Here is a 143,209-nt window from a genome sequence, read left to right on the forward strand (position 1 = left end):
AGGTCTCCATTAAATATGGGCATTATTTGAATTCTGGCGCCTAAATTTTTATCCCCTAAACAATGGTGTTTCTCACTGAGTATGAATTAGAACCACCTGGAGATTTTTAAGAGGATATAGTATTTAGGTCATGCCTTGATCTGTGTTGTTCAATAGGGTAGGCACTGGTGGCCACTGAGCACTCAAAACAGGGGTAGTGCCATAGAGAAATGATAATATTTTGGATATATTGAGTTTAACACATATTTTATTGAAGTCGTTTTTGTATAAGTTTACAAGAATCTTTAAAATTACACATGTGACTCATGTTCTATTTCTATTGAGAAGCACTGCTTTAACTATGGCTTCTCAAACTTGAATGTGCATTTAATTACCTGGGGTCTTCTTAAAATGCAGATTCTGTTTCTATAGGGCTGGACTAGCCTGAGAATCTGCATTCTGACATGAGCCCAGCATGATACCTCTGGTTCCCGACCACACGTGAAGAGTAGCAAAACCACTACTGTCTGAATCTGCAATGTTTCTCAGCCCCCAGGTGATTCTAACCCACACTGGGTGTGGGCAACCACTGTGATGGATCAATGTATGTTTGGTAAATATCCCAGTCCACAATATCAGTTGTGAGAAAAATGAATTGTTGATTTTCTAAGTGAGTTTACTCTTTGCTCCATGCAAACTTGTATTGGGGATAGCAAAACCGGTCCCAGACATTTTGTCCTTGACAACCCACAGTCTGACTATCAGACATGTCCCAGCATCTTCCACTGAGCCAATCATCAGAGAGCCTAACAAAGTGAGTGGCACTGTTCCAGACAACAGGGGCACTTCTGAAGCTTCCTGTGCCTCCACCCACAGTCTTGTTAGAATAAGCAGTTCTGCTCCAGACTCTGATAATTAGGGCTAGCTGGAGATGCTGGCAGTCCAGAAAGCCATTCTTCTCCAGTTTCCCTTCTCCTCTGAGCAAGTTCTAGTTCTAATTTGCCATCGAGGTCCAAAGGCATCCCTACTCATGCCCAAGGAAATCTCTGACTGGCTGGGAAAGATGCCTCTTGCTCTGTCTTGACGTTGGCCAAGATAACCCACTGTCTCAGGACTCCTAACATTACCCATTCATTTGTTGTAACACTAGGAAAATGAAAACCCGGAATTCAGTCAGCAAGATGAAATGAGAAAGGGAATTGTAAAGAAAAAAAAGTTTATAATTTCAGTATTATTCTGCAATAAATAAAATTACTTTTCCTTGATTCAGAATAGATGCGATGTCTATCTTTTGTTATGATCTAGACTAACATATATTAAAGAGCAAACACAGCTATGGTGTCTGCTTTCATGAATCTAACACATTAAAGAGAGGACACATCTTTAATCAGTGGACCACAGAACAATATAAAAACTCCTACAATCAATATTAGGCCCATGTTTCTAGACACATAGGATAATTAGACCAATTCAGGTAAGCAAAGGAAATTCCCCCCAAGAAAAGTTCTGATTAGGGAATAAAAGCTGATTTTTTTTTTTTTTTTTTGCGGTACGCGGGCCTCTCACTGCTGTGGCCTCTCCCGTTGCGGAGCACAGGCTCCGGACACGCAGGCTCAGCGGCCATGGCTCACGGGCCCAGCCGCTCCGCGGCATGTGGGATCTTCCCGGACCGGGGCACGAACCCGTGTCCCCTGCATCAGCAGGCGGACTGTCAACCACTGCACCACCAGGGAAGCCCTCTATAGCTTTTTTCAAAAACGTTTTTTTAACTTTTTACTTTATAGTGGAGTATAGCCGATTAACAATGTGATAGTTTCAGGTGCACAGCAAAGTGACTCAACCATACATATACATGTATCCATTCTCCCCCAGACGCCCCTTCCATCCAGCCTGCCACGTAACATTGAGCAGATTTCCCCGTGCTATATGGTAGGTCCTTGCTGGTTATCCGTTTTAAATATAGCAGCGTGTGCATGTTGATCCCAAATTCCCTAACTATCCCTCCATCCCATCCTTCCCTCCATAACGGTAAGTTCATTCTCTAAGTCTTCGAGTCTGTTTCTGTTTTGTAAATAAGTTCATTTGTATGAACATAGGGCTCTTGGGCACTTGAAACGTGTCTAGTGTGATGAAGGAACAAATGCTTAATTTGATTTAATTTAACTAATTTAAATATGAACAGGTACATCTGGCTGGTGGCTACCAGACTGGGCAGTGCAGCTCTAGAATCCAAAGAGGGGGAAGATGTGACCACCTGTCCCCTGCTTGCTCCTTGCAGAGTAGTTTACTAGCCTTTCCACCGCTGATCTGACCAGTGACATCTTTCAGTCTAGCAGTTTCGTCTTTTTGTTTTGTAGGGAAAAATACTGATGCCTACAGGACTATCAAATTCTATTAAAATACAATCTATTCCACACAAGATTCATGATCCAAAAGGAAACCCAAACCCTACTTTGTCTCATTTTATATTGACTTGAAACAACTCCCTTGACTTGTTAAGGCTTCGCAAGAAACCCAGACGCTATTTCCTCTGGCAGGTTTGACAGGGACGTGAGTGGCGAAGTTCCTATCCCACTGCTGAGTTCCTCTTTCCCCACCTCGCAACGTATAACCTCCCCTTCATCCTCCCAGGAAGGGAGCTCCTGACGCTCGGTCCCTGAAGGAGATCTCTGTCCAGTGTTTCATGCCCAGAACACAGAAACTAGGCCTGGCATTAGCGACGGTTCTGACTTTCCACACGACAATGGCACTTGCTACTCTTGGCAACATTTTCTGAAGCAAAATATGAGATCTCAGTTGGTGAAAGTTGGGGTGAATCTCTTCCTGGAGGCTCCCTTCTCAGATTCCTTCAGAACCGGGAGTGACATGTGGGTTCCCCCCGGGGCTCCTGCAAAAAGAAGGAACCCTGCCCCAGCACCATAGCCGAGATGGGGGAGGTTTAATGCTGAGACCGCCTGTAATCTAAAGGTTTGGGGGAAGAAGGGAAGAAGCAGGAATGAAGCATCATTGGGGGAAATATCCATTTAATACTAAAGTATCTGAGGGATCAAGGGCTGGGGTTACTGCATCTCAGGTCCAGTGAGCATCCCACACAAAGAGGCTTAGGAACAAGGATTAAAATCATAATTGATGCCAAATCAAAGGAGAATTTCAGTCTCTCCCAGGCAGCAGACGTGTGGGAGAAAGTGCAGAGGCTCTGGATCAAAGGCTCCAGACTGCCTCACCCAGTTCCCCACCCATGGGCTGTGCGACCCCCCATAATTCACCCACCTTCTCCAGCCTCTGTTTTCTCTTATGTGAAATAAGGACAATGATGGCTGCTTTTCATTCACCACCAATCAAACTGCCTGAAGACACTATAAAGGGCTCAACGGAGGTGAGAATTATTAATAGAAGTTGTTATTGACTCAATCACAGTGATTCTGAAACACACTTTTGTCCACTTGGAACCCTATGAACATTTGCCTCGCTGGTGATGGGATTTTTCCCCTGAGCTTATTGAGGTATTCCTGCCATACAAGAACTGCACACATTTTAAGTGTACAATTTGATACATTTTGAAACAGATATAATCACATGAAACAGTAGCGATGGGATTTTTCATTTAGAAGCTGACACTGGCAGTTGCCTTGCTGGAGGCAATCTAGGGAAACACACACACAGACACACACATGTGCACATGCACACTCAGAATCACACCACCCAGATCACACAGACAACAGCCCACTGCTATGCACACAACCTGTCACCACTTAAAGGCAATGAAACTGCTTCTTGAAAAACGGCCATGGTTCTTTGCCTTGGAAATCAGCTTCTTTCATCACATCCTCAGCCCTTGTTCCCAGCAGGAATTCAGAATCAGGGTGGCTCTCCAGATGAAAGCCAGCAAACAAAGCCCACCTTCCTTATCATCAGCATTTTTTCCCCAAGCAAATGATTGATTCCAGAGTACGTACCATTTTCAGTTACCCTTGAGGCCACCTGCAATTACAGAAAAGAAAACACTATGAGTATCAGATCACGCTGTGTGTTGTTGACATGGATCTTTTATCCAATCGGTGACTTTAGAAAAACAGATGGGAAACTGTCCAGTCAAATGTCCCAAAAGATACTATAGGAGACACTGGTGAAAATGGCACAAGCTTTTCCTGCACCATGAATCTTTCAAGTGCATATTGGTTGCCCCTTGCAAAATTCTTAATCCACTGAGGAAACATCTTTTTTTTTCTTTTTTTTTGGCTGTGTCCGGTCTTTGTTGCTGCACCCTGTATCTTTGCTGAGGCATGAGGGATTTTCACTGTGGCACGCAGGCTCTTCTAGTTGAGGCGTGCAAGCTCAGTAGTTGTGGCACACAGGCTTAGTTGCCCCACGGCATGGGGGATCTTAGCTCCCTGACCAGGGGACCAGGGATCGAACCTGTGTCCCCTGCTTTGGAAGGCAGATTCTTTACCACTGGACCACCAGGGAAGTCCCCTGAGGAAACATTTCTGATGAAGAAAGGTCCCTGCGTGACCTATAAGCTGATGCGGCATTTCTGAATGGCTTCTTAAATCAGGGGTCACTGGGGAGAGACTCAATGCTCCCCGACAAGGCAACTATAAATCCCACCTTTAATGCACATGGTCAGATTTTCATATGTGAATTCAACCGAATTAAAAAAGAAAGAAAGAAACCAAGAAAGCAGCACTTCTATCTCAGACGAAGAAGGGTGAGCTTACCTTGGCATTAAATGGACTCTCTTCCTCTGCCCTGTCCCTGGGCAGCTCCTCCACCAGGCCCTCGGGGAGAGCTGGAAGGACGCAGAGTGACTGTCAGTCATTGGTGATGCTGTTCAGGAATCACTCAGGGAGGTTTGCTTGATGTGGACCCAGGGCCAGAGTGTACGGCAGCGACTGGTTAACAAGCAAGGACTGGGCATTAAGGGCCACCCTCCTTGGTGGATGAAGGAAGGCAAAGGAGAGGAGCAGGAAAGAAATGAGAAGCAGGGTCCAGGCTAATAACAAAGCCATATACTGAGTTCTTATTTGTCGCTGTTCCAGGGTATGAAGCTCACACCATCTGACACCTGCAGAACTTGCGGTGATAATATTATTGAATACACTAAAATACCCCTGATTCTTATATGCTTGGGGCCAGAGGCTGGGGAGTGACCCCAGCACTGACAGATGCCGACCTGCATCGTCTACATGGAGCCTCACACCTCTCAGAAGCTGTGGACTGACCAGGAGCGCCAGGCTCCTGATGTGCGTTCACACTCAGGACTCCGCCCAAGCCGGCTGTTAAATGCACCTAGAGTGCCCTGGGCTCCGTGCCCACTGAGAACACCTCCTGATGGTGGGCAGTGTCTGGGACCCCGTAGATGTACACGGATGCTGCGAAGCTCCTGCCCTGAGACGAACGACCCCGTGGCTGAGTGACAAGTGCAGGTCAGCGGTCTAGAGCACCAGCCACATGCCCGGGCTCCCACGTTGGCTCTTCCATGTAGGAGCTCCTGAGCTTGGGTCAATCGTCTCTGCACCTCAGTTTCTCTCCCAGGGGAGTGGAGATAGTAAACCAATGCCCAGGCACAGCTGTGGGGAGGGTTGAACAAGACAATGTACATAAAGTGCGCAGTGGTGTTAGGACTTTCTTTGAGAAAGGTGACGCTTGTGATTGTGATGTGTTAAGTGGGACATATCTACTGGGGAAACACGTATTTTTAACCGTACGTATTGCCTACACAATCACAATCACATCACACAGACCCACACACAGACAACCCTAAAGCCCCATGGGCACTGACCCACACCACCTCAAGGGAACACAGCTGCTCCCAGGGGCTGCAGACCATGGCCATAGTTCTCTACCTGGAAACTCGGTCCTTACCCCACACCCGTAATCCTCATCCCAGCAGGAAGCTGGAAATAGGGTGACTTTCTAGACTAAAACCAGCAAGAAAGCCCCACCTCCCTTTTCTTCTAGATTTTTCCTCAGCCAGTGAGTGATTCTAAAATATGTACCCTTGGGCTTCCCTGGTGGCGCAGTGATTAAGAATCCGCCTGCCAATGCAGGGGACACGGGTTCGAGCCCTGGTCCGGGAAGATCCCACATGCCGCAGAGCAACTAAACCCATGTGCCACAACTACTGAGCCTGCGCTCTAGAGCCTGTGAGCCACAATTACTGAGCCCACGTGCCACAACTACTGAAGCCCATTTGCCTAGAGCCTGTGCTCCGCAACAAGAGAAGCCACCGCAATGAGAAGCCCGCACACCGCAACAAAGAGTAGCCCCTGCTCGCTCCAACTAAAGAAAGCCCACGCGCAGCAACAAAGACCCAACACAGCCAAAAGTTAATTAATTAATTAATTAAAAAACAACAACAACAAAAAACATGTACCCTTTTCACTGGTTCTTGAGGCCAACTGCAAATACAGAAAAGACGACGCTATGAGGGTCAGATCATGCTGTATACTGCCTGCATAGTTCTTTTGTTCTCTTGGTGAGTCTAGAAAACCAAATGGGAAACAGCAGTTGACTCAAGGGAAACCAAAGCAAAACAGACCAAACCTCCTCACGCCAAAAGGCACCGGCTTTTCCTGGAGAACATGTCACTAAAGTCCATTTTAGTTGGCAATTACATAATTCTTGTCCAAGGGGGAGAAATTGCTGCTGGTGGAAATGCTTGCTACCACGGAGTTCTGTAATTGACGCTGCCATCTTTGAATGCCCTCCTGAATCACATGTCAGTTGGTAAAAGACTCCTAAGTGACACTCTCCCCAGCATGGAAACTGTATATACCATCTATAATCTTCATTGTCAGATTTGAATACATGAATTCAATTGAACGTGAAATAAATGAACAAAGCAACGTAATGATCTCAGACAAAATCAAGCAACCCTGCCTTGGTGTTAGATAGGGTTTCTTCCTCTGCTCTGTCATGAGGGAGCTCCTCCAATAGGCCCTCAGGGAGGTTTGGCTGACTTGGGCAAGGAGACAGGCTGCATGGATGTGGTTGGTAAACAAGCATGGACAGAGCTGCCGCAGGGCCACCTGCCTGGTGGACAAAGGAAAGCAAAGGAGAGGAGCAGAGAAGATGGGAAAGACACAGCCCTTGGCTTTTCAGCAGAAGGAAACCTGTATCACTGTGAAATATTCAATTTACAAAACTATATGCTATCATTCATGACAGAGTCCCATCACTCATCCTGCCCGTTTTGAAGTCCAGTTAAATTACTGCTACATTTTTAACATCTTCCAAAAACCATTTCAGTCTCCATGGATCACATATGCTATTACCACATTTATCATCTGTTGTATAGAATTTTGCAAGTGATGAAAAGCAAACATTTATTGGGGGACTGGATTTAATTCCAGACAAAATATTCTATTATATTCATTCACTAACATTTTGTCATAAATACAATCAGTTATAGAAGTTTTGAAAATACTGACATCCTACTATTTAAAAATGGCCACAAATAATAGATGATATTTTTGCTTCCAGTCTTCCTGTTCTGTACTATTTGTGTATTCATTGGTTAATGGCTGGGCATACTCATACTAGTCAGACAACTGTGAGAGAGTTTACTAATGAGTTCATCCTCCAACATGACCCCCACGGCAGGCAGCAATACCAGCATTCCTAGATCAGCTTGTGGGAGCTACAATGGGCAATAAGAACCTTGCGCTCTAAATGCTGAGGATCTGTGTTCTGATTGTGGATTACTGCTTTCTGTAATGGAGGTGCAGACATAAAGGCAGGCCACTATTGTTTCAAACCCCACCAGTTGAGTGGCTTCCAGGGTATTTAAGGGAAAGCATCTTTTTTTTTTCCTCTCTTTCATTTTTTCCTTTCCCTTTTTGTGGGAGCCAGATATTTAAAGATTAGGATATTCAAAAGTAATCGTATGTATGGGAGAATTTAGAAAGTGACTGCACATCCCCAGGGAAAGACACAGCCTCAGAAAAGACCTGAGAAAACCTTAAGCTTATACCACAGAGTGATTCCAGCACAGAAACACCCTATAACAATTAAAATACACACACACACACAAAACAGCCAACACTGCGGAAGAGAAAGAATCAGATTTCCATAGATACCACATTATAAGATTCAAATGTCCAGTATTCAACAAAGAAAGTACAAGGCATAAGAAGAAACAAGAAAGTTTTTTTTTTTGTTTTTGCGGTACGCGGGCCTCTCACTGTTGCGGCCTCTCCCGTTGCGGAGCACAGGCTCCGGACGCGCAGGCTCAGTGGCCATGGCTCACGGGCCTAGCCTCTCCGTGGCATGTGGGATCTTCCCGGACCGGGGCACGAACCTGTGTCCCCTGCATCGGCAGGCGGACTCTCAACCACTGCGCCACTAGGGAATCCCAACAAGAAAGTATTTGTCTAAAAAAAACCCGACAAAAACCATCCTCAAGGAATACAATATGGCAGATTTACTACAAACTATCTTGAGATATTAAAAAAGCTGAACGGAGACATGGGCAAAGTCAGGAAATTGATTATGCAATTAAACTAGATATCACAGCAAAAAATATAGTAGGAAAATCCCCAAATACTTGTAGATTGAACAATACACTTCTAAATAAAACATGGGTCATAAAAAGTCTCAAGGGGCTTCCCTGGTGGTGCGGTGGTTGAGAATCTGCCTGCCAATGCAAGGGACACGGGTTCGAGCCCTGGTCTGGGAGGATCCCACATGCCGCGGAGCAACTGGGCCCGTGAGCCACAAACTACTGAGCCTGCTTGTCTGGAGCCTGCGCTCCGCAACAGGAGAGGCCGCGACAGTGAGAGGCCCGCGCACCGCGATGAAGAGTGGCCCTTGCTCGCCGCAACTAGAGAAAGCCCTCGCACAGAAACGAAGACCTGACACACACCCCCCCCAAAAAAACAAAAAGTCTCAAGAGAAAATTGTAAAATATTTTGAACCAAATTAAACGCAAATACAGTTTGTCAAAATGTATGGAAACACTGCCCTAAGAGGGAAATTTATAGAATTAAATGCAACATAATGGAAAATAAGATATAAAATTAATCATTAAGCTTCCATCTTAGAAAGCTAAACAAAGACATATAAAGTGAGCAAAGAAATAATAAAAATTATTGCAAAAATCACTGAAATTGAAAACAAAAAATCAAAAGAGAATATCAATGAAACCAAAGCTGGCTCTTTGCAAAGAACAATAAAATTCATGAACCTCTAGCTGGGCTGTCCATAAAATTTTTAAAAAAAGAAAAAAGAAGACACAAATTACTAATATGAGAAATGAAAGAGGGAGTGATCATTACTGAGCCTACGGACATTTAAAGGTTAACAAAGGAATATTTTGAACAACTCTATGCCCACAAATTTGGCAGCTTAAATGAACTGAACTAATTCCTTGAAAGACATAAACTACCAAAACCCACACAAGGAGAAATAGATAATCTGAATAGACCTATTTCTACCAAAGAAATTAAATCAATAATGAGTTATCTCCCCAAAATAAGAAAACACCAGGCCCTGATGATTTCACTGGTGAATTCTACCAAATTCTTACAAAGCAAACCATGCTTTTACTATATATTCCAGAAATCACGCTCTTAGGTATTAATCCAGTTAAGCTGAAAAATTATGTGCACACAAAAACCTGCACGGGACATTTTATGGCAGCTTTATTCATGACTGCTAAATCAAGATACCTTCAATGGGCGGATAGGTTTTTTATTTTAAATAATTTTGATACAACCATGCAATGAGTTATTATCCAATAATTTTAAAGAGAGAAGAAGAGCTATCAAGCCGTGGAAAAACATGGAAGAAACTTAAATGTATATTACAAAGTGAAAGAAGTCAGTCTGAAAAATCTACGTGCTCTGTGATTCCGACTATTCTGGAAAAGGCAAAAATATAGAGACAGTATTGGAAAGGGAAGAGGGATTAATAGCTGAAACACAGGGGCAGTGAGACTATTCTGTATGACACTGTAGTGGTGAATAAAGACATTATGCATTTGTCAAAAACTATAGAAACATATAACACAAAGAGTAAACCTTAATGTAAACTATGGACTTTAGTTAATAATAATATATCAATACTGGTTCATTAATAGTAACAGATATACCACACTAATGTAAGATGTTGATAATAGGAGAAACTGGGGTGGGGGCTGGGAGTATATGAGAACTTTCTCTATTATCTGCTCATTTTCTATGTTAATCTAAAACTGTCCTAAATACTAAAATCTATTAATTAAAAAAATCTGAAAAAAAAATCTGGCTGCACTGTTCCTTGGAAAGACCTACTTCTGCTAATGTTCAGCAATCAGCTAATACCCAAACATTAGCTAAGACCTTGTTTACTATTAAATGTAAACCAAACCTGAGTTGTAAATGCATCTTTACTTCTCTGGTCATAGCACAAATTACTGACTTAGTATATCTAAATTTTCACACATGGGAAAAAAGAAAAGAATATGGCTTAGCATTTCTATACTTTTCTCTTACATATAGTACACTGAATGAACTTCAATCATTATTATTCAATCTATTTAATGACTTAATTTCCAAAGTACCTTCAATTGACTCATTTGTAGGGTGCACTTTGGGGTATGGGAGGATGCCCATTTTTCTGACCCACTTCTGGGGGTGAGGTGCATATCTTCTTGAATGAGGATCAAATTTTCTTTTTGTATCCATCAGGCCAGATTCTGGGAAATGCATTCACAACAAAGAGAGCAGCTGACACCTTGCTAGCAGAAGAGCACAGGAAAATTAGTGATAACTTATTCACAGTTCAAATTTTGATCCCATTATTCACCAGCTGCCTAGCAGAGCCTCCTGAATCAAAGTTGGGCTTTAGGAAGATCTTGCAGTTTGGCGTGCACTTAAAACACCCAAGAGACAGACTGCATGGGCAAATACCTTTATTTAGATGGGGCAATATAGGAAGGCAGCACAGTATAGACTGAGAGCATGGGTGCTGGTGCCTGATCATCTGGGTTCAAATCCCACTAGAAGCTGCATGAACCTAGGAAGATTATGTACCCTTCTGTGTCTGAGTTCTCTGCACTGTCCTTAAATAGAACCTATAGCATCATAGTATGAGGCGTGAAATGATTAAATACAAGGAAAGATTAAGAAAGAGTACTTCAGAAATCCTCTTTAAGTGTTTGATCATTAAATGTCTGGAAGAATAAGTTAGAATCTAGGTAGGGCTGCCTCCAGAGAGAGGACTTGGATGGCTATAGGACAGGGAAGGGTGGATGTTTACTTTTCATCCTTTACGTGGGAAGGGCACTTTACAGCTCATGGAGAATATCTGTTATCATCTCCTGTGATCCCCAGGTCAGCCCTGTGGAATGGGCAGTGCAGGAGCTGTAAAACCCACATTCTGTAGTTCACAGCACTGAAATTTAGAGATTTTAAGTGCCTCGTCCAGTCACATGATGTACAATGGAATTGGGACAGGAATGTAGTTGGTTCCTGGAGAACAGAGATCCCTGAACCCCTAAGACTTCTAGATTTCGCCCTATATACAAATCAAGGGCTCCTCTCCCTCTTTTTTTTTCAAAATACCCTGCTCCAGGGTTTCTGTGGGAGAGAGTTGATGCCCTGGAAGAGATCCTGAGCTACAAGAAGGGCTTAAACCCTGACCCAGCCTCCTGCCTCTAAGTTTCAACTCCTGACCCCAAACATGGCAGATTCCTCCAAACAGAGCCCCTCTGAAGGACAAGGGGAAGAATTACAACCATGTGTCCATCCTCCCCCAGCATCTTCCCACTGTCAGCTGTCTCACATTGAGCCTTCCTGATGACCAGTGTGGACTACCCTGAATGACCAGTGGTCTGTTTGGCCCCCAAGCTGGCTCGGAACTCAGGACATTCCAAACCAACTGTCACATGACAGCTCTGCCAAGAATTAACTTCCTTTCAACGGACCAATCCTGGATGAGCAGTTCATGTGACTTAACTGGGAAAGTGGGCATCTAGGCTGGTGCATTGTAATTTAATGAATTGAGTCTGTGACCCTCAGTGCTTCACTATTGATGTGAGCAACTCTCTGAGCGGCCTGGCTGGGGAGGGGCCCCGGCTGCACTGGCTCTGAGTGCACACCTTTTCTGCTCATCCTTCCTCACCAGAATCCAGGCCCTACAAGCTTCTCATCGTCCCTAGATCATGCAGTAGCAGAGGACAGGCTCCCATCTCCTCCTAAAGGGACCCCTCCATAGCCCCATCCTAGAGATCCTACCCCAGGACTTTCTCTGAGGATGACCCAGGCCCTCCTAACCTCGGTCACCAAATGTTCATTCCACTAACCTGATGGCGTGATTGTCTCTTCTCTCCACTCTCCCAGGAAGCATCCAAACACCCAGTGATCCTTATGGAAATCCTGCCATGAAATCCCAGTTTTCTTTCCTTTGTAAAAATCTCTGAATCTAGACTGCTAATAATTGGTATTGGATTTTGGCATCACCATTCAGAAGAGTTTGACCTGTAATTCCCCTTTCCTGCAATGTCTATTGCTAAGATGGTATCAAAATTCTCCTGATCTGATAAAAACAGTATGGGTGTGGTTCCTCTAAATCTCTTCTCTGGAAGATTGTGTTCAAGACTGGCATTATTCCTATCTTAAATATTCGGAAGAATTCAGAGGAAGACACCAGGGCCAGAAGTTTGCTTTGTGAGAAAAATATTCTCGGTATTTTTTTTTATTTGATGGCTACTTTACATATTATATGGTGCACAGATATTAAGTATACAACTTGATGACTTCTTAGAAACATAAATGTGTGTACTGCCAACATCCAAATCAATATAAAGAATTTCTGAAACACCTAGACAGCATTGTTTTTGCTATTTCCCAGTCAGCAACTCCCAAAAGGAACCCAATGTTCTGACTATGACCACTATACTTTATATTTCTCTGCTTTCAACATCAAATAAATGGAAACACAAGTATGAACACCTTTGTATCTGGCTGAATATTATGTCTGAATAGTACTGGAATTCATCGATGTTGTTATGAGAAGCAAGAATTTATTCTGAATTGCTGTCTCAGTATACAACATTGTATGTATAAGCACAATAAGTTTACTTCCTCTACGTCTTACATACCCTGTGTCGTTTCTCATGGTGGTTACTCAGAACGATGCAGGATGAATGATTCTGTACAGGCCTCCAGGTGGACATAAGCATGTCTCCTTCATGTGTCTGAGGGAGAGAAGCCAGTCAAAAAATATATATAACATATCGTATGATTCCATTTATATGAAATGTCCAGATTAGGCAAATCCATAGACACAGAACATAGATTAATGGTTGCCTGGAGCTAGGGGGAGAGGAGAATGTTTCCTGTTGATTGAAAGTGTTTAGTGACATGGGCTTCCCTGGTGGCACAGTGGTTAAGAATCCACCTGCCAATGCAGGGGACACGGGTTCAAGGCCTGGTCTGGGAAGATCCTACATGCCGCATAGCAACTAAGCCCGCGCCCCGCAACTACTGAAGCCCGCAACTCCTGAAGCCCTCAACTACTGAAGCCCGCGTGCCTAGAGCCCATGCTCTGCAACAAGAGAAGCCACCACAACGAGAAGCCCGGCAGCACAACAAAGAGCAGCCCCTGCTCTCTGCAACTAGAGAAAGCTCACGCACAGCAACGAAGACCCAACGCAGCCAAAAAAAAAAATTAAAATAAATTTATTTAAAAAAAAAGTGTTTAGTCCCAGATTCCAAATGGTTTACTAGTTTTAGGAGTTAGTTCCTGAGTCTTAACACTAACTTTGGAAGGTCATTTATGTTCCTTTACACAGAAATCCCCCTGGCCAGGGACATAGTTCTCTGGAATAGAATTGTGACTCAGTGTCATCAAACAAACAAAAATAGATGCAACTTTCAAAGTGCTTGAAGTAGATGTACTCAAAATGACGGAGGGCAAAAGTTGCCAAGTCGATGGCTTTAAAATTAGAATGTTGATGAAGCTAAATTTCACCTTGTCTCAGGACACAGGAGCATAAACATGATTCTGTTTGAGGAAAGTGAAAAAGGCAACCTTGATTAACAATAAAAAGGAAAAATGGTACAGGAGAGGACAGCTGCTTCCCTGCTCTAAATGTAGGTGAAAATATACATTTTGCAGCTGTATTTTAAATATATAAGTTTCTTGGAAGCCAGTCTCTTGTCCTTATTTGACACTGTACTTCTCCTGGGGTTTTAACATTTTGAAAATGCAATCTCAAGTGCCCAAGTAAGAAAAATGGTCTAAAAGGACATGAAGGTCATATGTGGAATTCCTGTTTCATGTCAACATGCACTGAAATGAATTAAGGATATGAGAGGGAGGAAGTGAGAGCAAAGATGGCTGGGTCCTACTTTAGCTGAAAGGACAGGTCAACAATTGAGACAGTCACTCTCTTTGCTAAAATAGTTGGGATACTTCTTGTTCAACTCAGGTTTCTGCAGGTCTACCAGGTCAGGATCCTTTGGGGTGAAAATCACAGCCACCTGACTCAACAAAGAAACTAAAGCAAAAAAGAAAGGAAGGAGGGAAGGAAGGAAGGAAGGGAAGAAGGAAGAAAGAAGAAAGAAACTTACTGGGTCAAGTGACTGCAAAGTCTAGCCCAGGTGTCTGGGACTAGATGCTCAATGTCATCAGGCTTCATTTCCATCTCTGCAATCATCTCAGAGCTCCTTTCTTCTGTGTTGGTTTCATCGTCTCAGCGAATGGTAAAATACGCAGAACAATACCTAGGTCAACAATACCTTGACCCAGGTATTATTCTGTGCAGCATTGGGCCAAACACTTAACTAAGCTGTTTCCTCATTTATTCAGCCAACATTCATGGAACATAATATGCTACTCTTCCAGGCTATGAAACAACAGTGCACAAGAACAAATCTCTGCCCTCATGGACCTTACATTCTAGGATGATAGCAGGTACCCAGTGCCAACTAAAAATTGTCTCTCGCCATCTGCCTCTACGAGGATGACGTCACTAGCCACTGCAGTCACTGACCTTCAACACACCCTGAAAGGAGTTCAGGGAAGAGATCAGGAATGTGGCACTCTGTGCTCTGGGAAAAACTGGCAGAGCAGGCCTTCAGGTAGTTAGATCTTTTTCAGGAGAAGACTTTATGAGCCCAATTTCTTGCATCTTCAATCTAGGAAAGCACTAAAATCATTGACAGAGACATCTGTTCCTCGTGACTGGCAGCAACCTTCTGCCAAAACGTGTGCTTGATTGCACCTATCCCCCTTCACTAAAATCATATATATAGCAACCTGCCCCCCTACCTCTTCAGAGCAGGTCCTCATTTTGCCACAAATAAAACTTAACTCACAACTCTCACCTTGTGATTTCTTTTTTCTCCAGTCAACATCACAAAATAACAAAATGTAGGTTAAATGTATAGGGTAAATGGGGAGAAGTTAAGAGGGGATGAAAGAGGCAAAAGAGTAGGGAGTGTATATATCGAGGGAGTGGAAGGGCTGCAATTTCAGCAAAAGATGTTCAGGTAAACACTCCCTGAGAAGGTGGCATTTGTAAGACAGGAATACAGTGTCTATTTCTCAGGCCTGTGGTGGAGATTTAGTAAGAAAATACACGGATTTGTAAAATACCTTCGATAGGTCCAAAACGGACCTAAGAAACCTCTCTGGAAAGAGGCCCGCCTAGAACTCTAAGAAAGAGGTAAATTTTGGTCGGGGCGGAACTGGGATCGAGGTGGACGTTGCCGCGACGGAACGGTGATCCCCCTGAAAATTGGCCCGGGCGGAAACGTTGGTCCTGGAGGAACGTGGATCCGGGAGGAAGCTTGGTGAGGGCCGAACTCTGGCCGGGACGTACAGTTACCCTGGCAACGACGCGCGCCCGGTGCGACGGAAGGCGGTGCGCGAGAGGTAACCGGGGCGGGGGTTCCGGCGGAAGTGGGTAGCTCTCCACTGCTGGGTAGGGAAGATGTTGCATCCAGGTTGGCAGTGGCTTTGCCTCGGACTGTGCAGCCTCCTGCTGGGACAGGCGGAGGCCCCGAGCCCCGTGGAGCCGCCGGAGCGGAGCCGGCCGTATGCAGTGCTGCGTGGGCAGAACCTGGGTGAGCGGCCGTGGGCGGGCGGGCGGTGGGGTCGGGTCTGCGCTTTTGCAGTTCCAGGCAGCCGGAGCTTCGCATGCGCGGGTGGACGGCGGGGGCCGTGTGGGGGCAGGCGGTGCAGGTGCGACCCTCTCTCTCCGAAGGCCTGGGACAGAGGCCTGAGCTGCGGTTCAGCGGAAGGCCTGGTCCTCGGTGGGCTTGATACATGCTGGTTGCATGAATGACCCGGGTCACAATCTGGGTCCCCTCCTCTGTGGCTGTGTGGGCCCAAGCTAGGCAATACGGCGCATGATATGTACCCCATCCCTTCTTCTTTTCTAATGGAACTAATAGTCATAGTCATAATGATAACTGGCATTTGTTGAGCATTTCCTATATACCGTGTTGTACTAAGCACTTTGTGTACGTGAGTTTATTTCAGCCTCACAGTAAGTTAATCAGAAAGGTACGGTTTTGAGCCCTGTTTACAGATAAGGGAAGTGAAACTCAGAGAGGTGAAGTTCTTTGTCCACGGTTACACAGCTAGGAAGTGGTGGAGGCCAGTAGGAGAACCTAAGTTTTGTGGGGCTTGAAACATACCTTTTGGGAGGATGTCATCAGCATGTACATATATATACACACATACATACGTACATATGGGCGTACATGGCTTTGGAAGGGGCCCTGGAGCTTAAAGCTTGGCAAACTTCACAATAACTCTGAATCTTGTTCTGCCAAAGTCCTTTCTTTGCGCTGAACGTCATTGGTATGTCTGTATATCTGCAAAGCTGCTACATAGTATTGTTTCTGGATTACCTTGACTCTCCATGAACTCATTGTCTGTCATGTATTGACCACTTAACTGTGTCCGTAGCACTCTGCTAAGTGGTTTCCATACATTATCCTGCTTAATCCTTCAGAACAGGATTTCTCAACCTAGGTACTACTGACATATTGGACCAGATGATTCTTTGTTAGGGGGCGGGGAACATACTGTTGTGAGCACACACTGTTCTGAGCACTGTAAGATGTTTAGCAGCGTCCCCAGCCTTTACCCACTAGATGCCAGTAGCACACCCCACTCCCGGTTCAGATAATCAAAATGTCTCTCAACATTTGCCAAATGGATTTTGCCACTGGGGCAAAATCCCGCTGGTTGAGAACAGTACTATTAAAAGTGTGGTGGCAGAGCAGTGAAGTCTGCAAACTATTTGTTATCTGCAAAGAGATGTCTTACAGCATTTGAGATTGTTTAGAAATTTAACGGTTTGACATTGTTGCAACATCCAAGCAACTCGAAACCACTTCTAGGTCCCTAACCCGGAATGCTTTCTAGGTAGAGGGAGCTGCTAATTAGTCATACACAGTAGGGCTAGGTAGTGGCCTGGGACAGACTAAAAGTTACAAAAACTAGTCCTTTACCACAGCTTTGTTTGAGAAACACTGCCCTAGACCATTCTGTGCAGTGGGTATTTTTATCTCCATTTTTAAAGAAGAGGAAACAGACACAGAGAGACTGTAACTTCTGTAAGGTCACGTAGTCTATAAGTGTAGACAGGAACCCAGACAGTCTAACCCCAAACCCTGCGTTCTTGACCACTGTGCTGCACTGCCTGTCTTGGTGGTAATAATGGCTTTCATTTATCATGTGCTTATTATCTGTCCGGCACTGTGTTGAGCGCTTTTCATAAAAAATATGAAAAAATTTTTGAGCTCTAAAATGAGATTTATTTGAATAAGATACAGTTGACAGATAAAACAGTAATGATGTGGATATGCTTTTCTAATTTTCCAATATTTTGGTTGGTTGACAAACAAATGTCACAGAAGTATTCCAAATAAGAGTTGGAACTGCCAGGAATATTGTAGAAAAAATGTTCACATGCAGTGAAAAGCTGGATCAAATGTCTTTTGGGACCCTTCCAAGGCTAAGATTTTCGGATTCTTTTAGAATATGCTGGCCACTTTAATAATTATACTTAAAACAATAGATTCCATGTGACAGTGTTAACTCAATCTTTAAAAAAAATGCAGTATTAGAATAGTTCCAAAACACATTTCACTTGAAATTCATTATTTTAATGACATTGATATCTAGGCCTTGTGAGATGGGTTTCATTTGCCCCATGTTATAGGGTAGAGAATGAGGTTCGAAAAGGGGAAGTGACCATAAGGAAGGACCTAAGTAGTCTTAACGGTTCTGCCAGGGCCTGCCATTCAGGCAACTAAAGGGAGGGAGAAAAGATAATGATGAAGAGTGGGAGATCAAGGCCCAAAAGTATAGCTATTCCAGTGGATATCGTGTACCTAACAACTCTTGGTTTTAAGCTCATTTTTTGTATTTTTTAAGAAGACTTCCATTCTCCAATTCTAGTCCCCTGCATTCCTGCTTTGGAGGTTTTTGTTTTTGTTTTGTTTTTTTAGAGCCTTTCCAAAACGCAAAAAAATTGGTTTAAATGGAATAAGACAGCTTTAGGTCCAATTGTAGTCAGAGCCTTAGAAACTCATGGAATTCTGAACTTTAAAAATTAGGGCAGGGGCTTCCCTCGTGGCGCAGTGGTTGAGAGTCCGCCTGCCGATGCAGGGGACACGGGTTCGTGCCCTGGTCCGGGAAGATCCCACATGCCGCGGAGTGGTTGGGCCCATGGGCCATGGCCGCTGAGCCTGTGTGTCCGGGGCCTGTGCTCCGCAACACGAGAGGCCACAACAGTGAGAGGCCCTCGTACTGAAGAAAAAAAAAAAAAAAAAATTAGGGCAGGGACTTCCCTGGTTGCACAGCGGGTGAGAATCCACATGCCACTGCAGGGGACACGGGTTCGATCCCTGGTCTGGGAAGATCCCACATGCCGTGGAGCAACTAAGCAACTTATTAAAATAAATAAGTTTGTTTAAAAAAAAATTAGGGCAGGTATTTAGGTAACAAGGGCTATTTTGAGATATGACGTCTAACTCATGTAAGTCATAGATTTTGTTTAACAGAGACCTTTTTTTAAAATTTATTTTTTGCTCCATCGGGTCTTCGTTGCTGCGTGCAGGTTTTCTCTAGTTGTGGCGGGCAGGGGCTACTCTTCATTTCGGTGCGTGGGCTTCTCATCGTGGTGGCTTCTCTTGTTGAGGAGCACAGGCTCTAGGCACGTGGGCTTCAGTAGTTGCAGCACATAGGCTCAGTAGTTGTGGCATGCAGGCCCTAGAGTGCACTGGCTTAGTTGCCTTGCGGCACATGAGATCTTAGTTCCCTGACCGGGGATCGAACTCGCGTCCCCTGCATTGTAAGGCGGATTCTTAACCACTGGACCACCAGGGAAGTCCCAGAGGGATCTTATTTCCCGACTAAATCAGATCATGTCATTCTTTGCCTACAACCCTGTCTTTAAACTTAGAATAAAATCCATGTTTCCTTCATGGTCTACAAGGCTCTGCATGAACTGGCTCCAGCCTTCCTCTCTGGCTTCATTCCCTGCCTTTCTTCCTTCACTCCTTCCTCACAGCCACACTCGCCTCCTTCCTGTTCATTGACTTTCTGGCTTGTTCTGGCCTCAGGTGCTTTCATTAGCTGATCCTTGGGCATGCAGATCTCCACATGGCCGGCTCCTTCCTCCCATTAAGGCCCCAGTTTGTCTGTCCCCTCCTCACTTGCTTCCTCCATCACCACTCCCAGCACTCTCACATTACTGTCTTCCTCACGGCACTTAAAAGCTGTGTGAAATGCTGTCATTTACGTTCTCTCCTCACGTGCATGGCGACACCCCCAGAGAGGGTCTGTCATGGCTGCTTCCCCCACACCTGGCACAGTGCCTGGCACCAAGTGGCATTTGGCAAATCGTTGTAAGTGGACAACTTACAGAACCTGAAGCTGCCGTTAGGAGGTAACCTGTTTTCCTTTTGCAGTGTTGATGGGAACTATTTTCAGCATCCTGCTGGTGACCGTGATCCTTATGGCATTTTGCGTCTACAAGCCCATTCGGCGCCGGTGATGGCCAAGCCAGCCCTCCCACGAGCCTTTGGGAGCAGAATAAGTCGTGTTGCACATGGGTCAGTGGAGAAGGTGGAATCAGAACTTAACTGCTTGGAAACAATCATCGGTCTGGACAGTTGGTAAATGCTGAATGATTTAGAAAAAACATCTAGCCATTATCTTATCCTAACACTGTAATGCAAGTATTTGGCCACTTGAGCCTGCTTCTCAGTGTTTCTTTTTATATCTGGCTGTACCTGTTGAAAGTAAGACCTGAAGCTCCAAGGTTCAGTGTAAAGTTGGAGTGTTCACGAGAAAGAAAACATGACTTTGTGAGTGATGTAAAATCCACACTGGAAAGGAATAATCATTAATGCTTGAAAATATTAAGAAGAGTAAGACTTAACATGTAGACATTCCCTGCTTAAGAATCATTTGGTCACAATGGGTTAAGAATCCCAAATGTTTTTAATTATCCCGACTTGGCCTAGATGCCCCGTTTGCAAAGCAGTGTCAGCTGTGGGGAACACAGGCCGCCACTCCTCACTCTGCACGGAGCTCTGCACTCAGACGCCCCCACTGAAGTTGGGGTCACACCAGCTAGGCCTGTGACCACGGGCACCCTTGGGCTGGGAGGCACTGGGGGTGGCTGGAAGTGTTAGCACTTGGCCCATCTGAAAAAGAATTGGTCCCATTCAGACACGTTGATCTCCTTGTCCTGCACTTAAGTCTTCCCAGCCCTTGGCCTAGAAGTCAGGGCAGCTTTTCTGATTCGGAATCTAAAAGAGACTCAGCAGGACCTCTTTTCCGCCCTGGGTGGGGAGGGCCTACAGAAGTGCGTGTTCACTGTGGCGGGTGGGTGTGTGTTTACACAGTTTAAGTACAACTTTGAAAATGCTGCTATTCACTTGCACTGTTGGTGAACTGGAATTTTCCCCCATGGAAATACTTTCGTACATACAGTATTTATTTTATTTTAAGGGTGCTGGGTTTAACTTTGTTGTTAAATTAAAATGCTTATCTTGTTTGTGCTCCATTCAAGCACAGCACTGATTTTGTTTTTAACAACCGGCACTTAATGTGAAATAACTGATGTGGGGATACAGTAACTGACTTAAGGATTTTGTTTGTAACCCTAACACTGAGTCACTGAAACGTGCTTTTGAGCAAAATGTCCATTAAAACTAAAGTAAAATCTTATGTGCTGTTTTATTCCTAGTAATTATTTTCCAAGCATTTAAAATGCAGGTAGGGGTGTGTGTGTGCGTGTGCACACACTTGAATCTGATTTAATCTCTTGAGGCACTGTGAAGTGGAATTTTAAATTAATATGTGAAATAACACTACTGCCCCAAGGCAAGCTATTGATTATTTCAGAAAACTGACTGTAAGTAATCTCTCAGGCTGGGCCAGGGGCCAGAAGACCTGGATTCTTGTCCCAGCTCCAGTTATAAACAGGCTTGACTTCTCTAGAGCTTCAGTTTTCTCATCTGTGAAACAGTGATATACACACTTTATCTTTCTTTATTATAGTGAGGATCAAATGATGTAAAAAGTAACACAGATGGAGGTGGGGTCACCACAGTTGGCCTGTGCCTTGGAAGCCCGTGGTTATTGACTGGAGGGAGGAGTGACTGGGATTCTGAGACTTTGGCACGGACAGAGTTAAGTCCCAGGAGCCCACATCCCCGCCTCATCTGGGATGCCATGTTTTGATATCTGCCTAAAAACTTACTGCCATTTTTAGAATTTTAAAAGGAAACGGTAAAAACTTGTCAGGCCCATAAACCTTGTGACCTGCCGTTTGCCCAGTAATCACCAGCCAGGTAACTGGATCATGTTCAGTTTTCTGAAACAATAGTTATTCCCCATACAGATCCAAAACCCAGCCTGCATCATCATCCCAGTGTTACTGTCTGTTAAGTATGAGATTTCAGTCAAAAGTAGGACAAAGAATAACCTTTGTAGAAAAAAGCTTATTTCAGAGAAATGAGTAAAGATGACAACATCAATTCCAGGAGCGAGAGAGCAATAAACTGAAAACTTTTATGCACCAGAGGTTGACCAATTGCTATTTTCAAGTGGAATTATTCTCCTGATCTTCATCTTCAGGAGTGCAGAGGGGCAGTGGCTGAACCCTAGTTTTCCTAAACTGAACTGTAACAAGTCCCCTAACACATTCGACTAATTTACACCAATCATAAAAACAAGTTATTTTAGCAAACACTATCTTAACTTTCTTTAAAGTTGAGATTAAGAAGTCTGCAGGTGCTGCTTGAGAGTAGGGGCTTGGAGTCTTATTAGTGGATTACAGTTTTTCCCACAGGATCTCAATCTTATAGCCACACTCATTTCTAGACATGGGCCTAGCTTGGACTTTGAACTCCCATCATTCACGGCACTGCAGCCATTTGAAGTTGCTGTAGTCCAACTCATCATTTTTGATGTCATCTGCGTTCAGGAGGAAACTGGGACCAAGCTGGTGGTTATGGTCTCTTTCCTGTCATTATTTAGAGCAGACTTTGCCCTGACACCTCTCATCCAGCATGGTGTGATGAGCTTGTTTGTGTATCTTAGGAACTTTGTTACCCAGTCAGCCCACCACATCCGTGGATTCACCCAACCACAGATTAAAAATATTTGGGGAAAAAAACATTCCAGAAGGTTCTGAAAAGCAAAACTTGAATTTGCCTCACACCAGCAACTATTTACATTAGCATTTACATTGTATTTATATCTATTTATATAATTTACATTGTATCAGGTATGTGATCTAGAGATGATTTGAAATGTTCAGGAGGATACAGTAAGTTATATGCAAATACCATGCCACTTTATAAGGGACTTGAGCAACCACAGCGTTTTGGTATCCATGGGGCATCCCGGAAACACGCCCCTGCAGACAGTGAGGGAGGACTGTACTTAATTCCCAGCACTGTCTTATGTGTGGAAGTTGCTCCATGAAAGTTTACTGCTGGTAATGGTCCACCCAAGCTTTAATAAACCCTGAAGATAAAGTTAGAAACTATTAGTTTAATGAAATAAGCCATAGGTATGGCTTGTCACAATGCTCAAAATATTGCTTACTTCCCGCCCACCCCACCCCACCCCAAAAAGCAAAGCAGATCCTTCACAACTTCTGGAAATACCAAGGCCTCATTTCCGGAACCCAAACATTTTTTACTGGTCACTGCCTTTTTTGTTTTATTACCAACATATTCAGGTGTATGGCAAGTCCAGGAGGCTGAATCATCACCTGAACTTCCAAGAAAGGAGACAGCAGATTTACTGAGATTAGAGAGATCTAATGTTGGCTTGGCTTCCAGCACTCCACAAGAGACAGTCCCTCTCCAGGGCTGCAGAGGTACTCAGAGCGGCCCAATGCTGGCTTTGGAGTTTCCATTTGAAAGGACTAGCGTGCGGGCGTGTGGACCGTGTGACTTGGGCAGGACGCTGAGAGGACTGTGCCACCTTTGTCACGCACGAGCGAGGACTGGGAGGAATTCTAATGTTCCAGTAACATACATAACAGGAAGGGACTAGAAAAATGTGAAGAGAAAAAAAGACTCAAAGGCTGTCTAGAATATTGTACGAGCACCCTCTAAGGAAGCAGTCTTTATTTGTATTTTAAGAGTGAACACATATCGAAAACTGCTGTGACAGTGACACAAAGTTCAGTCCCTTGTTAACTGACCTCCTGGGGAGAAAGTCAAAGACATGGGGAAGCAGAACAATGGAATGCAAACAGTGATTACCTCTGTTCACCTTAGTGAGTAAACGATGGGGCCTAACTGCAGCCATTCCCAAGACGTATCTTGGCTCAAGGTAAACGCCAAGTAAACAAAATGCTAACTGTGTATCTGAAACAAACATGATGCTGCATATACTGGCCTCGTGTGCAGAGAAGGAATTTTGGTCAGACCATGAAAAGAAAGGCAGATGGTCATATGGAATCAAAAGCACAATTCTTTGGGAACGTTTCATTGGCAACGCTAACTGTATATACAGCCGTTAAATGGAACGGTAGTTCCTGTTTCCCTTCCCGTCCCCAAAGCAGCGCAACAGACAGGAAATGGACGCAAAACAGAGGAGGAGGATATTGTTACTAGGTGATTTCAGTGCAGCCTGTAGGAATGAATCCTTGGGCCGGGCTGGAGTGAGGGTGCCCTCGGCCGTACTCCCCAGGTTCTCTATGTTGTGCGGTGGTTATTTACAGAAGGGTTAGACAAAATAGTTAACTACTAAGGGTATCCAAAAAAGGCCTGAGAAAATCTGGTTAAAATGTATAACCTTGTATTGCTACTGATGGGAGTAGTCGTTTTTATATCTTTTAAAAATAATAAAAAGATTCTGTTAAAAAATATATTCATCCAGAAAGATGTTGATTTGAACTCTAAAAAGTAACGTAGAATCATCATTTTCCCTTTTGAATACAGAGCCACTGAGTTCCGTTTGTAGCTCCCTTTCTAGTTTCAAGCCCACCCCTTCCTCTCAGGTGCGCCCAGGGCACGTAGTGAGGTCTTCCTAGGCCTCTGCATGGAGACCCTTCACCAGAGGCGGCCTGGAACACACCCCTGGTTTGGTGATCCTTTGGTCAGCCTGCCCACTTCAGTAACAAGCCTCGGGCTCTACTAGCGGCTCCTCCAGCGCCAGGATTAGCTGCCTTGGATTTAGCCTGGAGGATCCTGCTCTCCAAGGAACTGCCTTTACAAATTCAAATCAGATCCCTCAAAGTGGAGTGAGGTGGTTTGAAACCACTAGTAATTTTTAAGGCTAAGGCAACATCTGTTGGCATCTGTATATCTTAATTTGATGCAAATAGTTAACCCTAAAGTAAAATAGATCCTGTACTTATCTCCTCTCTAGCTGGGTGTGGAAGGAGTGGAATAGGTGGGGACGGAGTAGAACAGTGACAGTGCCCTAGAAACCCTGTAGAAAGGTAAAAATAGAAAAGCAGAAGGGCACAAATGATCCATTTCTTTGGTGAACTGTACAGAAGTGTCTCCCAAGTTCTCATACACCACACTCTGCAAAGGCTGCTGCTCTCGTATATAAAAGCACCCTGACTCCGCAAGAACTTGTTTTGTTATCACTCCTTGATAAAAATTAATGTACAAACCTGCGGGGTGGGATTGGGGATTGGGTTTTTATCTAAAGCTGGTAGTAAAACCGTGACCTGCAAGCCAGTACAGCTATGGAAAGTGAGGACGCTCTCCTCCCCTCAAGCCTGGAGATGGGGCCGCTGGCCGCCAGCCCGTTCACCGGGGAGCGTCGCGGGTGGCCCCGGGGGGGCCCTGGCCCCGCACCTCTGTGGAAAGCAGGGTCCGATGCTGCATCGTGTGAGGCGCAGTCCCTGGGCCCGCATGCGGACAGAGCCTCTGGGTGGGAGGCAGGAAGGACTACTTCTCGGTGAGCGACAGCTGTAAGACCTGCTGCAGCTCCGCCTCCTCCTCCCGCAGCCGCAGCTCGTGCTCCTCCAGCTCTTTGGCGGAGAGCTCCATGGCCAGCTGCAGGTCGCTGTCAAAACGGCTGGTCTCACGGGAGGCGCCGGGGCACAGGCCTTCAGAGTCGGAGGGGAGGCTCTCCTGGACAGCCCTGCGTGAGAACGACATGGGGCAGAGAAACTGTTTTAACATCGTCATCGTGGCAGCAGCAGCAGCAGCCATATTTCTTAACTGCGGACCCAGTGTGCGCCGAGTCCGGCGCTTCCTGTCCCCTCTTGTACATGATGCCATCGATCCCACGTAACTCTGGGGGTGCAGGTGCTGGATGCAGGTACATGCCTGCCCGAGATCACCCAGCCACTAAGTGATGGGGCTAGGCATTGAACCTGGATCTATTTTAAAGCAAAACCCAACTTCAACACGTTTTCATATGTGCCCAGACTACAGGAAAATGCTTTGTAAAATGAATCTTTCCAGTTTAACCCCTTTTAAAACGGATAATCTGGGAATTCCCTGGCGGTCCAGTGGTTAGGACTCCAAGCTTTCATTGCTGAGGGCAGAGGTTCGATCCTTGGTCTGGGAAGTAAGATCCCACAAGCCACATGGTGCAGCCAAAATAATAATAATAATCATCTAATCATCTCTGTAGCCCTTCCCCAAAGTGGCACCATCCTTAACATTGTATAAACTCCCCACTGACGGCACCTAGACCCTCTGTGATCATACGTTCTTCGCAGAAGATCAGACCGATCAGAAAACATTTACTGGGTGCCTTTCTGCCCACGGCAATGGTTAGTGAACTGGTCAGCAATTCTATCACCAGTTCCTGGAAGCTCAGCCCCCGAGAGTTCAGAGCTCCTTTTATGAGGAATTGCCCCAAGAGGAAGCAAGAGAGCTGACATTGTATCAAGTCTCTCTTGCCAGGCCCACTGCCGAGTGTCCTAAGCGCCTGTGCCAACCTCGGGTCAATCATCAAGAGTCACTTCAGTCACCTCTCATCCTGGGCGTCACAGGTATGTGCCTGGCCAGTCCCTCCACTAGAAGCTGGTCCTGAAAGCTCCTAGGAAAGACATGTGACAGACACGAATACCCCTTAGAAGGAATAAACTGTTGTACTGATAACAAAAGGAAAGCAGCAAGAACAAGATTAAGAATATTTACAAGTCCATTATCCACAAAGCTGTGTGAAAAATTAATAGAGACTGGGGTCATCTCTAAAATGACACCCAAATGTCAGATAGTATATGGTCCACTACCTTGCTTGATTTGATATCAAGTATGAGAAGGTGGTAGCTGTCAATCTATTAAAAACAACTCAACCTCAGGCCAAGTTTCAATGAACAAAGCAGCTAATTCTTCTAGAGCAAGACTGGAATACATAACTCATTATTTGTCGTCTTTGGCTACTCCTCTTCTCAAAACTTATGGCCGACAAGGTTTAAGTAGCTATTGGGGGAAAAAATAAGCTCACTTAGAACAGGAAAAGGAAACGCATACTGGATTGACAGTGATGGCTAGGACAGGGAAGCCTCTCTCAAGGGGAACATGCCAGCCCTGGGGTCTGGCCCTTGGCCCAGCAGCCTCAGAAAACAGAACGGCTCTAAGAACGGGTCCATGGGAGGCGGGGCTCATGTTACCCAAGCTGAGACTTCAGAAAAAACCAGGATGCCAAAAACCGCAGCTGGGGGGACACTGGAGTGTGGGTACCATTCTCAAAGCTTAGCGGCCCCATGACGGCAGGCGCTGGGGCTGCTTCATCAAAGAACTCCCAGCACCTGGCACAGAGTCTGGCACAAAGCAGGCACTGTGCAAACATCTGCCGAATGAACGATGGAAGGACAGAAGAAACCAATGAACAAACAAATGGACAACAGGAGCCCAGGACCACACCAAAGGGCAGTGGAGGGAGAAGCAGATCCCACTCTAGTAGAGCAGGAAGCCACAGAGGGAGGGGACGGAGGAGTTACTATCCTCAAGCCCTGGACGGTCCCAGGAAGGTGAGGCCTTGAGGAAGAACCACATAGGAAGACAAGAGGCAACTGTTCTCAGGCTGGTCTGTTCTCTCCTTAGTGCTCAAGAGTCTGGGATTATGCCCCTTACCACAGAATGAAACATCTGAGTGAAAAACAATTTTAACAATGAATCAACCATCCTTTTCCTCACACTCTTATTGAGCAACCACAACGCAATGACTGGTCTTCACTGGGGAGGAAGTTGGGATTAAAATCCACATACCTTTGTATGAGACTACTGACACATAGATAACATTCTAGGGAAAATATGATGGCGTAAACTAGCAAGAATTTACTGTTTCACCACTGAGAAGTTATATAGCATGCTCCGAAAGATAGAAGATTATTAGCTACATCAGTGAGTATAAGGAAAAGACAAGTCTGTCAGGCTCTATCCTGTGAATGATGCTGACTGGGGCTATGCAGATGGTCTCATAAGCTTTTATAAAAGACCAGGTACATAAAATATAAAATAACCCATGTAGGGCTTCCCTGGTGGCGCAGTGGTTGAGAGTCCGCCTGCCGATGCAGGGGATGCGGGTTCATGCCCCAGTCCGGGTAGATCCCACATGCCGCGGAGTGGCTGGGCCCGTGAGCCATGGCCGCTGAGCCTGCGCGTCCGGAGCCTGTGCTCCGCAACAGGAGAGGCCACAACAGTGAGAGGCCCGCGTACCACAAAAAATCAAATAAATAAAAAAAAATAACCCATGTAAATACCATGAATATGCCAAACTTGTCATTTAGAGTAAGTCTGTCAGGTTAGCCAAAGACTGAGGCCAAACTGAGGCCAACCTTCCAAGCCCCACCATTTATTCTGATAAATGCACCTGGCTTCTTCTGGACTCCAGTAAGCTCTGCTGGATGGCAAACTGCATTATCTCGTAATCTTCATCCTGCAAATACACATTTCTGCCGTTGTCTTGAACGTGGTAAGATTCAGGAATTTCAAACACAGATTGATCAACCTCAAAGTTTGTGAGAGTGGAAGCTGAAACACAAAAGGTGACAGTACAGTGCCTGAGTTAGTAAAATAAATTTCCACTTCAACTTTTTATAAAACTTTTTTTTAATTAAAAAAATGAAAAAATTAAAATGATTAAAATCAAGGTTGGCTACTATGTAAGAGAGATTTCAAGGAAGAATAATCTTGACAGAGAAAAGTACTGGAATACTGTTTTTTTCTTTTTGCCTTCACTTTTTTTTAGTAATAAAATGCATAGTCACACAAAAAATATACAGAAGACTGTAAAATGAAAAGTGAAGATCTCTCTCCCTACACCCTGTCTCCTATTTCCAAATTCCAGAGGTAACCAGTGTTTACTTGTGGGTCCTTTGAGGAATGTGATGTGTATATATCACACAATCACACCAATGTGGTTTTTTTTCTTTTCATTATGAAATATAGTAAATATATGAAAGAAGATGTAAGATATCTGTAACTTAAAATAAAAATGATAATAATAAAACAAAGGCCTGTATATCCCTCAACTGGCCTAAGACACAGAATACTATTTTACCACAATAAAAATTAAAAAAAGAAATTCAATTACATTTCGATATACTAGCAATGAGTAACTGGAAAATAAAATTAAGAAATAAGTCCATTTACAATAGCATCCAAAATCTGAATTGGATTGATGGCAAAGGAGCCTGAGGAAATTTTGGGGGGTGATGGAAATGTTCTGTATCTTGCCTGTGGTAGGGGTTACGTGGGTGTATACATTTGCCAAAAGGCATTGAACCGTTACATTTAAAATGGGAGTATTTTATTACATACACGTTACACCTCAATAAAGTTGTTTTTTAAGAACAGGCTGTCTTTTTAATTCGAGTGGGGTCATACATATTCTGCAAACTTTTTTTCACTTAATTGAAACTAAATCTAAAATTTTCTTTCATTCAAGACAGAGATCTACTCATAAGATACTCTAATTTCAAACTGAATAATTACTATAATGACTAAATGTATGAGGTTTTTTTTAATCACATAATCCAACTTTTTTTTTTTACCTGAATCAGATGGGGTCCCTTCCACATTTTGAGATACAGTTTCTTCAGCAGTGCTACAGCCATTAACATTTCCAAATGTAATCCGTGCATTTAAGACATGAAACAAGGGAATTTCTAATAAAATAAAAGCTTTTATAAATAAACTTTACTGAGAAGAATAACAGCCAGCATTTACTGAGCGCTTACTATGCTGGTACCATGCCAAGTACTTTTTATAAGTATGATTTCATTTAATCATCATAACAACCCTTCCCAATACACAGATGGGAAAACTGAGATTCAGAGAGGTTAAGCGACTTCTTCTAGATCACAGTAAGTGATCGAGCCAGGATTCAAGTGGATACAGGATACAGGAGCCAGGATACAACTATCCAAAATGTAACTTCCTCACAAGTAATATGTATTATATGTGGTATCACGCAGACTAATTCAAGCCCAGAAACATATTAACGTATCAAAGGATCTTAGTGTCAATTGTCTTCCTCAAATAATAAGTTTAATTTGAAGTTTCACTTAAGTAAGGTTTCATATTAAAACAATGAATGTGTCACGTTTTTATGCCTTTTTCATGTCAGCACCATCTGTAAATAGAACTGATGGCTGGGGAGGGATCTCCTAATGTTAATATGCAAAATGAACTAAGAATCATGACACTTCTTTAAACCAAATTAAACTAGAGGATAACTCTGCCCTCCTCCGTTAAGTGTACTGTCTGCTTCTTTTGCCTCAGATGCTCCAATTCCCTGAAGCACACTCTGTCTCCCGCAAAAACGGGCAGAACCTATGGGCGCTCCTGTGGTTTATTGAACGGTACCTATTTTGACAGGAAATCCAGGTGGGAATTCCAGTTTGATGAAGTCTCTCAGTCGGGCAAAATGCGCGCTAGTTCGGGCCATCAGGTCAATGATGGGGATGACCTGCTCCACGAGAGACAGAGGAAACTCCTCACACATCCACAGCATTGCTTTAAACCTGCCGGATTGGATGAGAAAAGACTGAGGCCATCTCCCTCAGACAGGGAGACTGCGTTACTTCTACGCAGTGGGCTAGACAACGTCAGCTTCCTTATGTCCCACGCCCCAGCCTTCCCAGTCATCTTACCTCCCCTACGTCTGAGCTGGGAAGGGATTAGAGCCACAAAGGACTCGCATCACCCTGTCATCGGGCAAGCAGGGGAAATGACCTGCGCTACAGCCTTAATCGATAGCAAGCAGTAAGAATTGGTAGCTGGTGGAAACCATTTCATTTGATCAGCTGAAGCTTGTTGACAGTTAAAAAAAATAAATAAGGAATTCTTATATCCAATCTATATTCTATTTGGAGAAGGTCGAATAATAAGGTGGGCAATCTACTGTTACCTTTCATCAGATAAAGTAATTTTTGTTATTTTGGGTTTTTTTTTGTTTTTTTTTTGCAGGATGTAGGACCTTATTTCCCAGACCAGGGATCAAACCTGTGCCCCCTGCAGTGGAAGGGTCTTAACCACAGGACCGCCAGGGAAGTTCCAGTAATGTGAAATTATTTTTAAAGGAAGGGAACAGAGGAAGGACCGAACATGACACTAGAAAACAGCACGACTTCTGAAACAATCAAGAATCCGTTGACAACGGCTGCTGAGTCTCTCTTACTTTTGTGTTCTAATCGTCAGCTCTTTCGGCCTTCCGATGTCTCTGTCCTTCAGATCAAACTCTTCGTTGAAGTACTCATCAGGCGTGATGGCTGTGGGGTTGTTGGCGGTGGCACACTCTGTGGTGAGGTCCTGCCGAGCCAGAACTCAGGGGAGTCAGAAATGCCAAATGATGCTGACAAGTGGAGGCCTAGGGCACCTAGCCTTTGAGGTGGACATGTTAACCAGCTACAGAGCAGGAAGTTCTAGTCATTAACTTTTTTTTATTAAGTTAACTGCACAGAACAAGAAAATTGACAAACAGATTACCAAACTACATGACCAAGTCTAATGGATTTCTCCATTTCAAATCATTTCTCCACTCTCCTTTTATCTCCTGATTATAGAAAGGAAAAAGAGAGACAGACAGACATATCTGAAAGCACATGGGATCTGGAAGATTTGGAGTTCAGGTTCCAGCTCTGTCCTTCTTTAGCCTGGGACGCTGGAAAGGTAATTTCATTTTTCTGACCCGCAGTGACCTCCACGGCAGCAATTTCATATGGTTATTGTGAGGACTGAGAAAGGAAGTGTTCGTTCAGGTGCTCTATTAAAATATAAAGTCCTGAATCCTTTTTTCAGTTCCATTTTACAGAGAGGGCCTAGTTTAAAACAGGAGAGAAAGCACCTGATTTCTATAATCACTACCTGCCTCTAAAATCTTTATTTTCAAAGACTCACTCATCTTATTCTCTTCCAAAAGAATATCTCAGATTCCAGATGGGGAGTACTTTTTAGCCTGTTCAAATCAAGTGGTCTGCTCAGGATTCAGTAAATGCCACCACAAGCAGAGAAAAGTCATCTCCTGTTAAACCGTGCTGGAAGCTCACACTTCGACTTACCCTTTGAGCACCAAATTGGTGTTCCACAGTCCCCAGCAAAGACTCCAGTGGGTTCCTGTCCGCTACAGAGGAGGGAAAAGTTGAATGTCGAATATTATACCTTAATTATGATTATAGAAGAAGATTCTCATCCTACCTTCATGTTTCTCCATCATGCATTAGGAAATCCATCTATGGACAGGCCAATAAAATCATCCCCAATAGCTATCAGCTAATTTATCCTTTTTTGTTTTCGTTTTTTAAAAAAATACTTATTTATTTATTTATGGCTGCACTGAGTCTTTGTTGCTGCGTGCAGGCTTTCTCTAGTTGTGGTGAGCGGGGGCTCCTCTTCATTGCAGTGCACGGGCTTCTCATTGGGGTGGCTTCTCTTGTGGTGGAGCTCGGGCTCTAGGCACATAGGCTTCAGTAGTTGTGGCATCCTGGCTCAGTAGTTGTGGCTCGCAGGCTTTAGAGCACAGGCTCAGTAGTTGTAGCACACAGGCTTAGTTCCTCCGCGGCATGTGGGATCTTCCCAGACCAGGGATCAAACCCGTGTCCCCTGCATTGGCAGGCAGATTCTTAATCACTGCGCCACCAGGGAAGCCCCTAACTTACTTTTTCTAGGACACTTTTTATTAGGATCTCTAAGCTAGATGAACAATAGTTATAAGAATTCAATCAGAATAGTAGAGAAAGTTTGGATTTAGGAACGAGCCAGATCTGGATTCTACCTGCACCTTGGCTGGTCGGAGGCCTCAGCTTCCTTACCTGTCAAACTGGACTAATGGGAACGGTAGGGGAGGTGTGAGTTAACAATGGCCACACGCTCACCGCACGCTGCAAGCCCCAGTCTCAAGGTTTACGTGTAATAGCTCATCTGATCCTCCCGATGACTCTAAGGCAGGTCTGGTAGCACTCATTTCACTGCTGAGGAGACCAAGGCACAGCAGGTAGGTACTTCACACGGCCCTGAACCGGCCTCGCGCCAGCTGGGATATGGCAGCCATGTATTGGCTATGTTTTGGCTCAGAGCCCAAGTTCTGTCCAAATCTTTCATCGTGATAGTTTGGACTAAATCACTCATTCCAGTGATAAATATTCTCCAATATACTTATCTACTTTTTCAACCGAATCCAACAATTGTCCTGCATAACACATAAACAAGCCCTGTGAATGGCTTTAATTACAGCTGGAGCCAACCACAGGCGAGGACCTCCAAGAATGAGTCAGACTAAGGAAAATTTTATAAAAAGGAAATTTGGATTTGCATGACCTAATCACATTAACCCCCAAATTTAACAGAGGCAACAAAGACTTCCTCTAGGCTAAAAAAAAAAAAAAAGGGGGGGGAGAAGGGGGACTTCCTTGGTGGCGCAGTGGTTAAGAATCCACCTGCCAATGCAGGGGACACGGGTTTGAGCCCTGGTCCGGGATGATCCCACATGCTGCGGAGCAACTAAGCCCGTGCACCACAACTACTGAGCCTGCACTCTAGAGCCCGCGAGCCACAGCTACTGAGCCCATGTGCCACAACTACTGAAGCCCGTGCGCCTAGAGCCCGTGCTCTGCAACAAGAGAAGCCACCCCAATGAGAAGCCTGCGCGCAGCAATGAAGAGTAGCCCCTGCTCACTGCAACTAGAGAAAGCCCGCACACAGCGACAAAGACCCAACGCAGCCAAATAAATAAGTAAAATAAATAAATTTATTTTTAAAAGAAAGAGAGAAGGGAAGAGATTACCTTTATATCTCTTTTTTTCTTCCTCAGTCAGATGTTCTGTCCGTATTTTGGTTATCACACTCACATTGTTCACTGTATAGACCTTGAGAGATGTGTGTGAAAGGAAACAGTGACACGGGGAATCAAAACTCAACAAATAAGCATAGCAAGAGCAAGAATGCTGAAGCCAAAACAAAACAAAACCCAGCAAAATAAAAATGAGAAATGGTTAACATTCATCAGAACCCTTCAGAGAAAATACACAGCTACCAACTTAGAAATGCATCAGCAGTTACTTTGCATCTCTGACATTTTTAATTACCCCTGAGTAGTTAAGGGTGACAGGCTGCACTTTCCAACTTGCCCTTCTTGTTGCTAAACACTCTCAAAGAAGGTCCTGCAATTTAGGCCTCCCAGCTGGATTTCTACTAAGGGGCCCAAACCTGCATTGTGTACTTGGACTGATTTGTGGTAATCTTATACTCAGACCGACTTAGACAGCCATCAGACACAAGGAAAAAGGAAGGAACACAAGGTTCTCTACACTGGTAAGATTGAGAGAAAACCAGCAAGCCACTATTTAAAAGGTATCCCGTATATTGACCTCAAATTATTTTAACTGCCAGGGTCAATGCTCTGTTTTCAAGGTTGATTGAAGAATACTGGGGTCTGGAAAATCAAACATCACAGTTCACAAAGAATTAACTGTATGCCAAAACGTGGATTCCCAACGTCTAAAGATTCAGGAAACACACCCAGCACTGGAAGGACTATTTCTAAGTGCATCTCACTGAGCATGATGTAAGCTTTCTTTGCTCACTCAGAGGTCACCGGAGGACCCTGCAGCTGCTGGCAGCACCGTCGTGAGCCATCAATCCCCGCTGCACTGCAGGGCTAACGAGAGGCCAGGAAACAGCTTTCCAGCTGACACAGTGCCAGATGACTCGAGCAACTGTCGTCTCCACTATGACAACTATCTTCTAAATTCACTGACATCAGGTAAGTGGGCTGGAAGCCTACTGGTTACAATTAGGCTGACTAAAAATATTGGCAGAGTCATAAAAGCTACTTTACAATATATATTTTTTAAACCCACTCAGGCGATTAAAATAAGATGAACAAGCAGGTTAAATCTAGTCCTTTCTTTTTCTTTTCTTTTTTTTTTAAAGAATTAAAGGAATTGTCACTCCCACCAGGACAACTGGTACCTGGACTCATTTCTCTACAACATAGTTTCTCTTTGCCATAACTAGAGACCTCCTTGGGACATGCTATTCCATTTTCTGAAAGTCAAATAAGATAAATCCAAGGAAGAGACACATTAGACAGAACTTATTCCCCAGAGCACCTCCATGGCACAGATGCATGACAAAATCTGAACAGACTCCTCATTTGCATAGAAGCTAAATAGCTATGTTAAATCTTATTTTAAGAGTTTCCTTTTACCTTTGCTTCGTAACCATTAACAACTTCTGCTTTATCTGTCCTCCAGCCCCAGAATCCGGATTTAGTTCTGATAAAAAGTGAACACCACAAATTTCCACATGTACAATATGCCATTCAGATTTATCCCTGCAGCCTTTATAGGTTTCTTCCCCCAGCTTAAGTTAGTGAAGGACACTTGGAAATTAGGGTCCTACTGTCCACAGAAGGATGTTATTAACAACAGATGGCTCAAGCATCCCCCACCCCCTCCCACAGTTATTAATCAATTTGCCTCACCCCCGGCAAGAGAAAGCCTCCATTCTTGGCTTCTTTACGAAAGCTGCCAGCAGAGGCAACAAAGGTGGTGACATTTATTGGACAGCTGTCCCCAAGAAGTGAGTGCAGATGACCAGCGTCCAAGGGCTCGCCACTCTGGGCCAGAGCATTCATCTGAGTCATCCCAGCCGTGGGCACCGATAGAGTCAGTGGCTCTATCCCCATAAGCAGCAGTATCTCAATCCAGGAATTCTTAGAACAGTGAGGCACAGACCATCCTGCTCCTGGAGAACATGGGTGAGGCAGGAACTCATCACTGTGGAGAGCTGCTTGCAGAAGCCATTAGTGCCTGTGGAAAGGCTTGGGAGTTCGCGCGCGTTATCAGGTTTGGTGCAGCGGGGGAAAAGAATATCAAAAGCAGTTTTTCAGCCCAGCCGTTGAGTCCAGCTCTGTGGAACTGCTTTTAAAGCAGCCCAGCACTTCAGCAGCAGCTGTAGCATTGGTAAAGTGCCCAGACACCCAGTTACTCAACTCAATATACTCCTGGAAAAAAAATGCATTTAGGAGCCAAATGCGGCCAAGAGGCTCTGATTCTTTTTCAAAGCAGCTCACCCTGGGAAATGCTCCCACTCCCGGGGGAGCCCTGCCCAGACTGCCCCTTTGTCTAGGACGTCACATCCCAGCTCCGCTGTGACTGCTGCACTTGGGCCTGTGTCGGGCAACTGCCTGCCTCCTGCTCCGACCCCGGGGTGAAGCAGGACACTGCGCAGGAAGCTCCAGAACGGTGGCCGGGAGGCGGTTATCTAAATGTTGTGTTTCCAAACAGTTTGCTTTTCTTCTAATGAGATTTGGTAAATGCAATTAGTCCAGACAGGGTATGCGGAGTTTTATGTGTGCATTACAGTCCATCAGAGAAAGGAGGGGCCAGAGCTTACTTTACTATTCGTTACCCACAGTTAGCACAACGTGACCGATGGAGGGAAAGAGAGGATGCCTAAAAGGATGATACCACATGCTAGCTATCTCCAATTTACATTCCAGAAACAAATTTAGGGACCGCACCTGCCTCATTAATGAACCTTAGTCCCCTTTTAGTCGGCGATCAATGAAAATCAAGATATTCCTTTGGGTGAACAGTTCAATCCTCAGTTCCTGTCTTTCACTAAGCACTTGGTATCTTGGCACAGGAAATCATCGCTGTCTGGCACTCGGACTGAAGGATGACTAGGTCTGCTCCACTTCGTCCTTCGTGGATGCTGAGAAATCAGAGCCGCACTTTCTCCCTGGGAGCTGCCACACTCCTCACTCAGCCACACCTGCTCTACCTGCAATCCTGGCTGCTCCATTTCCTTCCCCACATCCACTCTCTGACAGCTTAGTTATTAAACTCAACATCTACATCCTATTTTAAAACCAAGATTCTAATAAATCCTTGGCTCCTTGATTAACTGTACATGCAGAGGCATCTGATAATGATAGGAGAAAACCCAGCTTCCTCTTTTGCCATTTTCACCTCTGCCCGTCTCCACTGAGACCACCATGCCAAAGGCCACTCAGCACATGCTGGGACTCGGAGGCTGCCACACAATGTGGCGAAAGGCTCTGAGGGTGGCAGGGAATGCTCTGTTTAAGGTGGGCAGAGCAGAACCTTTCAGAGGAGAGACAAATCCAAACTGCAACCAGAGGGTATATATCCGCAGGCCCAAAATTCACTCGGGCAAAAGTATTACTTTGCAAACATCAAGCTCAGAGTAAGATTAGGAGAAAGAAAGGGGTGAAGAAGACTGTCATAACAGGCCCACATCTTCCAAATTTAATCAGCTGAACACTAGCTCACACCTCGGGTAAGAACCAGGCAAGCACACTTTTTCTAGCAGCAAACCTCAGCCTCAGGAGGGGCCCAAGCCCTTGCTTGAACCACGAGAAGCTCACTAAGCACCTATTCCATTCCAAGCACCACCGAAACCAGCAGGTGCCTTCTAGAAATTCTCCCTCAGCAACTCTCTGATGCTTGCAAAATGAGGGTTAGCCGGAACCATCTGAAAACCCCGGGACCACAGGAATACAAAATGTAACTCAGTACAAATGGAAGGGGGGCTGTCTACCCTCCGCTGGGTAACAGCCAGTAACCATCACATTCTCTGTAAATTACACTTCAGAGCAAACAATGACGCTACAACTCTGCTGCTAAACTACGGGGAACAGTGGCTCCTCTCGTGACATCTGAGATTTCATCTCGAGATTCACTCCTTTTTTCTTTTCGGCTGAGGAAAACAGGAACCTGAAGATGAAGCCGCTTGCTCAGAGCTGCACAGTTAGCAGCCCTGCCGATGGTGCCAGGTTCCTCCAGCCCTCGGCTCCCCCGTCTTCCAGCTTTATGAGCAGAGCCCTAGGCTGGCGTGCCCTCCCGGCCTGCAGAGGCAAATGCTGAAGCCTGGAGATGTTTTCCCAAGACCCTTCCAGGTAAAGCCACGGTCAGTCCCTAAACCTTGCTGTCCCTGGAAGACAGCGGCTGTCACCTGGTGAGGCCGGTGCGAGGAGGCTGGCGACAGGGGACTGACCCTGCCTCAGGGGGTGTCACTCCCAAAGCAGCAGCATACCTGGCATTTTCTCTTCTGCTACCAACAAATACCCTAATTCCACAGCTTGATCTAAATTAGGGGAAAGGGGCACTTAAACCTTATGTTTGATTAAACCGAAGACTCTCAGTTTTATTAATAAATTTTATACTGGAAACAAAGAAGAAAAGGAAAAGAGAGAACGGTCAGTATATTCATTAAGAGAAAAGAAAGCCTAAATCCAGAAGAATAGTGTCCATGTCAGCTCAGGCTACGTCCGCTGCTTTGGTTTACAGAGAGCTGGATGTGACATCCTAGGCAAACACTCAGGGCTCTCACAGAATCCCTCAGTTCGGTGTGTTCTACGGTAGAAGCACTCAGGCCAACAGCTATGACAGCCTCCACCCCCTTACAAAGGCCCCCCCGCCTCGGCTCTGCCCACAGGCAGAGGCCCAGAAATGGTGTTCTCACCCGGGTTAACCGAGGCACAGACCTCCCCAGAGGTTTCTCCACATAAAGTCTGGAATAAAACTGAAACCCCTCCAGACTCTTGCTCTAAACTATTAGGCCTCATGGGGAAGCAGGAGGTTGATGAGGGGGAGAACCACATTGAATTGTATGATAAGTGTGTATTTGACTGACTAATATCAGTATAACCACACTCAGTACTGGACCCATTCTACCTCGGAAACTCAAAGCTCCATGATTTGGGACTAGGGAGTCTTGTGGATTGCCAAACACAGAAATAAAATTCAAGTAAAATCCATCAGAAAAAGGGCCCGTAAAAGAACATGAAGACATTTCTCCAAGACTTAACCAATGTGCCATAAAAATGATACATGGTGGAGGATGTCAGCTGTGGTTTGTTTGGTTAGAGCAGAGATCAACTTTAAAACCCACTAGTGTTTCTTACACCATATTAGAAAAATCCCAATCCACCCATACTTTCCAATTAATATATACGTGGCACTAAAGATAGCAGTAAAGGGATTAGATGTGAAAATGCAGAACCTAAATCCATACCTTTCAAAAGCAATGTTTTTAGTATCAAGGCTGGTGTTAATGACTGGGCTTGTGAGCCGCCTCTCAACCTCCCTGCCTTTTGGCTTCATCAAGTCCAGAGTGAGGCGCTCCATTTCCTGGGAAAGGTCAAAGTGTTCGGTGGTGACCACTTTGTCATCGTGGTTGACTTCCATTAACTCTGCCCAGTTGTCTGCTCATGGAAAGAAGGGCGTAACTAAGCACAGCGCAAGTAAGATGCAAAACCCAAGAAGCTTTGTATGTTAAACTGCATCATCTTTCACACACACCCCATCCCCCCCCACCCCCTGGTGCTATCTGATAAAACCTAAAGACTATTGATTATCGATTACCTACTTGCCCAGGAATGATCTGGCCAACTTTCCATAACTCAGAGGCGGCTCTGGGCCATCTTCCCCAAAGATGCAGACTTTTTAAATAACTTGTATTTTTTGTTAGCAACACATTTCATCTGTGTACTACTTCTTTAAGTATATGATTACCTAATTAATATAAATTATTTATGCACAACACTGGGTTAGCCACACCATTTCTCACCCTCATTAGGGGACCATGCCTGATTATGGAGGCAATATAAAGAGATACAAGACAGAGTCTTGCACTCAGAGGTTTAGGAACATCATATGTCAAGAGGGTAACAGTGTTGGGTGGTAAATGATATGTGCAAGAGAACTATCCAGATAAGAAATAAGATACAGGAACTGAGAGTTGAATAACTAATAAGAATAACGGCAACAACAACAAAACATGCCCCAGAGACAGGCACGGAAAAGGCACATAAATGTGAATACATTTTGATGGTTAAAAAATCACTCAGAACTTAGGAAGAGCAGTGATTACTAAAACAGAACCACTCACCTTCTCCCTTAAAGATAAAACTCCGCCTCCCTCTTATCCAGCTCATGTTCTCAAATCCCAGCAACGTGATATCCACACGCAGTTTGGCACCACTTTTCCAAATGCGACAGACATCATTCGGGCATATTCTGGAAACCAAGGGCACTGGAGAAGAGAAGTGTACTACTGAGAAAAGCCCGAGGGCCAAGCAGAACAGCCAGGCCCCAGAAATCAGGATTCTGACTTCAATGAAAGGACAGGAGTGGCAAGATGGCATCGGTCATACAGAACTGGGCTCGACTCCCACACTTACAATACAAGGAGTCATTCTTAAAAAATAAAAATGGACTTTCTGTTCTACAGCTGTTTATAAAACTGCAGATCTATGTCTTGTCCAGAGAAAATGCTAAATCAATTTCCCAAGAGTATTCTCAATCCCGAATGAACCCCTCTCACTGACTACCATCAGGGCTAGAGTGCATCCATCTGGCTGTCCTTATCCACATATGCTCCTCTCGCCATCTGGCTGAGGCCCCCCTATACTGTCAGGCCCACCATTCAAGATATCAAATGTCTAAAAGATGCTGCTTTTTTAACAAAAACTGAGATCAGAGTGGTTATTTGCATTAAAAAGAACTCAGTTTCATAGAAGAAGCTGAAGTTCTGTTCTTTCATATACTTTTTACTTCATTTAAATGTTTTATTACAAATATGACTTCTTGCCTGAAAGGGAAGTCTGGAAGTGAAAACAGCTGAAAATCTGGGAGTTAGAAACTGTCATTAACTGATCTACAAGAAACAGAAGTAGAACATCTAGGAAAATTACTGTCAGTCAATTTGCCTTACATAAGATTTTGGAGAAATACATCCATTTCGTTAAAAACAAGCTATTCCAATATTCATCTCATCTTCTTCCTTAGAAAAACAAGTTTAGGACTTCCCTGGTGGCGCATTGGTTAAGGATCCGCCTGCCAATGCAGGGGACACGGGTTCGAGCCCTGGTCCGGGAAGATCCCACATGCTGCAGAGCAACTAAGCCTGTGCACCACAACTACTGAGCCTGTGCTCTAGAGCCCACGAGCCACAACTACTGAAGCCCGCGTGCCTAGAGTCCATGCTCCACAACAAGAAAAGCCACCACAATGAGAAGCCCGCGCACCACAACGAAGAGTAGCCCCCGCTCGCCGCAACTAGAGAAAGCCCGCGCGCAGCAACGAAGACCCAACGCAGCCAAAAATAAATAAATAATTAATTTTTTAAAAAAAGAAAAGAGAAACAAGTTTAAAAGGATCGCGTTGAACTCCACAAGGAAATGAGTAACTGATTTATGATAAACCTTACTAAAATTTTAGCCATTTAAAGTGAGATATTAAAAAACGAATAATATAGATAAATGTCAGCGATAACTGATAAAAGGAAGAGACAAAATTGTCTATATATTGTACTGATGAATGCTTGGGAGAAAAAGTCTTATGCACGTGGTAAAAGTGTGGAAGGAACACACCTAAAGCATCAACAACAGTTGTGTTTATGTGGGACTGTGGGTGACTGTCTTCCCTCACTCTCATCTATTCATTTTCTAGATTAAAAAAAATACATGTAACTTTTATAAAAAGTTATATAAGCCTATATTCAAGCTAAATAAATTTCAAGCCCACAGCCACTCACCCCAGCTGGTGAATTCCCACTTCATCTGCACATAGAAATCCGGAGCCTGAAGGACAAAGGTTTAAAATAAATTACCCCTTACAGCGGAAACTAACACAACACTGTAAATCAACTATACTCCAATTAAAATTAATTTTTAAAAAATAAAATAAAAAATAAAATAAATTACCCTTGGTACCATTAACTAAACACAAACACAGTAAGGTTTACTAGGGGTGTTTAAAAGGGAGAGCGAGAAAGAACAGAGAAGAAGAAACATAAATCGCAAACCCATCACACTAAATCCTTATTTTATGTTCAGGCTGTTATTTTATCTCAATATAAAATATGTCTAGACAGTTAATAAAGTTAACTGCAAGTGACAAGGTTGGAGGGAGATAAAGTCAAAGTTGATTTAGGGGCTCAACCGTGTTCCTAACAGTAATGGCCCATGAGCCAGGAGGATGGGCTCAAGCACCACCACACGATATGGGTCACAGGCTGGTCTAAGCAAAGAAGAGGGAGCATGGACCGCATCTGTTCTACGGGGAACTTGACTGTGAAAGGCTTTGTGTGCTGGGAAGTGCTTGGTGTTTATCGGACCACTCTGAAACCAAGAGGCTGCAAGACATCACTGCCCCCAGAAAGTTGAGTTTTCCCTCCAGTTAACAGAAGAGTTTCGCCCCACTTTCCTCTTAAAGTTTTAGGATTTGGCTTTCTGAGGTTTCACACCACCACAGCAGGCCTGTTTAGGATGATTTTCTGACCTACCATGAATTCCTACAGAAGGTTCTTGGAGAGCTACTTAAGAAATCCAACAGTTAGCATGAAGGAAGAAAAATGCCAGAAATTCCAGGTGTTTTTCTGCTCAAGAAAAACCAGATTCCAATGATGGGTGAAGACACTCCGAGGGGCAATGGATAAGAAATGTGGACACGTAACAAGGAGACACTGTTGAAAGACAAGCCGTCATGCACGGCCTCTGGTGCCACCAAGCACCATGTTATTTGTGGGCTGTCGATAACCTCCAGCAGAGAATACCACTCAGTGCAGTTCACTGCTATGGATCAATATAGGTAAAAAACAGAAAGTCTTTTATACTGAATTTTTTAAGTGTGGGTGACTCCATGTTAAATAAGTCATTTTCTGCTTTGTCAAATGGACAAATGATGTTTTTAGTTCCTCCTACAGTGAGTTAGATAAGAAAACAAATCTATGTGATCTTTATGCACTCAAACACACATCTATTTTACAAACAATGGATACAACAATTTCATACTTCATGGACGGTTTTCTTGTAGTATGTGTAAAACGAATGTCTTAGGCAGGATTTAGCTTGTGTCACAGAAATTTTTTTTAAGAAGAGTGCTCAGATAACAAGCAGTGATTGTCTCACAGCAAAGTTATTCCTTTTCTCAACAGAATTGTTAATTTTTCTCAAGAAATGTGGAAAGTTGATTTATCTAGCAATATCTTTGGAAATACTTGGGGAGCTCACTTCTGTGTTTAAACTGAGAATAAACAACATGAAAATTGAACCGCTGGTACTTTCTCGTCTCCTGCTGCCTCGGGAATATTGCATATGGTTGACCAATAAGACAGTTATTGCAAGTGACAAAGGTTATCTGAAGAATGGTAACCACCATCCAAAACAATCCAAGAGCCTAGAAGTAAAGTCTTTTAAGAAAATTCTCTGTCACAGAGCCCATACATCACTCACAAGAGAGAGAAACTGCCCCAAAGCCAGTAACTATAAATAAATTAAGGGAATGGATTAGAAGTCACAAAATACAAATGGCTAGAAGTGACAGGGGTGTCAAGAAGAGCTGCACACAGACTTCTGAGCCTCAACAGGCCCTGAAAATCCCCATATAGTCACAATGTTCATTACAATTTCCCCAAGATGACCTGAGCTCGGGATGCTACTTGTAAGAAAACAGGCAGCTAGACAAATTAATTGCTTGATGTCCATTTGTCTTTAGTTCTACTTTTTAAATAACACTTAAAAGAGTAAGTCTTAATGACCCGGAAACGTAATTTGTGAAAGACTTCATACATTTAACAAGTTGGAAAAGCAAGGAATAATGCATTTGGTATTCAATACATCGTATTCACGACTCATAAAACTCTTTAGGAAGACACACAAGGATGTCAAACTGTGTCCGCAGCTGCTGTGTCAGCATTTAACTCCAATGATGGCACTGTCAATTTTTATGGCTACCTCGAGAATTTTCTGGAGCAGCTCGGGAACTCCCTCGAGGGCCATGGATGTGTTGTGGAAGTCCCGATGCTGAAGGACTGTGTACACCATCTCGGGATCACCAGTGCTCACAGCCTCGTGCAAAACTGGAAGGCAAAAAAGTGAAATTTGACCCCCCTGAATTCTCACACTTTCTGACAAATTCCAAAGCCACTATGAAAAATATCTATCTGGATCAAAGGCCAACATTCTCTTCAAAGTGGGACCCAGGCTGCAGCCCCCCCGATCTTTATGACCATGACTACTTACTTCTAGCCCTTACCTGACTGAGAAGAGAAGAGAACATAGCACTCTTAGCCTCTTGAGCAAACCCTACCATCGTTCCCTTTCCCCCCTTTCTTACCACTGGCTCTGAAATACTGACAGTGTCTTCAGAGCTGGCTTTCACTGTGTGATCACATAACTGTGGAGATGGGCAGGTAGGGTTTGTGTTGTGTATATCCTTGCTCAGTCAACTCAAAATTACTCTGAGAGTAATTTTGAGAGTATGAGAGTGTGCAAAACAAGTGAAGTGCCAGGATTTCACTGGAAAATACTACTACTTTCAGCTATAATTTTTTTGATTTTGTCTATCCTCATGGACTCGCTAGAGTTACCACCACATTCCTCAGGGGAAATCCGGCCTCCACACTCATGTCTGATGCACATAGAGCTGCTTTCTGGATAAGGAGTCACCCTCTACCCAGGGCTCTTGGCCCAGGACATAATTCGGACCACTGTGCTGCAGACGAGCCAGCAGCATCCGAGGCTCTCATCTTCTTGCCCAGCCCCAAGTTCCAAGAGAGAAAGAGTCTTAAGATAAAGATGACTTGGGACAATAAGGACTGAAACTGGCCTTTATTCAGAAAGAGAAAACAAAATGAAAGGCTTTAAATTATTTTACAAGTATACTTGCCTGTCCATCCCTCGCGATTTTCTTTTGTAACGTCTGCTTTATGTCGGAGCAAGACTCTAGCAGATTCCAAATGTCCCAAAGAAACAGCAAGATGCAATAAGGTTCGACCTCGCGGATCCAGAGCCTCCACATTCTGTAAAGTAAACACTGGCATTTATATAATTGGATATATTACATAAAAACGTGGAAAGGAGTTTGAGAGATAATATTCAGTATAAAAATTTAAAATAGGAGGGTCGGGGCTTCCCTGGTGGCACAGTTGTTGAGAGTCCGCCTGCTGATGCAGGGGATATGGGTTCGTGCGCCGGTCCGGGAAGATTCCACGTGCCGCAGAGCGGCTGGGCCCGTAAGCCATGGCCGCTGGGCCTGTGCGTCCGGAGCCTGTGCTCCGCAACGGGAGAGGCCACAACAGGGAGAGGCCCGCGTACCGCAAAAAAATAAATAAATAAAAATAAATAAATAAATAAATAAATAAAATAGGAGGGTCTGGGAGAACCCTGTTGACATAGCATCACACAGAAGGGATTTGGTGTGTTCACAGTGGTGGCAGAAGAATCTCCCTGACACATCTGGGCCAAAAAGCAACCTCAGGCTACTGAAACAGGACTCCCCATTCTCCTGCAAAGGTAAGCCCAGGAGGCTTGAGACAGTACCCTCAATGTGCTGTGGATGGTAAATGTCATTTAATCCTAAGACAGTTCGGAATTAAATATGAGAAAGATGAAATACACCAAATCCACAGTATTCACCTTTGTGTTAACTTTAGTAGTATTCTGTGTAATATGGCATTTTCAATGTTTGTAAGATTTAGATAATGTATTAGAGAATCTGACAAATTAGCCTGTGATTCTAATGTAAGATATACCATTGAATAATTGATTTTGGACTCGTATTAGAGATTTTTACTAGTGTGCAAATAATATTAAAAAAGAGGAGGACTGGTTCAAGATAGCGGAGTAGAAGGACGTGCGCTCACTCCCTCTTGCGAGAGCACCGGAATCACAACTAACTGCTGAACAATCATCGACAGGAAGACACTGGAACTCACCAAAATAGATACCCCACATCCAAAGACAAAGGAGAAGCCACAATGAGTTGGTAAGAGGGGCACAATCACAATAAAATCAAATCCCATAACTGCTGGGGGGGTGACTCACAAACTGGAGAACACTTATACCACAGAAGTCCACCCACTGGAGTGAAGGTTCTGAGCCCCATGTCAGGCTTCCCAATCTGGGGGTCTGGCAACGGGAGGAGGAATTCCTAGAGAATCAGACTTTGAAGGCTAGTGGGATTTGACTGCAGGACTTCAACAGGACTGGAGGAAACAGAGACTCCACTCTTGGAGGGCACATACAAAGTAGTGTGAGCAGTGGGACCTAGGGGAAGGAGCACTGACCCCATAGGAGACTAAATCAGACCTACCTGCTAGTGTTGGAGGGTCTCCTGCAGAGGCGGGACAGAGGTGGCTGTGGCTCACCATGGGGACAAGGACACTGGCAGCAAAAGTTCTGGGAAGTACTCCTTGGCGTGAGCCCTCCCAGAGTCCACCATTAGCCCCAGCAAAGAGCCCAGTAGGCTCCAGTGCTGGGTTGCCTCAGGCCAAACAACCAACAGGAGGGAACTCAGCCCCACCCATCAGCAGACAAGCAGATTAAAGTTTTACTGAGCTCTGCCCACCAGGGCAACACCCAGCTCCACCCACCACCAGTCCCTCTGATCAGGAAGCTTGTACAAGCCTCTTAGATAGCCTCATCCATCAGAGGGCAGACAGCAGAAGCAAGAAGAACTACAATTCTGCAGCCTGTGGAAGGAAAACCACATTCACAGAAAGACAGACAAAATGAAAAGGCAGAGGACTTTGTACCAGATGAAGGAACAAGATAAAACCCCAGAAAAACAACTAAATGAAGTGGAGATAGGCAACCTTCCAGAGAAAGAACTCAGAATAATGATAGTGAAGATGATCCAGGACCTTGGAAAAAGAATGGAGGCAAAGATCGAGAAGATGCAAGAAATGTTTAACAAAGACCTAGAAGAATTAAAGAACAAACACTAAAGGGCTTCCCTGGTGGCGCAGTGGTTGAGAGTCTGCCTGCCGATGCAGGGGACAAGGGTTCGTGCCCCGGTCCAGGAAGATCTCACATGCCACGGAACGGCTGGGCCTGTGAGTCGTGGCTGCTGAGCCTTCGCGTCCAGAGCCTGTGCCCCGAAACGGAAGAGGCCATAACAGTGAGAGGCCCACACACTGCAAAAAAAAAAAAAAAAAAAAAAAAAAGAACAAACACTAAAGAACAAACAAACAGAGATGAACAATCCAATAACTGAAATGAAAAATACGCCAGAAGGAATCAATAGCAGAATAAATGAGGCAGAAGAACGGATAAGTGACCTGGAAGACAGAATGGTGGAATTCACTGCCGCAGAACAGAATGAAGAAAAAAGATTGAAAAGAAATGAAGACAGCCTAAGAGACCTCTGGGACAACATTAAATGCAACAACATTCACATTATAGGGGTCCCAGGAGGAGAAGTGAGAGAGAAAGGACCCGAGAAAATATTTGAAGAGATTATAGTCGAAAACTTCCCTAACATGGGAGAGGAAATAGCCACCCAAGTCCAGGAAGCGCAGAGAGTCCCATAAAGGATAAACCCAAGGAGAGACATGCTGAGACACATAGTAATCAAATTGACAAAAATTAAAGACAAAGAAAATTATTGAAAGCAACAAGGGAAAAATGACAAATAACAAACAAGGGAACTCCCATAAGGTTAACAGCTGATTTCTCAGCAGAAACGCTACAAGCCAGAAAGGAGTGGCATGATATATTTAAAGTGATGAAAGGGAAGAACCTACAACCAAGATTACTCTAGCCGGCAAGGATCTCATTCAGATTCAACAGAGAAATCAAAAGCCTTACAGACAAGCAAAAGCTAAGAGAATTCAGCACCACCAAACCAGCTCTACAGCAAATGCTAAAGGAACTTCTCTAAGTGGGAAACACAAGAAAGGAAAAGGACCTACAAAAACAAACCAAAACAATTCAGAAAATGGTAACAGGAATATACAAATTGATAATTACCTTAAACGTGAATGGATTAAATGCTCCAACCAAAAGACACAGGCTTACTGAATGGATACAAAAACAAGACCCACATATATGCTGTCTACAAGAGACCCACTTCAGACCTAGGGACACATACAGACTGAAAGTGAGAGGATGGAAAAACATATTCCATGCAAATGGAAATCAAAAGAAAGCTGGAGTAGCAATACTCGTATCAGATAAAATAGACTTTAAAATAAAGAATGTTACAAGAGACAAGGAAGGACACTACATAATGATCAGGGATCAATCCAAGAAGATATAACAATTATAAATATATATGCACCCAACACAGGAGCACCTCAATACATCAGGCAACTAACAGCTATAAAAGAGGAAACTGACAGTAACACAATAATAGTGGGGAACTTTAACACCTCACTTACACCAATGGACAGATCATACAGACAGAAAATTAATAAAGAAACACAAGCTTTAAATGACACAACAGACCAGATAGATTTAATTGATATTTATAGGAAATTCCACCCCAAAACAACAAATTACACTTTCTTCTCAAGTGCGCACAGAACATTCTCCAGGATCACATTTCGGGTCACAAATCAAGCCTCGGTAAATTTAAGAAAATTGAAAGCATATCAAGCATCTTTTCCGACCACAATGCTATGAGATTAAAATCCATCACAGGGAAAAAAATGTAAAAAACACAAACACATGGAGGCTAAACAATACATTACTAAATAACCAAGAGATCACTGAAGAAATCAAAGAGGAAATAAAAAAATACCTAGAGACAAATTACAACAAAAACACCATGATCCAAAACCTGTGGGATGCCACAAAAGCAGTTCTAAGAGGGAAGTTTATAGCAATACAAGCCTACCTGAAGAAACAAGAAAAATCTCAAATAACAATCTAAACTTACACCTAAAGGAACTAGAGAAAGAAGAACAAACAAAACCCAAAGTTAGCAGAAGGAAAGAAATCATAAAGATCACAGCAGAAATAAATGAAATACAAACAAAGAAAACAACAGCAAATATCAATAAAACTAAAAGCTGGTTCTTTGAGAAGATAAACAAAATTGATAAACCTTTAGCCAGGTTCATCAAGAAAAAGAGGGAGAGAACTCATATCAATAAAGTAAGAAATGAAAAAGGAGAAGTTACAACAGACACTGCAGAAATACAAAAGTTCATGAGAGATTACTACAAGCAACTCTATGCCAATAAAATGGACAACCTGGAAGAAATGGACAAATTCTTAGAAAGGTATAACCTTCCAAGACTGAACCAGGAAGAAACAGAAAATATGAACAGACCAATCACAAGGAATGAAATTGAAACTGTGATCAAAAATCTTCCAACAAACAAAAGTCCAGGACCAGATGGCTTCACAGGTGAATTCTGTCAAACATTTAGAGACGAGTTAACACCCATCCTTCTCAAACTCTTCCAAAAAACTGCAGAGGAAGGAACACTCCCAAACCCATTCTATGAGGCCACCATCACCCTGATACCAAAACCAAAGATACTATAAAAAAAGAAAATTACAGACCAATATCACTGATGAACATAGATGCAAAAATCCTCAACAAAATACTAGCAAACAGAATCCAACAACACATTAAAAGGATCATACACAATGATCAAGTGGGATTTATCCCAGGGATACAAGGATTCTTCAATATATGCAAATCAATCAATGTGACACACCATATTAACAAAGTGAAGAAGAAAAACCATATGATCATCTCTCTAGATGCAGAAAAAGCTTTCCCCAAAATTCAGTACCCATTTATGATAAAAACTCTCCAGAAAGTGGGCATAGAGGGAACCTACCTCAACATAATAAAGGCCATATACGACAAACCCACAGTAAACATCATTCTCAATGGTGAAAAACTGAAAGCATATCCTCTAAGATCAGGAACAAGACAAGGATGTCCACTCTCACCACTATTATTCAACATAGTTTGGGAAATCCTAGCCATGGCAATCAGAGAAGAAAAAGAAACAAAAGGAATACAAATTGGAAAAGAAGAAGTAAAACTGTCACTGTTTGCAGATGACATGATACTATACATAGAGAATCATAAAGATGCAACCAGAAAACTACTAGGCTAATCAATGAATTTGGTAAAGTTGCAGGATACAAAATTAATGCACAGAAATCTCTTTCATTCCTATATACTAACAATGAAAGGTCAGAAAGAGAAATTAAGGAAACAATCCCATTCACCATTGCAACAAAAAGACTAAAATACCTAGGAATAGGGCTTCCCTGGTGATGCAGTGGTTGAGAGTCCGCCTGCCGATGCAGGGGACACGGGTTTGTGCCCCGGTCCGGGAAGACCCCACATGCCGCGGAGCGGCTGGGCCCATGAGCCATGGCCGCTGAGCCTGCGCGTCCGGAGCCTGTGCTCCATAACAGGAGATGCCACAACAGTGAGAGGCCCGCGTACTGCAAAAAAAAAAAAAAAAACCTAGGAATAAACCTACCTAAGGAGGTAAAAGCCCTGTACTCAGGGCTTCCCTGGTGGCACAGTGATTAAGAATCCACCTCCCAATGCAGGGGACACAGGTTGAAACCCTGGTCCGGGAAGATCCCACATGCTGCAGAGCAACTAAGCCCGTACGCCACAACTACTGAGCCTGCACTCTAGAGCCTGCGTGCCACAACTACTGAGCCCGCGTGCCACAACTACTGAAGCCCACACGCCTAGAGCCCATGCTCCGCAACAAGAGAAGCCGCCACAATGAGAAGCCTGCACACCACAACGAAGAGTAGCCCCTGCTCGATGCAACTAAAGAAAGCCCACGCGCAGCAATGAAGACCCAACGCAGCCACAAATAAATAAATAAGAAAATCTTTACTCAGAAAACTATAAAACACTGATGAAAGAAATCACAGATGACACAAACAGATGGAGAGATATACCACGTTCTTGGATTGCAAGAATCAATATTGTGAAAATGACTAAACTACCCAAAGCAATCTACAGATTCAATGCAATCCCTATCAAATTACCAGTGGCATTTTTTACAGAGCTAGAACAAAAAATCTTAAAATTTGTATAGAGACACAAAAGACCCCGAATAGCCAAAGCAGTCTTGATGGAAAAAAATGGAGCTGGAGGAATCAGACTCCCTGACCTCAGACTATACTACAAAGCTACAGTAATCAAGACAATATGGTACTGGCACAAAAACAGAAATACAGATCAATGGAACAGGATAGAAAGCCGAGATAAACCCACGCACCTATGGTCAACTAATCTATGACAAAGGAGACAAGGATATACAATGGAGAAAAGACAGTCTCTTCAGTAAGTGGTGCTGGGAAAACTAGACAGCTACATGTAAAAGAATGAAATTAGAACACTCCCTAACACCATACACAAAAATAAACACAAAATCCATACACAAAATGGATTAGAGACCTAAATGTAAGACCAGACACTATAAAACTCTTAGAGGAAAACATAGGAAGAACACTCTTTGACATAAATCACAGCAAGGTTTTTTTTGATCCACCTCCTAGAGTAATGGAAATAAAAACAAAAATAAACAAATGGGACCTAACGAAATTTAAAAGCTTTTGCAAAGCAAAGGAAACTACAAACAAGACAAAAAGACAACTCTCAAAATGGGAGAAAATATTTGCCAATGAATCAACAAAGGATTAATTTCCAAAATATATAAACAGCTCATGCAGCTCAATATTAAAAAAAATAAACAACCCAATCAAAAATGGGCAAGGGAAGCTTCCTTGGTGGCCCAGTGGTTAAGAATGTGCCTGCCAATGCAGGGGACACAGGTTCAACCCCTGGTCCAGGAAGATCCCATATGCCATGGCGTAACTAAGCCCACGCACCACAACTACTGAGCCTGTGCTCCAGAGCCAGTGAGCCACGACTCCTGAAGCCTGGGCACCCAGAGCCCGTGCTCTGCAACAAGAGAAGCCATCGTAATGAGAAGCCCGTACACTGCAACGAAGAGTAGCCCCCGCTCACTGCAACTAGAGAAAGACTGCGCACAGCAACAAAGACCCAACGCAGCCAAAAATAAATAAATAAAGTAAATAATAATTAGGGAAAAAAATGGGCAGAAGACCAAAATAGACATCTCTCCAAAGAAGACATACAGATGGTCAAGAAGCACGTGAAAAGCTGCTCAACATCACTAATTATTAGAGAAATGCAAATCAAAACTACAATGAGGTATCACCTCACACCAGTTAGAATGGGCATCATCAGAAAATCTACAAACAACAAATGCTGGGGAGGGTGTGGAGAAAAGGGATCCCTCTTGCACTGTTGGTGGAAATGTAAATTGATACAGCCACTATGGAGAACAGTACGGAGGTTCCTTAAAAAACTAAAAATAGAATTACCATATGACCCAGCAATCCCACTACTGGGCATATACCCAGAGAAAACCATAATTCAAAAAGACACATGCACGCCAATGTTCACTGCAGCACTATTTACAATAACCAGGTCATGGCAGCAACCTAAATGCCCATCAACAAAGGAATGAATAAAGAAGATGTGGTACATATATACAATGGAATATTACTCAGCCATAAAAAGGAACGAAACTGGGTCATTTGTAGAGACATGGATGGATCTAGAGACTGTCATACAGAGTGAAGTAAGTCAGAAAGAGAAAAACAAATATCGTATATTAACGCATATATGTGGAACCTAGAAGAATGGTACAGATGAACCAGTTTGCAGGGCAGAAATAGTGACACAGATGTAGAGAACAAACGTATGGACACCAAGGAGAGAAAATGGCAGGGGGATGGTGGTGGTGGTGGGATTAGTTGGGAGATTGGGACTGCCATATATACACTAATATGTATAAAATAGATAATAATAACCTGCTATATGAAAAAATAAATAAACTTCAAAAAAAATTTAAAAATAGTATTTGCACATCATGACAGCACTATATGGGAAAATGAATGCTTGCAAGTGCAAGACTGAAACATGACTCTGGGAGCTATACATAAAGATGACAGTTACTAAGTTCCTTTTTCTATAAAGTTAAGTGCCTCATAAACACTGGCTATAGGCCTCAGATCACTGAACACAACCTTAAGCACGAATGGCACTGAACACAACAGCACTCAAATTAAGTCTAAATAAGGCTAAGGGCTTTCATGGAAATGCAACCACCCTATGATGTGGAACATGGGGGATTTCTCCAGCACATCTCAGCATTCAAGTCAAGAACAGGAAGTGCAGGACTTTAATCAAAACCGAAAGTACAGGGCTTCCCTGGTGGCGCAGTGGTTGAGAGTCCGCCTGCCGATGCAGGGGACACGGGTTCGTGCCCTGGTCCGGGAAGATCCCACATGCCGCGGCGCGGCTGGGCCCGTGAGCCATGGCCGCTGAGTCTGCGCGTCCGGAGCCTGTGCTCCGCAACGGGAGAGGCCAAAACAGTGAGAGGCCCGCGTACCGCAAAAAAAAAAAAAAAAAAAAAAAAAAAAAACCGAAAGTACAAAAGATAATTTGAGTTAGAATAAAATTACATTCTCTAGCTGGATTCCCACCAAAACACCACTCTCATTATTGCGTGTTGAGTGCCCTGAAGTAGCAGCACCCACGGGTTCCACAGACAACCAGCATGATCCACCAGGCATGTGTGTGGACATATTTGCAGATAAATGTCCATTTGGCTTTGACTCTTCATTCCTATTTTGGCCCTCCTCCCGGCACCTGCGCTGGGTCTCCAGAGCTCAGTCTGAACAACTGGGTGCTGCCTTCCAAAGACGGCTCTGGATGTTCTTCCAAGGACACAAGAAACTGCCATGGGGCTTTTGGAATATAAAAAGTTTTACGTGCCATGATACTGCTGAGAAAATGTGCTTTATGTTGATTTGAGATGCTAGTTGTTGTGCAGCCTCCAGAGATATCCAGAACAAGCCACTATCAGCCACAGGAAAGGAAGGTAAGCCGGACTGTGGGTAAGCAGCTACTCTCCAACAGCTACTGAGCTTCCCTGTTTTGCTAATTGTATCGTGGCTATTGTGGAGTGAAGACAGGAACTGCTACTGAGGAAAAATAGAAGTGGTCGAAGACATTCTGCTAAGTGAACATGCGTCCTCCTGGACCAACCCCAGGCCTCAGCGTTCTCTCAGGTGCTGAAATGCCAACAAGTATCCTGGAACGGGGCCCACACCACCTCCTGGGAGTCCCTGACTTTTCCCAAGGGGACGGCCTGTCTATCTCACCAAAGCGTCCAAAGGGCAGGATCCGAGTCTCCTATTTCTTAGCTTCTGCCACCGTAGACTCTAATTTGCATTAAATCATCGTTCTTTAAAAAAAGTAATATGGCTTTAAACTATTAACTAAGCTGAAGTTTATTAGGAAAGAAATAATTAGCAAATTCATTATTTTCTTTCATGTCTCTTACAGATTCTGTTTTCTTTTTCTTTTTTTTTTTTTTTTTTTTTGCGGTACGCGGGCCTCTCACTGTTGTGGCCTCTCCCGCTGCGGAGCACAGGCTCCGTACGCGCAGGCTCAGCGGCCATGGCTCACGGGCCTAGCCGCGCCGCGGCATGTGGGATCTTCCCGGACCGGGGCATGAACCTGTGTCCCTGGCATCGTTAGGCAGACTCTCAACCACTGCGCCACCAGGGAAGCCCCAGATACTGTTTTCTTACTCAACAAGTTCAATGTACTACATGAAAGGTGCTAGGGTTAGCATACTGCCCGACACAGGAGATGCTTAACAATATTTACCACACAAAAGGGGAAACTCTACTTACTTTAATTCATACCCCAGAACAAAACTAACATCTCGGACTAAGCTCCTGGGCAACCATTAAGATACCATGTATAAAATGAAAGCCAAATATATTTTGTTGACATTTTTCTGTTTTGGACCACAGGGAAAACTGTATGTCGGAGCCACATAGCTGCACACTTTGCATGGCTAACTGTTCAGAGCCTCCTGTGCCTCTCCTCATTTGAAAGGAGAGAAGGAAGGAAGAATAATATAGTATATTACGGTGACAGTGTGATTTAAAACAATGGATGAATAACAATTAGAGTGGAAAAAAAGGATAGAAAATCAATAGAGAAAAATCAACAAAACCAAAAGTTGGCTCTTGGAAAATATCAACAAAATTGACAAAATTTCAGCTAGACTGACGAAGGGAAAAAAAGAGAGAGAAGACTAAAGTTACCAAAATCGGAATGTAAAAGAGGATATTACTAACATCTCTACAGAAATTAGAAGTATTGTAAATGAATGCTATGAACAACCATATGCCAACAAATTAGAATTTAGATGAAATGCACGTACTCCTAGACAGCCACAAACTAGCAAAACTGACTTAGGAAAAAATAGAAAACCTGAAAAAAATTTATAACAAGAAAAGAGATTGAATCAGTAATTTTAAAACTTCCCAGGATAAAAACCTCAGGCCTAGATGGCTTCACTGGTGAATTCTACCAAACGTTCAATAAATTAATACCAATTCTTCACAAACCCAAAAAAACAGAAGAGGAAGGAAAACTTCCCAATTCATTTTATAAGCCCAGTATTATCCTGATGATGAACACGTCACCAAAAAGAAAACCACAGACCAGTATCTCTTGTGAATACAGGTACAAAAATCCTCAACAATATTCTAGCAAAGTAAATTCAGCAACATATAAAAAGGGCTATTGTACACCATGACCAAGTGAGTTTACCCCACAAATGCCAAGGGTGGCTTAACATCTGACAATCAATTAATGTAACACAGCATATCAATAGAATAAAATAAAATAAAAAACACATGACCATCTCGATAAATGCATGCTGTGGTCTGAAGGCGAAGTGTCCACCCAAACTTTGTATGTTGAAATCTTAACCTCTAAAGATGATGGTATTAGGAAGTGGGGCCTTTGGGAAGTGCTTAGATCATGAGAGTGAAGCCCTCATGAACGGAATTAGTGCCTTTATAAAAGAGGCTCCAGAGAGCTTGCTAACCACCTTCTACCATGTTAGGACACAGTGAGAATGCACCTGCTATGAACCAGGAGGAGAGCCCTCAGCAGCCACCACACCAAACCTGCTGGCACCATGATCTTGGACTTCAAGGCTCCAGAACTATAAGAAATAAATTTCTATTGTTTATAAACTATCCACTCTATGATATTTGTTACCGCAGCTCAAATGGACTAAGACAATGCAGAAAAAGCATTTCACAAAATCCCACACCCCTTCATGATAAAAAAACACTCAACAAACTAGGAATGGAAGGGAACTTCCTCAAACAGCATCCGCCTGTGAAAACCCCACAGCTAATATCATATTTAATGGTGAAGGACTGGATGCTTTCCTCCTAAGACAGGAACAAGACAAGAATGTTCTCTTTCATCACTTCTATTCAGCATTGTACTAGAGGTTCTAACCAAGGCAATAAGGCAAGAAAAATAAATAAAAGGCATCCAGGTTGGAAAGGAAGACATAAAACTATCTCTACTCACAGACAACATGATCTCATATATAGAAAATCCTAAGAAATCTACTTAAAAACTATTAGAACTAATGATTTCTGCAAGGCTGCAGGATACGAGAGCAATACAGAAAAATCAATTGTATATCTATACACTCGTAGCAACTCAAAAATGAAACTTTAAAAATTGCTTTTACAGGGCTTTCCTGGTGGTGCAGTGGTTAAGAATCCGCCTGCCAATGCAGGAGACACGGGTTCGAGCCTTCATCCGGGAAGATCCCACATGCCGCAGAGCAACTAACCCAGTGGGCCACAACTACTGAGCCTGCGCGCTTAGAGCCCATGCTCTGCAACAAGAGAAGCCACTGCAATGAGAAGCCTGCACACTGCAACAAAGAGTAGCCCCCGCTTGCTGCAACTAGAGAAAGACTGCATGCAGCAACGAAGACCAAATGCAGCCAAAAATGAATGAATGAATTAATTACTTTTTTTAAAATTCCTTTTACAACAGCATTGAAAAGAATAAAACATTTGGGAATAAGTAAAAAAAGAAGTATAAACCTTATACTCTGAAAACCATAAAGCATTGTTGAAAGAAATTAAGATCTAAATAAATGGAAAAGCATCCCATGTTCATGGTTCAGAAGACTTAATATTTTAACATGTCAAAACTCCCTAAACTGAGCTACAGAGTCAATGCAATCTCTATCAAAATTCCAGCTGACTTTCTGCAGAAACGAACAAGCTTATACTAAGATTCATAGGAAATGCAAGGAACCCAGAATAGCCAAAACCATCTTGAAACAAAGAGTAAAATTTGAGGATTCACACTTCCCAATTTCAAAACTTACTACACAAAGCTACAGCAATCAAGACAGTGTGGTACTGGCAAAAGGACAGACATATAAATCAATGGAATACAATCTAGAGTCCAGAAATAAACTTATACATTTATGGTCAATTGATTTTCAACAAGCACACCAAAATAACTCAATGGGGAAAGAATAATCTTTTCAACAAATGGTACTTGAACAACTAGATATCCACATGCAAAAGAATGAAGTACTGTATATACCATATGCAAAAATTAGCTCAAAGTTGATCAAAAACCTAAATGTAAGAGCTAAAACACTAAAACTCTTAGGAGAAAACATAGGATTATATCTTTGTGAACTTGCGTTAACCAAAACCTTCTCAGATACAACACCAAATGCATAAGAGACAAAAGAAAATGCAGATAAACTACACTCCATCTAAACTGAAAACTGCTGTACTTCAAATGACATAAAGAAAGTAAAAAGACAACCTAAAGAATGGAAGAAAATATTTGCAAGTCATATGCTTAATAAGGGGCTAGTATCCGGAAAATATGAAGAACTCTAACTACTCAAGACTAAAAAGACAAATAATCCAGTTTTAAAATGGGCAAAGGATTTAAATAGACATTTCTTCAAAGAAGATATGCCAATGCCCAATAAGCACATGAAAGATGCTCAACATAACTAATCATTAGGGTAATGCAACACAAGACCACAAAGTGATAATACCTCACCCCCATTAGGATGGCTACAATCAAAAAGACAGACAATAACAAGTGTTGACAAGGATGTGGAGAAACTAGAAGCCTCATACACTGCTGGTGGGAATGTAAAATGGTGCAGTCAATTTGAAAAAGAGTTGGCAGTTCCTCCAAAAGTTAAACATAGAATTACTATAAGACCCAGCAATTCCACTTGCAGGTGTTTACCCAAAAAAAATAAAAACATACAACCACACAAAAACTTGCACACAGATATGCATAGCAGCATTATTCATAATGGCCGAAAGGTGGGAAAAAACAAATGTCCATCAACTGGCAAATGAATAAACAAAATGTACTCTATACATACAATGGAATATTATTCAGCCATTAAAAGGAATGAAGTACTAATACCTCCACAACATGCATGAACCTTGAAAACATCATGTTAGGTTAAAGAAGCCAAACACAAAAGGCCACATATTGTATGACTGCATTTACATGAAATGTCCAGAATAAGCAAATCTGTACAGATAGCAAGCAGCTTAATGGTTGTCTGGGGCTGAAGGTGTTGGGGGGAAATAGGAAATGACAGCTAATGGGTGTGGGGTTTCCTTTTGGGGTGATGAAAATGTTCTGGAATGTGATAGTGGTGACAGTCACACAACTCTGAATATACTAAAAAACAGTGAATAATATACTTTAATGAGTGAATTGCATAAGTGAATTATATCTCAATAAAGATGTTTGAAAACCAACATATGTGTTTTATGTAAGACATAAAACTAATCTATCTACTCTCTATCTATATGCTGTTTGACGAGTTGCTTAATTTCTCTTGAGCTTCAGTTTGCTCCCTTGTAAAACAGGATTAAAAAAAAACAATAAAACCCCACCTACCTTACAAAGTTCTTACAAGGGCAAAGGCACAAGCCTAACCCACACAGAAAGCACTTCGAAGAGCCAGCACTTATTATCATACACCTACATTACATAGTTTCATACAAGCCGTCACTTTCTCCCTAAAAGGGATTTGTTCAAATTTCCTTACAGTTAATAGTGGAGCTTAGGGTCTTCAACTAATGACGTTAGTTTAGTGAGCAAGAGCTTTCAGAATTTAACTGGAATTCACTGTCGAAGTTGACCATGCAAGTTTTTCCTTTAAGTTTCTTCAGTCATGAGCCGTACCAAATTAAAAATCCCCACCCTCTTAACTATCATTGTGCCCCAAAAGAAGAAAAGGAATGAGATTTCTACACGTCTCCTTATGTGATAATGTAAGCCCACTGACTTTTCTTGTCCAAGCCCTCTTTGCCTGCCCGCTGTTCTCCAGCCGCAGTCAAGGCGCAGCTGAGTACGGGCTGCAGAGCCAGACAACTGGGCCCACTTCCGGACCCCTCACTAGCCTTGGGTGGATTACTCAACCCCTCTGAGCCTTGGTCCCTAGCACACAGCCAGAGCTTCAGAAACTCTCACAGGGGCCTCCTGGGGAGGCCTCAGGTAAGAGGCTGCTAAGCAGCCCTCCATTCGCTTGAGAGAGTCAACCACCCTCATTCCTGTGCACTCTCAGACCGCCTTGGTCCTCTGCAGCTATGGCCTGAGCTGGTTCTCCCACTCCGAGTCAGGGGTCGGGGTCAGGAAGCCATACAAGCCTGGTTCCTAAGGTGAGCCTGAGCCTCTGAGGGCTGAGGAGGAGCAGCTGAGAGGAGGCTCCAGGCTCTTCCCCTTGGATGCAAGGCTCTGGCTCACAGCGGGCCTCTAGCCAACAGGCACTGGCTTGAACGTGTGCCCAGTGGCCTCACCCAGCCTAGCCCCTGGCTGGGATGAGAACCCCTGGGTGGTTCCCTGGTCAGGCTCCGGGCACTGCAGCTGCGTAGAACATCCTCTTCCTCTTGCCCAGATTTTGTGCTTTCACTGCTGGCTCCCTAACAGGGGGCTGGCCCTGGAGTCAGGCATCATCTGCCACCCTCCACTCCACTCGATCCCAGGGCTTTCTCTCCCCTGCTAAGGTGCACTGACTGACCTTTGCATTTGTCCCTGTAAATTTTCCTTCATTCTTCCAGCATCAGCAGGAAGGCCAAAAGATGTTTAACAGACCTCTCTGGCTAAGTGACAAATGACATAACCATAACACAAATCATTTCAACTGCACCAATCAACTTCAAGGCCCCGCTGAATATTAAAGGCAGTAGAGCTGATGGGTTAAGAGGCACTTAATAAAGTGCCTCTGCTGAGTAAACGTTGAAAGCGTGAAACAATCTCATCACTGGCAAAGTTACACAAGCAGTGAACTCCAGCTATTAGCAAGACGGTGGCACTGGGGCTGACTCACTCACACTCAGAAACACGTGCTTATCCTCTTCATCTGGATAAACTTGATTCTTTCTGTGCCACTGTTCCTAGAACAAAATAAAATTCTTATAGCTACCAGTGTGCCTGCTTCATGTCTCACTCGTGGGATGGAAGGAATGAAGGAACGGACAGCAGAAAATTACGGGCAAACAAAGCCTCAAGTGAAACAGCTGGTTTTATTGCTGGGGTGATAAGAATTTTTTTGTTTTTAATTATGCAACCAATACGTGTTCTTTGTAGAAAAATTGGAACATACATAAAAGAAGCCACATTCCCAGGATGATTATAATGATAGCAGCAGCAAGTATGGTAAATGTACTGCTCCCATTTACTAAGTGCCTTTGCTTTCTGATCTGTTCTCTGCTTCATTCTCCAGAATCCTGAAATGGAGGCACTTTCACTGAAAGAAGTAAAGCGGAAGGGTTAAGAATACAGGACTAAGCAGACTGTGACTTTCTGGGTTGATATCCTAGTTCAACTACTGGGTAAGCAGGTGACTGGACCTCTCCACCTCCGTTTCCTCATCTGTGAAATAGGAATCACAATAGCACTCACCCCAGGGGACTGATGTGAGAATTAAATCTAAAACTTCACATAAAACATTTCAGCACGGTGCCTGGCAAAACAGCAAAATACCGTGTTTTGACAGGTGATGAACCGATTTGGCAAGGGTAAATTAGGCACCCAAGCTCACAACCTAACCTGCGATAGCACTGGCCATTAACCTAACTGCCTCCAAGGCACAGGTGTAGGCAACTGTTTTGTAATTAACAGAGGATCTCGATAAATATGAAAGCAGCAAAATATTCCCTGCCTTGTACTTTAATGACATCAATTATCAACTTCTTGACCCTGAAGCAGTTACATAATTTGCAGGACCCAGAGAAAAATCAAAATGCAAGGCCCCTTAATCAAAAAAAAAAAATTTAGAACTTCAAGACGATAACTGCAGAGCATTAAACCAAGCACGAGGGACTTCCCTGCCTGGTCCAGTGGTTAAGTGGTCCAGTGGTTAAGACTCCACACTTCCACTGCAGGGGGCACGGGTTCGATCCCTGGTCGGAGAACTAAGATCCCGCATGCCGCACAGCACAGCCAAAAAAAAAAAAAAAAAAACCACCAAGCACCAGCCACTTCTGAGCACAAGGCCCTGTGCAACTGCCAGGTCGCACACCCTTGAAGCCAGGCCCGTGTCCACCCCTTCAACGGCCAAGTTTCAGGATCGAAACTGGATTGCGTGCTCACGACAATCAAGCTTCCACGGTCAAGATGTTCTTTCTGAATACACTTCAACTATCCCTTCCCCAGAGAAAACAGGATCCTGTGGAATGATCTACAGTGATAACCAATAACAAAGCCAAAACCAAATAATTAGCAAAGATGAATATTCTCTCCTGACCTCCTTGCCAGTCAAAGGCATTAAGGATCAATTTACTCCGGGACAACCTGCTGCAAACTTATAATTCTCTAATCGCGAATGTCCTTAACGTTTTTCAAGGTAGGAGGCACAGCGAACTTTCGATGAACATGTCTATCACAGCTTGCAGGAAAAAGAAATAATTCAACCATGCCACATTGTAGATTATAAACCAAGACTTGGTCTTATCGAACAAGTTTTTCTATAAAGAAAGACTGCACTTCATTTAAACTCTTTTCCTCACTCCAATGAACAGAAAGCCTGCTGCTTTCAGAAATCAGTATTGAACGTGTGTGTGGTTTAAGGACAATGATGACCCTCTCTATCGAATAGGATTTTAGTTTTGTGACTTTCCTTGTACTTTATCTCAATATTTCGTAAGAAGCTGGGCGGCCCCGATAACGAGGAAGTGCAGAAGCAAAACGCAGCAGAACTAAAAACAAGACTGTCCGGTCATTTTTAAAGTGTCCAAGGTGAGACTGAAATCTGAGAGCAAAATCATGGAGGATTCTCTCTGAGCCACGTTTAGTAAGAGAAAGGGAATTAAATCTTCAGGTATACCGCAATGCCTAATGGTGAATCATCTACTCTGGGGGCATGATCTAATTAACAGCAATGACGCTTACAACGAAAGTTTATTCTGTCGGGATAGAGAATTTAAATGAAAAAAGAGCAACTTTTGACTTCCAGTGGGTGCTCAACAGACTTAAAAGGGAGACGTCAAGGTACAAGAACACACTTAGCAGTAACCATTCATCACATGGGGGGATGCTGACCTTGCTCAATTTTTGCCAACCATAAGAAAACCAATGCCCCTTTTCCTCTAAAATTTCTTGACAATTACAGCATCAAATTGGAGCCATTCAAACACCAGAACTTTAGCACACTGGATAAAATGAAGTCAACCAGAACAATTATACCAAATAATTACAAATCCTCATCCTAACTGCTAAGTCTGTTAGTTTGTAACTTGAGGATACCAATACCTCCCAGAATTGCTGGGATGCCTTTAAGGCAGGGTTTCTCAAGCAAAATGCTACTGACATTTTGGGACAGATAAATCTTAGTTGGGGAGGGGGGTGTCTTACGCATTTGTGCATTATAGGATATTGAGCAGCTTCCCTGGCCTCTACCCATTAGATTCCAGTAACACCCACTCCCCACTTGTAACAACCAAAAATGTCCCCATTAATTACTTGATGTGTGGGATGAGGGATGAAATCACTTCCAACTGAGAACCACTGCTTATACAGATGGCAATAAATAAAAGGTAAGGAATCAAAGCACTTTAAAACAGAAAGTGATTTTAAGGATGCTGTGCACCAGTGATTCTCAAACTTGAACTATTGATAATAGTCAAGTACAAGATTTGCCCACAGGGGTATCAACACCCTCATTCTACAAATAAGTGGACGTGGGCCAGAAAAGGAAAATGCCTTGCCCAAGGTCACAGGGCAAGTTAGAACCTGGACTCCAAACCCAACCAAGCCCTTCCTTACAAAACGTATGGGTGGGGTGAGAGGTGTGTGTTGCTCATACATTTTGGGGAGAGGCAGGCCTAATTGGTTAAGACGGTGCGCTCTGGAGCCAGCTGGCCAGAGTTAAAAATCCTGATTTGGTATTTATTAGGTGAGGGACCTTGTGTAAGGCACATAACCTCTGAGAGCCTCAGTTTCCTTCTCTGTCAAATTTAACGATAGTACCTACCTCCTAGGGTTGCTGGAAAGGCTGAGAAAGATAACATATATAAAACCTCGACACAGGGCCTGGAACACATTAAACACTCAATACATGTTGTTGTTATTATTATTATTATTGTCCCACGACTGCAGAGTGGAAGGGGTCTGCGGGGCCCCGAGGGCAGAGGACTGGAGATGGGCTCAGGGAGGCGATGCGACCCCCGACTCCCCCCTCCTCTCGCCGGGGGCGGACCCCCGCCTCGCCCCTCACCTGGCCCTGCAGCTCCTTCTCCAGCTGCCGGTAGTCGTTGTTCCAGACCAGGACGTGTAAAGGGAAGTGGCCGCTAGCGTCGCAGGCAGAGGACATGGCGAGGAGGCCGCAGCCGGGCCCTCACCGCCCGCTTGCCAAGTCTCAGCACCGGCAGGGTCTCCGGCGCTCGCCCGCCCGCCCGCCCGGCGGCCGGCGAGCGAGAGAACCAGGGGAGCGAGCAAGGGGCGCGGTACGAGGCAAGGGGGACTAGCTAGCCAGGTGAGGGGCACGCGCGAGAGGTCGGCGGTCGCGGGCCGGGTCGGGGACGGGGTCGGCCGCGCCCACCCCGCGCCCCGCCGCGCTCCCGCCTGCGCTGACAGCTCCCGAACCGACTTCTGCGGGCAGAACTGCCCCAAACAGGGAAGTGCGGGGAGCGAACCACCGCGCGCCGTGGCGGGGGGGAGAAGAGGACAACCACCTGGTCCGGGGTCCGCCTAACCCCACCCACCTGAAGTCCACATCTGGAAACACAGTAATGTCCAAAACAGAGTTAAAACTCTCTTCTTTAGCCCAGAATCTCTACATGGAAAACTCGGTCTACCCTTCATCACCCCTTTTTCCCCTGCTCCAGCTTTCTCATATGGTTCGGTCCACAACTGGGCCTATTCCACCGGCTCTGTGGTCACGGGGTTGACAACAGGCGCCTGGACCAAACCATTCTAGTTACTGACTCCCTAGCCTTTTTGGACCTGGGCATATGCTTCCACGATTGGTCAGGAGCCATTTTGGAAGTGGGCAGCACCAAACAATTTTCAAGGGGGAATTATAAACTCTGGAGAAGTGGCATTAAATAGTTGCACAATAAGAGGATGGTTCTATCTCAGGATTTCTCAACTTCGGCACATTTTGAACCACGTAATTTTTTTTTTTTTTGCTATTCTGGTAGCTCTGATTCTTTTTAATTTATTTATTTTTTACTTTTATTTATTTTGATTTTTTATACAATTTTAAAAAGTTGCTTTCCGGGGCTTCCCTGGTGGCACAGTGGTTAAGAATCCACCTGCCAATGCAGAGGACACGAGTTCAATCCCTGGTCTGGGAAGATCCCACATGCCGCGGAGCAACTAAGCCCGTGTGCCACAACTACTGAGCCTGTGCTCTAGAGCCCGCGAGCCACAACTACTGAGCCCGCGTGCCACAACTACTGAAGCCCGCACGCCTAGAGCCTGTGCTCCACAATGAGAAGCCACTGCAATGAGAAGCCTGCGCACTGCAACGAAGAATAGCCCCCACTCGCCACAACTAGAGAAAGCCTGCATGCAGCAGCAAAGACCCAACACAGCCAAAAATAAATAAATATATATATTTTTAAAGTTGCTTTCCATTTACAGTTTTTACTAAATATTGGCTATATTCCCAGTGTTGTACAATACATCCTTGAGTCTATCTTACCCCCAATAGTTTGTGCCTCCTCCCCTAACCTTATATTACCCCTCTCTCGCTCTCCCCAGTAGTAACCACTAGTTTGCTCTCTATATCTGTGAATCTGCTTCTTTTTTGTTATATTTACAACTTTGTTGTATTTTTTAGATTCCACATATAAGTGATATCATACAGTATTTATCTTTCTCTGTCTGACTTATTTCACTTAGCATAATGACCTCCAAGTCCATCCATGTTGCTGCAAATGGCAAAATTTCATTCTTTTTTTTAATGCCTGAGTGGTATTCCATTGTTGAATACTACATAAAGGGAACATACCTCAACATAATAAAGGCCATATATGACAAACCTACAGCTAACATCATACTCAATGGTGAAAAGCTGAAAGCATTTCCTCTGAAATCAGGAACAAGACAAGGATGCCCACTCTCACCACTTTTATTCAACATAGTTTTGGAAGTCCTAGCCACAGCAATCAGAGAAGAAAAAGAAATAAAAGGAACTCAAATTGGAAAGGAAGATGTGAACCACATAATTCTTTACGTGGGACTTGTCCTGTGCTTTGTAGGATGTTGAGCAGCATCCCTGGCCATTCTATCCACTGGATGCCAGTAACACTACCCCCAAAATGTCTCCAGACATTGCCAAATGTCCCCTGGAGGACAAAAATCCATCCCCCGCCCCCCACTGAGAAGCACTGTTCTACCTGAACCCCAAACTGGGTTATGATTCAAAGTTACCTAAGGTGGTGGTTTATTCCACATATGAATGTCATCTATTTTTGAAGCTAGCCGTTTGAATTTGGGGTTATGGCCAAAAGGACTAATAGATAATACTTAGACTTGACCACAATCAGCCACTATTAAGTTCATTCTTTGGGTTTCAATCTAAGACACTATAACTCCTTGATTCAATGAAGAACCAAGTCAACTTACAGCTACTCACCAGCCTGAGCTTTCTGCACAGCTGTCTACAACTAGACCACATAACTGGGCAAAGTTATTTAATGCTTCTTGAAAGCATACCCTCTGCCTTCCCTGCTTGTGCACATCCAGCTTTTCAGATGCCTGCAACAACAGCTGTTCAAGAATCCTGGCCTAATCCATTCTCCACATGTGTTGAGTCCAGAAGATTTGTTAGTCTGCAAACCAAAACAGGATGCAGGAGCATCAGGATGGAACCCAGAGGCTCTAACTGTGGAATGTGTGGGAATTATGTGGTTATGCCCATACCACACATTTATAAAAATGGAGAGATGAACCAAAGACCAGTGCTTCTGAGACCTCTTCCAGGACTTCTCTCCTTTCAGAAGGCTTGTGCAATTTAATTTTCTTTCTCTTCATCATCCTATGTTTATTGAACATTTCTCTTAATCCATTAGTCGGAAAACTCCACGATAACTGCTCACCAGAGTACCTAAAGTTAAAACAGTACCTGGCCCACAATAGGCATGGAATATTTGCTGAAGGGAGATCATGGTTGTGTTTACATATAATGCATACAATATTCATTAGCATTAGGGTCACATCTCTGCTCTTCTTCCACTGCTTAAACTCATCTCATTGTGTTTATCTCACACCATCCTGTGAGTTAGATTATCTATTCTTATCCTCAAGACAAAAAAAAAAAAAGTTGTGATTAGAAAATAATAGTAATATCAAATTCCAGGGCTTCCCTGGTGGCGCATTGGTTAAGAATCCGCCTGCCAATGCAGGGGACACGGGTTCGAGCCCTGGTCTGGAAAGATCCCACATGCCGCGGAGCAACTAAGCCCATGCACCAACACTGCTTAGCCTGTGCTCTGGAGCCCGCGAGCCACAACTACTGAGCCTGCAAACCACAACTACTGAAGCCCGCATGCCTAGAGCCCATGTTCCACAATAAGAGAAGCCACCGTAATGAAAAGCCCGTGCACCGCAAGGAAGAGTAGCCCCCGCTCACCGCAACTGGACAAAGCCCGTACGCAGCAACAAAGACCCAACTCAGCCAAAAAAATTTTTTTTCCAATAATAATAGGAGCTACTATTATTGAGGGCTTACTATGGGGCAGGCACACCACACTCTTCTGTAAATTATCGCATTTGTCCTTAGCCAGACAGTAAATATTTAAATTTGCTCGTCATATATGTTTTGTTGAATATTCTTCATCCTATCCCTTCTCTCCTTTTTCTTCTTTACAACCCTTTAAAAATGTAAAAATCATTTTTAAGTAACAGGCTATACAAAAGCAAATCATGGGCTACGGGTAGATACACATTATCTCCATTTTGCAGATGAGATTAAAACTGCAGCGTAAGGAAACATCTAACATATTCCTATTTTACTTATTGTAGATCTAGTGCAGCTGAAAGTAAGCTCCATAAAGACAGGAAATTTCGTCTTCTTGGCTCACTGCTCCTTTTCCAGTGCCTGGAGCAGTGTGTGGAACATAGTAGATGCTCAATAAATATTTGCTGAATAAAGGAATGCATAAATAAGTGAACTTGGCCAAAGTTATGCTAGATGACTTGACTACTGATTGCCTCAGGAAGGTTGTGGCTGCATACCTCTAGTCACTAGATTTTGCTGCCTCCCCTGATATTAATCAGCGCTGGGAAGAAGCGAATCTCTTCGAGAGAGGGAGACACCAAATCAAGGAAATTTGGAAGGACAGAAGACACCTGCCCTCACTCAAGATGGCGACAAGGCAGCGTGCCCTTTCCGGTCACATGACCTGCCCGTCGCCGAAGGGCGCCTCCTCGCGCGTGCGTGCTGCGCCGCGGCTGTGAGGCGCTGAGGGGAGAGGCGCCGCAGCCAGCACCACCGTGGGGACCCGTTAGAGCGGAAGCGCCGCCGCCGCCGCCGCCTTCGCTGTCCCCGGCCACTAGGTTCCCGGCAGGTGGGAGGCGGGAGCCATGTCGAAGCGGCTCCGGAGCAGCGAGGTGTGCGCTGACTGCAGCGGGCCGGGTGAGTCGCACCAGCCGGGCCCGCTCCCTTCAGCTCTCCTGGCCGGGACCCCTGTCCCGGGGCCGCCCCCTCGGGCCGGGCGGGTCCCGGCTGTCGAGCTCTGCACCCTATGTCTGGGGTCGGGACGAGGAGGAATCTCGGCGGCCTTGGGGCGGGACCGTCCCGGGCCTGTCTGAGCCGGAGCGGGCAGGGGGTCGCCGCCCTCGCGTCCCTTCCTTCCCTCTCGTCCCTTCTGTCCCAGGCCGGGCGGTGAAACGGCGGGGTCGGGCCCGCTTTCCCAACAGGAAGGGGCTTGGGCAATCTACAGGAAGGCCAGTTACAGAAGTGAAATCCGAGCGTCCTCCCGGCAGCGGCCCCCAGAGGCTGCAGGTGTCAGCCCCCTCCCCACAGCTACCCAGACTCCCGCCCCAGGAGGGGGCCCTGGGGCCCTGCCCGGAGTGGGTGACACTCGCCGCTTCCCTCCACTGAGACTCGCCAGAGGACCCCCATGGATGAGTTCCCCGCTCCTGACATCCCTACTCCCACTCCACCGCGGAGAATCTCCAGGATGTCGGGGTCTTGCAAATGCGACCAGCACTTAGGAGGCAATGCCGGTTTCAAGTTCTGAGATCTGAACGAGCTGAGTTCAAACTAGATTTTGCCTCTCGGTGACCTTGGGCTAGTGACTTCATTTGGCCGAGTCTTGATTTCCTCATTTTTCCGATGAGGATAATTGGGAGTACAGTGCTCAGGGGTAGGGAAGATTCAATGAATATTCTTAGACTCATCTCATTTAAGGCGGTTTTTTTCCTTTTTTTCTTTTTTGTACTGTGTGCAGAACCTTTACAGCCCCTTAAAGCTATAGTTGAATTTCTAAATCATACATTAATTACACCTTACAAAACAACCACACACCAAATCACGGGCAAGTATACCCATTTGTGCATTCAGGCAGTATAGGCATATGGGAGCATTGAAAGGCCAAAACCATTCCTCCCATGCATAGTTTTCAGATTTAGAGTTCAGATCCATCTTAGCGGTTGGAACTGGGTTGACAGGTCTCTATGCTGTTTTCAGTGTTTGGATTTATCTGCTTTGAATTTGAAGTTGTAAGATGGCTTCTTTGGCACAATAGCATCCAATAAACGATCTTAACGAAATGAGCACCAGTGTTTTTGCAACTGTTCGGAACTTCATCTTGTCACATGGAAGTGGAGACTGATTTTAAATAGTATTGTGATAACTCAAACCTTATGTGGTTATTTCACGGCCTGTATATTGTAAGTGGGGTTACCAGTTTCCTTTGAAGATAGGGAGATGGGTGGAGGAGTTTTAAAAGAAGTGTTTCAGAAACCAAGTTAGTGTGTTGTACGAGCTCCATTGTATTCTCTAAAAATGTTATTTGTTCCACTTCCTTATTTTCTTGCCTGTTTTCAGTTGAACTTTCTGTGATGTTTGATTCACATGAATTTAGATTCAAACTTCCTGTTGAAATGCATTTTCTTTGCTTCTCAGTGGATGGTTTGGGGCAAAGGAAAACTGCATCTCCATTGCCACACTAAATACTCAACTAAATAATAAATACAGTCTTGCACTTCTCCGGCGTTTTGTGCATTTCAGAACATTTTCTCTTCCATTGTTATCTTTTTAGTTGTTGTCTCATGCCTCATCTACAGAGACTTGAGTCACTTCCTTCCTGTTTTGAATATAATTAGGCTACCTTGAAATGTTCTGAACTTGAGCAGCTGGGAATTTGTGCTGCCTTTTCTGCAAAGCCCTAGTAAAAGAGTTACCTTTAGGGTTGGGGATCCCTTTGAGATTCTTTTTTTTTTTTTAATTAATTTATTTATTTTTGGCTGTATTGGGTCTTCGTTACTGCATGCGGGCTTCCTCTAGTTGCAGTGAGCGGGGGCTACTCTTCATTGTGGTGCTCAGGCTTCTCATTGCGGTGGCTTCTCTTGTACGGAGCATGGGCCCTAGGGGCGTGGGCTTCAGTAGTTGCGGCACGTGGGCTCAGTAGTTGTGGTTCGTGGGCTCTAGAGCGCAGGCTCAGTAGTAGTGGCGCACAGGCTTAGTTGCTCCGTGGCGTGTGGGATCTTCCCAGACCAGGGATCGAACCTGTGTCCCCTGCATTGACAGGTGGATTCTTAACCACTGTGCCACCAGGGAAGTGACCCTTTTGAGATTCTGATGAATGCTCAGGCCTTCTTCCCAGAAAATGCACACGTGCTTAACTCTTTCATACAGAATTTATGTTAAGATTTCTCAGAGGAGTTATAGACATTTCTGAAGCCCATTGGTTGTGTTCCTAGAACCCAGGTTAAGAAGCCCTGGAATAAAACGTTCAGATAAACTGGAAGGGGTTCACCCACTCTCAGTCGTACAAACTCGATTTGGATTTTACTGTGTTGTTAACATTCTGATGTTCTCTCCATGGGATTCTGATTCACGATGTTAAGGTGATTAATATAGAGCCTTGCTTAGTGTGTGTTAAATCCTTGTTGTCTTGTTCCTGTTTAATTTCCTCCAAGAAGATTGTGAATCCTCTGAATGATACGTGAAAAGCAAAGGTAATCTTCAAAACGAACAGTCTTTTTTGTGTGTGTCATTAGTCGTAGTACCATACTGCAAAAAGCAAAGTTGTTATGTATCTTTGCAGGGATCCTTCATCTTGGTGTTTCCAAACTTTATTTTTTAGGATGGCTTAGTAGTACTGACATAGTTGTACTTCATTGAATAATTTTGTTTCTGTTTTATTTCATGGCAAACATTTGACTAACTATGATCAAATCTTAGTATTCAATAAATACTTTACCCTTTTTTTTTTAAAGTGAATCTAGTTCATATCCTACTCTGAGTTCAACTACCTGAAAACTCCACTGAGATTTTTCACTGTAGTAAGACAGTGTTCATGTGAAACATTCAATGTTTCATGTATTAGCAAACAAAAACTTTCTCTAGTGGCCATGAATTTCAGTGGGCTCTTGAAAATATTTGAATGGTACTTAAAATAATTTGGAAATATTACTATATGCAAGGAACTTCACTTACTTTTTATATCCTCACCACCCTGAGATGTGTTGTTCTTCCCATTTGATCCATGATGAGGACCCTCAGAGAAATAACTTGCCTGAGATCATTATGCAAGAAGTGGCAGAGTTGAGGTTCAAACCCTGGACTGCTTATCTCCAGAGCCAACCCTCGTAACCACTACACTCTTTGACTCCCAGTTTGTCTTTGATTGAAATCCCATAACTTTTCATTATATGGTTGGAAGGGGTTTGAATAAACTGTTAGAAATGGTAAAGATGGTGTACATGCATTTTAGAGATTTTTGTGGGCATTGAAGAATTTTTAAATATACCCCTTAAGCCAGGCAGCTTGAGCAGCACCTATTGTCACCCCATTGTGAGTCTGATGAAATGTAGAAGGTCTGTCTTTATTTTGAGTTTCTAAATATTCAGTTTACTTTCCCAGTGTGAGTTCTTCTTACTGCTTACCAAGTGTGAATTATTCCTTGTTTCAAAGGATGTCTAATGAAGCTCTGTGGGACTTCACAGGAAAAAAAGTATTGTGCACACACCAAAAGTATTACTCCCTTGTATTTTACATCTTTGCTTCTGTGAAGCCGCTGTTTTTACAGCTTCTGTCCTTTCAGATCAGTGGCGAGATCGGACTCAACAGTTTATTTAAAATACCTAATGGGTATGATAGCACAGGAGGTCAGGTTTCCCAGTCTGTGTTCAGAACCATAGCAGCTGAGCAGTTGTATAGTTGTGTCACTTGCAGCTTTCTGCTAAGCCCAGTGGCATGTAGATGTGTAGCAGTTGTAGGGTAGCTGTCTTTTCACCACTCACTTCACATAATGCTGTGTGGATTGTTCACTGACACAGTTATGTTATCTTGCTACTTGTGGAGATGGATTCAAAATGATTCAGGTGAATCCTCTCAGTTTGCTTCTCTTACGTTGATTGAAAGAGCACACATCTGAGATGGTAGATCTCATTAGGGTATCCGACAAACTCGCCAGCTTGATATGTTGACTAGCATACTAAAACAACAGAAATGTCTTGTTTTTCTGAAAAACCAAACCGCAGTCATCTTTTGCCATCTGGCGGAATAGCAACCACCTGGTATCCTTGCCGCTGATTTCATTCTCCTTTCCAGATCCTTCCTGGGCATCAGTAAATAGGGGAACTTTTATATGTGACGAGTGCTGCAGTGTCCATCGGAGTCTAGGGCGCCATATCTCTCAAGTAAGGCATCTTAAACACACACCATGGCCTCCAACATTGCTTCAGGTAAAGAATAAGAATTCTGCTCATGGTTTGTAATTTAAGTTTTTAGGGCTCACTGTTTTAGCATTAAAATTATACTTCTTAAATCTTACAGAAATGTTTGACTCATAATTGAGCAGAGGTGCCATGCTTATTGATGCTATATATAATTATTGAATTCATCATTTAAGATTTTTTTCCCTCCTAATGTAAATCTTGTCCCAAAATCTGAACTATAGGTGGACAGTCATTAGAATTTCCTGCTCATGTTTCACTGCTGACTTTCTAGATGTCACCAGAAATTGTTTTTAAACCGTCTGTCTTTCCCACATACCGTGATGAATGTTTCTGAAAGTGACTGCCTTAGAAACTTTTCATGAAGTTGTCCGCTTTGATAGAAGCATGGACTGGGATTCCTCAGAAATTTCTGAAACATCTGATTTAAGTTCTCTTAAAGTTCTTGTAACCTGTTAGAGACAATTAAGTTCTGTTTTGATTGAATGCCTAACACCCTGCTAAGTGTTCAGGGGGCCCTTTGTTTTATTTGGGGGTCCATTGTCATGTCACCGGTACTTCTATTTCAGGGTACACATTCTTCGAGTTCTGCTGGAACTCAGACTTACGCATGTGTTTCGCCTTCATTTGTTTTGAGTACATATTTTACTAAATCTGTGCCAGCTGCACAACATGTCCTTAAAACTTGCCTATGTGTACCAAAGGATCAGAACAAGTGAGTGTGGATCTTTGATGTGACAATATCTTCACTGACGTAAAAAACAGATGGGGCCGTGTCAGGAGTCATGCTTTGAAATGAAATTGGGAGACATGGTTTATTAATAACTTTTGCTCAGAAGTTTCTAGCAGCTCATTCTCATGTGAACATGGATGTTTACTGCTGTCAGATTATACAGAGTACTCATTATATTATAGGATCTGAATAAAGTTCAGAGATGAGTAGTTTAAAATGCCAGATTTGACCCTAAAACAATTCCCAGAGTATGGCACGTGAACCACCAGTGGTACTCAAGGCAGATGTAGGTAATACTCAAATATTTATTTAAATGGTTGCCTAGAACTGTAACTAGCACATCAAATTATAATTGCTAGTGAAAGTTTTAGAAAGTAAGTGGATTTAAAGAAAAATATTAAGAACCTTGAAAACAGAATTTGGATGCTCAGGCTTGGGAAATACTGTCCTAAAGTGTCAAAGTACTCTTTCTTCATCATCTATGAGAAAATGTAATCAAACCCATTTAAGTACCTGCTGGTCAAACCTGAATCCTGCGTACAGGTTCATCTTTCTCATTCTAAAACAGAAGATAATGATGTGTGTGATATCCCAGTCATGCTAGTGTTTGTAATAGGGCTTTGTTTTCCCAGTTCAGTCACTGATTCCCACTGGATGTTTGCAGAAAGAAATTTAAATATGATTTTATGCTGCTTGGTTTTAGATGGTTGAAACCTTGTATAATAATGGTGCTAATTCTATATGGGAGCATTCTTTGCTGGACCCTGCCTCTCTTATCAGTGGAAGACGCAAGGCTAATCCACAGGATAAAGTACAGTGAGTGAAATGTTTATAAATACTCTTATTTCTTCGTAACCCCTGGGGCCCGCTGAAAGGAGTGCAGCTGTTTTTGACCAGCCCCTACAGGGGCAGTATGTGAGGTGGTCACCCAGTTTTGCATTGACCTCTTTGCTATTAGGAATGCAGAACAAAGCCAGGCATGGGACCATCTCTTTTGCATGGTTACCCAGCACAATTCAGTGGTTTTTCCGGTTTAAGACTAAGGCTTGGTGGCTTTTGATGTAATCACATTTGAGCTTTGGCACTCAAACAGTAGGCAGTCAGACCAGAAATCTTGGTTCTGGGCTCCAGTCTGCCTGATGCCTCACTTATAAGATGGGATGAAGAGCTGCTTCCTCGCAAGGTTGCTAGGTCAATTAAGAAAATTACACAGAGCAGAAAAATGCTATAAAAAGCAGGTATTCTGCAGTCCTGGCCATTATAATGACTAATGTATGTTTTCAGACTTCAGGCCTGACAACACACTGCTGAAACTTACTTCAGTATTGTTCATTCTGTTCTTGAGTGGGGGATGTGGGTCACTTCCTCTTCTTTTTACAGTCTGAAGAATGGGGAATGTCATATCTGAACTGCAAGTGAACTGTTTTCTTTTTTTTTTTTTGAACCAGTCCTAATAAAGCAGAATTCATCAGAGCAAAGTATCAGATGTTAGCATTTGTCCACCGCTTGCCCTGCCGGGATGACGATAGTGTGACTGCCAAAGATCTTAGTAAGGTGGGTCACACCTTTTAAAATCCCTGAAATTGCTGGATGAAGCAGCATATCGGCTGATTTGAAAAAAACTTAGAAAGAAAAGAAAAACAAAAACTCCTTTCTGTACACTAAATAATTAGTAACAGCTTTTTTTGCAGTTGGTTTCTTCTTTCATCTTACTTCAAATGGCAAGCATTCATGTTAGTGGAGGTATAAGGAGCAGAGGAACAAATAAGTATCCAGAAAACTATTTGTGTTTTTCAGATATGGTTCTAAAATTGTATTTCTGTAAGTTTTTGTTTAGCTTTGAAATAAGAGCCATCTCAGAGTTTGTTTCTAGGAGGGACTAGAAGGTTTGTGGGACTTCTGCAGGCTTCTAGGTTGCATGCTGAGTGGGATCTTCAGGAAGCAGGGTGTGACTCGAAGCTGTAGTACACAGGATGGTTTATTAAACTTGCGAAATGAGTAGATGGTTTTCTTTATGTGGGCCTTTACATGTTTTTGAGAGATGCCACGAAAATACATATCCTTATTGTCAAAGCACTGCTTTCGGCAAATGCTCACACAGATCGTAGGCACTCGTAATTCAGAATTTTAAACTTTGCATGGAAATGTATATGATTGTTACTTCCATTTATTAATAAGACTTGGTATGTGTTTTTTACCACAATTTTTAAAAATATAATTAAAAAATAAGACTTGGATACAGATGTTAGTGTAGATTTCTCCATTGCTATGATAAGAGTTATTGCATTTTGGACAATTCTAGGTTAGACTTGAAGGAAGGCAGCTCTTCTGAATGTATAAAGGCATTTCTGTAGTGGTACAGAATTTGGTATAGCACAGGCCTATTTCCCACCCTGAAAGACTTCATTAAATCATTGTATACAAGGCCAAGAATAGTGTTGAGGAGAGGGTGTGATATAAGGCAGAATCCTGTGACTTGCACGGTATAGGATATGAAGCCCTAAAGCCCTAGGTTCAATAATAACAACAAATAACAACATCAACAATAATAATAGCAGCTGTATTCTTTGAGCATTTCCTGTGTACCAGGCTCCATGCTTTGTTATATCATTGAGTCCTTACAGTAACCCTGTGAATAGGTGGCATTATTATCACCATGTTAGAGATAAGGAAACTGAGGTTCAGATTGCTAAAGAACTTCCTCAAGTTCACACAGCTTGAGGGGTGTATGGTTTGAAATTCAGACTTCAGAGCCATGCTCAGCCACCTCTTCACACTCCCTCTCACTCAAGGTCTGGTTGTGCCACTTAGATCATGCATTTGGGCAGGTCAGCCTTCCCAGCCCTAGTTTCCTGTCAGGAAAATGGGCCTGACCCTGCCTTAGAGCCCGGGGATGGTGGTGACCAGCAAGGGAGAGACTGCTTCATCCACCTTACTGAGCTAAATAAAGATGATGTAGTACTACTATAATGTGTATTAAAATAGTCTGCCAGCTGCTCTGCTACGTCATTCTTTACATTTTTAACAAATATTCTTTCTTGTGTGTGTATTTTTCAGCAACTCCATTCAAGCGTGAGAACAGGGAATCTTGAAACCTGTTTGAGGCTATTATCATTAGGAGCACAAGCCAACTTTTTTCACCCTGTAAGGAAGCATGAATTGATTCAGATATTAAATTGAAACTAAATGGGTTGCATTCGTGTAGCCTTTCGTTTATTTAATTTTGCTTCTTTTTGTATACTTTTTATTAATGATTCTTAGGAGAAAGGAAACACCCCACTCCATGTTGCCTCTAAAGCAGGGCAGATTTTACAGGCGGAATTACTGGCAGTATATGGAGCAGACCCAGGCACACAAGATGCGAGTGGGAAAACTCCTGTTGATTATGCAAGGTAAGAGACTAGATTCTTGTCACCTCTCTCTGTTTGGGATTATTTCTGTTGTGTATGATTCATTGTTAAGTGGCTAAATTGTGTATGATTAACATTTAACCCCTTCAGAGGTTTGCATGCTATTATTTTGCAGATGAAGGTATTTCAAACGCATACGATCTTAGAGCCAGCTAAAGTCAGGGAGGGTAGAACCATTAACCATTGTGCTTAGCTTCCAGTCTTTCATTTCTTTTTATCCTTTAAACGCAGTGGTATTTGAGCCATAGTTGGAGTACAGATCAAGTATGAAGAATTGCAGAACCCACTTCTCAGTTTTTTAATAGTTTTATTCATTGCTTGAACTTAGAAACAAATCTATATAGATAGATATGTGGTTAAACAAGTATAGTAAAATGTTAATTGCAGGATTTAGGTAGTGGACATCTGGGTGCTTGCTATAAAATTCTTTAACTTTTTGTTTCAAAATTTTGGCTGTGAAGTGCTGGAAAATAAATAAATACATCCATAGATTAGGCTTGAATATCATTTAAATGACAGAAGATGGATCATCTTTCCTTCTTTTTCCAAATTAACTTTTTCCAAATTAACTGCAAAGAATTATAGTCTGCAGAGGATAAAATGACAAGTGACAACTTGAAAATGGCAAGTGAAATGAACTCTGCCCTCCTAGAATTCACTCTCTCAGGGAGGAGGAGGTTCATAAATGCATGTAAGAGTTAAATGAGGCAAGATAATGTAGAACTCATTACCAAAATTGATACATATATAGGATTTCTTCACTGTGGCCCAGATCATTAAGAAATGTCTTTAGTTGGTCTTTGAAGAGTAGATTGGATTTGGGTGTGTGAAGATGAGCTAAGGTGTTCCAGGTGAGAAGAAGGGTGTGGGTCAAGTTCAGGAAGGAGGGATGGACAGGGATGTTCGGCACAGCAGGAGACATAATTGGATAGAGCAGAGTGTGTCTGGGAATAAGAGCTAAGGTATTGAGGAATACAGTATTTCATCAGGTCTAACACTCTACTGTTTATATGGGTCATCATTATTTCATATACCATTAAAAAGGAAAAGACTCAACCAATTCAATGATGATGTACTATCAACTGTACTATCAACTTCCTGATTTCACAGATGTTAAAAAATGAGAAAAAAAGATGTGCATCACAGAAATCAAAGATGTGTGGGTAGGTTGGAGAATATTTTTGTAGTACGTTGTATGTGGGAAGAGAAACTGGCAGAAACTAGACTTCATCTTTTAAGGGGAACAGAGCCCTCAGTAAATGATACTTACCACTTATCTTGGAATTTCCTCTTGTACCTTGCACATAATAGTCTCTCAGGGTAATGGTTTATTTATATGCCTTGTTACTTAAAGGATTTCAAGCAGCTTAAATATTTGTTTCAAAGGCAAAATTAATATTTTCTGTGATGGAAATTAAAGACAAGGAGGTGTGAGCTGTGCATTAGGTTGGTCTGTCTCTCCCTGAATCAAAGACCTTGAAGTGCTTACTGAACTCTAATCCAGAAGTCAGGCTGGCTGCATGAGAAGCATCTAGGGGAAGGACCTTTTTCAAAATATTAATGTCCACACTACTCCTGTTTTTATTGATTCAGAATTTCCAAGGGTGGGTCCTGGACATCTGTATATTTTTTTAAGCATGCTAGTTAATTTTTGAGAACCTCTACCCTTGACCATTTATTAATTTTATTTTCTACCTCATTAGATGAAGTTATTCTTTGTCCCTCTCATAAGTCCTTGAATTCCTTATTAAGTACTCTGTCTTATAAATTAATAAAGGAAAGGCGGTAGTTGAGATTGTGAAAACAGTTTTTATAAAGGTGGGAATCGAAGTAGACCTTGACAGTTTACCTCACACAAAAAGGTTGATTATTCTAAAAAGTCACGTTTGATAAATGACTCAGGTATCTCAGGGGACGTCTCTGTACTTTTCTATTCTAGCTCCAGTGGCCAGCGAGCAATATAAATGGTACTTTGTTTTCTCTTGGTAGGCAAGGAGGGCACCATGAGCTGGCAGAACGCCTCGTAGAAATACAGTATGAGCTGACTGACAGACTAGCCTTCTATCTGTGTGGCAGGAAACCAGGTGAGTTGAAAGGACAGCAGCCTCTCCACACCTCCAGCCAGTCAGTCTCTGGAAAAACAAATTGGGACACTATCATGTATGATCTCTGCTTTAACGTATCCTTGAGAAAATTGCAAATAAGGATTTCTATTTGCAATGATAGCTACAGCATTTTTTGTTATATGTGAAATATGTAACATCGGTCAAATCTTGAATTTTAGTTTTTAAAATTTTAGCTCTACAGTAGTGACTGTTTCAGGAATCAAAGAGCATAATTGAACTCAAACTGAACGTGCGCAACGGTTCTTGTGATTAATGGGAGTAGGAATGGAAGAGCAAAGGATTAACTTTTGTAGTTATTTGCAGAATTCTGCTATCTAAGGAATGGGAAAAAGTAAAAAAGTGAACTTTACCATTAACCAGCTTTGCTCATGAGGTAGAACTGGGGTCAGCAAACTGTGGTCCATGGGCCAGATAAGCCTATCACCTGTTTTTTTTCAAATAAAGTTTTATTGCAAGATACCCATGCCCATTCATTTACATATTATCTACGGCTGCTTTCACACTACAGCAGCAGAGTTAAGTAGGTTGAGTAGTTGCAACAGAGACCATACGGCCACAAAGCCCAGAATATTTACAATCAGGCCCTTTGCAGAGAAAGTTTGCCAACCCTTGATATAGAATATCCACATACATGTATACAGTGGTTCTCCACCCTGGTTGTACAACAGAGTTAAGAGCCCTTGGTATGGTTCCAGTTCCCAGTGAGATGGAATAAGCACACCCCCACCCTGTCTCTTCTGCTGAACACAATTATAAACTATGGACCAAATACGTGGAGTAGCTATCTGAGGACTGTAGCAGGTAGATTAGGGAACTCAAAGTACCATCAAGCTGGTGGTGAGTGTCCCCTTTATTTTGCTTCTGATATGGCATCCAGGACAGCCTAAAACCTGGAACTGCATAGCAGGTGCAAAGAAGCCTTCTCTGTGTGGTCTGAGGAGCAGGAAATGGGATTCCTACAGGACAAAGAATAGGGGAATTCCCCTGGGTTTTTTTTCTCTTCCTTTTTTCCCCACCCTAGTCCCTAGGCAATCCTATGGCTTCAGTAGTGGCAACAGCAGTGGCAGCACAGGTGCCTAAATCTCTGACCAAGAGCCTGAAGGGAATCCTGATTGCTTTTGTTTTTCTCTTTATTCTCTCACCACTTGGCCCTGGAGACAGAACCTCACCTGGTCAGGTACCTGCTAGAACAAAATATTAACATTCTCCATAGAGTTTAAGGAATATTCAGAGTCTCCACAACATAATATGCAAAATGTCAGGGATACCACCCTAATTACTCCACATGTGAAGAACCAGGAAAATCCCAAAGACTTGCATGGAAAAAGGTAGTTAACAGATGCCAACCCTAGATGACTCAGATGTTGGAATTATCAGATAAAGATTTTAAAACAGATAGTAACATCATGCTCTAAGAAGTAAGTGTGAACGTTCTTGAAACAAATCTAATATAGACAGTCTCCGCAGAGAAATAGAAGATATAGAAAAGAACAGAACAGAAATGTTAGAATTAAAAAATCCAGTAACTAAAATTTTAAAACTCACTGGTTGGGCTTAATAGCAGATGGAGATGGCAAAGAAAAGAGTGCATTGAAAATAGATCACTAGAAATAATCCAGTTTGAGCAACAGAGAGAAAAAAGAGTAGGAGGAAAAGAAACCGAGCAGAGCCTTAGGGACCTATGGGACAAAATCAAAACATTTGTATCATCGCACTCCCAGAAAGAGATCATAAAGAATGTGATGCAGGGGCTTCCCTGGTGGCGCAGTGGTTGAGAGTCCGCCTGCCGATGCAGGGGACACGGGTTCGTGCCCCGGTCCGGGAAGATCCCACATGCCGTGGAGCGGCTGCACCCGTGAGCCATGGCCGCTGAGCCTGCGCGTCCGGAGCCTGTGCTCCGCAACGGGAGAGGCCACGACAGTGAGAGGCCCGCGTAACACACACACACACAAAAAAAGCAAGCTAGAGTGGCTATATTAATATCAAGCAAAGTAGACTTCAGAGCAAAGGAAATTAGCAGGGATAGAGAGGGACACAACACGATAAAAGGGTCAACTCACTAAAAAAACATAACAATTCTAAATGGGTACACACCCAGCAATAGAGCTGCAAAATATAGGATGCAAACTTTGATAGAACTGAAAGGAGAAAAGGTCAAATCCACAATTATTGTTGGAGACTCAACAGTCTTCATTTAGTTAATAGATAGAACTAGAGGTAGAAAATCAGCAAGGATATTGAACTGAAACCATCAACCAACTGCATCCGGTTGACATTTATAGCATCCTCTCCCTAACAACATCAGAACATATGTTCCTTTCGAGTACACAGTCAAACATTCCAAGATAGACCATATTCTGGGTCATAAAACAAACCTTAGCAGCTCTAAAATAATTAAAATCCTAGAAAGTATATTCTCTGACCATAATGGAATTAAGCTAGAAATAATCAAAATATAAGTGGAAAATACCCAAATGCTTGGAAATTAAACAGCATACTTCTAAATAATCCATGGGTCTAAGAGGAAGTCTTAAGGGAAATTAGAAAATATTTTCAGATGAACAAAAATGAAAAGACAGCAAATCAAAATTTGTGGGATGGAGCTAAAGCAAGGCTTACAGGAAATTTTATAGCATTAAATTATGTTAGAAAAGAAGAAAGGTCTCAAATCCTAATTTAAGCTTCCCAACCCTCAAGAAACTAGAAAAAGATGAGCAAAATAAACCCAAAGCAAGCAGAAATTAAGAAATAATAAAGAGTAGAAATCAATGAAATTGAGAAAGGAGAACAGTAGAGAGAAATCAATGAAACCAAAAGCTGATTCTTTGTAGAGATAAATGAAATTGGTAAATGTCTAGACATACTGACAAAGAAAAAAGGAAAGAATACACATAGGAAGATGTCACTAAAAAACCCACAGACATTAAAGGGTAATGCAAAATATAAATAACTGTACATATAAATTGGACAACTTAGATAAAATGAACCAATTCTTTGAAAGCCACAAACTACCAACACCTATCCAAGAAGAAAGAGATAATGTAAATATATAATCCTACATTTTAAAGAACTTGAATTTGTACTTAAAAACATTCCATTAAAGAAAACCCTAGCCCAGATGATGGCACTAGTAAATACTGTGAACCAGCTGAAGTGGTATTGCCATACAGCAATACAATCAGTGTGGCTTATGACTCACATGGCTTGCTAGCTTTGCAGTTATAATTCTTTACAGATATTTTTAAGTATTCGGAATTCACATTTCAATTTTTGCACATAAAATGAGACTATCCTACCAAACATTCGAAGAAGAAATAACATCCGTTTTATGTGATATTTTTCAGAAAATAGAAAGGTAGGGGGGACTTGAGCACATGGGGAGGGGGAAGGGTAAGCTGGGACGAAGTGAGAGAGAGGCAAATGTAAAATAGATAGCTAGTGGGAAGCAGCCATATAGCACAGGGAGATCAGCTCGGTGCTTTGTGCCCACCTAGAGGGGTGAGATAGGAAGGGTGGGAGGAAACACAAGAGGGAGGAGATACGGGGATATATGTATATGTATAACTGATTCACTTTGTTATAAAGCAGAAACTAGCGCACCATGTAAAGCAATTATACTCCAGTAAAGATGTTTAAAAAAAAAACAGTAAAAAAAAAAAAAAGGTGGGGGGAAATGCTTCTCAAGTAATTTTATGAGGCCAGCATTACCCCAATACCAAACCCAGCAAAGATGGCACCAAAAAATATCCCTCACTAACAGGGACACCAAAATTCTCAACAAATTATAAGCAGATTGAATCCAACAGCATGTAAAAAGGAAAATGTAATATACCAAGTGGGGTTTCCAGATATATGACTGATATTTGAAAATCAGTTAATGTGATTCATCACATTAACAGACTAAAAAAGAAAGCTGTACAATCTTACCTGTTGATGCAGAAAAAGCATTTATAAAATTCAGCATCCCTTTGTGATTAAAGAAAAAAGAAAAACCTTAGCAAACTAGGAATAGAAGGGACTTCCTTAATCCGATAAAGAGTATCTATTGAAAAGCCACAGTTAACATCATCCTTAATGATGAGAGATTGAATGCTTTTGCCTGAAAGTCAGAAACAAGGCTAGAATGTCCACTGTCACCACTTCTATTCAACATTGCACTGGAAATCCTAATCAGTGCCATAAGGCAAGAAAACCAAATAAAAGGCACACTGATTAAAAAGGAAGAAATACAACTGCCTGTATTCATAATGAAATGATTTCCACGTAGAAAATCCCAAGGAATCTATAATAAAGTTTCTAGAACTAATGAATGAGTTTAGCAAGGTTGCAGAATGCAAGATGAACAACCCCAAATCAATCATATTTCTGTAGACTAACAGTGGACAATTAGAACCTGAAACTAGAAAAATAATAACATTTATAATAGCTCCAAAGTAAATACTTAGGTATAAATCTAACAAAATATATGTGGAATCTATATGCCAAAAATTACAAAATGCTGATGAAGGAAATCAAGGAAAGCCTGAAAAAGGGTTTCTACTATGTTTATGGATTGAAATACTCAATATAGTTAACATGACAATTCTCCACAAATTAATTTGTAAATTTAATGCAATTAAAGGATTTGCTTATTGACATGGACATCCTGGTTCTAAATTTTGCATGGAAAAACAAAGGAACTAGAATAGCCAAGACAGTTTTGCAAAAGAACAGTAGTAACATAGGAGGAATCACACCACCCAATTTTAAGACTTGCTGTAAAGCTCTGCTGTACTCAAGACAGTGGTTATGGTGAAGAGGTGGACATACAGATCAATGAAACTGTATAGAGAATCCAGAAATAGACTCACACAAATACATTCAATTGACTTTTTTTCTTTTTTTTGCGGTACACGGGCCTCTCACTGCTGTGGCCTCTCCCGTTGCAGAGCACAGGCTCTGGATGCACAGCCTTAGCGGCCATGGCTTATGGGCCCAGCCACTCCGCGGCATGTGAGATCTTCCCGAACCGGGGCACGAACCCGTGTTCCCTGCATCAGCAGGCGGACTCTCAACCGCTGCGCCACCAGGGAAGCCCCATTCAATTGACTTTTGACAAAAGTCGCAAAGGCAGTTCAATGAAGAAAGGACAGTACAATATATGGTGTTGGAACAACTGAATATCCATGTGCAGAAAAATGAGCTTCAACCTAAACTTCACACCTTGTATAAAAACTGAGGGGACTTTCCTGATAGTCCAGTGGTAAAGAATCCGCCTTCCAGTGCAGGGGACATGGGTTCGATCCCTGGTCAGGGAACTAGGTTCCTACATGCCAGGGCAGCTAAGCCCGCATGGCACAACTACTGAGCTCGCACGCCTCAACTAGAGAGCTCGTGTGCCACAAACTACAGAGCCCACACGCTCTGGAACCCCCCGCCACAACTACAGAGCCCATGTGCCCTGGAGCCTGTGCGCCACAACTAGAGAAGAGAAAACCCGCATGCCACAACTAGAGAGAAGCCCACGTGCTGCAACAAAAGATCCCGCATGCCTGAACAAAGATCCTGCGTGCCGCAACTAAGACTCGATGCAGCCAATAAATAAATAAACAAACAAATAAATAAGTAAAATATTTTTTAAAAAACTAACTGAAAATGGATCATAGATGTAAATGTAAAACCTAAAACTTCTAGAAGAAAACATAGGAGAAAATCTTAGTGGTCTTGGATTATATAAAATACTTAAATGTAACACAAAAAGCACAATCCTTAGAAGAAAATATTGATAAGCTGGCCTTCGTCAAAATTTTAAGCTTTTGCTCTGCAAAAACTATAGTTAAGGGCTTTCCTGGTGGCGCAGTGGTTGAGAGTCCGCCTGCCGATGCAGGGGACACGGGTTCGTGCCCCGGTCCGGGGAGATCCCACATGCTGCGGAGCGGCTGGGCCCGTGAGCCATGGCCGCTGAGCCTGCGCATCCGGAACCTGTGTTCTGCAATGGGAGAGGCCACAACAGTGAGAGGCCCACATACCGCAAAAAAAAAAAAAAAAAAAAAAAAAGCCCAGTGTGATACCACTAAGTACCTATTAGAATGACCAAAATAAAACTCAAAAAACCAACACAAGTGCTGGGGAAGGTGTGGAACAATGGTAACTGTCATACGTTGCAGTTAGAAAAGTGATAGAGCTGCCCTGGAAAAAAGTCTAGCAGTTTCTTACCAAGTTAAACATGCATTTACCTATAACCCAGAAGTCCTAGGTATTTACGCAAGAGAAGCAAAGACTTACGTTTACACAAAAACCTGTATGTGAATGCTCATAGTGGCTTTACTCATTGACACATGATCAGTGTCCTCCACAAGCTTGATTAGGACTCAGTCAGCATTATAGGAGACAGAGCCCGTGCCTGGACCTGCCCAGACCACCTGGGCCAGCCCTGACTGTTTTATGCTCATTGATTAATTTGAAGGTAAGCCACTAAAGCTCAAGGAAGCCCCACCATCCCACATGGGAGAGCAGATGGAAGCCTGCTCCAAGCTACTTCAGCTCCCTAAATGTCCTTTCCATGGCTGAAGATCATTAGTTATACTGGGGACAAACAGCGTAAGGATTAGGGTGAGCATAGGCTTTCCACTTAATGACGTTGGGACCTTTGTACCAGAAGAAAATAAGGAAATGATCCTTGCTACTGGCCAGATTTTGAGAAGTTGTAGTCAATCTGGCAACTTCTGTTTCTCCCATTATAGATCATAATTATGGGAAGATACTAATTGCAAAACATAAATTGAGAAAATAATGATGGTATTCCTTTACAGATCTTATCAATATTTATGTGAACAAAACTTTGACTTGGTTTCTGTTTCAGATCACAAAAATGGACAGCACTTTATAATACCTCAAATGGCAGACAGGTAAGGCCATTGAAATACCAATCAATATTATCTGTCACTAGTATTTCCTTGGTTGTATAGTGTTTAAGTGTATTATATTTTGTGTTTAACAAAGCCCATACATTTTTCTCTTTTATGGCTATGCAATTTGGAAATAAGATGGCTGTAAGTAAACCACCATATAAAACTTAAGTTTGAAAAAGCACAAGTAAGAAATTTGCTAATCCAATTGGAGTTAGAGATACTGTCACAGTTTTAGCTAGTTGTGACAGTATATTGTGTCTCTGGATATATCACAGAATATTTCTGTGTTATAAGAGTGTAGCCTTTGTCTATGACAGGGATCAGCAAATTTTGTTGTTGTTAAGGGCTAGATAGTAAATATTTTAGGCTTTTTGGGCCATACAGCCTCTGCCACAACTACTCAACTCTACCAGTTGTAAATGAAAGCATCCGTGGACACTATGTAAATGAAGGGCGTGTCTGTTCCAATAAAATTTTATTTCTGGATACTAAAATTTGAATTTCATATAATTTTCACATATTATGAAGTATCATTTGTTGGGGTTTTTTTTCCAACCACTTAAAAATGTAAAAACTATGCTTAGCTCATAGGCCGAACAAAAAGTGGGTAATAATCTGTTGCCCCTGGTCTATAAGGTCAGATGAGTTCACGGCTGCAGAAATGAACTTTAAACCCTGATTTAGCCAATAAACTTTGCATAAGTACTGTCAAGAGTTTATGAAATGGTTAATTGCTATTCCATATGTAATCTTGCCATTCTGTTTTTTAACATTCTGCCCTTTTTGTATTTTCCTCTGCATGCTTTTTTTAATACTTTAAAAATTACAACTTCTCACATAAAGGGCCTGGGGACTAACCTGGCAATAATTTTGCCTTTTGGTTAGTAGGTGATTATTTTTCAGTTTACCACTTTGCATGATTATGGTATTTCTGGGAGATACTTTCACTAAGTTCTGTTCAGTTTCCTCACTGACGATTGGGCTGTAGAATTTTGGCCTCTGACCTTGTCCATGAACTGTAATTAATATCTTAATCCCTTGGCTATCTTAATCTTCTACAGAGCTCATGAAAATGGTTTTATTTATTTGCTTATTAGTTTTGTACACTTTCTTAGCAGCCTGGATTTGTCTGAATTGGCAAAAGCTGCTAAGAAGAAACTTCAGTCTGTGAGTATCTCTCTTTCCTAGTGAACTCCAGTATGGAAAACCATGTGTCCTGCTAATACCTGTTCTTAGCCCATTACCTAGTACATCAAATGACTTTGTTTCATGCTCTCAGATGTTAAATCAGAAGCAGACCATCGAGTATGTAGCAAAGAAGAATGAAAGTACTAGTAAGTTTAGTATATCCAGTTTATTGGCTTGGCTTCAAATAATGGCATTTTTCTCTGTCATTTTAAAAGCGAAGACTGTGCCTTTGACATTAGGAAGTTGTTTCTCCCCGTAAGAGTTCCCTAGTTTCTCTCAATGAACATGAATAAGTGGGACACACTTCTTGGGATTACTTCCTGTAGGCTCATAGGATGCTAGAGAATGATAAGAGCTGAAGCTGGAATGGTGAGTACTGCAGATTGACTAGCTGCTATTTGGGATCCAGCCACCGCTAACTGTCGTGCGTGTCCCACGCCATTCATCAGAGTTTTGTAAATGTAGGCTTTTAACTGCTGGTTCTGCCTCAGCTATGTGCTCAGAGTTTGCCCAGTTCTGCAGGTCACAAGCTCACTTTAGTCTCTGTGTTTCTCTTCAGCCTGCCCATTTCAGCCTTAGTCAGGACCCTGAGAAATCTACTCCTCTGGGAACAGTTTCTCTGTTTAGTCCCCACAAATGAAGCCTCGCCCGGTGCTTCCCCAGCCGCTCTAACCACCCGATTACCCGCCTCAGCTGTTCTCATTGCTCTCAAGATCAGAACCAAGATTCTTAACTTCTTTTCGTAGCCTTTATGGGCGTCATCCCACTCTCACCTTTCAGTTCTTGCCCTGCTTCCCATCTGGTTCCCACGGTGTGGGTGTGGGTGTGGGTGTGGGTGGGTGCGTGCGTTTAAATATTTCTTTAAGGGTTAGCACCCTCGGAGGCCACCTTCAAGTCCTCTTTCAGGAATCCTCTTTTGCCTGCTGTGCTTTCCCAGCTACCCTCCCTTTCATCATTCAAGTAGCTGAAATCTGACCCCCTTCACAGTGTAGGTAGGAGTTTTCCCAAAGCCTAACTCTGAACTTGCAACTCCCCTAATTTATGTCTTACTCTTCATTCCCCTTTTCATAGAAGACTCTACTAGAATTTCATATAATATTAAGTACTAAATATTATATTAAATGAATTTCTCATTACTAGCATTTAACTGTAATATGAAATAAATGTATTTTATGCAATTTGGTGTCTCTGTGTTCTCTATCTGCAGTTTTGTGTGTATGTGTTTTTATTGCCTTTCTTAAATTAAGGAGGTCATATAGTAAGATGATTAGGATGATAAGCTTTGGAGTCAGCAGTGAATATTCTGTGATTTCCTTTTAATTACTTAACAGTATGTAAGCCAATTTTTATTTTAAATAATTCAAACATGGATAAAATCCAAGCTCCCCTTGACTATCCTAGTCTACATTTGCTAGGCTGAAAGCTGGGATTATGTCTGTAATATCTCTAGCGTGTGGCAGGCACTAGATAAACATCTGGGACAAAGTTGAGCATAGTTCTCAAGAACTTGGGCTCTGGGTCAGACTGGTCAGGTGTGGATCTCGGCTCTGACGAGCTCCTTCACCTCTCTGTACCTCGGTGTCCTCTCCTAGAAAGGGAGATGGTGATCCAGCAGAGGCAGCAAGTCAGAGCTGCCCAGTGAGTGTGAGCTGCCCCCACGCTGTGGTCTCCGCCTCCTATCAGTGCTAATTCAGTGTTTATCCCACAATATCTCCCTCTCTCCCTCCCTCCCTCCCTCTCTCCCTCTTTCCTTCCTCCCTCCCTAGTGAAAAGCTGGGAGAAATATAAGACCACTAATGTATTCCTTGAATTAGTAAATATTAACATTTTAAGAGAAACTTGCATCCCAGGTCCATCACTTCTTGGCTTTGTGACTTTAGGTAAGCTAACTTCTGTGCCTTGGTATCCTTCTCTGTAAAGTGGTATAATAGTAGTTCCTGTCTTCAGAGAGGTGTTGTATTTACAATGATGATGGTATTAGCAAGGCTCCTGGGATGTAAGCCCGCAACAGTGTTGCTGCTGTAGTTATTGTTAGTAATAATAACATTAGCTTGTAGCCCCTTAGAGGAAACAGATTGGGTGTTTATGGTACAAGTTCAGTTTCCCAATCCTTCATCACCTTATCCAGCAAAAGGCTCTCAGAGTTTATTTTTAAATATAAATGTAATGTAACCACACTAGATAAAATTTGGAAAATGGAGAAGGGGAATCATCCTCATTTACTATATTCTTAATGGGTTCACGCTCAATATTTTGGTATATTTTTTCTAATTCTTGTTTCCGATGCCTACCTTTTTTTTTTTTAACTGAAGCGTAATTATAGAATTTTATATCATGCTTTTGTCACCTAACAATGCATTGTACCCATTTTAACGAGTTTAATGAGGTGTGTGCAGCCAGCTTTAAATTCTGCATGAAGTACCTTCTGGTCAGTGTATGAATGGATATTTACTGGGTCCCATCTTGGTGCCAGGTACTGTGTGGGGATGTAGGGAACAGTAGAGGATGGAACAAATTCAGCATCTTCCCTCACAGAGTGGGGAAGCAGTCAACTCAGAAGTAACAGCCACTGAGCGGCAGGGTTTCATGAGGCAAAAAGTACAGAAAGAGCTGGAGCCAGCCTGGTAGGGGCTTAGCCTCCTCTGGGTTGAGGAAGACCCAGTTGCTGCCAGGAGGGCACCCCAGTCTGTGGGGATTGTTTTGTTGGGACACTGCACAATGTACTGATTAGACGGGCTGTCCTTGGTAGGGGACGCTCAGGTAGTTTTGTAGGGGTTTGGGGGACCCCTACTGAGGAAGACAGCAGAGAGACTTAACCGAGGTCTGGGTGCTATTTTCCTTCAGTGGCACGTTTTATCCTCTCGAAATGGTGTGTTTTGGCTTCTTTATCCTACCAAGGGTTTCAGGCATTTACTAAGTAAGCACTGGCTTTGGATAAGACGTTGGAGGTAGAAGGGTGAATAAGTCGCAGTTCCCACTCATTTTCCTAGTGTTAATCCTTGTCCCTTGTGTTCCTGATATTTTTTTACTTTCAGCTAAGTAATCATTTGTTTGAAGAACTTGCCATGGATGTGTACGATGAAGTTGACAGGCGAGAGACTGATGCAGGTGACTTAACATGTGGCTTTATCTACTAAGCTTCTGTTATCAGTAGGCAGCAACAAGCTGCCAGCCTCAGTGTTTTGCCCAATTTTTACTGTCCTGATAACACGTGTGTCAACATTGACTCTTGTGTATGCTGGCTTCGGAGCGTGCTGCCCCTAGTCTACCTAGTAATGCGAGAGCCACGGCTCTTAGAGGAGCAGTGGCGCCCGTGGTGATGAGATTCTATCTCTGGCTCTTTCCTCTGGCTAGTCTGGCTTGCCACGCAAAATCACAGCACCCTGGTGACTGAGACAACCGTCGTCCCCTTCCTTCCAGTCAATCCCGAGTATTCATCGACACGGAACCAGGCAAGTGGCCAAGTCCAAAAACTCACTAGTAGTGATATTTGGGAAATGGCTGATATCATGGTATTTTATTTTCCCAGGACAGGTATGTAAGATTTTTTGATTGATTAAAATGTTAATATCCTTTACACACACACACACACACACCCTCACAAGTTGATAAGAAAAGCAATAGAAGTTAATAGATGACTGGGAAAGAATATAAAACAATTCATAAAAGAAATATAAATGGCTGGAATTCCCTCACGGTCCAGTGGTTAGGACTCCGCACTTTCACTGCTGATGGCACGGGTTCAATCCCTGGTTGGGGAACTAAGATTCCACAAGTGCAAGGGCAAAAAAAGAAAGAAAAAAAGAAAGAATAAATGGCTTTCAAATGTGAAGAAATGTTTAATCTCATTAGTAATCAAAGAAAGCAACCTGAAGGCATTAATGAAAGTTTTATCAATCAACTTAATAAAGTATCAATACATACTAAAGGATACTCCAGACTGGTAAGGATGTGGCAAGATGGGCTTTCTCATGCTACAGATAAGAGTTTAAATTGCTGCAGACCTCAGAAAAGCAATCTGTTAACTGGTTTCAGAGGCCTCAAAATTAACTGCATCCTTCCACATAGGAATTCCTCATCTGGGAATATGTTCTAATCAACTAAAAATACAAAGCTTTATGCACATTTTCATCGAAGCACTGTGTGTAATAACAGAGCACTGAAAAAAGCCTAACCATCCACCAAGAGCAGTGAAGCTGAGTAAATTATGAAGCTCTTTTCATTTTCATTGATCACTGGTTATATATAATGATAGAGTCCCAGCATCTAGACTATAACTTTATGTTGAAATTTTAAAATTTGTCCCTTCAAATTAATTTTTGATTAGTAGGCCTACTTCAGAACTGAATTGATATTAGAAAGAAAGCATTAAGAGAGCCATTTTGTTTTGGTTCACAAAAATAGATATGCATTGTGAGAACTTAAATGTTATATTGTTCTATTATGTAAATGGTTTTAAACTGTTCACAAGGAAAATGTTAAATTTGATTCAGTTATGGCTGTGATTGATGATACTTTGAGCATGCTGGAAGGTCTTTGCCGAAGTTTAACAGTAGTCTGACTAGTTTTATGTGAATATGTGTGTATTTTTACATCTGGGAATATTTCCAATTATTTTCTCACCCTCAGGGCAGACAGAAACTAGCCCGGTTTAACGCCCATGAGTTTGCCACTCTGGTTATCGACATTCTCAGTGATGCCAAGAGGAGACAGCAAGGTAGTCCTCTCTCTAGTTCAAAAGGTAACTGTTTCAGACCTCTAAATGTTTGCTTCTTTGGCCTTAAAACTTCACACGAGTGTTAAAGTTATAAAAAATAATTAAAGCAGTCATTGACACCACAGCTTAGTTAAAGCCCTGTAAGTTTTATTGGTGCTACGTTGTGACGACAAGTTTCTCTCTTTGAGTCCTGGTGAATTATAAATATTTCAGCGTTATTAGCTGTGATTCAAATTTATCTTATATATGATTTTTTACCTCTTGGGTCACCTGTCTTCCCTAAAAAGTTGCATTCTGAAATTAACTCAAAAGTCTGACTTAGATCTTGTTAAAGGACATAAGAAACTAAACCCTCTTGACTGAAATTCCAGCTCACCTGCTGTTGTTTACCTACAAGACTGAGTTCTCCATAATTAGAATTTGTCGCTATAAACTTTAGATGTCTACAGCAAGAGTTATTGGGGTTTAAAATTGTGAAGAGAGCACCAAGCACCTATTTCCGAGGTGCCCTTTGAGTCTTGTTCAGTAGCTCAGGGTCCTGTCTTCATGCTTGGGAACATACTTCCTCCCCAGCACTGATGCTGTATCTTTTTTGTTTTTTTCTAATTGTAGAAATAATACATTTTTAAATTGAAAAACATGTAAACAGGAAAAATACATACCGTAAAGATTCAGTTTTCAGTCAGCATCACATTCCCCAGAGATAGTAATCGTTAACTGACAGCGATTTGTTCTTCTTGATTTTACTTATTCAACGAGACATAAACAAGTTCTAAGAAACTTTATTAAATTTTGGTGAAGGTGCAGTGATAAGGGTCCTTTAAAGTCTCAAAATGTACAAATTCTTTGATTTGGTGTTTCCATTTCTAGGTGTTAATTGAGAGGAAATAGAGATGTTACATGTATGTTGTATATAGCACTGGAAACATTAGAAACAAATAAGCAATAATAGAGCAATTATTAGTTACATATTTGAATAGTGCACACTTTTTTTCAGAGACTATGTAATGACATAAAGTAATAAATTAATTTTTTTTAAAAGCTTTAGTATAATCCAAATTTTGTAAGGAAAACATTTATATATATACATATGTACAAGTGAATATATCACATGTAAATATAAATATACCACTAATCCCCATTACTCACGGATCTCGTATTTGCCAATTCACCTATTCATTAAAATTTGTTGCCTCAAAATCATACTGACAGCACATTGATGGTAATTTGTGGCTGTATGCAACATGCTGAGAAATTTGAGTCACCCAAAATGCACGTTCCCAGCTGAGATTGAACAAGGCCATGCTCTGCCTTATTGCAACTCTTATACTGTAAACAGGTGTCCTTTTGGAGATTTATTTAGTGCCACAGTTTTCACATTTTTATCCTTTTTGTTGGTGATTTCCCTATTTGAAGTGGTCCCCAAGTAGAGTGCTGAAGAGCTGTGTAGGATTCCTAGCTGCAAGAAGGTCGCGTTGTGCCTTGTGGAGAAAATACATGTGTTAGACTAGCTTCGTTCAGGCGTGAGTTATAGTGCTGTTGGCCATGAGTTCAATGTTAATGGATCAACAACATATATTAAAGATGTCTTTAAAGAGAATCACATGTAAAACGAGGTTATATATTTATCAGTTGACAAAAATGTGATCAGAGGTTTGCAGGAAACTAACACTGTGTTTCCAGTCAGAACAATGGTTTAGTATTTGCTAATTCGTTCTTCACAGCAACTTTATAGAACGTAACTGCTACAAATAATGAAATTGACTGTATGTATGTGTATATGCTTAGGAAAAAGACTGGAAGGAAATAGAACCACATGTATCAATAGCTATGAATGATTACTCTATCAGTTTCAATTTTTCTATATTGAATCTTTATCACTTCTATAATCTGATGGCACGTATATATATATATATTTTTTAATTAATTTATTTTGTTTAATTATTTTTGGCTGTGTTGGGTCTTCGTTGCCGTGCACAGTCTTTCTCTGGTTGCAGCGAGCAGGGGCTGCTCTTCGTTGGGGTGCGCGGGCTTCTTATTGCAGTGGCTTCTCTTGTTGTGGAGCACAGACTCTAGGTGCACGGGCTCAGTAGTTGTGGCATGTGGGCTTCAGTAGTTGTGGCTCGCGGGATCTAGAGCACAGGCTCAGTAGTTGTGGTGCACAGGCTTAGTTGCTCCGAGGCTTGTGGGATCTTCCTGGAGCAGGGCTCAAACCCGTGTCCCCTGCATTGGCAGGCGGATTCTTAACCACTGCACCACCAGGGAAGCCCCGGCATGTATATTTTAAATATTAATTTTAAAAATTAAAATTCCTTTTAAGTAAACATAATTTATCACCAAGATATTATCCATCGAAATATCCAGAAACAATATTGGAAATTAGAGGTTTGCTTGAGTTGCCTGAAAGAAAGTGGAGAGACTTGGATAATTTGTGAAATCTTTCATTCAAAATGTCTTGGAGCCAATGGAGTCATCCCTGCTTCCCTATAGACCATACCTTCCTGGTGTGCCCATGTGTGTCCAATGGATCATTCTCCTCTTTCTCTCTCTCTCACTGGCATTCAGCTAACGAAAGGCCGATGTGCCTACTCTTTGATCACCTAGTTTCTAGGCTCCACTTTAACAATTTCCTTTCTGTTTTGACTTGACATTACCTTGTAAACAAGGTACAATTATAACTGAATTGCAGTTAATCTTACATTAGTTACAGCTTTATTTTCATGATTTCGAGCTACACCCTGTTTCCTTGAATGATTACAAATTTGGGAACCTATCCCCTTATCTGAGCAGCTTTTTCCTAAACCATCTAATTAATTTGCCCACATTTGGCAGGTCGCTCAGAGGAATGCTTAAATCTGTCTCTGCAGTTTTTAGTAGACTCTCTGTCCAGTTGATAACTTGCTGTTATCCCTTTTTGGTGTGCATATAACCTTGCTATTTCTGTCATTTTCTTCCAGTCTTTTAAATGGCTAGTTTTTTAGGAAAAAAGTTTTTTGCAAGCCTGAAGTAAAGTTTTTTGCTTCTATTGATAGACAATGTGGAGCTCATACTGAAAACAATTAGTAACCAGCACAGTGGTGAGAGTCAGGACAATGACCAGCCGGACTATGACAGTGTGGCATCAGATGAAGACACGGATCTGGACGCCACTGCGAGCAAGGCACACAGGCAGAAGGTGAGGTGGCACACCGCACACAGAAAGAGACTGTGTTTTCTTTTCAGATCTTTCCCCCTGAAAATTTGCCTGCTTTGTAAATCACTTGAGGGCTAGGCTTGTGAAAAGTGCTCTGGAAGTAGAGTTAGGTTTTCTACTAGCTTGGGCCAAGCAAAGGTCAATGAGGTAAATAGTTTTAAAATAGGGGGTCTGTTGTCCCTGAGTCAGTTGTTGACTCACAGCCCTTCTGCAGTTTTGACTTTATAAAACCTGTGAGGAAGGACTGGTGGGTTTTATTCTTTCAACGAATGTTTACTTTCGTTGGGTAGTTATCCACACTTCCCTGGATAATATTATCCTGAGTGAGGCCTAGTCCCTCTCCTCTACGAGGCCGTCACCGCCTGCCCAGGAGGAGAGAGAACTGCAGTACAAGGGTCATAAACACAGACACAAGAGGGGGGTGGGGTGGTCAACAGAGACACAACTTGTCACTGAGGAGGAGTATCAGGGGAGGCTTTAACGTGTGCCTTGAAGAATGCCTGGGGAAAAAAAAAAAGAATGCCTGGGATGTGGGCGTATGGAGAGGCTGGGGAGGGTGGGCTAGACAGAGAGGAAGTGAGACAGCGGCGTGGGGGGGTAAGGGAATCTGGTCATGTGTGGAGTCAGCCTGAAAGGAGTGGGAGTCAGAGCTGCAGCAGAGGGCAGGGGTCACACCATATGCAGGAGCGTGATGCCAGACCGAAGAGCCTGGACCTTGGCCAACAGTGCAGAGCCCAGGAAGCTTTTAGGCAGGGCAGGAGGGCGATGTCAGCCATGTTGGGTCCTCTGTTTTGGGAGGACTGTTCCGGTGGACCAGGGAGTGGAGGAAGGGAACCCAAGTAGGAGGTGCTGATGAGGTCCAAACAAGAGGTGACACAGGTTTACCTCAGGGCCTTGGCTGGGAGGGTCTGGATGGAAGAACAGTTACTGTAGCAAAGTGTGAGCCCGAGGACAGGGCAGCAGGGGCCTGGCTGGTCTACCCACTGCTGAGTGTCCCAGACCTGGCCCACAGAGGAGCCCAGCGAACATTGGAGAATGGATGAACAGGAGGAAGATAAAAAAGGCAGGGCTTGGCAATAAGTTGGATATTTGAAGTGGGAAGGTAGACTTACTGGAGTTCTGTCCAGAGTTTTACAGCTTACACAGCTGTGAGAACCAGTGGCGCCACTGGCAGATGCAGGGAATGTGGAGGGGATACCAGGAGTCACCTGTTCCATCTGAAACATCTCTGCCCGCTCTCCACAGAAGCGCTGGGTTCACTCGAGTGAAAGCTGGGTCATGACAGGACCCTACACGACGGGGTCCCTAGACTGGCCGGCCTCCGCCTCCTCTCCGCCTTGCACACCCATTCCCTCCAGCTGAGCCCTGCCACTGGCTGTAACACCCTTCCTCCAGACAGCCATCTGACTAATGACCTCCCCTCCTGCAGGCTGTTGCTCATGTCCCACCTACCCACGTCTCAGGTTAAAATGCACCCGCCTTCACCCCAGCTTCAGCTCCCCAGCCCCTCACTCTGATCTATTCTATTTATTTTCCATCTCACTTATCACCTTTCACCGTACTATATAGTTTTTTATTTTTTCCCTTTCTCACTCTGTTGGGATGTAAACACCATGGAAGCAGGAATCTTTGTCTATTTTCTTTTCTTATGTATCCCAAGCTCCTAGAACACTGCCTGATGCTTAGTAAAAAAGCATCAGAAAAGTTGGAATGAGTGAATTAATGAAATAATGAATAAAAAAAATGAATGAGCAAGAGAAAGGCAGACAAGACAGATGTGCATAGTCATTGTCAGAAAGGATTTGTAGCCCCACTGTCTGATCTATTAGAAAATATTGACTTGAAAATTTTTCAAATACTTTCGTAGCCCTACCTTTATGTTTTATTTTTGCATTACGCTTAGAAGCTTTGATTTGGTTTGATTAACTTTGCGATCCAGCTGGCATGGTCAGAATTTGAAATTCTTTAGCAGTTAGTCTTGAATGTTATCATTGTCTCAGATTGTGAACATTTTCCCCAATTTATTTTTAGAGCCTAGATTCAGATTTATCAGATGGACCAGTCACTGTGCAGGAATTTATGGAGGTCAAAAACGCTCTAGTGGCTTCTGAGGCCAAGATACAACAGCTAATGAAGGTGAATAACAACTTGAGTGACGAGCTGAGAATTATGCAGAAAAAGGTAACATGTCAATAAATGCCAGGACGGTTGCTCTTTAACCCCATAGTATAAGGAAGAATCCCAGGCATGATGCTTGTGGTCAGAGGGAAGAAACACAGATCTAAAAATCTTTGGGCCAAGCTGTCTTTTTGGAAGCAGTATGTATTTTGGATATTTTAAATGAAGTAGCTTTGATTAGAAATAAATCCAGTGTAAGTTTCCCAGGTAGGAAAACATTACAGCCTATTAAGTGTTTGTGTCAGTTGTAGAAACCCTTGCACTATCCTGTGCTTCCTGGGAAGCTAGACACCACTCCATGGATGTGATTCTTCCAATTTATTGCTTATTCTAAAGAATAAGCACGCCATGAAGACAGGGCAGACGAAAGCCCAGGACAGGTGTATGTGTTTATCCACATTCCAAACCCCATGCCACACAAGGGGTACTGTCCCTGTTCACTGTAGTCTAAGATATTACCCACCCCTGCCCTGGCAGCCCAGTCCCACAGCCCTGCTTTTTTTTCACCAGTAATTACCACTAATTTATGATGTCCTCAGAGCCACAGAATAGGTACTCAGTAAATGTAAGAAAACATTGTGTTTGCACCAGCGAGAACCGTACGCTGGTAAGAAACAATCCCATTTGCTCGGCATTTCCTTGTTTGCCACCTTTTGAGAGAGTTAGAAATATATAAATATATTAATCTCTATCTGTAAAAAAAGTATGGCTAATAGTAGCAAGGAATATGCTTCAGAGGGGATTACGTATATAACTCTTTATAAGAATGCTAAGAAAAAGAAGTGGGAAGATTCAGAATTCTGCCCGAGACTTTGTAGGTACTGCTCCCATCATTCAGTGCTCTACAAAATGAGATTCTGTACACTTCCTTAAACAGAAACAAAACAAAGTATATATCTGTGTCTTCCTACTATCATTTGAAGAGTGATGCTTCAGAATCATTATCAAGAACAGAGGACATGGTGCACCTCATTTGTGGCTGGGCCCTTTTCAGTGGTGCTTCCTAAAGGAAGGCTGAAGATCTAAGAAGAGGTCTGTGCCCCTCTGCTTGTCAGGGAAGAACACTGCAGTGCACCCTTGCCTGCGGCTTGGTCCAGGATTCTTTTGAGTTCTAGATCATTTTTGGAGACGTTTTGAGATAGATGGCCTCAATACCTATAATAGAAGGGGACAAGAATGCCTGAAGATCGATCAGATTTTAATCAAACACTTGTCCTGTGCCACCCTGGCCCTGTCACCGGCTGGTGTGCAGCCATGAACAAGACAGACAAAGTGCCTTTTTGCCATAGCATACGGGGCTTGCACTTTTTCTGTCTTTTCTGAAATATCTTTTGTTTAATGAATTACAGTTTGTCTCATTAATTGAACTAATACATTTTTTTGAGGTGACTTTTTCTGAAACATGCTGACTTTGCCACTGCAAATCAGTCTGTTAAGCATCACCATTTTTATTCTTATTATTCTCCTTTTAGTATTTGTAGAAATCGCCAGAGATAACCTCGAATCTCTGAAAGCAAATGTCTCAAGCTTCTTTAAGAAATGCAGAGTGGAATTATTTGCCATTGTTCATAGATTATCTCCTCAATTCTTAGAAATGCTTTTGATTTATGAACCTATTATCTATAACTTTTCATGTCCTGTTATACTCCTTCCAGACAAAATAAGTGTAGTCTGGTTCTTATTAAGATAAGCACCATTCAGATTTATCTGAGGATATCTCGCTAAGTACAGAGTACTAAAATTTAAAAAAATTGAGACCAGGAACTAGTGGTCATCAAAGCACATTAAAGCAAAATCCAGGCTGGATGTTTTAGAGAAAAGTGTGAAGATAAAGTTTAAGATTTCAAGACCTTGTCTAAAATACTCTAAGAGGTTTTCACATAGACACACGAGCATGTGACCAGATCCCCCAGTCCTACACTGAGGACCATGTGTCAGTTATGCTCCTCACTGGTTGGACCTTGACCATTTCATTGTAGAACACGGGTTCCCTAATAAGTAGTTTTGACAGGCACTTTATGCCTGTCTGTTTCCTAGAATGTAGGAATTTTCAGTAGCTGCTTGTCACTTTGCAGCTGTTCTTTCTTTGGAAAGGGAGTTGCAGATATAAGTTATGCCCTGAAAGCCTTTCTGGTGTAGAAGCAATCTATCCTTTCTTAGGGATCACGCTTTGAGAAAACTGAGAATGAGAGTATTTCTGTTGCAAAGACAGTAAATCAGACTTTCACAAAAGTTTGGCACTACTAGTATAAAGTATGTGGAATTTGTTTATTTAGCGAAGATGCATTGATTTTATTTCAAAGTTAGGTAAAGTTTTTTAATATATATATAGTTGACGAAGTAGCATGATTTGTGTCTGATCTTTCACATTTAACAGTTGCTTGGAAAAGATGCTAATTAATGAAGAGGAGCAGCCACTATTGGTATATTTTTCACAGATCGGTGCTTTCTTAAATAGAAATTGAAAGTAACTCCTAACACTGAATGGGCTTGCTATTGAAAAAGTAATGATCTCCTGGTGCAAACACAGTTGCTTGTGGACTTAAGCCTTGGCCCTGGTGGGGAATTTGGTCCCATTTTACAATCTCTGTCAAAGAGTAGACAGCTGAACTCACACCACACCCAGCTTATAAAATGTCCTGGAAGATGGAGGAGCACCAAAGGGGAAGGACGTTGTGCAGCCTGGACTCAGTTAATTGTGTTTAAAATGCCAGATGCTAAAGAGTAACTCGGTTCCTTGCTGATCCCTTAACTCTAATTCATCCAGCGCCATGAAGCAGCCTGCATGTAAGGAATGGAAGGAGCGTTCAGGGTCTCCAAGTGACAGCCTCTAACTAAAACGGGGTGGTGCCAGGCAGATTAGAGTGTCTAAAGCTGACACCACGACGGTCGCATTTTTGGGCGGCAGAGCCAAAGGAGAGAGAGGCCAGGTATTCCGGCCCTGGCTGAAAGATGACCGATCACCAGAGGGCAGCGCGCGCTACGTGGAGCGTTCAGATGAAGATGTTGATAGTTCAATAGGTCTCCGGTTTTCTTCGTGATATGTTAATATAGCAAACTTAACCAAGATCTGGTTCCCTCTCTTTTTAAAAAAGTGCTAAATTGTTTGGAATTTTAAAGAGTATTATGTAATAAAAACTTGTTGATCTTATTTTTTCTTGTTGGCTTTTTGGGAAGCAGTAGCTCATCTGATTTTTCGTAAGCTGAATTTCACTGTCTTTCTTGCTTTGCAAAGCAACTCTAGTTATCTTTGTGCTGCTTCCATGGTGTCTGCTGACATTTTTGGCATTTGCAAATTGCTCAGGGCTCATTTGAAAAGCAAGTTACCTAAGTGATGTCTTAATGATCTCAAGCTCTTGCTTGAAACAGCCTTAGAATAATCCAGAGTGCAGCTTGCCTGCAAACGTTTCCCAGGCCCACCGTGACCAATTTTTACGTGGTTAGACAGTTCGCTTTTAAAAAGTCCAAACTGCAACCTTTTCACATTCAGAAATTAGCTATTTAATTTGCTTAAGTGACAAAGTGAGTTGATTGCATTTCACTTATTCTAGAAGAAAGAGTTTTGGTTTGTAGTTGCCTTTGACTTTCAACCCAGCGAGCTGTTAACTGTTCTTGTTGTTAAAGCTGGTAGTTGTATGCGTTTACTTGGTGTTTGCTTTTTCTGCTTGCTATAGAAAAACACAGTCCCACTGCCAAACATGTCTTTCAGCTTCAAACACTCCAGAGTGAAAATTCGAACCTCAGGAAACAGGCCACAACCAATATATATCAGGTGCAAACTGATTCTGAGTACACAGACACTTCCAACCACTCTTCTTTAAAGAGACGTCCATCTGCCCGGGGCAGTAGGCCCATGTCCATGTACGAGACGGGATCAGGTCAGAAACCCTATCTCCCAATGGGAGAAGTGAACCACCCCGAAGAGAGCAGGACGAGACTCCAGCCTTTCCCCGCGCACGTAAGTAACACCACTGGCGCTTCTGCTTTTCACTCTCTGTCCAGCCTGACTCCTGCCTTCCCTCTTCTGAACCTGCAGATCCCCAGTCTCTGCTTTGCCAAATTGGGCTACAAGAGTCGTCCTTGTGTTTGCTGTATTAACATGTCGACAGGTGCTTGCAGTGTTCCCACAAGCACTCAGGGCCACTGGCCGAAAGTTTTCCAACGACCCTGGGGATTCTGGCTCTTGCTCAGCCCCTCTCCCCTTTTTCTCCCCCGTATCCATAATAACTTTCCCCGCCAGCCACTATTGGAACTTTTTTGGTAACAAGCTTCCTTCCCTATTTCCAAAAACAAAAGCAAATTATAAAGGTTACTGGCAGCAGTAAGTACCGTCTTCTTCGAGGTAGACGGGCATGTGCCCCCTTACGCACAGGAGCCCTGAGAATTCAAGGCGCCTCCTCTGCTCCTCCCAGTGGAGCGGGTGGTGTCTGTGGCCTGGGCATGCAGGCCAGGTCTGGAAGCCTCTGGGCCTCCGCAGCCCCTGCACCTGTGGTCAGTGTGCCTGCTTAGCTGCATCCTCCTCCCTGCGTGGAGAAAGTGTTGCTTTTTCACTTCATACGAATGAGATGTAAGAATTCTATATCGACCTTACAAGCGTTACATTCCAAAGATTGTATTCTGTAACAGGCTACTAATGCTCCTATTCTACAGTGGAATAACTATTGTGTTGTGAGGGTTTCAAATATTATATTTCTTGGGGATTAATTTGTTTTAAAAAACCTATGTTTTGACAAAATGTTGCAGGCATTTTGAACCTGTGTGATGTTTTCTCAAAGAGTAATATTTATCTTTTTGAATGTCAGAGTTATTCTTCAGTCCACTCTTATAGGAATTTCCAAAAAATTCTCAGAGTAAATAGAAAGTAAAGGATAGTAAAGGATATGGTGTAGGAAATTAAGCCCTAGTTTAATTTTGTCAAGCTTTAATGTGATAAAATTACAGTGTTGTTATATTGTAATTGGGAGTCTACTACTTCAACTTTTTAAGTTGTTTGGGCTGAACATTCTAAAGCAATTGATTTGATACATTGGGTGTAATGGGAATGCCATTGAACTAAGTTAAGAATCTTATTTTTGTATAACTGAAAACAAAATTTAGAAAAAGCCACTTTGTTAGTTTTCACAGTATACTTTTTAATTTTAGAAACATTTAAAATGTAAGAACGTCTTATTGTAAAAGTTCTATATCTGTACTAAGGAGCAGATTGATAGCGTATACCAACTTTAAATCATTTGTATAGTTTTTCATTTCATATCATCTGTCCTGGTTAAAAAACAAATATTTGTTTAAGGCTGTCTATTAAAAAAAAAGAAACATTGGCAAATTTGACAAATTATGCTAGGTATTGTCTTTCCCTCATAGAAAAGTAGCCTTATAAATTCCAAGTAATTTCCGAGAGGCATTTCACTAAGGGATTAAACATCTCTAGCGATCTGTCATTGGCTAGCGTGGAAGTTTCAGCACTGATCTCATGTGTGTAGTGAGTTGCTTTTTAGGATTCTTTTCTGGGAAACCTGGGCCGAAGCCAGGGTAGGAGGTGGGGTTTTTTGTTTGTTTTGTGTTTTCCCGAGTGTGTTTCTTTTTCCCCTTCCAGATTGGGAGGAGTGCGCTTGTGACCTCCTCTTCGTCTCTGCCTTCCTTCCCCTCCACACTTTCCTGGTCGAGGGACGAGAGCGCCCGAAGGGTTAAGTACACTCTGAATGCTCTGCTCTCTGGAGGAGGGGCAGTGCTCCTGGCGCTCTGTGCTTCTCCCAGCCCTCCCTCCCTCCGCTAACTGCTCTCTGTCCTGCATGAGGCAGCGCTTCCCTCCTGGTGTCTCAGCTCTCAGCACTCACACACGCATGCATGCCTGCAGGAGGCGGCCTCCGTCTCCTCGAACTCCACATTGCTCAGTCTCACGTGACATTTAACACAGTCTGCAGTTCACCCTGTAACACTGATTCTGAGCATTCTGTCTTTTTAAACAATCAGAAAATTAGCTGGCTGCTGGCTAAATATTATAATAGGGCAAATCTGTCCAAATTTGTTCAGAGAACTAGCGTATTTGGACTAACGGAAACACTAAGACATCGTGCTCTTTATTTTTTATTGTTTTTTACCTCTTGACATATTTTACCTCAGCACCTTACATGACAAACCAAGGTTTTGCAGTCCCTGCATTCTGCATCCAGATTGCAACACATGGCAGCACTGGAGGTGTAGGCACCTGTTAGTATGAAGCTGTTCACTTTGTTCTTTGGTCAAGTCCAGCTTGCCAACGTATAATTTACATTCCCAGTAACAGCACATGATACAGGTAAGCTCCTTTTAGAGTAGCCAGGCAGCAAGTATTTATCAAGCACCTTGTCCACACCCAGCCTTTTGGAAAGTCAGTTAAAGGGTCCTGGGGACTTAGGTGACCTCCCTGCTCCCAAAGGCACTGTCAGTTTAAAAAACAGTTTCATGCATGAAGAGTATATGGCAGCAAGCTGGGAAAGTCATGACAGAGCACAGGCTTTGCAGACCTGCGTTCAGGTCCTGGCTCTTTTGTTTTTTACTGGAAGGGCAGTGTGGCTAAAGTGAGAGGAGGGAGGGTGGGTGTGGGTGAGGGACCACCTTTACAGACCAGGGGGATTTGCACTGCCCTTTGTCCGTTCCCTCCACATCGGCAGGAACGATGGAGAATCTTGCCCACTGCCAGTGCCTTATGGCACGTGGAGGCCCTTTGGGGGTTCTTTTCTGCACTTTTGAGGTAATCTTTAAAAAAAAAACCTCTTGACATATGCTACTATCTTCTGAGCAGTTCTGAAATTGAACTGCACTGTTTATATTACAGTATTTCAGTTAAAGTAAGGGGCAGTTAAATAGAAATGAATATCTTATTTGAAATGTTGTTGCTAAGAGTCAAGTAAACCTCTTTTTGTCCACTGTGAAAGTTTTTAAAAATTTTTTGGTAGTTTTGAGAATTATTGCAAGGACTGCTTACTGAGACAGTGTTTTATACTGGCCATTTAAACGGGTAATCCTCATTGCTCCTGACAGCTTCATCGTGAGGTTAGGCTTTTATGGCATGTCTGTACGCAGAGAAAACTACCAATCTATTAAATAAACTGAACCAGCACCAGCTATAAGGTAACTTTTCTATTAACAGCTTTGAGAGAGCAGCACTTTTAACTAGTAGACCTTAGTTCTGCATGTTTACAATAATTTTCATAAAATTAATGCTGACTAATTTGAAATCCTGAAATATGCTTTTGTTGGTAACGATGAAGGATTTAATGTAAGTAACGGATTTCCTGGGTGGTTATTGTTGTACGTTGTTTTCTGTATTTGAGAAACATTTCCTGAGTACTTTTATTAGATATATGAGTCATTACTCTTCTAAAATGTTTCAATGAAACTTGGTACTTTTGATCATTGTGGAGGTAATGCATTTGATTTGTAATTGTCAAATTTACATCAAGGAAGGCAAAAAGATCCATTATAAAAAGGTGGGTTTTTTCTGGGTTTAATTCCGTTTTCTAGCTTTTTCCACCGGAGCAGCTCTGGACAAATGTCCCAGAATAATTATTTAAATACACATTTTTTACATTCCATTTTATGCTGTGTATGTGCGTGTACACACTCATCTCTGTGTGTGTATGTATATATAAAAACTAAAGGAAAAGAAATGTATTAGTCAGACATTCACTGTGAAAGGTAAGAAGAGATTTGTTTTGTTTTGTTTTGTCTTTTGTTTTTTGTTTTGTTTTGTGTTTTGAGATCATCTCTGCAAGAGCCTGGTTTCACTGTTCCCTGCCTGCCTTTGCTCTTCCATGTAGATAGCCAGTAGCCAGTAACTCACTGATTGATCCATAAAGCCAAAGCAAAAGCAGCTAGTGAAGCAGAACTGCTTGCTGGTAGGAGATGTAAACAAAGGGATCTTAAATGTTATAGTAGTTTTTACAGAACTTAGCTTTACAGACTCTCTTTATAGCTGCAGGCCAACATTTTCAGTCATTTGCCAGTTGTATTTGAGTGGTTTCAGTACGAACTCGTATTGAACTTTAGGAGCCCAGTGCAAGTGTCTTACGTTAAGTGGCTGGGACCAAATAGAGCATTTGGGGGAAACATGAAAGACCTCAGCAGACAGAGAAAGAGTGTTCTCCCTGGGAGAGGACAGAGAGGGGTCATGGGGATAGTAAGCAACACGTGGTATGAATAAGGAGCCTTTCCCCATCTCAGGGCTGGCTGCCTCCCTGCCTACCCGCCCGCATAGGGCCTTCAGCCCTATGTTCCAGCATTATCAGGAACAAATAATTAAACTTTATGGAGACTTACTTAACTGACTCACTCTAAGGGAGCCATTCATTTGAGTGGAGCTACAGGGTCTCCGTGTGTTTAAACAGGGCTCTGAATTTACAGGCGCTTTAACTTTAGCCACATTTCATTGCAGCAACCATAAAATTCCTTAGGCACATGTTTTGATTAACTTGGATTAAATTCAAGTTACAGAGCTAGAAATAGCTCATATTTCTCTTTTGCTATTGCTAATCAATTTAGGTTTTAAATCAGCTTCCACTGATTCCTGTTCAAATGAAGAAATTCCCAAGCACTGTGGGTAAAATAAATACTGAGGGGAAATCCTTTGTATTAAATGCTCCAGAACTAACATACTCCCCTTCAAAGGAATGTGGTCCCCTTCAAATGTTGTCACCCCAGAAGGCCCTGTACTTAGCAGTGCTGCCATTTGCTCAAAACAGTTGTAGGCTTCCTGTGTCCCATTTTTGTTGCACCATATCTTTATGTTTTAAGGGATAGATGTTTGGGGAGACAGATGAAAGGGGTTGGAAACCAAATGTCACACCAGGTTACTCCATTTTGGTTCACAAACAACGTGTGGCAATGAATGAATGGTTTCTGGTTTCCTTGTGTGGCTCACACGAGCCGTCTCTGAGGATAGTTCTTGGAGAGCTGTGTTGTGAGCAGTGGTGGTCCTCAGGGCCCCAGGTGTGTGGGGTATTGGAGGTAGCAGGAGACAGGAAGCCCAGGTTCTTAGTCCAGGTTTTCTGCTGACTCTTTGGCCTTGGGGGTGACCGCCAGCTCTTTTGGCCCTTCCTTTTCTCATCTGGTATTAGACTAGCTGATCTGCAGGCAACTCCCAGTGCTCACATCTGTGGATATATGTGCGGACCCATTTGCTTCTTAAATGGGCCCCATTATATTATAGTTAAACTCCATACTCCTCAGAGAGCTAAACATGAGCGTTGCCTTGCGCGTCTGTTAGTTTGTACCGGGGGTCTGTGTATGGAGCAGCTAAGAAGCAAAGAAGAAAATGGGGCAGAGAAGGAAAGAAACCGTTTCTGGATCCACTATTCATCTGTTACTAAATTTAAAAAAAAAATTTTTTTTAATTTTCTGGCCACGCCACGCGGCTTGCAGGATCATAGTTCCCTGACCAGAGATCAAACCCGGGCCCCGGACAGTGAAAGCACCATCTCCTAACCACTGGACCACCAGGGAATTCCCTGTTCCTAAATTTTTAATAAAGCATCGGCCCCCGTCCCAGATGAGATCTGGGGCATGATGGCCACGTAGCCTGACAGGTAACAGTTCCTGAGAAGGCACCCAAGAAGTGTCTGGTGCTCTCAACTAATGGGGTCGCCTTTTCTCTTGTAGGCATCCAGGCTGGAGAAGCAGAACAGCACACCTGAAAGTGACTATGACAACACTCCCAATGACAGGGACCTGGATGACTTGGGGTACATGTGCAGGAAGAATGCCCTGGGGCTGGGCTCTTCAACCAGAGACCGAGCAGCGTGGTCAGGAGGCACACTTCACCACCTGCACCCGCTTCTCTGTTTTCAGACCCATAACGTCCTCAGATATTAAGGCATAAGTTCATAGTTCACACCTCTTCCCATCTCCCATTATTGCCACAGGGGCCTTTTGTTCTTTTACCAGCAGGTTAGACTCATCTCTGAGTCTGTAATGCGCTTAAAGTCAGTACTCCATTTCATTTTCGAGTCAACGTTAGGTTACATCCTGCATTTACATCCCGAGGAGTTGGCTCGATTAGGGTGGCTTCATAACCACACACCCTCCCTGCTCCGGTTGTTCCCTCCCTTTCCCCATCTTTAGCCTTCCTACTAGGGTCATCATGTCCACCCCCATGGTAGAGTGAAACAGCCTCTCTATGAGCTGTGGCTGCCTGCTGATGAACCAGCCTTACCCTGAGTCTCCTGTCAGACAGGATAAAGGAAACCACAAAAGCAGCCCACTCGTGCCTTTGGCACATGCACATGCTGTGGCTCCTAGAAGCAGAGAGGCAGCTGATAACTACCTGTCACATTTAACCACTTCTTCAATGCTCACAGGTCAAGCAGGAAGGGAAGGCAAAGAAGTACAGTGTGGCAAGGTGATGGCTCAGGCCCAGATGTGGCAGAGCCCCACAAGGCCCCGAGCCCCGTCTTCCCCAGCACCGAAGACGTCATCCGGAAGACTGAACAGATCACTAAAAACATACAGGAGCTCTTAAGAGCAGCCCAAGAAAATAAACACGACAGGTAAGGAGGCTTGAATATCCGGCCTGGCAGGACGTGTGCACATGCTCTGGAAGAGATGCTGCTGCTCCCTTACAGATGGGGATTTTTTTTTTAATATGCTCACTTCAAAAGTTGTTGAAGGGCTTCCCTGGTGGCACAGTGGTTGAGAGTCCGCCTACTGATGCAGGGGACGCGGGTTCGTGCCCCAGTCCGGGAAGATCCCGCATGCCGCGGAGCAGCTGGGCCCGTGAGCCATGGCCACTGAGCCTGCACGTCCGGAGCCTGTGCTCTGCAACGGGAGAGGCCAAAACAGTGAGAGGCCCGCGTACGGCAAAAAAAAAAAAAAAGTTGTTGAAAATTTCAGGTTTATGTAACAGGCTTAAAAACAAATTTGTCTTTTTTTTATGTAGTATTTTTAATCTTTCATCTTCTTATGAAGTGCTCTGAATATAGCTGCCTCTAGAGATAGAACTGCAGCATATTTGGGGTAGTGACATTCCCAGTTCTTGAGGTGAAAGAAGCTACCTCAAAACTAGCAACACATTCTCCCGGCCACACTGCTGTCTGTGGTCTCCTTAGCTGGGGAGAAATCTACTGCCATGGAAGGTATCCTGAAATGAACCTGATTTCTTACCTTTTTCCCTCATGCATGTGCACGTCTAAGAAGCAAGTGGTTTTTAGAAAAGTTGATCTAATTGTCACGCAAATCATTCTCTGCTCCTGAATGAAGAGTCTGCTCACTCTGGGCAGAACCATATCTTGCAGAGTTATTTCTTACTGCAGAGAAGGGTCCAGCTCTCGTTCTAACTCACCCCTCTGTCCTCTGGTAAGTTGTTAGCTGTTGCAGGTGGTATCCTAGTCTCATGCGGCCGGCCTGCTCCAGACACAATCATGACACGTTTAACATCATCCCACTGAGTTTATGAAAGCGGCAAAATTTGATCAAAACCCAAGAACAATCTCATTGTTTTCATTAAGTCAGCAAAGTTTAGGGCTTCAGTGAAGAACTTCTCTCCATGCCTTTGCACGAACAAAAGTTGTTCAAGGAACACAGTACTGCTTCTTCTTTTTCCTGTTCTCTTCCATGAAAAGATGCACCAGTGTCTTTTGCATTCTCCGTGTCCCTCGCACTGCCATGCTCACCTCCCCATTTTCTACCCTCTTCCGTTTTGCTGTACAGTTCAGACTTCTCCCAGTGTCATTATTTCCCACTCAGTAGGAGAGGAATGGTCAGTGTTTATTGAAAGAGCAGAGCTAGTCTTCACGGATGGACTGCTGGAGGCTCCTCAGAGAAAAAGAGGAACCTGCATAATTTCTCAGCCTCCTTCCACGAAAATTATATAGCTGTTTATCGCTCCCCTCCCCCGGACATCCTCTTTATCACATGCCCTTCCTGCCTCACACGCTACAGGTGTGGAGTTCCTCTGCTCCTCACCCAGCCTTGGCAACAGGCAACTTCATTACCACATTACATAAAGCAAAACGTTTCACACCTCAAACGTATCAAGGCACCGTGAAAACAGGGTGAACTCTTTCCCTGGGGCTCTCCCACCATTGAACAGCATGCTTCACTTCTCATTTCCCGCAGCTCAGAAGTGCCTTGCTTATATTTCAAACAGCAGCCAAAAACTATGCTTACATTAAGTTTCTCTCTTTGATGGTTATCAAAAATATAAATATCTGCCCTGGAGCTGTTTCTGGCTTCAAATATCACAATATGTGGTGCTTGGTACAGTTTGGGAAGTTTCTTTTTTTTTTTTTTTTTAAGATGTACAAATCCATTCAATATATGTCATGATCTGTTTTCTGTAAGAACCATGAGAGAATGATGCAGAGATTTTTAATCATCAACTCACTTTTTTGGTTTAAACTAGAATTGGTCTAGAGAATTTATATTTTATAAATTGTTCAGTGTTCTCTTAAAATCTCTGGTTCCTTGTGTATCTGAGACACTTTCTCTTTTTTTTGGCTGCATTGGGTCTTCGTTGCTGCGCGCGGGCTTTCTCTAGTTGTGGTGAGCGGGGGCTACTCTTTGTTGAGGTGCGCGGGCCTCTCATTGCAGTGGCTTCTCCTGTTGCGGAGCACGGGCCCTAGAGTGCACGGGCTTCAGTAGTTGTAGCACGTGGGCTCAGTAGTTGCGGCACGCAGGCCCTAGAGTGCACGGGCTTCAGTAGTTGTGGCGCACGGGCTCTAGAGCACAGGCTCAGTAGTTGTGGCACACAGGCTTAGTTGGTCCACAGCATGTGGGATCTTCCCGGACCAGGGCTCGAACCCGTGTACCCCGCATTGGCAGATGGATTCTTAACCACTGCGCCACGAGGGAAGTCCCGACACTTTCATTTATAATCTTGCATTATATGAATTAAACCCATGCCTTTTTCTCTTGTTTTCTCCTCTCGATATCCATTGCTTATGCTCGTCCTAAGTGGACCAGTAGCCCATGCAGACACGGTCAGGCTTAGTCCTGGTCCCCTGGGCTGAGCAAGCTCCCCACAGCCCCTGACCTTCCCTCAGCCTGGTCCCATCCCCTCAGCCTCCAGCCTCACTCCCTGCCTGTCTCTGTTTCTGTCTCTCTCTCTTACACACAATTACACAGTCCAGGGATTACTGCATATTATGCACAAAAGCCTTTTCAAGGAAAGATAACAAGTTGTGAACATGGACTCCCTGTGGTAGAGAAGGAGGAGGACTTTGTCATTAATCTGCATGTGCTTTCTTTCGTGGCTTATTGAGGACTTCCTAAAATATGTCATAGTGTGAGTTTTTGAGAGATGTCCTTAGGAAAAATGTCTCCTCTATGTAGCAGGAGGAAAGGGTGAATTATATTTCTGGGTCAAAATGAAAACCATAACCAGCAAAACATAAAAAACTCTTAGGTGTGGATCTCAGTTAATGCTCAAGAAACATTTGTGGCTGATACAGTGGTTGCTGTGGACATTGCCTTTTTTTGAGGGTCTTTGTCACCAGATGGGTTGTTGCCCCTTCACATTTGCAAGTTAAGTAACTCCTATGCATTGGTGTTTTTGTTATTACATGGTGTATGGTTCTAACTGCTCATAAAGGTAAAAGTCGGGAATTCCCAGTTGGAAGGCATTTTGGTATAATTCAAACCAGTTTCTTGAGATGCAATGATTTAATTAAAATGTAGGCAGTATTAATTTAAATGAACACCTTGAGGAGGTGTAGATACCTTTACAGACTAACTGTTCTGTGGTTCCACCTGGCTGGTAGTGGACATTGCCTACATTCATACCTGGAGACTGTTTTTGTCTGATTGAATGAACTTTCAAGAAAGGATGGGGCCCCTGCTTTATCACAGAGCACCTCCTGTTGATGTGGGATCCACAGCAGGTTGGCCGTGGCCTCGACCCCTTTGTTACAGGAATGTAAATGGGACCTATTCTTAGCCGAGTATTCTCTGTCTCTGAATTATTTTCACTGTCTTTGAATAACCTTTTCAATATTCTTGCAGTTATATTCCCTGCTCAGAGAGGATACATGTAGCTGTTACAGAAATGGCAGCATTATTCCCCAAAGTAAGTCACTCCCTACTAACTTGGTTCAGATCCCTTTTAATGAACCGTAAGAAATTTCTTTATGACCTTTACATTATATTAATCTTTTTGTAGCACAGGAAGTTTTGAATATGCAAATAGCCATATAGAGCTTTGAAATACTTTTTGTGCTACATGAGTATTGATTTGGGTTTAATAAGACAAGAATGTACAAGCCAAATGCTGAAAGGTAAAGCATTAATAGAATGAAATTTTATCTGGAATATTTCACCCAAGTGGATTAATATTTTTCAAAAACCACTTCAGTATAGCACTACTAAATGCATACTATTAAATACACTGCACGCACTTTGACCTTTGAGACAGAGCCCTTCAGCATCCGCCACACTGTGGGTTGCCAAGCTTGCAATGTTCCGAGCACCCTCAGTGAAAAAGTGCTGGACAGAACTGCTGTTCACTGTGGAATAGTTTGAGTTGTTTTCTGAGGAATGCTTGTCCGTGCTCTCGGATACATCCACCCTGCAGTTCATGGCGAATGCCTATGTTTTTCTGTTTAGAAACCCAGGTCCGACATGGTGAGGACTTCCCTCCGTTTACTGACATCCAGTGCCTACCGACTCCAGTCGGAGTGCAAGAAGACCCTCCCAGGCGACCCGGGCCCGCCCACGGACATCCAGCTGGTCACGCAGCAGGTCATCCAGTGTGCGTACGACATCGCCAAGGCCGCCAAACAGCTGGTCACCATCACCACCAAAGAGAACAACAACTGAATGGCAGGGCTGGCCCGGCCCTTCTGTTTTTGAGGCTTTTCTAAGTCCGGTTTCCAATTTAGACATGGAACTCTTCCAATTTTTACAGAAACAAACGTTTAATGAAAATTTAAAACTTCTTAAAAGAAAATTCAGTATTATTTTTGCATGTTTTCTAACAAATTTTCAACTATTAATTTAACCCACTTGCCTTACTTGTGCCTGTTTGCCAGTTTACCTTCTGACGTGCTGTTGTGCTGTCCGTGACCGTCGAGTTAATGATCATAGATATCCAAAAGCAGATCTTCATTGTTTAGAGTATTTTAGAACTTTTCCATCCCTTCAGACTCCTTGCCTATGGCTAAAACTATAAGAGAGAGTCTTACTGAAACATTCTCTGGAGAGAGTTGGGTTAAAAAAAAAAAAGTCAGCATTGTCTGTTCCCTCTCAAGTATTGTGCAATAAGCAGATTTTCCAGCCTCCACTGCAGAATCTCTTAAGTTTGGGGTATCTCCAAGCAGGCATGTTAGAGAAAGGACTTTGCCACTTTCTAAAAATAGTGTAACAATCTCTCTTGGAAGGAAACAATGAAGTGTTCAATTTCTTTTAACTGTTCTATCATATGAGGTGTTCTCTCATCTAATTTTTTGATCCTATCTTCTATTTCTATTTTACTATCATCCTCAAGTCCCCATGGCATCCGATAAGCACTCATGCTCCCTGTCGTGTGTCCCTTGGCCGTGTTATCACGCACACTCTGTGGAGCCTCAGTCCCACGAGCCGTAACTAATTTTGTCCCTCCCCATTCAGATAGCACTGCCATAAACGGTGACAGGAGCAGTGATCTGCTCCCCTTACTCCTCTAGCCGCCTAAAGCCTTCCCACACGATCTGCTTCGCATATCTCGCCACCTTTAAGGACTTCTTATGAGGTAAGATGTGTACAATCACCTGAGTTCGCTTCTCTTCCATTATCTCACTGGTACTTCACAATTAGACATCACCTTTCAAGGGACTTCCAATGCAGGGGGTGTGGGTTCGATCCCTGGTTGGGGAGCAAGTTAGTAAAAAGAGCTTTGTTGTTCTAAAAGCTAAAGCATATCCCTTCCTGCTCGTTCCCGCAGTTTTGTGTGGGTGTGGCTCAGACCCTGACCTAGACCAGAGGGGCCAGGTGGTACTGACATTGGTGAGTGAAGCGAGCCAGGTGCCCAGGGCAGGGGACAGTGGGGGAGCCCGTGGCACATCAGTGGTCACAGCATCTCCCTGGCTCCACTCAGGCTGCCACGTGGAAAAGTGGGCCTGGGGTTGCTGGAGCTTTGATTTGTCAGGAGACACCAGATATTTTTTGTGCCGTCTCTCCATTTCTAAATGTTCGCAACTCATCTAAAAGTGTTCACGGCACACGTGTGGGTGAGCTTAGGCCTCTAGGCTGCCAGCTCACAGCTCTGCTGTGTAGTGTGAGGGCCTGGCTTCCCTGGTCTCCCCCGGTTTAGCCTCTGAACCTTACCTGTAGCGTGGCCACTGTACCCTGTGATCAGTTGCTGTTAGTCCTTGTTTCACCCATCTTTTCTGTCCCATAGCGCTCGTTCACACACGTGAAAAAGTCAAAATAATCAAAGTTGCCTAAAAACATTCTCAATAAGCCTGTATTTTCACAGAACTGTTTGATTCACAAACACCTTTGTAGTGTGACCGAATGCTGTCGGAGAGGAGAACCGCAATGGTGTTTGGTTTACTAAGTCACTGTGAATGGGTGCTTTCGCCGGCTTTTGCTGCACTGAGTAGTGTGGGGAAAGGGTCCACATCTCCAAGACTTGTCTGCACAAACCTAAGTGCCGTGCTCTTATTGGATGCTGAGGGGACGCCTTCTCGAGGAATGTCTTCTACCTTAAGTTCAAGCACTGTCTGAGAACCTTTTCTGCATGCTGCATGTACCGGGCTGTCCCTCCTCTTCCTTGCAAACACGTGCCCTCCTACCAGGCCTACATGGGCTCCTCGGGAAAGGCCCAGCAGCAGTTCAGAGTCAGTGCCCTTGGCCTCCCGGGGAGGACGGGCTTCTGCATAATGAGTCGCCTGCGGTGGGTGAAGTGGTGTCTTCACTCCAACACTCAGGACCTGCAGTGGAGGACGCTGTTTCGTGCCCCTGGAGAAAGTCAAGGAACGTGGGGACCACCAAAGCATTTCCCGTTGTGAGAACACCACAGGAGGTTGCTCTGTTAACCCACAGTGCCAAAACCCGGGAAGGAAGTTCCCAGGTGGAGTGACAGGAGGGCCACAGCTCGTCCTTCTCATCAAAGTGCCCTGCCCGTTTCCTCGGCCCTGAGAGGCCGGGGTTAGAGGTCCCCGGGGCCTGCGAACAACTCGCACCTTGTCTGAACAGTCGTTCACCGTCTTTTGCACATGGGTTCCACAGCCTTGCACTAGTGTCTGCGTTCTGTAATGTCATTCTCTTACCCTTGATTCTCAAATTCCCGCCCCCTCAAAAGCCCCTCGGAGCTGAGAGGTCGGAGGTAGGAAACCGGCATTTGCCACTTGCTGGGGGAGACGGCTCCACCCCTGAGCTCCTTCAACTGAAGTCATCTTCTGCCTCGGCATGCAAATAGTTCTTATTGCCAAAGAACAATGAATCGGGCCCAAAGACCAAATACAGCATCTCATCAATTGGAACTATAAACGCACAACTCAGGAGCTGTCCTCCAATTCCTCCAGCGGTTTAAGCTGCGGAACCAGAGTGAGACCGGCATGAGTGTCCTCCGCAGCCACCCTGAGCTCCCAAAGCAGAGAGTTTTCCTTCTTTCCTTGTCCCGGTTGAAGGTCACCTTGATTTTACAAAAGAAAATGCTGCATAGGAAAAATGAAATGCCTTTTATTCCAATGTGTTTTATCCATGTCACCCATTATTCTGTACTTATTTTTCCTGTTTGTTGTACATTCTATTCCTGTAATTATTGTTCATCCCTTTAAGCGTTGTAAAATCGTTTTGGAATTTGTGCCTGCTAGTTATGCAATAAACAGGCTCTGTAAGTGTCCTTGTGGTAATTCTATGCTTCCCATCAATAAGTTGATGTTTCCAGATACTAGGTCAACGTTCCTAGAAAGTTCTTCCCACAGAACCTCATCTTTGATAAGAGATGGTATCAAATGTGCCTCCACCCTGGGGGGGCTCTGTCCGTTTTCAGAAAGGATGACCTTTTCCTCCTCTGTGCTCAGCAGATAGCTTTCTTACGAGAAGTCCTGCATCAGGGAATCAGTTCCATGTATCTTATCATGATGCATTTACTCCTCACGTTAAATTTTGTAAATTCAGCGAAAGCCAGCCAAGCACAGGGGCCCTCACTTCTCCTGGGCAGGTGATCGGGTGGCGAAGTCAGTTCGGTCTCTCGAGGCCCCCAGTCTTTTACTTTCAGAGCCGGGCTGTTGTGCGGGTTCACATGGGAGAGCTGTGGGATAGATTCACACTGGGTTCAACAAGGATACCCACAGTCCCCAACAACTGTCCTCCCGACGGGTGACTTGGGGCACTTCTCCCAAACGGAAGAAGGGGTGGGGCAGCACGGGTGCCTTTCTAAGCGAGAAGTCCGGGGAAGATGGAGCACCCTCTCTGTGTGATCCAGCTCGTCCGAGGACCTCGCAGTTCAGACCCATCAGCTCACTCCCAGAGGCAGCTCCTAGGGCAGGGGTTCTCCAGTGAGCCAGCATCAGAGCCCCTGGAGGGCTTGTGAAAGTCTCCTGTTCATCTCTGATTCAGCAGCTCTGGGGCAGGGACCCAAGAATCTGCGTTTCTAACAGGGTCCCAGGGATGCTGCTGCTGGTGGTCCAGGGACCACACTCTGAGAAGCACCGCTGTAGGCCATTTTTAGGCCCCGTCACCAACACCACACAGCTCCTTGCCTTCTGCTTTCGAGACATGCCTGGGACCTGGGACCCTTTACTGCAGTGTTGCAAAGCTTGCACCTGGACCCACCTCGCCTCAAGCTACAAAATACAGAGAAACTATATTCGACTAAAAATCACTGTGTGCATGGGCAGTTGGGGCAAATTCTGGACCCAAAAGATACAAAAAGACAAAAAAAAAAAACAAAAAAAACTGCCATTTCTGAAGAGCCAGGAGCAAAAACAGCGTGTTGGGAGCAAAAGTAGGGTACTGAGCATGCTCCCTGCACTCAACACCACCTAAGGGGGAGGTAAAATACCTAAGCCACCCCTCCAGCTAGACCTCTGGACACATCCCTACCCTCACCCCATATAAGGAACAGGCTTGCCCCACCTGCCAGCTAGCGAGCAAGCCAGGGAAACTCTTGTTTGTTCTCGCTCCCCCCAGCTGCCGCAGGGGCCCCAATAAAGTCTTGCCTGAATTTCATGTCTGGCCTCTAGTCAATTTCTCTTGATTGGGGAAGGCCAAGAACCCTGGTCGGTATCACTTTTAGCCATGTTTTTGTAATAATTATAATTAAAGCTCACATTTATCAACTATTTACTCTGTGCCAGGCACTGTGCTGGGTTCCTTATGTATATTAACTTGTTGAATCCTATCTGCAGCCCTATGAAGCAGGAGGAGTTGTTCCCATTTTACAGATGAGGAAGTTACACTTGAGGTTACGTCCTGCATCCAGAGATGAGGGAGAGCATGTGAGTTATTGTCAGTCCGGTGTGTCTTCCTCGTAATCAGCCAAGGTGGGTTTTCATGACCCTAGAGGGGTCTGTGACTAAGGAGCTCAGAGAACATGGCCTCTGTGCGGAGGTGAAGCCTGGGGAGGCTGCATCCCTGAACGTCTGTGTAAGAGGTGATGTGAGATTATGTGAATAAAAGGCATTAGTAAGTAACCAGGGCACAGTCTTCTTGTGCCCATAAGACGTGTCTCACCCTTGAGCCCCAGGCACCAGGACCCCTCCAGCATTTGTTGAGCGACCGACTGGCAGGACTGTCCACTGGCTCCCAAGCACCATGGGCATTGCTTTCCCAACCGTGGGGCTTCACAGAGGCGGCCTCACCACAGGGACAGCTCGGAGGCCATCTGAGGTTGACACTCTGCGAGGCTGTCCAGGAGCCGGCCCCCATGGCCCACGGACGCCGGGCAGAGGTGGCCACCAAACCAGAAACCAGAGCCACACCGGGTGGGACGGATTCCTTCATAGCTTTACGGGGGCATGTGGCAGCTCACCACAGAGCAGGTCCCCGGGGAGGGGCCTCTTGGGACAAGGAAAGGCACAGTGAAGCCCTGCTTCATCCTGCCCCCCCCAAACATACCATCCTCCCTCCCCCACACCCAGGTCCTTGTTCACAAGCACAGCTTCCCTGACCATGCTCCCCAAACTTCCCAGCCCATTTCTCACCCCAGTGCATCTTCTCCCCCAAATCCCTTTTCACCCCTCACCCATTCCCAACACCTTCCCCTCTCTTCCCTCTCAGGCCCCTCACTCCCCTCCCTTCCTCTCCAGCCCTTGTAGCACCACCCTCTGTGTCCTGCCCCTGCCCTCAGCCTTCTCTCCACCTCCTTTCCCTTTCAGATCCCCAGGTAATTACCTCTCACTGAGCCTTGGCCTCTTCTCTTGCCTTAGTCCTGTAAGCGCCATCTTTCTCCCAGGTCCTACTTTCCTCAGGAGCCCAGGACACATTACGGACAGGAAGTCTGGTCTTAAAATTTGCACACACATCCCCACCCACACAATGGCCTAAGAGTGGCTCTTAGCCCCCCTCGCCCCACACCTTGCTATCTGCTTCCCTCTCCCAGCCCTCCCCTCTCAGGACCTCTCCCTCTTTCAATACTTCCCCACCCTACCCCACCCCGTTCCTTTCAGACCAGAAGGGCTGAGTTCATACTGGCACTCGTTGTGTGCGGTCACTGGGCTAAGTGCAATTTTCTATGGTAGCAACTGAAACAACCCCCCATTTTGCAGATGAGGAAACTGAGGCCCAGTTAGTGGTGGCGGAGCAAGTCAGAGCACAGGGCCTGTGCTCAACCATGGGGCTCTTCCTGGCACAGTGGACCCTCCAGGATGAGGGCTGCAGGAATGTGGCAGATAGCAGACCTTCTGGAAGCAGAAGAGGGTGAGGAATGGCCACGACCTGGATAGAGGTAAGGTGGGAGGGAGGTGTGGGGCAGACTCAGCGGCAATCCTCTTGCCTGGGAGCATCAGAGAGGAAGGCCAGGATGCTGGTCTCTGTGTGGTCTTCTGCCCACCCTGGGTGCCGGGGGAATTTAAAGGAATGTTGAACACCAAGTTTTTGTTTTGTCTTCCAATTCCACGTTTACCACAGTATTTCTTGTCTTTTCTGTCTGTTTCAAATTGAGACATTTGGTAACCACTACTCAAAGTCAGACTCTGATCTGTGAGTGGAGGATGTTGCCCAATTCAGCTGTTTCAACAGTTCAGGGCCTCACAGATCCCACAGGGCATGGTAGAGGCACCCAGGTCGGTCCTTCTGGAAGGAGCAGCCCTGTGCCTGCTGCTGGAAGCCAGGGGGGCTCCCTCCAGGGGACTGGATGGGACTCCCTGCACTCAGGGAGGGAGGGAGGAAGCTGGCTCAGTGGAGGAGCGCAGCCTATCCGGCCTGCTTCTTCCTATTCAAGCAAGGTGGAAATCCTGCCAGAGTCCAGCAGCAGAGATGAGGGTGCTTCCACCACTGGCAGGTTGTTTACTGGGCAGGGGAGGAGGCGGGGATCCTCTTGGCAGGAAAAATAGGTCCATTTGAGCTTGGTGGTTTCGGTATCTACCTTACCCATCCTCACATCCCCATTCTCCACTTTTCATGGATGAAGAAGAACTGGCCCAAAGAGGGGTCACCTGGCCTCTAAGTGGTGGGGCATCAGGACAGGAACCCGGGCCAGCCTGGGCCACAGCCTCTGCCCTTCTCCCTCCATTCTGTTCACCCTACCTCCCCCAACCTGGACTCTTATGTACAGAAATATGTCTAACGCATCCATGCAGAATTATAATGTGGCCCCCTGTGTCTCCGCCACCAGGTCAAGAAACAGAGCATTGCCTTTGCATTAGAAGGCACCATGGGTCCTTCCTTCCCTAGACTTTAGTGCTTCCTTGCTTTTGGTTGAACACCTGTGTGTACCCCTTTTTAAGTAAGAGCTTTCTTTTGCCTGTTTTCAAACTTGTAACCGGAGCCACTGATGTATGCTTTTCTTCCTTCACATTGAGATTCATCTAGGTCAACGTGCGTGTGTAGCTCTATTTAGTACACTCCCCATGTTGTGCAGTCTTCACTGATCGTATACACCATGATTTATCTATCTAGTATTTTATGGATGGACGTTTGAGTTTAGTTTCTGGCTCTTATGGAAAATACTGCTTTGAAAAATATATCTTCTGGTACATGTATTGTATGTTTCCGTAGGGTATATGTATACCTAGGCGTGGGACTCCTGGGTCATAGAGATGTGCATCTCCAAACTGTAACATGTTTCCATGCTGTCTTCCAAAGGGTTGTACCAGCAGAAGATGAGATTTCCCCTTGTTCTACATCTTCATCAACAGTGGTGTAATAAGCAGTTTTAATGTTGCCAATCCAGTGGGCTTGTATCTAGTGGTTTTAATTTGCATTTCCTGATCCATAATTCAGCTGCGTGCTTTTCCATGTTTATCATAGCCATTTAGATTTCCTGTTTGGTGAAGTGCCTGTTTGAGTGTTTACCTATTTTTCATTAGGTGCTGTTTTTTTTCTTTTTAAATTATTCATAGGAGGGTTTTCTTTTTTTTTAATGTTCTGAACATTTTGTTGCTATCTGTGTTGCAAACATCCTTGCCCATTCTGTGGGCATGCCTCCCTCTCAGGTGTCTTTTGAAGATAAGCTTTTTTAATGTAGTCAGATTTATCAATCCTTTCCTTATGGTTAGTGTGCCTTGGGTCTTAAGAAACCTTCCCTACACTAGATTACTATTATGTTTTATTTTGATATAATCGTAGACCCACAAAATAATTGCAAAAACTGTACCCTGTGCCCTTCACTCAGCTTCCCCCAATGGTGACATCTTACATAACTATAGTACAGTATCAAAATCAGGACACTGCTTTTGGTGCAATCACAGACCTCATTCAGATATCATAGATTTTAGACACATTTGTGTGTGTGTAGTTCTTGCCATTTTACCACGCAAGTAGGTTCCTGTCACCACATGAAGATACAACCTGCTGCATCACCAGACACCTCCCTCCTGCTGCCCCTTGAGTCATACCTGTCTCCTGGCAACCATGAATCTGTTCTCCCTCATTTTCTCCTTTCAATAATGTTATATATGTGGAACCATATAGCATGTGACCTTTTGAGATTGGCTTTTTCACTCAGCGTAATACCCATCCAAGTTGTTCAGAGACCGAGGTCATGGGGAGGGGCCCCAGAACCCACCGTAGGACTGTGTCCTGACCAGAAACCTTCCACACCCATATTTGGAAATGGGTCCTTAATTTTTCCTGCCAGAGGGTAGGAAATACCTCCTTAAGGAATAGAGGCTGGGTTATTTAGTTTGGGTTTATCTTGTAGTTTTGTTAATTATCTAGTATTTGCCTTTTTCTTTGTTTTTTTAATAACATTTTCCCCTCATTTCAAAGGTTATAAATGTTCTCTGTGGAAAATATAGAAAAGCACCCAAAATGAGAAATACCCACAAAGTAATAGTATGTTTCCTTAAAAATGAAGTTACGTAGCTATTGCTTTTGATCAGCTTTTTAACACAGCATGAACATTTCTCCAGAATTTTCAGAAAATTTTAAGCATTCCATTTCATTTTAATTCACTGTATAATACCCCAAACTCAAACAGCCTCCTCGTGTTGGACATATAGGTTATCAGTTTTTGCTATTCTAACTAATGCTGTGAGGAACATCTTTGTTCCAGTCTGATTGTTACTTATGTTCCTGGGCTAGGGGGCAGCTTGGTGCATTTAGGGAGGGCTCCTGGAGGGCTAGCCACTGTGGGGCCTGGTAGGCCAGGGGAGGATTTGGGTCTTGGTCCTAAATGCAGAGGGACACCGTTGAAGACAGTGGAAGATTTTCATTTCAGGTGTGTGTTTGTAAAAGATCTGCAGGATGGAGAGAAAAGTGAGGTGGATGGGTGACTTCAGGCAGAAGTCAGTGGTAGGGATGAAAGATAGATGGTGGTGAGAGGGAGCAAAGTGGATGGACTCAGCGATTTCAGGTCAAAGTAGCAGGACTCAGTGCCCTGGGGTATGGCTCCTGCAGCGGGCAGGTGGATGGTGATGCCATTCACTTATCTGAGAACGCCACAGGAGGGCCAGATGGCTGTTGCTGTTGTTTCGTTTAATGATGGGAGTTTAGGAGAGATCTTTTGATTATTCTTGTTGTGCTGAATTTGAGGCATCTTTGGGACATATAGTGGAGATGTCAGAGCGCTAGCAGATATAGGAGTCAGGACCAGAGATACAGATCCAGGAGTTATCGATGTGTACATGGCACTGGATGCCAGGGACCTGGCTCACATCATGTAGGAAGGGCCTGTGTGGTGCCTGGGCCTGACAGGCTGGCAGAGGCCAAAGCAACTCTGCACAGGTGCCCAAAGAACCCCGCTTGTATCGTCAAGAATGTGTATGGTAACTGTAAGCCAGGCTGTTCAGTTTGTCTCAGGAGTGACAAGTCAGCAGCATGAATGACAGTGCCACACGGCTTGGTTAATCGCACACATGGGGAACTCTCAACACGGCAATGTTCTCTACCATAATTGTTTCTGCATAGAAATGGAGGATTGGGTGTTTAGGGGGAAAAAAATGAGCAAAAGAGAAGTCTTTTAGGTCAGCTAATAACCAAAATGAGAAAAAGAGTGCCAAAGCCCTACAAGGACAGTGTCACAACATAAAGCAAGGCTTTCCCATCATCATCACTGTAAGGCTGAAATAGTTCTTCTAGCTATCTAGCCAGAGATAATCTTGAATGTGTGCAACATAAGTTATGTGTCCATATGTTTATAGAAACACTATTTTTATTTATTTACTTTCTGGCCTTGCCACATGGCATGTGGGATCTTAGTTCCCCGACCAGGGAGTGAACCTGTGCCCCCTGCACTGGAAGCACTGAGTCTTAGCCACTGGACTGCCAGGGAAGTCCAAGAAACACCATTTTTAAAAGAAAAAAATTAGAAGCCAAATGAGACTGAATAAATAATAATACCATCATTAATACCATTTATATTAGCACCCCAAAAATGAAATACTTATGTATAAAGTCTTAATAAAAAATTAACTTAAAAAATCACATGCTGGGCTTCTCTGGTGGCGCAGTGGTTGACAGTCTGCCTGCCGATGCAGGGGACGCGGGTTCGTGCCCCAGTCTGGGAAGATCCCACATGCCGTGGAGCGGCTGGGCCCATGAGCCATGGCCGCTGAGCCTGTGCGTCCGGAGCCTGTGCTCCGCAACAGGAGAGGCCACAACAGTGAGAGGCCCGTGTACCATAAAAAAAAAAAAAAAAAAAAATCACATGCTTATATCCTTTGAGGTAGATTTTTTTTTCTACCTTTTAGAACTTCTGAGTGATCATAACATTAAGTCAGAAAGTAAAAAACCCTCTAAAATGAAGACATGACAATGTCAAACTCCATAAAATAAAATTCCAGGTGGCTTCACGGCTGAAGTTCGGCAAGGTCAGCAGGCACTGCTGACGTTAATGCTTTTGAAGGCATTATAATGCTGCTTTATATTTTATGAAGACTGAAAACTACCTAAAAACCCAGATTGTGAAAAAATATTCATTATATTCATAAGGAAATGTGGATATACTGAATATATTTATGGCACACATGGTTCCTGCAGTCCCATGAGTTACAACTGGCTCTGTGCCCGCCAGTGACTCCTGCTTATCCATGCACTTGTTTGATTCCTGTGCCTGTTCTTGTTCAGCTCTTTAACTTCCCCAGGCCTCACAGAGCATCCACCCTAAACAGGATATGTGCTGAGGGAGCAAAAAGAGTGAGAATCGTTTACACACAGAACATGTTAGGAATGGCTTCAACACCATCTGTTCTAAAGGAATTGAACCTTGTAGAAGAATCTGCTATAGAATGTCTATAAATTATTAATTTTACAGTCAGTAGAAAAAGGTGCTTAAAACAATAAAACCAATATATGTGTACGTATATAACTACAACACAATCAATAGATAAGAGCTAAGAAGAGTATGTGCTATGCCAGAAACAGTAAGACAGTGGAATCTCTAAATCTGGAAACAAAGATTGAGGCCCAGTTTAGAATGGAAACAGTTAAATATATTAGTGTGTAGAACCAATATAATGTAATCTTTAATGCTAATAAGATTCCTGCCAGGCTTCAAAAACAAAAAACTCAAAGAAATAAGAAATATTCAGTAAACCTACAAGCCATGCAGCATGGCCAAAAAAACAAAAAGACAGATAATCTGGGGGAATTCCCTGGTGGTCCAGTGATTAGGATTCTGGGCTTTCACTGAGGGCCCAGGTTCAATCCCTGGTCGGGGAACTAAGATCCCACAAGCCGCGTGGCGTGGCGGAAAAAAAAAAATTCTGTCCACATCGATTCTGTCCTGGAGCTTGGACAATGTATGACTGCTAATAATTCCCTGTAGCCTACTTAGGAGAGGCTCCAATGGAAATGAGAGACAATACCACTTTCACAAGAAAAATGAATATAACCTAGAAAATGTGACCATAGAAAATATTCAAACCTGTAAGAGATGTGGATTAAATCAGTAAAAACCTATCATTCTGGGCTTCCCTGGTGGCGCAGTGGTTGAGAGTCCGCCTGCCGATGCAGGGGACGCGGGTTCATGCCCCAGTCCGGGAAGATCCCACATGCCGCGGAGCGGCTAGGCCCGTGAGCCATGGCCGCTGAGCCTGCGCGTCCGGAGCCTGTGCTCTGCAGCAGGAGAGGCCACAACGGTGAGAGGCCCGCGTACCACAAAAAAACAAACAAAAACAAAAAAACCTATCATTCTATACAACCCACTTTGCAGCAATTAATAAAAGCAACAATGACAAAGTGACAAAGCTTGGAAGCAATGCTGTCAAACCAGAACTTTATTTCACAACTAATGAACACCTGAAAGAAAGGAAGTAAATATGAGCACACATAATGACAGTGGTGCTCAGGGGATCATATCCAAAGAAATGTAAGACAAGAAAGTGAAAAACAGATTAAGGATACAGTTCGCAGCTCAATTTGTTTTTACAGCACAATGGAAGTGAAAGGCAATGCAGCCCTTAGACTCGGGATTTTTTAATAAACCGTTTTAATAACCTGGAACCCAGCCCTGTAATTAGCTGTAATTTACTGAGATATGGAATCTTGAACACAATGTAATGAAAACTGAAACCTCAGAGGAGGAACATGAAAAACAATACAAGTCATAAAAATACGATTATTGCTGCAAGGAACTTACAGCTATTTATAGAGATAAATCTAGGACTATGTCACATTGATAGAACAGTGGGAAGACAGATTTTTGGCCGATCTGTGGTTGAGTCTGATTTCGTTTTTTCAGGTTCAGTGCCCCTTCCTCTGGGCACATAAATCCCAGAAGCCTGCATATAGCTGAGCCCTTCCCAAGACACTAGAGGTCCAAGGTGTCATGCCAAAAGGTTAGCCAACCAGGTGACCTTCTGAGGTCCCCTTTTTTTTTCTCTTTTTTTTGCGGTATGCGGGCCTCTCATTGTTGTGGCCTCTCCCGTTGCGGAGCACAGGCTCCGGACGCACAGGCTCAGCGGCCATGGCTCACAGGCCTAGCCGCTCCGCTGCATGTGGGATCTTCCCGGACCAGGGCATGAACCCCTGTCCCCTGCATCGGCAGGCAGACTCTCAACCACTGCGCCACCAGGGAAGCCCCTCTGAGGTCCCTTTTTGAGGCTCAGTTACATACACATTGGGATCATCGCCCCCTGCCCCCACGCAATGCTCTATGGAAATTCTACCAAAATGCTTCTTTAAGGAGGAAAGACTCATTTATCACCACCTTTTTAGAAAGCATCCATGGATGACATCAGACTGTCTCAGGGTTCATAGTTCTTTTCTTCCATAAAACAAGATGTGATCCTTTTGGGACAACTAAATTAATAAATCCTGAAATTAATAAACTGTACCAAGACCCACAAATTTGTTTTCAATAGAAGAGTTAAATTTAAATGGCAATTTTAAAAACTGAAAAATTTCTCTATCTCTAGCTGGAGTCCTCACTGGAGGTTGACAGTTAGGGGTGAGAGAACAGGAAACCATGTATCCTGTCGTGGAACACAACGTGTAACTCTGAGCATTGACTTAGAATCTACATTATTTATCAACATATTACAAGACTGTGACAGCACTGTCAATGTGTTAACTATGAAGCCCCTTTCTAGGATAAGGAAGGCAGGAAAGGGCCTCCTGCTGCATGCTGCAAATCCATCACAGCTTAAAGTCTGGCCAGACCCTCTCTCTGTTTAACTGTGGAACTGAACAGGCTTGCTGAACTATTTTACAGTGACCCGAACGCTGGAACAGAACACGTAAAACGGTCTGGCGGCTGCATGTCAGAGGCCTCACCAACCTTGCTCTCTGTGCTTACAGTATCAACAGAGTCAGTTCCAAGCGATTCTGGGATGTCCATAAGGCTGAGAAGAGAAAGAAAACATAAGACTGATTAGGTCAGCAGTCTTTGGAGCGCTGGAAATTAATCTCATTTTAAGAAAGAGCTACAAGCACAGTATAAATGGCTATTTTCATTTAGAGCTGAAAAGTCTTTAACCCTAGGCCCTAAATGAGGCCCTCTTTTTTTTTTAAGTACCAGCCCTAAGTAACATTTCACGTGGCTCTTTGAGACCTCGATCTGAGACACTCACTGATCCATGATGGAGTAAGTTTAGAAAATGCTGTTCCCTGCGCCTTGAGATCCCTGGCCAGTTAGGACACTGACGTTTTGCAGCAGGTGTGGTACCTGCTCTGTTTCATCAGCTTCCCAGAGTTTCTGACCACAGAGGAGCTGGCCTCTCTGTTAGAACGCCAGAGTGGCCCTGTTAAAGGAGGGACAAAGGCGACACGCCTGCTGAGCCCTCAGTCAGTTCCTGGGTGCTTTAGTCATCAGCTCCCTTGAAGCAGGGGTGACAGCCTCTGCTTGTCTGTGATCCCCCAATGCCCCGCATCGGGGGTCACTCAAGTAGTTCGTGAAGCAGGGAAAGAAGGAAGGAGAGGATTAGATGACAGGGATGGGTAACCGCAGGTGCCGATGGCAGGAGAGGAAGGGAAACAAGCCCCTGGTCACCCCGGTCAGCTGGGCTCTGCTGTCTGGACAGTTAGGACCCAGCACCACTGCGCCTTCACCTCTCACCAGCCACGGCAAAGCTCTTCTTGGATTGTTCTCTATCCCGAACAGGGTGGCCAGGCACGCAGCTTAGCAGTCAGGACCTCAGTCCTTGGGCAGCGGCCCAAGCCAGAGCAAAGTTGCCACAAGGGCTGTTTGAGGTCCAATGAAGGACTGAAACAGACGCTGTGTCAAGGTTCCCTACCAGTCGAGAAAGGAAGAAACACACGAGAAGAGGAGCAAGGAAGAATCTGAGCTGCTGGGAAGCAGCCCTGCGCCCTGGGCTGTAAGCCAGCCTGGGAGAGCAGGGCCAGGCTGAGCAGCACAGCAGTAGCGCCGTCCGCTGCGCTCCCTACCTTGGGCCGGTAGCCCTGCTCGGTCATCATCTTCGCCTCCTGCTGCAGCAGGGCGTCTGTGAGCTGCTCTGCCTGCCTCGCCTCTTCTTCCTCCTCCTCTTCCTGCTGGTCCGCTTCCCACGCCTGCAGCTGGCGCTCTGCAACCTGGCCACCGAGAGCAAAGTCACCCGGGATGGGCCACAGGGCAGAACCCTGCCTCTGATCCAGAGGGAGAGGCTCAGGTCCCCCCACTGGAGCATCAGCGCTCAGTGCTAGTGGTGGCAGTGCCCTCATGGGAAGGACATTCATGGTACTGAGTGGTACCATGGTACTGGAGAGGTTATGTGTGTGGTAAAATGCACCTTGTAAAAAGCTCTGGACATAGCCACGTGTTGGGAAGATCCTTCTGTGTTAACTATTAGGTACTGAATTGAATAAAAAGAGACTTGTGGCCAGTGAGCCAGGTGCTTGCAGATGCAGCCAGGAAAGAGGCAAGGAACGGTAACAGCAGCCTTGTTCCCACAGGAGACAGAGGACCCGGAGCGGGGCTGGAGCTACAACCAGGAGGGTCAGGGTTCCAGTGGGAAATGAAAAGGGATGCTCTGAGCTCCCAAACGTGGGCTTCCTGGACAAAGTCCAGGCCAGGCTGTGGAAATAAGTCAAGGGTCCCTGAACCCTGTGCCATGATGGTGCAGGAGCCTCAGCAGGGCCTGCTGCCCGTGCGTTCATCCCAGGGCTCAGCCCCACCTGGGCTTCCAGCTCCTGCTTCCTGGCCGATTTCAGTTCTTCGCTCTCCTTTTTCTCACGATGAGCTGACTCTCTGGCCTCCTCAAGATCTCGAATAAGTTGCTCTCTGTGTCTCAGGGATTCCTCTTGCTCCCGTCGGTTTTGTTCAATCTTTTCCTGTATTTGTTTTTGTCTTCCTGTCAGAACCTATCCTCAGCGGAAAGGAAGAGGGAAGATTTTGGTTAGACTTTAACAGATGCCTGTTCTACCAGCCATGGACAGTCTGCAGCTGCAGCTACATGGAGACCAGACCCAGCCTAATCCTCAGCCTCAGGCCCATATACACCAAGATGAAGGCAAGCCCAGACTACGGGATCGGTCCAAACAATCGGCCACGTTTCCCACGCGTCCCCATCGCACACAGAGTGCACGTGGACTGTGCGTATGGAGACAGCCAAGCACCAAAGAGATCAAAGCAGGCAGGGATGGAGCTCCGTCCCCAGGGCACAGACACATAGCAACAAGGTGACTCTCACTCCCTATCAGTGAGTTCTAGAAAAAGTAAGAAATCACAAGCCACGTAGATGGCCAGAGGCAGAGTCTGGGTCATCCCACCAACCTGTGGATTTAAATTTACTGCTCAAAGCAGCAGAAACCTGCTGTGTTTGATTCTTGGCCAGAGCAGGATTATGTCCACATGATGGTCAGGACTTGGGAACCAGGAACAGCAGGAAGCCACCTGCCATACCCAACAGTCATGCTCTCTGGGGTGGACATGTAAAGTGGCCACAATGAGGAGGAACATTTTAAATGGAGGAAAAAAAATAAAAAGATGCTGGAGAGTATCTGGTATTCACAAAAGTGAAAAAGCACCAGTTGAGACCGGATTTCCCATGGGTTCTAAAATGTAGCATGCTGGCATGCACAGAATATAATTTCCATTTTAAACCACTTTAAGATAACTTCCAATACATGGATAATAAAGACCTTTTTTCCCCCAAAAGATTTCCTTTGAATTGGGGTGTGTCTTATAATGCACTACTTATATATGACAAATAAAACAGTCATGTTCCTTAGTCTACTTCTGGTTTTGCACTCCAAGAAAAAAATCCTAAATGTGGAAAAGGCTTCTGCACCAAGATGTTCACTGCAGTAATATATAACAGCTCAAAATCAGAAAAAAAATGGATCCACAAAAGGAAACGGAAAAACAAACTACTGTATACCCACAAGATATATTACACAGCCATCAAAATGACATTTACAAAGAAGATATAATAGTATAATAAAATGATTGAAATCAAATAGCTCAGTATAGTATGTAGAAAAAACATTATCCATAGAAACAGAAGCGTAGAAGGAAATAAATAGTGGCTGTGTAGATGATGTAGATGGTGACTGTTTTTTTACTTTTCTGTACTGAATTTTTTCCTAGTAAGCGTATATTACTTTTATAATGATATTGAAAGTCCACTGAAAATGCCCAGAGGGGACTCTGTTCCCAGAACATTTGGCAGGGTCAGCACGTGGTCACCAACCCGATACCCGCCCGGCCACCTGCACCCACTCCCGGATTACCTCGCTCATCAGCCGGTCTCGAGCACTCCTCTCGCGGGCCCACTCTGCCTCTCTCTTTTCCCACATTTCCTTAGCCTCCTCCCTAGGGAGACACAGAGAGGATGACAGCTGGATCCTTACCACCACCGGTGGTAGAAGAGAACCAACAGGGCTCCAAGGCACCAGGTAGCACACACCTTCTGTGCAGCCGACCTCCAAATAAATTTACAGCAGATTACAGGGAAGGACAACTTCACAGAAAGTATTAGTATCGTAAGCACTTTAAGTTCCCTTTTTTAACACTCCATCTCCTTACAAAAAGCACTGGTGAAGACATGCATCCAGGACATTTAAACACTGAAGTGAATGAAACCATCGGGGCTGGAGAAGAGGAGGGGCACGCCGGTGCCTGAGCTCTGTCACCATGTTCCTGCGGTTACTCTAGCTCGCCCTGTGGCCTGGGGCAAGTGAGTGACTGCCTCGACTCCCCGTGACCCAAGTACTCTGTGACCCCAGCACTGGGCTGGATGTCAGGATTAAACAGGAGGAGGACCGTAAAGCACTTAGCACAGTGTCTGGCACACGGTAAGTGCTCAGTAAGTGTTACCTGTTATTCCAGAACTTCAATCTACCAGATTAAGTTTTAGGATCCAGACCCATTCATATAGACCTAAGAAGCATTCAATGTCTCCATAATTTATAACCATTTCCTTTCAAGTTTCTAAGATCTCAGATGAACAGATCCTTACTCTAAACCCTAACGGCTTCCACCTTAAATAACCCGAGGGAAACACCCCACAAGCCAGGTCCACTAGCAAAGATGTGCTCCTCACGAATGATGGACAGAGGAACAAGGATGGGAGTTTCATCAACAGCAGACAACCCTCACAGCGACCTGCTGACCTGCGGGGATCGAGGTGCAAGTAGAGGCCGGGATGCCACCTCTCACCTCAACAGCATCTGCAGCTCCGCCTCCCGCGCCCTCTCCAGTTGCAGCTGCTCCTCGATGACCCGCTTCATCCAGGCCACATCGGCCTGGGCCTGCTCCCTCCGGGCCAGGTGCACACGCTGGGTCTCGTCCTCCTCCTTCAGCAGCGCCTGCAGGATGCGCCTGTCTGCCTCCTAGAGGAAGGACGAGGAAGCGCAGTGGGCACGGTGCCCAGCCCTGCAGTAGCAACAGCCTCAGCTCTGCCAGCCCCTCGGCACTGAAAGCAGGCGTTCTGGGAAGACATGGGCTGTTTCCAGAGCAGGCAGGGTGTGATCACGTAGGGATGATTTAGACGCCACAGAGGCCCAGGAGCTTTTCTCTGCCCACAGGGAGAGACCCTCTGCCACCACATGCTCATCTCTGCCCTCGGACACATCTGGTAGCACAGCTTTTTAGAACACAATTTGCCAGCAATTCCACTTCACAGGATATAAGCTACAGAGACACAAATGCACAGAGATATATGCACAAAGTGCTCACTGCAGCTGTTCCGTAAGAGGAAAGCGACTGGGGTGGGAAAGCAACTCTCCTGTCTGGTCTCAGTGAGGGAGCCCATCAAAATACTTGCAAGGAATACCGAGCAGCTAGTCAAAAAGAACAAGCTCAGTCTAAGAACACTGGTCTGGAAGCCTGAGGTGTACTCTTAGGTACTATGCTGTGCAATGCCACTTCAAGTACATTTAAAAATGAAACTGAGAACCCCCCAAACTCACCACTTCCCTGTATGTGTATGTAAATACAGTTGATTCCTGAACAACATGGGTTTGAACCGTGTGAGTCCACTTACAGATTTTTTTCAATAAATATACTAGTATTTTTATTTTACAGATCTTTAAATTAACTAAGTGTGGGAAAAGTGTTTGACTAGAGAGTACCGTAGGTAGACTGAAATGAACTAGGGTTTGAGTCCTGATTCTAACCAAACTGTTTTAGCTTCCTGCCCTTCAGTGGGTCATTTATCAATTCGTTTTTGAGGCAGAGAGGGCAGTACGTGTGTTTTCAACTCCGTGGGGGTCAGCACCCCTAACCCCCACGTGGTTCAGGGGTCAACTGCATATCTAGAAAGATGTACACCCAAACAGACACCTCTGGGAGGGGCAGGGATTGCGGGGGCTGCTGGTCAAGGGGGGATCTCACTTGGTGTTTTCTTATGAGAACGCACCCATTACTAAGCAATGGAAAACATGCTTTTCAAAAGAAAGTGAAAGAAACGCCAGGCTGTCCCTTCAGATTTACCAGTTCCTCTTGGATCTGCTGTGTACGTCTGTTGAGCTGCACGTTATACTGATGTCTCAAAAAGCGTCTAGAAATGAGAAAATATGTGTTGCCTTCAGTGTTTCCTAAAGAATTAAGCAGAGGTTAGACAGCTGCTTTCTGCAGATTGTATCCCGTTCGGTTTCAGGGTTACCACTGCACGTCTGAGAAAGTGAGAGGCTCGCCCGCTTGGGGAAGGCAGGCGAGCGGTTGGGGGTCCTTCTCACACGCACCCCAGCTCCGCCTTCTGCCACAAGGCTGCCATCTGCTTCCGCTCTTCCTCCAGCCTCTCCAGCTCCCAGCGCTGCTTCAGCAGATTCTCCTGCTCCTTCTTTAGCTTGGTGGCCTATGGGTACAAGACGGTAAGCCCAGGTAAGTGCATGAGAATCAGAGTTCCTTCATCCCTCAGCAGACACGACGCAACAAGGGTGGCCTGGCCACCTGGTGCCAGGATCCCCTTCCACCTCCGGGGCTCTGAGCCCCTTGGCCCAGCTCACTCATTCATCTTGCTGGGCCTTCCCAACCCTGCCAACAAGGATGAACCCCTGCCCCGTGCTCCCACAGGGCCCTGCACTTTCCAAGCCTGTTGTAACTAAACATCTGTCTCCCTGACCCGATACAGCTCCCAGCTGTATCCCTAGCAGCCAGCCCAGTGCTCGGCACTTAGAATACGTAGTGGGCACAAAGGATCTAGTTCTTGAATCATTCTGGCCTGGGGAAGGGGGGAGTGCTCCCCTCGCCTGCATGAGAAGATCCAGCCCCTCAGAGCAACTGTGCACAGTATTCTCAAAACAGCTTCCAGGACCAAAGATCCTCATGGTTTGTGCCTTGAGACCCCCAAACTGCTAGTCTCCCGCGAGAGCTGTGTGCTGGATCATCAGACTAAGTCAAGTCTACTAAGAGCACTTGAAATCCAAGTACTCAGGAGGCTCTCGGACAGCAGGCCTCTCTACACACGTCGGAGGGGACGCGTGTTATCTCCTGACGGTTGACACTCTAGAATCTGGGCACAGAAAGAACCACAGGTGGGAGCACATGTCAGAAGGAGAGCCCAGCATTGTTTCCCTTCTTAGAATCGCCCCCCCGGATATGGTCTCTGTTTAGCGCAGCTTTTTAAACGCCCGTTTCCTAACAAGAAGGATCTGCGAGCGAGGAGGCCCTGGCGCCGGGGCTCGCCCTCACCTCCATCTCCTTCACCTTCAGCTCCTCCATCTGCTGGCGCAGCGCGTCTGCCTGCAGTTTACCCTCCAGTTGCCTCCTCTCCTCTTCTGCTTTCATCCGTTCCAGCGCTTCCCGTCGGGCCATTTCATATTCATTTTCATACCGTTTTTCCTTTTCCTCTTCGGCGGCTTCTTGCTGCATGGAGCCAAAGGGACCCGGGGGTGAGTATCTGTAGCATGGAGCTGGCAAAGACCCAGCTCCCCACCACCGGTCAGCAGGCCTCAGGGCCCGTTCCTCATTCCAACTCATCTGTACCCGAGGAGGCCACGCACTTATCAGCTGTGTGGCCCAGGCAAAGGTGCATCTTCCTGGGCTCGATTCTCACTGTGGGAACCACGGGAGTGGTGCTGCCCTCAGAGACGAAGCTGGGGAGGCTCTCAGCACAGTGCCTGGTACAGAGGAGGGGCTCAAGAACACCAGGGTTCCTTCCCTTCCGCAAGTCAACAAAACACTTTCCAAAATGAACCCAGAGGTGAAGCAATGGGTCCACGGAGGTGTGGACTTTTATCCCCAGAGTTGCTGCTATAAACCAAGGTTGAGACTTTATGACGTAAATTACATCAAAAGAGGGTGCTGCAACAGAAACAACCTTTAAGGATGCATGTTGCGTCTACCATCAACCAGCCCTGGACGCCTTGTCTTACTCTGCCCCTGGGAGTGATCACGTAGGATTCTTGTCTGCATAAGAGCAGCAAACATTCAGTTTTAACATGTGTTAAGTAAACCGAGAAAAAGTCTATTCCTGTATTGGAGTCATTAACATTGAAAACAAGAAACAAATTCAAAGACATGGACACAGGGCTTCCCTGGTGGCGCAGTGGTTGAGAGTCCGCCTGCCGATGCAGGGGACACGGGTTCGTGCCCTGGTCCAGGAAGATCCCACATGCCGCAGAGCGGCGGGGCCCGTGAGCCATGGCCGCTGAGCCTGCGCTCCGCCACGGGAGAGGCCACAACAGTGAGAGGCCCACATACCGCAAAAAAAAAAAAAAAGACATGGAGACAGTCTCCCAACACATACCACACCTGTTTTTTTTCCTCTTTCTGTGTTTCCCAAGAGTTTATCACATGTTTCTTGTGAAGTTCCAATTCAATCTGAGGACGAGAAGGCAGAGAATAAACTTCCTAACTGATTCATTGGACACATATTCACTGCCGAGTACAGTGTCATGGCCTGGAATGTGGCCAGGTGTCTTTTAAGTAAGTGCATGGTGACCCCAACATATACAGTCTGATTACAAGTCAATTAGAAAACCAAAGGACCAGTCAATTCTAAACCATGTCAAGAATTGGAAAAAAGTAACAAACTTTTCTTCCAGTACCCTTGGGGCTGAGCCGGAACAGGTCAGCAGACACTGAAATGGAAATCTAATCTCAAAGGCCACCCTGGTAGGTCTAAAGCCTGCCAGGCCCCAGGGCAGAAGCTGGATGAGGAACAGACTCAACCTTTGGCCTGGCTCCCCAGTACTCCCTCTGCAAAAGAGCAGCTGTAAAAACAAGCACTACCTGTATCAATAGATGCAACAAATTTAGGGTAATTAATAAGAGATTTGGGTTTAAACAATCTTTTGGATCAGAAAATGAATTGTACCACTGTCCAAAAGCTTTTGTTTGGGAAATTGTTTATAAAAGTTTTAAATTTCTTCCTCAGCTCACACATGTAAACCTTTGCAACTAACTTGAATGTTCTGAATAAACATCTGAGTACATGACTTGGAAGAGCCACTGAAATCTACAAATGGCTGGGGAGAGGAGTCCTCCCAGGTTTAGCGCTAACCGCACAGCACTGCAGAGCAGCCAGACGCTCTAGTACTTGTGACTGGCAATTTCTACATGAAGTTATGAGCACACAAGTGAACACACCAAGTGGATACACAAACTATACACTGAAACTAATTAATTATATCCTTCATGGGATTCTCTCCCTCTAGCCCAATCTCTGCTGAGTGATGTCACCCCAGCCAAGACGCCCCGCTCTCTCCTTGCCCCGAAGCCTGTGGATTTGTCCCCCTTTCTCCTGCCACCCCAGTTCTGACCTTTACCATTACTTGCCTGGGCTGTGGCAGCAACCCCTCAATTGACATCACCCCTTCCCCCCCACCTCGACATTACTGCCAAAGCTGCTGCTCCCCAAAATGCAGCTGGGACCCTGTTGCACCCCTGCTTAAAATCACGCAGGCGCTCCCCAGCACTTCCAGGGGAAGACCGTATGAGGCCGTCCAAGGTGGCCCCTTCTGCCTACACAGCCTCTGCCCTTGGGGTCCCCCCTCCCTATCAGACGTCCCAACCTCACAGCCACTTGTAGCTGTTAACCGAATGACCCAGATCTTCTGTGTGGGGCTTCTTTTCAAGGTGGCTGGAGTGATCTCTGTTTCACCCCAGCACAAGATGCAAGCTTAGAAACAAGACGGGAAACATGACTTCATCTACTTAGGCAAATCAACAGAAGGATCTCCTTGGTTTTCACCTCTCGAAGTTTGGGGTTGTTCTTTTTCCAGTGTTCATGCAAAAGCTGTTCAGCAATCTGTCAAGAAAACACAAAGAGGGAAGCCTGATGTCACTTTTCCAATCTGTCCACATTTTGGATAACCCACAATAGAAGTCAGCTCAGGCTAAGACCTCCTCCACTAGCACCCGGCACTGTGCCTGCCCTTCAGACCTCCCACATGCCTCACACCCACGGCGCTGGGAGCCAGACACCTGACTGGAAGCACACAGTGCTGACAAATGACTCTTATAATGGTGACAAAAGGGGGCCCAAATCTGATGCTACAGATGGGTCCTAGACACTAAAGATCTGTTTCAAAATATACAACAGGCTTAAAAACAGAGTTCTGGGGCTCACCATCGCACACGACTACTTTGGAAGATAAAATATACCACTCCCAGCCCTTTGTGGGACCAGAGAACTAGAATAAAGAAAAAGGACTCAGATGTAATGATTAAGGGGCCAAAGAGAATAGAGATGACTCATGGAAAACACACATAAAGAACAACTCAGAGTAAGCACTTTTCCCGACTGGCTCTGGAGTGAAGTGTGGTCTTAACAGGTCAGAGCCCCCGAGGGGACCCCACGTGGCATCACTGACAGGCTGGGGACTCCCGCTCTGCAGCCTCCTAAAAAGCTACTTACCAGTTTCCTTTGCTCCTCTCGGGCTGACTTCAGATTCCTGTGCTGCTCCCGGATTCTTCTTTCCCTCAAGTTCATGCTCAGCCTCAGCTCCTCCAGTTCTCTGGCCAGCAGGTCCTGCTCCTCCGCCAAAAGCTGCCTGAGTCTCTGCCGTCGGGCCTCCAGACGCTTCCTCCCCTCCTCCTTCATCTTCTCCCGCTGGTAGGCGTACATGCTGGGTAAGAAGGAGCCACCATCAACCAGATGTGCTACAGCCGCACAGGGAACACATAGCTGGTTGTGTGGGTGACAGAGGCTGAGGCAAACAGAATGTGGTGACCCGGGAAGGTTTCTTCCAGCCAAAGTGAACAGAGGTGACAGAACCACTACGCATAATAGAATCTTGTTTTTGCAAGAAGACAATGTATAATGGGCTTATATATGCGCGTGCTAACGGTACCAGCTAATATTATTTGAGCAGTTACCGTGTACCAGGTACTACATACCCGGATGGTTTTATATTAATCATCACATAAATCCTATAAAGTAGGTTCTGTTTTAGCCCCACTTCACTGATGAGGAAACTGAGCTCATTCATACAGCAAGTGACACAGTCAGGGTTTCTATCTAGGTCTGTCTGACTCCAAAACCTATGCTTTTTTTTTTGCGGTACGCGGGCCTCTCACTGTTGTGGCCTCTCCCGTCGCGGAACACAGGCTCCGGACGCGCAGGCTCAGCGGCCATGGCTTACGGGCCCAGCCGCTCCGCGGCATGTGGGATCTTCCTGGACCAGGGCACGAACCCGTGTCCCCTGCATCAGCAGGAGGACTCTCAACCACTGCGCCACCAGGGAAGCCCCTAAAACCTATGCTTTTAACTTCGATGTTTTTACATGCATTTCTACAGAAAATGGGTGTATATGTGTATATATATTTACACACAAACACAAATGGAGAAGAGTATGGGAGGATATGCACCAGACAGTTCATTGTGGTTCTCTCCTGGGGGTATGGGGTTACGAAGGAGACTTCCACATTCTACATACATTTCTCATTTTATCTTTTTCAGTGCGAATTCGTTACTTCACTGATGATCTTTCTTTCAATTTCCAGTTGGAAAGACATCACTGTGCAGGTAATCCATGCTGTCCAGCCACACTCCCCCAGGTCCTTAAGGTCACATCTCCTGACAGCAAGTGGCCCTCAACCCTAACTGATGGCGGTCACCACACAATTACCTCCTCTGGTAGGAGGCCTTGGAGCTCCATTCTGCCTGTTTGGAGCTGCAGATGTCAGACACCTTGAAGTAGCGGCTGTTCTGATCCCACTGCTGCCGAAGCTGGGCCTCCTGCTCCCGGCGTTGCTGTCGTGCAGCCTGCTGATCCGGGAGCCTCCGGCTGCACCAGGAGGAGGGCAGTGTGGGGAGTGCCATCTGAGCAAAACAGCAGTGGTAAGAAAATGAGCCTGCTGCAACCCCTCATCCCTTTAATGCGTGATCCTCACCCCTTGGCTGAACACTGGAATCGCCTGGTAGAGCCTGGGCCCCACGCCAGACTAGTTAAATCAAAAAGTCTTAGTGTAGGCCCCCAGGCACCAGTATTTTAAAAATGACTTGTCATCAGGACTGCAAATCATCTACTTAAATAAGCGTGGACTGCACTGGGCTGTGAGCCAGACATCATGAAGGGCACTGCAGACAGAGACAGAGAACCAGTCCTGGCAACGCTGGACAAGTACACTGGGGACTTCTATGCTCTGCCTAAGGTAACATAGATAATAATTTAAGGAATACTTGTGTGTGCCAAGCCCTTGACATATACGATCTTTTTCATTGTTACTATCGCCCCATTTTTTGGCAGGTGAGAAAACTTAAGTTCAAAGAGGTAAAATGACTTGCTCAAGATCACAAAACCAGGAAGTGGAGGAAATTTATAGAAGAGCTGGGATCCTAATTCATGTTAGTCTGAGATGAGTGCCTGGGCTCTGTAGACTGCAAGAGGCTGCCTGTTGGGACCAACATGCCCTGGCTTCGGCAACCCGCAGAGAGTGGCCCAATCCAGGTGTCACATCTGGAAGTGTTCTGGATTAGCATGGAGGGAGATCCCTCATCTTACGGATGGAGAAACCACCACCCAGAGAGAGGAATCAATTTGCATGGGTCAAGGAGTAATCTGGGGACACAGCTGGAAACTTGAAAGCAGAACCAGTCTCACTCCGGACACCTTTTCCCCTGGTCCAAAAGCTGCCCTATGTGCAAGGTCTACACAGTGCTTGGCTGTGACAATGCTTAAGGAGCTTCTGTTGAATAAGCAAACTCAGAGTCCTCCGATCCCGAAGGAAAACGATCTGCGTCTATGGGCCGAGTTTAGCCTGAGGCTGCCAGTTTATGATCTGTCTTCAGACTGTGGCAGGCTTGACAAACTGTTTTCCTTGCCCTGTGAGACGCCCGCGGATAGATCTTTGCACCAGGAGTCAGAAAACTTAAGATTCCGGTCCCGGATCTGCCACCAACAAGCTGGGCTGCTCCCTGAAAGAGTCGCCTCCCTCTGTAACAAAAGCGGTTACAGAGGAAAGTGTCGGACCCAGAGCGCGCGGGAAGCAGAGTGAGAACGGGAAGCCGAACCCTCGGGCTCCCTGCGATCGCGTCCCGCGACGGCGGGCGCGCTTCCCGCCAGCGCGGGGCCGACTGCAGCGGGGCTCTGAGGGTCCCGGCCTCAAAGCCGGCCCCCGGCCGAGCCCAAACCCCCGACTTACGTTTCTCTGCGCCCCGGAATTTTCGAAGGCTGTCCCGGCCCGAGCTGCAGCATGTCCCAACCGAGCCCAGTCCGGCCCGCTGCAACCCTTCCGGGCAGAGCTGCACCTACGCCGGCCGTTTCCCCGCTCGTTGCCGGGGCAACGGGTCGGCGACGGAGCGCCGCGAGGGCCAAGCCTCCTACAGCGCGATTACTAGACGCGCAGAGAGGAAAAAGAAGGCTGTGTTTTTCTCTGGTGCCCCCGCGTGATGGGCGGGAGCTCAATCGCAAACGTCGCTAGTCCTGGAAACAGGCAAGGAAAGAGGAAAAGAATCCATTCACTACACCAAATTCAGGATAAAGGTGAGGATGGGGGGAAATCAAAGGGATATGATAGGGGAGGTGATTATAAGCCAGTGGTTCTCAAACCTGGCTGCGCATGAGAATCATCTCGGGAGCTCTTAAAAAATCCAGATGTCCAAACCAAACTCCAGACAAATCCCATCAAGCTCCCTGAGGGTATCAGTGGTTGTCTAAGCCCCCCAGGTGCTTTCGACGTGCAGCCAGCTCGCAGAACCGCTGGCGTCAGTAGGGACGAGTTATTGTAACTTTCTATTGTCTTAGGATAGTGGTGGGTTCAAGTCTGTTCATTCTCTTAGTGTGTTTTATAATTCACAGGTGTTACGTGTATTATCTTATGTATCAACTATTCCGTTAAAAAAATGAAAACATCCGCTCTTTGATTCATGCTCTTTTCATTTTCCCATTCTTGTCTTCATTTACTCTCTCCTTCATTCCTTCCTCCCTTTATTCCATTCTCTGTTTTCCTGGATGCAGCATAATGTCCGGTTGAACAGTGTGGCCTCTGCTGCAACCTCCACCACGCTAGTCATGTGGTCTTGGACAGGTCATTTCATCACTCTGTGCCTCAGTGTCCTCGTCTGTGAAATGAGAATGTTAAAGTAATTGAAAAAGGAGGCCGTGAGACTGGGGAGGCCCTGATGCCTCCGTAGCCTATGCAAGCCAACCTAAACCGAGGCCAGAGCCAATGCACTTGAATCCGAGAAAATGAAACTTACCAATCACCAACAGCCAGCTAGGCGTTCCCAAACAAGGCAACCCCTTAAGCAATAGCCAATCAAATGATTCCCTTGCTTTCACATCTTTCTAAAAACCTCTCTCCTAGATTCTGCCGGTGGAGCGCTCCCGACCACCTTTTCTTTGGTGCTGCCTGATTCAAATCAGTAAGTCTTGAAAATTTTACTGTGCCTCAGTTTAGCTTTTAAAAAGAATACCATCGGGGCTGCTTTCTAGGGTTGCCCTTGTGAGAGGAAATGAAGGTTTAAATGGAGAGGGCCCAACAGCAGAGCACCTCAGGTGAGCTCAGGTGAGCATCTCAGGTGAGCACTGTCTCTCACATCCCCCTTTACTCAGGTGAGCACTGTCTCTCACATCCCCCTTTACTCAGGTGAGCACTGTCTCTTACATCCCCCTTTACTTGACACATGTTTACTCAGCATCTGCCCTGCCTCATGCGTGAGATTCCCTAGGGTCAGCCTCTGATTGGTCCCAACCCCTTTGGCCAAGGTCATGGCCACTCTTCCATATTGTGTCCCCAGTGGAGAAGGGAAGCAGCCGCCCACTCTGATCAACCCAGCCAGAGCTGCCCACACAACAAAAGAGCCCAATAAATAAATACTTGTTGATGGGCCTCCTTGAGTGTGGTAGGAACTTTAGAAACATGTGAATTGTGTTGTGGGAGACTTGCCTTCAGGTCCTGATTTTGTGCCTCTTGGGCAAGGGCCTTACACTCTCTGGGCCTCAGTTGCCTCATCTGTATAATGGCCTTAAAGGACCAAACAAGCTCCACTACTGGGATCAAGGGCCTAGGGCTTGACTGGCCTGGTCCTGGAAGCCTGAGGCCCCAGGCCATAGCCTCTGGGCCTCTTCTTCTGGGATGGCACTTGCCCAAGGAACCACAGCTTGTAGGTGGTAGAGCCAGAACTTGAACCCAGCTCTGTCTGATTCCAGGTCCTGAACACTCTCTGAAGCACCGAGAGGGTAGGGATCATTACCTTCCCTGCTGTGGCTCCAGTGCCTGGCACAATGTAGGCACTTAATAAATATTCGTCGAGAATGAATGAGTAGATTCCCCCCAACTTGAGTCCCTTCTTTTTCTCCAAAAGAAAAAGGGAAAGATGGTATTGAAAGACAACAAAAAGAAAGACATAAAGGGACTAACATTGTTTGAATACCTACCATGTGTCAGATGCTTTTAGATGTAGTTTCTTGTTTAAGCTTCCCTCTAACATGTGAGGTTCCTGCCTGCATTTTGCAGATGAGGAAACTGAGACTGAGATCTCAAGCAACTCCCTTGAGGTCACACGGCAAGGACGACAAGAGTCAGGATTTACACCCAACCTCCAGAGCTTGTAAATCTCTTTTCAGTCTGCTTTTCCAGCAGCTTGTGACTTGTAGATGTAGCTCTTAAAAGAGGCCAGCAGATGTGGGCCAGCTGGGCCATATAAAGAGTTCAGCAATATTCAATATTTAGTGACAGTTTGATGACTACGGCCCACAGGGGACTAGGAGAGAAAGCCTTGGCAGGCAACCATCGAGGTGGACGCTGCACACACTGGGCCCTGGGCCAGCGCACCATTCCTTGGGGCTGTTCTTGGACTTGTCTTTGGGTGTCCTGGCATGGGAGGAGAAAACAGGAATGGGGAGGTGGCATGATGACACGGGAGCAGCTCCCTATTAGCTGAAACGTGACAGTGCTGGAAGCCATGCAATGCCCTCACTTAATCAGCAGGTGGCGATGCCAAGGCACATTTACCTACGCTGGGTTTTCACAGCGTTTCAACATCAACCACCCTGGTTTCTCTGCTGAGCTGGGCTCCCTACCCTCCCTAAGACAAGGATGCAGAAGCAGACAGGTGAGCTCAAAGACCCTGGGGCTATGGGGCTGCCTCTCAGAGCCCTAGTTTTGTGTTTTATTAGCACTCAATTGTTTGACTAGCACTGAATTATTTCGTATCTCTGAGCTTCAATTTTCTCACCTGTAAAATGGGGATAGTAGTGCTGGTTTGTTTAACAGCTGCCTCAACCCAGTGCTGGACACATGATTAGCACTTGACAAGTGATACCTGTTCGTGTTATAATTGCCTTAATGCCGACAGTTTTCTGCATAGCGCCTGCTCAAGTGCTGGGTTTAGTTCCCTTTCTCCTAAGGGAAGGAGCTGAGAAACTGTTACAGGCAGACCTTGGAGATATTGCAGGTTCAGTTCCAGACCCCCACAATAAAGCAAATACCACAATAAAATGAGTCACACAGATTTCTTAGTTTCCATGCATATGTAAGTTACATTTACACTATACTGTAGTCTATTAATTGTGCAACAGCATTATGTCTAAACAAACAATACACACACCTTAATTAAAAAATACTTTATTGGGGCTTCCCTGGTGGCGCAGTGGTTGAGAGTCCGCCTGCCGATTCAGCGGACGCGGGTTCGTGCCCCGGTATGGGAAGATCCCACATGCTGCGGAGCGGCTGGGCCCGTGAGCCATGGCCGCTGAGCCTGCGCATCCGGAGCCTGTGCTCCGCAACAGGAGAGGCCACAACGGTGAGAGGCCCGCATACCGCAAAAAAACCAAAAAAACTTTATTGGGACTTCTGTGGTGGCGCAGTGGTTAAGAATCCGCCTGCCAATGCAGGGGACACGGGTTCGAGCCCTGGTCCGGGAAGATCCCATGTGCCATGGAGCAACTAAGCCCTTGTGCCACAACTACTGAGCCTGTGCTCTAGAGCCCGAGAGCCACAACTGCTGAGCCAACGAGTCACAACTACTGAAGCCCACACGCCTAGAGCCCGTGCTCCGCAACAAGAGAAGCCACCGCCATGAGAAGCCCACACACTGTGATGAAGTGTAGCCCCCGCTCGCCATAACTAAAGCCGGTGCGCAGCAAAGAAACCCAACACAGCCAAAAAATAAATAAATAAAATAAAATAAATACTTTATTGATAAAAAATGCCAACCATCATCTGAGCCTCAGCATGTCATGATCTTTTTGCAACACTCACATCAAAGATCACCGATCAGGGACTTCCCTGGCAGTCCAGTGGTTAAGACTGCACTTCCAATGCTGGGGGCACGGGTTTGATCCCTAGTTGGGAACTAAGATCCCACATGCTTCGCCGAAGTGCGGCCAAAAAAAGAAACCCCGATAAACAAAAAACAGATCACCGGTCACAGATGACCATAACAAATATAATAATAATGGAAAAGTTTGAAATATTGTGAGAATTACCAGTGTCTTGGTGACACGGAGACATGAAATGAGCAAAGTCTGTTGGAAAAATGACACCGACAGACTTGCTTGACACAGGGTTGCCACAAACCTTCCATTTGTATAGAACACAGTATCTGTGAAGCGCAATAGAGTGAGATCTGCCTGTACTAATTTGCTCACCACCAGTTGATAAACACAAAGCCATTCTCCCAGTTTCCCTGCTTGAGCTGCACACTGATTGGGGTGGGGTGTCTACTCCTCTCTGCGTGTGGTTCAGGAGTAAATCCTGATTTGTCTAAGTCAGCTATGATGGAGCCATGCCCTTGACTGGGCTGGCGGTGGGCTTGGGGCCCAGTCCTGCCTAATGACATTTAAGGGCACATCTCCTGGGGGTAGGGGTGGTTTTACTGGGTCTGTGGGAGACCTGTGGTACTGCTGCGGCCGTCCTCTCCAGGAGGAAGCCCCTGACACAGCTGACCGTGACCTTCGCAGGGCAGGAACAGAAGAATCTGGTCCTTGATGGTGATGTCAAATATGGAATTAACCCACCAAGTGGGACCCCACCCCATAGCTTGGGATTCCTTTTTTTTTTCTTTTAAGATTTTTCTTTTTACTATTTTTTATGGTAAAACAGCATACAACCTGAGATCTACCCTCTTAAAACATCTTTACGTGTACAGTACAGAGTTGTTAATGGATACAGAAAACGTGATCTATACATACAATGGGATTCCTTTTTAGAAGGTAAAATAGAGTCTTGTTGCTTAAATAATTTTTCAGTCAGCAGGAAGTACTCCCATACACGGACTTGTCTAGAGCAGCATTGCTCAAAGTACAATTCTTTTTGTTTTAATACATGACTTTTTTGGGGGTAAAATGCACATAAAAATCAACATTTTAACCATTTTTAAGTGTACAATTCAGTGGAATTAAGTATATTCATAATATTGTACAACCATCTCAACGTGTGATTTTTTTTTTCTGTTTCAACTTTTTAATGTAAAAAGTCAGGTCATGGAAATATAAATCATCATCATCGTCATTCTGCAGCACACATCACACTGTGGGTATAGATATTTCCATGTGTTATTGGCAAGAGAAACCACAAGAAAACAAAATAACTATTCAAACACTCCTTTCCCCAGGCAGGTTGGCAGTCAGCTGTGGCCCACATTCACAAGAGAATTCCAAAAGAATGCTGTTCTGGGCGGTATGTCAGGGGCATGGATTAACGTGGTTGTTTTAACTCTGATCTTTCAGCACTCGGGCTGCTTTCCCACGGCTGAACTTCTGAAGACAGGCCTCACGACGTGCAAATGGCACACTTTCTAGAAAACAGGTGGTGTATGAGACCCTCGCTTTTAGGATCCAAGTGTAATTCTTGGACCATGACAACAGCTGGGGAAGGGATGTCAGAGGTTCTTCCCTAGCTCCCTCTGGGGGCTCAGGCCCCAAAACACATCTCTGTGACAAGTTCCCCCTGCTGGATCTGACGTCACCACAGCTGGAAAACCACCTGGGCCAGTGTGGTGGAGTTCACCCCATCCAAATTCC

General features: G+C 44.3%; 4 protein-coding genes and 1 long non-coding RNA gene across 18 annotated transcripts; 2 read left to right on the forward strand and 3 right to left on the reverse strand.

Moving 5' to 3' along the window:
- Positions 1–1,593: 1,593 nt before the first annotated feature.
- Positions 1,594–15,684, reverse strand: LOC132436493 (uncharacterized). 2 transcript variants are annotated; one of them, XR_009521801.1, is made up of 6 exons: positions 15,565–15,684; positions 14,538–14,658; positions 13,064–13,159; positions 10,523–10,657; positions 4,698–4,768; positions 1,594–3,960 (listed from the first exon to the last, which is right to left on the reverse strand). It is a non-coding gene; the product is annotated as an uncharacterized lncRNA (long non-coding RNA). The 2 variants fall into 2 exon arrangements; XR_009521800.1 differs by lacking the exon at positions 14,538–14,658 and having other exon boundaries at positions 15,565–15,674.
- A 195-nt stretch (positions 15,685–15,879) lies between these two features.
- Positions 15,880–21,165, forward strand: C13H12orf76 (chromosome 13 C12orf76 homolog). Its single transcript, XM_060029398.1, has 2 exons — positions 15,880–16,034; positions 19,899–21,165. Exons 1-2 carry the CDS (start codon positions 15,902–15,904, stop codon positions 19,982–19,984), a joined length of 219 nt encoding a protein of 72 aa, XP_059885381.1. The 5' UTR covers positions 15,880–15,901; the 3' UTR covers positions 19,985–21,165.
- A 2,384-nt stretch (positions 21,166–23,549) lies between these two features.
- Positions 23,550–63,710, reverse strand: ANKRD13A (ankyrin repeat domain 13A). 2 transcript variants are annotated; one of them, XM_060028203.1, is made up of 15 exons: positions 63,345–63,710; positions 44,579–44,711; positions 43,645–43,769; positions 41,445–41,490; positions 39,798–39,941; positions 38,922–39,111; positions 35,086–35,152; positions 33,661–33,742; positions 31,940–32,001; positions 31,060–31,190; positions 30,246–30,403; positions 29,432–29,545; positions 28,249–28,409; positions 26,402–26,469; positions 23,550–25,560 (listed from the first exon to the last, which is right to left on the reverse strand). In XM_060028203.1, exons 1-15 carry the CDS (start codon positions 63,438–63,440, stop codon positions 25,365–25,367), a joined length of 1,773 nt encoding a protein of 590 aa, XP_059884186.1. In that variant the 5' UTR covers positions 63,441–63,710; the 3' UTR covers positions 23,550–25,364. The 2 variants fall into 2 exon arrangements, with proteins under 2 accessions (XP_059884186.1, XP_059884187.1); XM_060028204.1 differs by lacking the exon at positions 26,402–26,469 and having other exon boundaries at positions 25,385–25,560.
- Positions 63,711–67,541: 3,831 nt separating this feature from the next.
- On the forward strand, positions 67,542–114,212 carry GIT2 (GIT ArfGAP 2). 10 transcript variants are annotated; one of them, XR_009521685.1, is made up of 21 exons: positions 67,542–67,712; positions 71,859–71,992; positions 73,420–73,532; positions 74,165–74,270; positions 75,774–75,860; positions 75,978–76,108; positions 78,116–78,210; positions 85,094–85,139; positions 86,258–86,309; positions 89,366–89,438; positions 89,685–89,782; positions 90,960–91,071; positions 94,080–94,222; positions 96,272–96,421; positions 100,128–100,376; positions 102,012–102,101; positions 106,055–106,137; positions 106,753–106,941; positions 110,393–110,456; positions 110,993–112,115; positions 112,842–114,212. XR_009521685.1 is itself a non-coding variant. In XM_060028205.1 (20 exons), the coding sequence occupies exons 1-20, from the start codon at positions 67,661–67,663 to the stop codon at positions 111,203–111,205; spliced, it is 2,280 nt and encodes a 759-aa protein (XP_059884188.1). In that variant the 5' UTR covers positions 67,542–67,660; the 3' UTR covers positions 111,206–114,212. The 10 variants fall into 10 exon arrangements, 9 of the variants coding, with proteins under 9 accessions (XP_059884188.1, XP_059884191.1, XP_059884189.1 ...); XM_060028205.1 differs by having other exon boundaries at positions 110,993–114,212; XM_060028208.1 differs by having other exon boundaries at positions 96,272–96,376; positions 110,993–114,212.
- Positions 114,213–121,716: 7,504 nt separating this feature from the next.
- Positions 121,717–137,515, reverse strand: TCHP (trichoplein keratin filament binding). Of its 3 annotated transcripts, XM_060028216.1 has the most exons (14): positions 137,385–137,515; positions 135,869–136,062; positions 134,656–134,866; positions 133,990–134,046; positions 132,549–132,617; positions 131,487–131,660; positions 130,538–130,650; positions 130,287–130,353; positions 129,012–129,184; positions 128,084–128,165; positions 126,527–126,712; positions 125,801–125,944; positions 124,695–124,758; positions 121,717–122,093 (listed from the first exon to the last, which is right to left on the reverse strand). In XM_060028216.1, the coding sequence occupies exons 2-13, from the start codon at positions 136,060–136,062 to the stop codon at positions 124,726–124,728; spliced, it is 1,503 nt and encodes a 500-aa protein (XP_059884199.1). In that variant the 5' UTR covers positions 137,385–137,515; the 3' UTR covers positions 121,717–122,093; positions 124,695–124,725. The 3 variants fall into 3 exon arrangements, with proteins under 3 accessions (XP_059884199.1, XP_059884198.1, XP_059884200.1); XM_060028215.1 differs by lacking the exon at positions 121,717–122,093 and having other exon boundaries at positions 123,175–124,758; XM_060028217.1 differs by lacking the exons at positions 121,717–122,093; positions 135,869–136,062 and having other exon boundaries at positions 123,175–124,758; positions 137,385–137,486.
- Positions 137,516–143,209: the final 5,694 nt, after the last annotated feature.

Source organism: Delphinus delphis, chromosome 13 (assembly GCF_949987515.2).
Source record: "Delphinus delphis chromosome 13, mDelDel1.2, whole genome shotgun sequence".
Classification (NCBI taxonomy): domain Eukaryota; kingdom Metazoa; phylum Chordata; class Mammalia; order Artiodactyla; family Delphinidae; genus Delphinus; species Delphinus delphis.

Bases quoted from the DNA above. Each gene is read 5' to 3' on its own strand.
- ANKRD13A (XM_060028203.1), bottom strand. From the start codon at position 63,440: ATGTCCTCTGCCTGCGACGCTAGCGGCCACTTCCCTTTACACGTCCTG. The intron at 29,546-30,245 runs GTACCGTTCAAT...TTATTTTATTAG, and splicing joins TGGATTTCCTGTCAAAATAG to AAATTCCCTTGTTTCATGTC. The intron at 28,410-29,431 runs GTAAAAAAAAAA...TTTGTGTTTCAG, and splicing joins AGGGACCCCATCTGATTCAG to CTTCCACTCTCACAAACTTT.
- TCHP (XM_060028216.1), bottom strand. From the start codon at position 136,062: ATGGCACTCCCCACACTGCCCTCCTCCTGGTGCAGCCGGAGGCTCCCG. The intron at 130,651-131,486 runs GTGAGGGCGAGC...TTGTACCCATAG, and splicing joins TGAAGGTGAAGGAGATGGAG to GCCACCAAGCTAAAGAAGGA. The intron at 126,713-128,083 runs GTAATCCGGGAG...CGCTGAGGATAG, and splicing joins GAGACCGGCTGATGAGCGAG to GTTCTGACAGGAAGACAAAA.
- GIT2 (XM_060028205.1), top strand. From the start codon at position 67,661: ATGTCGAAGCGGCTCCGGAGCAGCGAGGTGTGCGCTGACTGCAGCGGG. The intron at 78,211-85,093 runs GTGAGTTGAAAG...TTTCTGTTTCAG, and splicing joins TCTGTGTGGCAGGAAACCAG to ATCACAAAAATGGACAGCAC. The intron at 91,072-94,079 runs GTAACTGTTTCA...TTCTATTGATAG, and splicing joins TCCTCTCTCTAGTTCAAAAG to ACAATGTGGAGCTCATACTG.
- C13H12orf76 (XM_060029398.1), top strand. From the start codon at position 15,902: ATGTTGCATCCAGGTTGGCAGTGGCTTTGCCTCGGACTGTGCAGCCTC. The intron at 16,035-19,898 runs GTGAGCGGCCGT...TTCCTTTTGCAG, and splicing joins GCTGCGTGGGCAGAACCTGG to TGTTGATGGGAACTATTTTC.